Source organism: Notothenia rossii, assembly GCF_949606895.1.
Source record: "Notothenia rossii genome assembly, chromosome: 5".
Classification (NCBI taxonomy): domain Eukaryota; kingdom Metazoa; phylum Chordata; class Actinopteri; order Perciformes; family Nototheniidae; genus Notothenia; species Notothenia rossii.
Window position 1 is genome coordinate 84156027 of NC_136903.1, and position 136399 is coordinate 84292425.

General features: G+C 42.2%; 6 protein-coding genes across 28 annotated transcripts; 2 read left to right on the forward strand and 4 right to left on the reverse strand.

Annotated features, from left to right (window-relative positions):
* Positions 1 to 17107: 17107 nt before the first annotated feature.
* On the reverse strand, positions 17108 to 22383 carry LOC307039807 (potassium channel subfamily K member 15-like). The gene is made up of 2 exons (XM_079682218.1): positions 21662 to 22383; positions 17108 to 20617 (listed from the first exon to the last, which is right to left on the reverse strand). Exons 1-2 carry the CDS (start codon positions 21942 to 21944, stop codon positions 19680 to 19682), a joined length of 1221 nt encoding a protein of 406 aa, XP_079538344.1. The 5' UTR covers positions 21945 to 22383; the 3' UTR covers positions 17108 to 19679.
* A 3266-nt stretch (positions 22384 to 25649) lies between these two features.
* On the forward strand, positions 25650 to 29139 carry LOC307040532 (opioid growth factor receptor-like). The gene is made up of 8 exons (XM_079683458.1): positions 25650 to 26329; positions 27046 to 27108; positions 27224 to 27256; positions 27354 to 27408; positions 27518 to 27596; positions 27688 to 27754; positions 27828 to 27976; positions 28060 to 29139. The coding sequence occupies exons 1-8, from the start codon at positions 25805 to 25807 to the stop codon at positions 28367 to 28369; spliced, it is 1281 nt and encodes a 426-aa protein (XP_079539584.1). The 5' UTR covers positions 25650 to 25804; the 3' UTR covers positions 28370 to 29139.
* A 339-nt stretch (positions 29140 to 29478) lies between these two features.
* On the reverse strand, positions 29479 to 52115 carry dido1 (death inducer-obliterator 1). 5 transcript variants are annotated; one of them, XM_079683453.1, is made up of 17 exons: positions 51979 to 52115; positions 50421 to 50516; positions 49204 to 49303; positions 47875 to 48946; positions 45939 to 46323; positions 44529 to 45044; positions 41703 to 41967; positions 38708 to 39215; positions 38457 to 38616; positions 38219 to 38335; positions 37981 to 38136; positions 37548 to 37710; positions 36548 to 37001; positions 35806 to 35953; positions 35605 to 35694; positions 35324 to 35519; positions 29479 to 34264 (listed from the first exon to the last, which is right to left on the reverse strand). In XM_079683453.1, exons 3-17 carry the CDS (start codon positions 49283 to 49285, stop codon positions 30066 to 30068), a joined length of 8511 nt encoding a protein of 2836 aa, XP_079539579.1. In that variant the 5' UTR covers positions 49286 to 49303; positions 50421 to 50516; positions 51979 to 52115; the 3' UTR covers positions 29479 to 30065. The 5 variants fall into 5 exon arrangements, with proteins under 5 accessions (XP_079539579.1, XP_079539580.1, XP_079539581.1 ...); XM_079683454.1 differs by having other exon boundaries at positions 44529 to 45041; positions 49204 to 49322; XM_079683455.1 differs by having other exon boundaries at positions 38029 to 38136; positions 49204 to 49322.
* A 620-nt stretch (positions 52116 to 52735) lies between these two features.
* Positions 52736 to 75830, reverse strand: zmynd8 (zinc finger, MYND-type containing 8). Of its 14 annotated transcripts, XM_079681371.1 has the most exons (23): positions 72316 to 72390; positions 72153 to 72223; positions 71926 to 72052; positions 67957 to 68024; positions 67541 to 67692; positions 62888 to 63109; positions 62133 to 62246; positions 61058 to 61123; positions 60791 to 60883; positions 60602 to 60689; positions 59966 to 60021; positions 59799 to 59876; positions 59564 to 59700; positions 58986 to 59488; positions 58771 to 58902; positions 57312 to 57467; positions 56662 to 57189; positions 56060 to 56575; positions 55591 to 55781; positions 54516 to 54596; positions 54327 to 54405; positions 53987 to 54226; positions 52736 to 53445 (listed from the first exon to the last, which is right to left on the reverse strand). In XM_079681371.1, the coding sequence occupies exons 3-23, from the start codon at positions 72003 to 72005 to the stop codon at positions 53273 to 53275; spliced, it is 3753 nt and encodes a 1250-aa protein (XP_079537497.1). In that variant the 5' UTR covers positions 72006 to 72052; positions 72153 to 72223; positions 72316 to 72390; the 3' UTR covers positions 52736 to 53272. The 14 variants fall into 14 exon arrangements, with proteins under 14 accessions (XP_079537497.1, XP_079537500.1, XP_079537499.1 ...); XM_079681374.1 differs by lacking the exons at positions 72153 to 72223; positions 72316 to 72390 and adding an exon at positions 75707 to 75760; XM_079681373.1 differs by lacking the exon at positions 72153 to 72223 and having other exon boundaries at positions 72316 to 72436.
* A 2261-nt stretch (positions 75831 to 78091) lies between these two features.
* LOC307039374 (nuclear receptor coactivator 3-like) lies at positions 78092 to 113335 on the forward strand. 6 transcript variants are annotated; one of them, XM_079681360.1, is made up of 23 exons: positions 78093 to 78195; positions 96659 to 96726; positions 100576 to 100680; positions 100956 to 101116; positions 102655 to 102755; positions 102963 to 103137; positions 103250 to 103441; positions 103752 to 103838; positions 104154 to 104297; positions 104983 to 105130; positions 105219 to 105793; positions 106135 to 107108; positions 107207 to 107330; positions 107579 to 107818; positions 107973 to 108185; positions 108330 to 108447; positions 108574 to 108745; positions 109212 to 109574; positions 109986 to 110420; positions 110539 to 110782; positions 110864 to 111056; positions 111218 to 111500; positions 111625 to 113335. In XM_079681360.1, the coding sequence occupies exons 3-23, from the start codon at positions 100595 to 100597 to the stop codon at positions 111634 to 111636; spliced, it is 5040 nt and encodes a 1679-aa protein (XP_079537486.1). In that variant the 5' UTR covers positions 78093 to 78195; positions 96659 to 96726; positions 100576 to 100594; the 3' UTR covers positions 111637 to 113335. The 6 variants fall into 6 exon arrangements, with proteins under 6 accessions (XP_079537489.1, XP_079537486.1, XP_079537487.1 ...); XM_079681361.1 differs by having other exon boundaries at positions 110539 to 110773; positions 110858 to 111056; XM_079681362.1 differs by having other exon boundaries at positions 110560 to 110782; positions 110858 to 111056.
* Positions 113336 to 119445: 6110 nt separating this feature from the next.
* id1 (inhibitor of DNA binding 1, HLH protein) lies at positions 119446 to 120723 on the reverse strand. Its single transcript, XM_079681387.1, has 2 exons — positions 120240 to 120723; positions 119446 to 120025 (listed from the first exon to the last, which is right to left on the reverse strand). Exons 1-2 carry the CDS (start codon positions 120597 to 120599, stop codon positions 119990 to 119992), a joined length of 396 nt encoding a protein of 131 aa, XP_079537513.1. The 5' UTR covers positions 120600 to 120723; the 3' UTR covers positions 119446 to 119989.
* Between the last annotated feature and the right edge of the window lie 15676 nt (positions 120724 to 136399).

The window sequence follows — 136399 nt, forward strand, 5'->3', positions numbered from 1 at the left end:
ACTTAATATATCCAACATACTTACAATTGCAAATTGGTTTCTTGTTATCTTCTGATACTAGTCATTATGATTCATTATTTTAAGACAAAACCAAGTCATCATTTTGCGAAGTTTGTCCAAGTAATGTTTTCTTTTATTGGCAGCAAAGGGCCTGCATATAGCTGACTGAACTCTTTCAATAACATCAACCAGATTTTGGTAGCCAATTATCTAGTTTATGTTCAAATAAATTCATATTTAACTTTACTAACGGTCCTTTTCTTACCATTAATTTGTCTTTTACTGTGTCAATGTATGCACCACTAAAGCAAATTCTTTGTACGTGTGAACCTATTTAGCAATAAACCGTGTTCCAGCTTTCATCACCCTTGGGTCTTGTCAGAATTCTCGATCCACCACAAACCCATCCAGAGCTTCAGGCATTGCTCTTCAACCTTTCTCCAACACAAGTATTCTAGACTCGATCAGGAAGAATTTCCTGTTGAGCCTAATGTCAACACCAGCACCTCAAAATAAGGACACAAATGGCACATTTCCACTGCAGCGGGGTAGCCCCGTTTAAGCATCCCTAAGCGTCCTCGCTCAGGCCTCGAGCTGCCTCGCTGGCCGTCCGAGGCCGTGGCGCATTTCCATTAAAGTTTAGGACCTGGGGCAGCAACGCAGTGTAGGCGGGGCATCTGTGCAGAGACATCCTGGAACTCTTTCTCATTTCGAGTTGTTCCGTCGAGCTCCCGCTGGATTTTATCATCCCCAATGAGATGTAGGAACGTTGTCACCTTCTCGGTCGACCACGGTGTGCTTTTCTTTGACGTTGCCATTTTTGTAGCTCCTCCGTTTATAAAGATGCTGTGTATAAATATGCTGCAAGCTTGCTTCTAGATATATATATATGCGACGCTAGGGATGATCTCGCGCGCGATCTTGTGATGATTCTCTCTGACCAATCAGCAGTCGAGAGTGTTGACGTCACTAGTTCAGCCCTGGCCCTGGCCTGATAGAACTATGATTTTATGGGGGAGGAAAAAGAGGGAAAAAGTACCCGCTAGCCGGTGCTACGCTATATGGAAAGGCCACCAAAAACTGGCCTGGACGCTTGAGGGTGATTAAGGACGCTTAAACAGGGCTACCCGCAGCAGTGGAAATGCACCATAAGAGGAGGTCTAATCAACAGAGAGATACTATTATTTCCTCAACTTTTATTGGCGGTTTCAAACCATCATTGACTGCTGACTCGTCTATTCTCTCAACCGGCCGTTAAGCTGTTAATCACTTACATCTACACTTACATCTACGGCTTAAACAATTGTGTCTGATCCCACCCACATCCTCCACCCATCGTCCATCTCTTTCCTTCTGGTAGGAGATTCAGGGTCCATCAAAGCAGACCATTACAAACATTGAATCTCAACACATTGAATGCATAGTTTAAATGTCGACCATGGGATTTAAGATAAGATAAGATACTACTTTATTGATCCCAATTTGGGAAATGTTTGCGTTGCAGCAGCATAAAAAGACAAGGCATTAGAGAAATGAAAAGACTAGAAATAAACAAACCAAAATGTAAACGTCTCAAATAGATGTTTACATGTTGTGCAAAATGTTGCCATTGTCAGTATGTTGTCTACATGTACGTGTATGTGCAAATTGTGTATATGTACATAAGTCATCTATCAATATGTATGTACTATGTATGATTTGTTATCTTTTGTGGACCTGCAGGACAGAGTTCAGAACAATGTCCTTAAGGGGACAATAAAGTAAATCGTATCATAACTTCTTCAGTGGCAAAGGACATTTCCAACAGCTGGCTATAAACAAGCCTTACCTTGTCTGTTGCAGTTGGCTTTTGTTGTAAATCAATAACTGAGATCCATAGAAAGCTTTGAACTGCAGCATCTGCATATTACTCCAAACCATAATATGTTATGATCAAAGTAAATAAGGTACGATAGAAGATGAACAAATCCCTGTCTTTGTTATCTTGGCCACTCTCCTGTCTTTATTGAGGAAGGATTGACTAATGAGTGGGATCAGCCCTCTTTGTTTGGAAGGGGAAAGGAGACACAGAGATACTGAGTGCACTCTTCTAGCAAAGCCTGTTTTCTATTAAATCTCTCCATTGAACTATGTTAGCTGTAAAATCCATGTGCATCCAATATGTGCACACCCGCCTGTGACATTTAAACTATGCCTTAGGTTATGGAGTTTAAATATTAGATACAAAAATATTGTGCTAAAGTTATAATTGTGGAAAACAAGTCGCCTTGATTCAGAGTGCGTTTGGTGCTCTTTTATGCAGCGCAGTTAATCAAAAAGCTGAAAAGAGTTTCTAAACAATGAGACAATCAAAACCAATGAGGGCTTGCAAGCCTTTGGTTTTTCAAAGTGTAAGATGTTTTATCTCTTAATGACATGCACCTGGTGAACGACTGGTGTTTCCTGTTCGTGCTTTGAATAGCAATTATGTGGAATGTCAGAGGAGCTATTATACAATAAGCATTTTCCAATAACAATCAGCGTCGCTGTATTGTTTTCCCCTGACACGTTCACACAGTCACTTGTGTGGTAATGACGAGCACTCACCTTTCTGCTGAACAAGACCTGATGCTTAATCTAATTCTGACCTACCATACAACATGTCTAAGTGACAAGTCCCATTGTGCAAGGAAATCAATCACTTTCCCACACATGCAAAAACTAAAAGTCAGCATCCTCCTCCTAATTTGCAAGATCTCAACTTTCTGATGTTTTTCTGTGTGTTCCCCCCTGTTCTTGTTAGCGAGAGTGAGTGACTTAGAGGATCTCTGCAGGTGGCGGAGCCGTTTGGGGATGATGAGCGATGGTGTGTCTTGGGCCCATCTTTAATTCAGATGTCTCATGGTTCTGTGGTGGAGAGAAAACAAGAGACTTAAAGATCCAAGATTGATGCTCGAGTGAGAGGCGTGCACAGCCAGCGTGAGTCACACAGCTGAGGCACCGTGCAAGAAAACAAGCGGTGGATCTGCAGTTCGTATGTCATGCCTTATACTGATCGACTGGGCTGTCTGGTTTAGGTGTTTCATTCATAAATCGCTGTCTTTTTATGTGTTTGGGTGTACTGAAGCGCTGCGGGAATATTAACTGAAAATGCAGCTCAGAATTAATATTTGAGAAGTTTGCAGTTTGAAGGACGTCTCAATAAGAAATAAACATGGCTGGAAACCCAAGAGAGGGCCCGGGGGCGCGAAATGGACCCCAGCTGACACCTCTTCTTCTCACTCTGTGGGGCTACGTCTATTTCAAGGACACGTCAAAGGAGTCAACACTTATACATGTGGCACAGTGGCAGGGTTATTTACAGTCTCAAAAAGTGACCAATAACATGTCAGTTAGTTGGGATGATTTGATTAAACAATCACATAAGCAAAGTATAAACCAAAATAAAAATGTTCTGAAAATTATAATTAAAATTGCCAAGTCAGGGATACAAGGTCAGATACACCTCACTATATGTAGTGTTGCACACACAATTACCAATATACCAACAATTCTGGGGGGTTTATAGCAACTCAGTGTTGTGAGTCGACAGTTATGTTAGGTTAAGTTATGTTTTTTACTCTAGTCTTGTGTTTTGATCTTGTCACTTCCTGTTTTTATTTTGAAAGTAATCCTTCCCTCTCATTCCAGATCCCACATTTCCTGCCTTTGTGTGTTTCCCGCCCTTGGGATTGCTTGGCCCTTCCCTGATAGTTTTCACCTGTGCCCATCCTCCTCACCTATACAATTTAGCCCTTGTGTTTCTTTGTCCCATGTCAGTTCGTTATGTTTCATGTTGTGAGAACCTGGGCCTTTTGACTCCTGAAACTTTACTTTGAGAAATATACCTTTTGTCAAGTGAGTTTTGTTTTGAAGTACGACTTAGTTTTTCTTATTTAACTACTTTCTATTTTTGGAAATACGAATTAATTTTTGTAAATAAACTACATTCTATTTTTGGACAACTGTCTCCGAGTTCTGCTTTTGGGTCCTGTGTCCTGTGTCTCAGTTCATAACACTCAGTTGCGGTCAATATCTATTAGCTTTTCCTGGTCATCCGACTGCTGCTTTGCATCCGGAAATATAAAGAAGAGTATGTGCGTAATATAAATGCCCTTACAAAGAGAAAGGCTAGGTTGAAACAGAGGTGCGTTTATTTTAAAGAATCAGATGAATGAATCACCTCTGTTTGAATTAAGAGAAGAACGGACCGATCACTGTTAATGATGTCGGCGCATCTCTGGTGTCGGCAACTTACAAATATTTTAAAAGTTTGAGGGCCCATGTCAAGTTTATAAAAGGGGGGGGGGGGGACAACTCCGGGAGTAACCGGGAAAGAGGTCCGTATTTTGTTTTGTTTGTTGGTCATGTTAGAAATTAAAAGGAGTGGCTGTTACAGTAAAGTTAAAAAGTCATATCATCACATCATATTAAATACCATAAAACATTTCAATCCAGGCACCTCTTTTTTGGGCATGGCCTGCCAACTTTCCCCTTTTATTTTGCATTACATAGCAGTCACAGCTGTCCAAAACTGCAGAAACAACTTTGAAAGAAGCACAAGAACTGTTTTAAAAACCTACATAGACAAATGTTATGAAAAGTGCCTTAAATATAAAGAAGTGGACAACCTTTAACTTCAGTTGGTGCTTTCACTTGCAGTAGCTTAAAAGCCTATAATTACTTATTCATGTTCACAAATTTAAAAAGAAAAACTCATGATAACTTTCTGGTTGGGTCAATTTAAATTCTGAGATATGTCCTGCTAGAAAGGGTCAACAAGTTTTATAAATCAGAAAATGTTTGTTTAGAGACAGAAAAGTGCTCCTTAACTTAAATCTGTTCCTTTTCATTGTGCGGTAGGTTTAGTTAAAAGTTGGCATTTGATCTTATGATTGTGCTAGAGAGAATGAGTCACATGTTATATAATTCGCAATTTTAAAAAAACATTTTCATACCACCCCCAGAGCTAGAAACACTCTTTCTCAAGGTCGGTATGTGGAGACTAAGCAACGGTGTGTTTTAGCTGAAGTGATGGCAACAGCCCCCCCAACAGACCAAACAAAGACGTCCTCACAGGATAAAGGGGCGGTATGAATGGAGCGAGACTACAGGTGCTTGTGTAATTGCACATACAGCAGTTCCCAAGTCTCCTCAGGGACAGCACACCTCTGAGCCAAACACAAAGGAATCACATGAGACATGCAAATCGGAGTAAACAATGATGTCTGGTCATTTGCCTGCTAAACGGATTTGGGCAAGCTTAACATGTATTTATATCTTTTGATGTCCACTTGATCAGAATCAGAAAATTGATTGAAGCGGGACGGTGCACTGTTGTGATTGGTCAACCGCTGAGAGATGTCCCGCCCCTTAGCCTTTCACGTAAAATGTGATGGATCGTATAAGCGTGAGTGTTACACAGTGATGTCACTATGGGGAACTTTGGGACTTTAGCCATTGCAGACCAATTACATGCAGAAAAAACTACAGGAGAGGGAAAACTCCCCCAAAATAAAAGGGCCCCTTTTATGTTTTTAGATTTCTTTTTTTCCACTTATTTAGTCCTTTGTACTTCTACTAACTATGAACTATGTACAAAATAAAAGCTTTATATGAATTGGAATAACTAAATAATGTATACAGAATGTATATACATAATTTACATATTGTATACATCGAGTACAAGTTGTACAATTAATAAAAAAATGATTTTGATAAACATAACACACACAGTTAATTATGAATAAGAGGAGGAATTGAACTCATGTCAAAACGTACATACATTTTTACTCCTTATACTACAGATATTATATGATAATTTGCCATACACTGAAATAATACAACATATGGGGTATCATTAATTATGTATCGTATGTTCATGTGTGAAAACAGCATTAAGGAGTAATGACTGAAAACAACCTGTGAGTGACATCTGCTGGAAAACTGTCAGAGAGGGTTGTGTTGTATGGCAGTAAAGATGCAATGTGCAATATCATTTGCAAATGCAGAAATGTTATGAACAAACCTTAAGCAAAAATATGTGTATAAGGGGAAGAAGTACTCAGATCTTGTACTTAAGTAACAGTAGAACTACCAGAGTGTAGGAATACTTGTTACTTGTGTGTGTGTATTTTATTTTACTTGGTTACACACCTCACCGCTCTGTTCATTCCTTCTTCCCATTGCATTTGCTGGGATTTGTTGGGATGGACAACAATTGGTGCCCAATATTCTTGGCTTTTTTGCTGGTCGCGATTTCTAACTTCCCCAGCCAAACTAATTTACTGCTGCCACCAGCAACTCTTCATAGTTGCCTTGGAAACGAAACTTGCGGTAGCTTTTCTGTTTAGTGAAAGTGAAGTAATTGATGCATTATATGCAAATCAGAAATAACAGTGTGGGTAGGGATGATGTGGATGTTCACTCAGCTGGCATACCAAGCAGATGCAGATGAGTGTAAAGCTGTCTGTTTCCTGGGCAGACCTTTGATGATGAATGCCAGCCACAGCTCTGCCGATGGAAACGTCTGCTTCCTGTTCAGCAGACCAGCAAAGACACAGTCAATGGAATATTAAAATCATTATATCAGAGAAAGAAAAAAAACTAGAGTTGGAGGCGAGAAATGGAAGTGCGATAAACAGAAGTGATTGTTCGAAAGGAACCATTTCATCCGACTGGAGTTTTTCAGATGCTGCCGTGGTCATCACCGATCTACTCTGTGCCGGCTGAATGTCTCAATCTACGGTGGAAAATGAAATGTTCTGCAGAAAGATAACATAATTTTTAATTGGATGTGAGGCTCAGGAAGATCTTAAAAGAGGACTATAAGCACATGCGGGGAAATCTATCAATGTAAACCATTTTATGTTGCCATGTAGCTTAAATTGCTAAAAAGATGATAATTTTCTCATTGTTTCGCTTCCTTGTTATCACTTTTTGATAATGATCATTGCTCTATATGGGGAAACTGTACAGCAGTCCCTTGAGATACAGTAACAAGGATTTTTAAGCTACTGACAGTTGACAGGAAGAAAAAATATGATGAAAATGGAATAAAACTGAAGAGCAGTATTGTGAATTATTTAGTGGCTTAGCAAAGATCTGACTACTCGCTCATTTATGAAGATTAACAGATGTGGAAAATCACTCTGCTGTCACCTTTTACTGTTCCCAACTATATATAAATGGCATCTCCAATGTGATCCATTCTCTATGAGGGTCCTCTCTTCCGCTCTTCCCATCACAGTATGTCTAAAAATAAAAAAAGGATGCATTTGTTATCCAACCCGACTCAGGCCCATTGTGTTGCCTCTTTCTGTGTGGCCTTATCTCGATCTTTATTTCTGCCCCGACAGCAACTTCTGAATCAGTCTTACATACAGGAGGAAACGTATTTGTGCAAGTTCTATATAGAGCTGCACATAATGAGGGAAACATGGCGCTTCTGGACAAGAGGTAAAAGTGACGACTCAGAGAGGCTCCCAGCCACACAATGTGTAGAATAGACGTCTCATAGTGATCCATCTCTTCAATCTCAGCATCTGTGTTGTTCTAAATTGCTGAGGCACTTGCGTACCTTATCTGTCACAATAAGACTTTGTGCTGTTTCACTTCTAACATCTTCACTCTTTTCTACCTATCCTCTAACTCAGGAGCCCTCACAGCCGATGAAGACGCTCTCACTCAGACATTAATCTGCCACTGGTCGCAGCCTTGCTCCCCGGCCGCAGATATACTATCTTAAGAGAATGAAAACTTCATTTCGCCTCCTCCTCCTCCTCCCCTCTCTCTTCATCCAATCTCCCACTCCATCTCAGAGCCTCTGTTTGGACAGGAAGACGTGTGCTCAGAGAAGCTGTTGTCTTGTTAAATGGTACAACTGAGGAGGAAATGGATTACAGCCAACCTTGATCATTTAACATCCTCTGCCTCAGACAACAGACTGAATCACTATAGAATGATTTGCCTCAAAGGCCACTCTCGTTTTATGCTGCTCTTTTTTTTTTGCCTTTTACAGCTCAATATTTACCTCAAACTCTTTAGTATGTAACAAACAAGAATGAAGCCAAACTGGAGAGACCATGCAACAACTGTAGCTGGGTTAGACGTCTTACGTGTCAAATTAAACGGACAAAGAAGGTATGAAGGACATCATCTGTTTTTTGTAAGTTAAGTAATGTCGTACAAAAAGCGTAAACACTGGAGACAGCTGTTTGTGTGAAATGTAAAAACAAAGTTGATTTCCTTTAAAGGTCCCCTTTTATGCAAAATCCACCGTCGGAAAATTAGCTGATCAGATTTTGGCCACTTTGCGATGTCACAATGGTTTCTTTTACATAAAATGTACTCAACTTATGTATATAACCTTGGTAACAAACATGTTTATCTTCACCCACAACATAACCTTTGCCAAACCTAACCAAGTGTTGAATTCACAAAAATGACCACATGTTGACCTTAAGCTTGCATATGCTCTGAATCAGAAGAGAGAAAGTGTCCAAATCTGAAATTGGTTTTACTTATGGGTGGCCCAGGAGGCTCCTCTCCAGGTTCTAGTCCCTAATCCATATTCGGTCCAATCAGGACGTGATTCGGTTCAAAGACCAAGGCCCATCCAGACTGAGCCACTGCGGCCCATCCAGACTGAGCCACTGCGGCCCCAAAGGTCTCTGCACCCATCCTGGTGTTGGAGCAGTTGGCTGCCATTATGTACAGCACCCAGGGAGCAGTGCCTTGCTCAGGGACATTATAGCACTTGGACTCTCCGGGACTTGAACCGCTGACCTTCCTGTTCCCAAGCCAAGTCCTTATGGACTTAGCCCCCACTGCCCAGAAGAACAGCCGGCAGTGTCTAATGTAGCAGAGGCAGGAGGGGCCCAGATGCATAGTTCACATACATTAAAGATATTTTGATAAAGAAAAACATACAGGAACAGTGGCAGGCAGGTACAGCTGGCAGGAAACAGGCACACAAAACTCCATACAGCTAATAAGGAGGAAGAGGAACTGACAAAAGGGGGGGGAGCACCTAAACTTAATACACAAGGGAAGGAGGAACAGGTGAAACTCATTAGTGCAGAACAGGCAATCAGACAGGCAGGAAGAGAACAAATGCAGGAAGTGAAACGAGACCAGACACAAGAGGAAAGAGACTTTCAAATTAAAACAGGAAACAAACACTGTTAAACCACATACATTAATATGGAATATGAATGTACTGAGCAGCTGGTTTAGCAAGTCAGTACGTCTTATCTTCTGAGGAGAATGACTGGCTGTGCAAAATTACGTAAAATAAATGTAGTTATAAGATCATTCATACTGAACCAAAGGTGGACCAACCGACTGACATTGGCAGAAGTACCAAAGAAAATAGCTTGGCCTCTATCACAGTAGGACTTTATTTAAAGGGCCCTATTGTGCGTATGGGCGTTTTCCCTTTCCTGTTGTGTGTTATAGGTTAATGTGCTAGGGTTTTAAAAAGTTTCCTCCAGTGGGAGTTTCTCTCCGACACAGTCTCCCCCCCCCCCCCCTGAAACGCCTTGATTGCAATCCTTTGCATTCCCTAACATAATGAAATAACTATAAAAAAAACGTGCACTTCTATCGGTTAGCGCTCCAATACATTTAACACCTTGTGTTGAAAGGTACTATATAAATAAACGTGCCTTGCCTTGCCTTGCCTTGCCTTGCCTTGCCTTGCCTTGCCTTGCCTTGCCTTGCCTTGCCTTGCCAGGCTAAGGGGCGGGACATCTCTAAGTGGTTGACCAATCACAACAGAGACGGCCAGCTAACCAATCAGAGCAGACTGGGCTCTGGTTTCAGACAGAGGGTGAAAAGAGGTGCTGCAGCACAGGCAGTATGAGAACAATAAATACCTTATTGAACATTAAAGCATGGAAACATGTCGCAGTAGACACAAATATGAATCTGAACATTTGCATAATATCGTCTTTAATTTTGCGTTAAAATGGAAAGATGAGAAAATGTTTGACAGTAACCTCTTCGACCAGTCAAACAAAGTCAAACACATCAAGCAAAAAATAATGTGGTTACTGGGAAGGTGACATGAACATTACTGGGAAGGTGACATGAACATTATGAGCTAACTCAGAGTGGCATTATTCATTTTTATTAATTACCAGTTTATGATTCCTGCAATCAAATTGGGACGTCATTATTACAGAGATGTGGGCCTGTTGATTAGAGGGGGATTCTCTTTAAAGACTTAATTTAAACTGCGAGTGATCAAGCAGCGTGATCCCTTTGACACAGAAAGTCAAAGAGGCGCAGTGTGTCAAACACAGCATCTGATTGAAGAAGACAACCACGGAGTAAAAACAGCCTTTTCACACTGTTCGACAGAAGCAGTAAATTGGTTGGAAATTAAAACTAATGAGCAATTACCCCACCAATGAACTTCTATTAATGTCTGTTTTCTTAATGCTCCTCCACTGAAACCTAATTTCCACTTATTTAATCAATCTGAATAAATATGACGCTTGTTTTCAGTTCCTAATCTTTCATTGTGCTCACTACAGAGACTGTGCGTTGGCATTCTGATGCACATCCAAGAAAATAACCCATAATCTCCGGGCTCCCCCTGAAAGACTGCGACTGCAGTGTACACAGAGAAATATATTTCTCCATAATCAAAACATGGCAACCGCTATTGGTTTGGTTTATTTGCTCATTCATAAGCACTTAATTTGCATGCAGGCTCTATTATGAACCTCCCGCCTATATTTCTGCCATGTAAATTGTATTATTTACCCTTTGGAAAGAGAAGATTTGCACTCTGCTTGAACCGAAGGCTTGTTTCTGAATTAATCTGGCCGCCTCTCCCATGCACATGAAAGACCCTTCAACAGGGACAGTAATGACTTAACATGGGGTGTTCACAAAGGGAAATCTGTAATACTATTCCCACATTCTCTCTGTTCTGAACAACTACAATACAACGGAGGATAAACCTATGTGCATTGCTTTGATTGTGGACTGTAATCAATGATGGTGGGGTAAACTGAAGGTTATCGATGTTTTCCTAATGGACTAGGCATTGTTATGTTAGTATTAGCATTTTTGAAATCATAGATTTGCAGACATTTTCTCTCGAATAGATCTGAGTAAAATGTTAAAGGTCCCATGTCATGACCATTTCTACTGATCATATTTCCATTGTTGAGGTCTACTAGAATAGATTTAAATTGTGCAATTTTCCAAAATCACATTGGTTTCTCATACAGCATCTCTATAATATGTGTATTCACCGGTATTCACTCTGTCCTAAACGGCTTGTTGGAGCTCCTGCCCCCCCTCCCTGTGAGCCCAGTGTGCTCTGATTGGTCGGGACGTTGGGAAGCTCGTTGGGAGGCTCGTTGCTGCTCGCCGCTGCTGCAAACTGCTGCAAGGAGCGGACAGGTTTCCGGGTCGGCGATATAGCGAGAACAAGCGAAACTCATCCTGAGCACACACAAACACTCACAGCCGAAGTAAAAACAATAAGTGTGGCTTGATATTGAGTAAGAAAAAGGTTTCTAACGCTGTGAGAATGGGTCTGCGGAGAGCATTTCTCTGCGATCCCAACTCATCTATTACCAGCATTCAGGGAGCTCTATGCAAGTCAATGGGGACTCCCTGTTAGTTAGCCAAGGGATCCTGGTGTATGAGGTGCTCTGCGGATTGCTCCATTTGGGCCAATCCGGCCATTTGTTGTTGATTTGGGTGTTCACACGTCACAGAACCCAGGAAGCAAACAATGGAAAAAGAGAAATATCCAACGAGGCGTTCTGGGGCAGCATAGACAGGTCTTTTCTGTGTTAGAGTTTTACTCGCTACAGGGTGTACTTGGTGACTTGGTGTTTGTGACTGCAGACCGTTTACATGCATAAAAACCTTCATAACACACAAGGGGACGGGTAATAACCGAAAAGCATGACATGGGCCCTTTAAGCAACCTCAGCACAGATTATTGAAGAACCTGTTCATTATTAACAATAACGTAAAACCAAAATGCCTGGACTGCAGTTTAATTAATGGATGAATGTGTGCAGGAGAACTGGACTCACCTGAAGAATATGGATGTTTTAAAAAGGATCCCTACCACCACCTACAGCTAACAGCCTGTAACAACATCCAGTATGTGAGCATCACATACACTCTAAGAAAACTGATAAATGGATTGCCTCTCACTTACAATACGTTATATAAGAACATAAGAACATCCTCGTACAAAGGTCTTAAGGAGTAAAGCTCATTCTGCCTCTGCAACTAATTTTACACTATCATTTAGTAGATAGTTTTCAATACTTTAGGGCTGAGTGTCTGAGCAGCAAGAGACACAGGTATGAAGGGGAAACTCAGGTGCCATCATCAAAATGAGGTGACACAGCATCTGCAATATCGATAGGAAATGATGTCATTTAGCCCAGTTTTCATCATTCACAGAAGAGTGAGCTTTATTGATTCAATCAATCAATGTTTTTTTATATAGCCCAATATCACAAATGTTACATTTGTCTGAGTGGACTTCACAGTTTGTACAGAATATCCGTATGACAATACGACACCCTCTGTCCTTAGACCCTCACATCGTACAAGGAAAAACTTCCGTTAGAAACCCCACAGTTTAAAGGGGAACATGGGAGAAACCTCAGGGAGAGCAACAGAGGAGGGATCCCTCTCCCAGGACGGACAGACGTGCAATAGATGCCGTGTGTAAATTGAAAAGATAATACATTTGCAACATAGGTAGTCCGAATGTTTGGAAATACATGTGTGTATAATAAGAAGATGAATCCATGAGGATATCCATCCAGGACTTATGATCCAGCACCACAGCCACGACTCAAGATCCAGGGCTCGCGATCCAGGACACAGGACCGCAGGATCATCCATGACTCCGGATCCCAGCGTATATAGACACCAAAAAGAAAGAAATTTGGGGAAGCTGGGTTAATCCGAAAATCAGAGTACACAGATATACAGTAGACAGAGAGAAGGAAGAAGTAAGATGTCCCCCGACAAACTAAGCCTATATCAGCAAAACTAGGGGCTGAATCTAATCAGCCCTAACTATAAGCTTTATCAAAAAGGAAGGTCTTAAGCGCACTCTTAAAAACGGATAGGGTGTCTGCCGCCCGAACACAAACTGGAAGCTGATTCCACAAAAGTGGAGCTTGATAAGAAAAGGCTCTGGCTCCCATTGTACTTTTAGAGACTCTAGGAACAACCAACAACCCTGCATTCTTGGAACGCAATGCCCTAGTAGGACAGTAGGGTATAATGAGTTATTTAAGGTAAGATGGCGCCTGCCCATTAAGGGCTTTGTAGGCAAGAAGAATAATTTTTAATTCTATCCTGTGTTCTATAGGGAGCCAGTGTAAGGCAGCCAGAACAGGAGTAATGTGGTCCCTTTTCCTAACTCTGGTTAGTACACGAGCTGCAGCATTTTGAATCAGCTGAAGCGACTTGACTGACTTCTTGGTCATAACTGTAACTCATTACTAAAAACGTGTCTGTAGGCTTGACTAAAAACACTGAAAACACACTGTCATCTACTCGTAAAAGAGCTATCTGTGTCCAGGCTTGATGAGTAACCGATTACAGGATTATTTAATCGGGATAAAAAAGAGTTAACTGTATTCCCTCCAGTTATATTTGTAAGAAAGTATTAATCAGATTACTGGTATATTCCTAAAACATGGGGATTAATAGCAGGATTATGCAGATACACTGCCCTCAATTTGTGCTTTTAAATGCATATATCTTGATACAATTTAAATATTGTTGTTGTTTTTTAATGTACAATCTGCACATTTTTACTTTCACTTACAATCTTTGAATAAATATTATTATTCTATTTATTTGTTACTGCACAATTTAAATTGAACTTCTTATGTTCATACATCATTTTATTTATGATTTAATTTCTATTAAAACTTCTTATATTTGAATACTTTTTTTATTTTATATTATATTCTAAAATGGAGCAACTGTCACAATTTCCCAACAGGATAAATAAAGTATTTTAACTATGAGTCCGATTACATAGACCAGGGCTATTCAATTAGTGTAGAATGGGGGCCGGTTGATGAAAATGATCCAAAGCAAGGGGCCGGGAAAAAGATGGCTTGAAATATGAGAAATCATATTAAGAGCTTCAGATACAGTAAATACTACAACAGCATAGTGGAGTGCATATATTGTGTTTAATTCAATCAAACAAAATAGCCCCAAGGACTATAGATCTAAATGGCAAGTTCAGAACTCAGTAGGCCTACATGTGAAGCTAATATAACCATCAACATAATTTAATTTGATTTCATTTAGGTGAAATTATCTAATTATTCAAGCAGAGATGCAATAAATGTGAGTTGTCACTACAGTAGCTACAGTAGTAGGTGGGTTCGAAACCCGAGCCCGCCGAAGTTTTCAGGCAATATCTTCCCCTCTATCTCTCAATTTAACACCCTCTCTGGAATAAAGGCACTCTGGCCCAAAAACAAATATAAAAAAAAGATATATAAAAAAGAAAAAAAAGATTACTTTTTAACATTATACTCAAAGGGCCAGTAAATATCATCCCTGATTTGGCCCGCGGACCGCCAATTGAATAGCCCTGACATAGACCAATGCTGCTCCCTAGTGTCAGAAATTGAGGAAATGAAATGCAAGTCACCGTCTGTTTCCACTAGAGGCTCATGTTAAAATGATAATATAATTCAACACTTAAGTGATCCTTGAGATGACCCTCCACGAGGAGGTCAGAGTACAGGTCGGATAGACTACTAAAATATTAACAGGAGGAGATAATAATTGCAAATGAAGCCTTCTTGGGGAGCTACTCGTTCTGATTTCAAATAAGATACAGAGCTCCTTTAGCTGCAGTGTCTTCTGACAGTGGTCTTTATCAGTATGGCTCTTTTAGTTCATTGTCAGTCCCAAAACTGCTGGTACTTCAGGACAACATCATATGCCAGTTGTGAGTCGATCTGTGATCTGACTGCCACAATAAGAACCAGCAGGGTTGTTGTAATTGGGGTCCAGAATTGGAGAGCTGCTGCTTTCAACACCGTGTCACCCTGCTGATTAAAGTAGAAATAGGAGAAGAAATGTGAAGCTGCAAAGGAAGATGACATCACATCATGTGAGAAAGTGTTTTACAGATCTCAGATCAAACAGTGAACAATTTTACTTTTCTTTGTATGTCTTGAGCCATGTTAAACACTAGCAAACTAAGAGTTGTAAAGGGTCACTCCAATAATATAGTATTGCACTTCAAGAAAGTCAGGCACGTCACTAAATAGAAGATGCCAAGATTTTCTGATTGTTGTACTGCATTCCACAAAACTAAGACCTTGAACATGTTCTGACTAATACGCCCAAACTTCATGAAGAAGTGACGTCACAAAAACATTTTAAGTGCAAATAGGGCAAGGTAAGTGCATTTGTCTGTATTCGATTAAAGACTACAAATTAAGGTAGAAATGTTTTTGGTTCATAGTCATTGGTCAACCGATTAGAGATGTCCCGCCTCTTAGCATGTCATGCACAAAGTGCTTTATCGCTAGCCTATAGAAGCGCAAGGGTAAAATAGTGATGTCCCTGTGTTATAGAAGTAAACAAAGGAGTCCAATGGAGCAGTTTCAGGCAGGGGGAGGAGTGTGTGGGAGAGAACCCCCCTCTGGAGGGAACTTTGGGATTTTAGACCTTTCAGACTATTTACATGCAGAAAAACTTATATAACACACAGGAAAGGGAAACCCCAAAAAGCACAAGAGGACCTCTATTCTCACAGGCTGGGTAGCACTCATCACAAGGGACCCTTCAGGTAATTTTTTAGTTGCCTTATTTTCTACAAAGTATAATTCAATTCATACTTTTCTTGTCTTTTGGTTAAGACCTTTGAATAAAGCATTGTGTAATTCCTCAACAAATCTATGAAGGCAATTAAACACTCATTTGGAAGCATTTCTAATTTGCCACTTTCTGTGTGCAGCGGTTCTTATTGCAGTCTTTGTTGACACACTCATTCATCACGTTTTGGACCCCTGCCTTCAGACGGTCTCTGCTCACTTTACTGTACGTGCCTGACTACAGTTTTCCACAGCACTGAGCAATGAGGATGGAAACGTTACCAAGGGAACCACCCAGAGCGACACAGTGAGTATTCCTCTTAGAAGCTGACAAACCTGCACGTCTCACACCTCAGATATAAATGAAGATAGCCGATAACCATTCTCACTTTTCACACACTTCCTTTCAATGCTGTTATATAACAAGCAATACATTTCTCTTTAGTGGTTATATTTAGGGCAAACATTGTCTTTTTCTTCTCCATTTGAGCTTCATGGCTTTCATAACATGTCTTCTTTCAGATTTTTTTTAATAAAACCTTAAAAATAACTAATTTAGTTTTCTGGTACCTTGTCTGCATCAATTGTCTACAGCAGGGGTGTCAAACTCAAATACACAGTGGGCCAACATTTAAAAATGGGTACTAGTCGAGGGCCGGACTGGTTCAATGTTTATAGCAAAACGTATTGAAATGAACTTATTGCACATATTAAACCAGGAACTAACAAAGCATAAAATATTGCTTATAAAAACAACATTAAACATTAAATAATCAGTTGCATTCATTTCTTATGGCTCTATCTGCAGCTTTTCCGGAGTCATTTCTTATGATTACATTTTTGATTTTATGATTACAACAGCTTCAAAAAAACTATTTCCCTCAAACAAAAACCAAACATGCCCTGTTGTCGTGAGAGAAAAAGTGCAGAAGGAAACATCCATTGAGCTCAGTGTGCTGCTCTGTGATGCTAGTTCAGATACTTGGCATCTCATCTTGGGTGCAAGCTCATCAATGTTTGGGGTCAGGCTCTGAGCTGAGGAGATCCTCAGGATTGACTGAAGGTGTGCGTGCAATATACCGGCGGGCCAGATCTAATAGTAATTATAAATTATCCTGCGGGCCGAAATTAAATCCACCAAGGGCCTGATTTGGTCCCCGGGCCTTGAGTTTGACACATGGTCTACCACAGTATACTTATTTTGCATAATAAAATAAATAATGTTGGCTGTCGACAGTATTTTCTGATTTATTAAATGATAGAGGGATATTAAACATTCCCTCGATACACATTTTTTTACTCTAATAAGTCACCAACGTATGTTCAGATTTCTCAACTGTGCAAATAGGCATATTGCCTAATTTGCATATTTAAACATAACATTTCAAACTTATAATACAGTGAATATCTACAAAGTAATCGACCAGGGGAAGATAATGATATCTGTTAGTTAAAATATTTACTCTATACTTTATACAAATACATTGTAAACTGTTAAAGATGTATGCTACCGGACTCAGAAAGCACTTTGCAATTTGTTCCAGCAGGCATCATACTCAGTAAAATGTAAAACCTGTGATCCCAACGTAGAAATTCTCGGCATGCCGTTAAGACCCTTCTATCTGCCTAGAGAATTCGGGTGTATTTTACTGTTTGTTGTTTACGTGCCTCCCAGCGGCAGAGCGTCACTGGCGGCCGGCTCCATCGCTGACTGTGTTCACGAGCTGCAACTCAGCCACCCCGATGCACCGGCAATAGTGCTCGGGGACATGAACCAATGTCGCCTAGAGACTGTGTTACCTGGGTTCCAACAGTATGTTAAGGATCACACCAGAAAAGACAATATCCTGGACAAATGCTTCGTAAATGTTAAAGGACTATGTGACTAAATGTAAACCACCAATACTGAACTCTGATCATAATGTTGTGAATATGATACCAGTGTATAAGACCAAACTGAAGAGAAGTAAACCGGAAAAAAAAGTAATAAGGACATGGACAAATGAAAGTAGGGAACAGTTGAAAGCCTGTTTTGATTGGACAGATTGGGACATTTTTCAGGAAGGTTCACTAGATGAAATAACTACTGTTACCAATGACTATATTAACTTCTGTGTAGAACTAGTTGTTCCCACTAAAGAAATACAAATCTATCCAAATAATTAAAAAAACATTTCAGTGCACCAACACCAAGAAAGCGGCTGGGCCAGATGGGTGCAGCGGTTTCCTGCTGAAGAACTTTGCTACTGAGCTGGCTCCAGTGTGGCAACCCATCTTTCAGGCTTCTATTGACACGCACACCATCCCTCTGTCATGGAAAACTTCACACATCAAACCGCTGCCCAAAATTCCATGCCCAAAAGAACATAAGGACTACAGACCAATAGCCCACACCTCAGTGATTATGAAATCACTAGAAAGAATTCTGCTCCGATTTCTTATCAGTAGAACACAAGACAAACTGGATCCACGCCAATTTGCCTATAAACAAGGGTGCGGCACGGAAGATGCTGTGGCTACTCTGGTTCACATCATCACTAAACATTTAGATAAACGCAACACCTATGCAAGAGCCCTCTTCCTAGACTTCTCATCAGCATTCAACACAATACAAGCAGACATCTTGGTGTCAAAAATGGCCAAAATGGAAGTAAATCCATACCCGATTTACTGGTATGCTGCTTTCCTCACTAGTAGAGAGCAACTTGTGAAGGTTAACAAAACCCTATCATCTGCCATCACAACCAATGTAGGGGCCCCCCAGGGCTGCGTGAGTTCAGCTGTGCTCTTTACTCTTTACACTGATGATTGTCGTACCAACACACCAAATCAAGTCATCATTAAGTACTCTGATGACACTGCAATAATATCTCTGCTCAGTAACACAGACGACCCTGAGCTGTACCAACAGGCTGTAAATCAGGTGGTGGAGTGGACTGATAACAATGCTCTTGAGATCAACACCAAGAAAACTGAGGAAATCATTTTTGGCTCACCATCTGACTCCCATAAAGTCCCCATAGTCATCCATACAGATGAAATCAAGCAGGGAGTTTCATATAAATACTTGGGTGTAATGATTGACCACCTGCTGTCATGGAGGGATCACATTTAATATCTGTGCAAAAGGACAAAACAAAGAATTGATTTTCTCCGCCGTCTTAGGTCTTTTGGGGCGAGCAGAGAAATTCTTCTGTTGTTCTTTACATCTATGATCATGTCTATTCTGCAGTACTGCAATACTACCTGGTACAAATGTTTGTCAGCAGCTTTCAAATCAAAACTGCTCCACCTGTTAAAAGTCTGCTCAAAGATTGTTGGTCAACCCTGTCAGAGACTCTATGACTCAGCCTATCATAACAACCTAGTGAGGCTGTCCAACAGCATCATCTCTGACCCAAACCATGTTCTGAACAGTGAATATGAGCTGCTACCATCTAATCGGAGATACAGGGTCCCACCATTCAATAAAGTCAGACTGAAGCACTCCTTTGTGCATCAGTCAATCCTCACAGTAAACACAGAGCTGAATCCCAGATCAAATGCACGCTGAAGGCTCTTGAGCATGTTTTCTCTCACTGATTGTGCTGTTACGTTAAATGTTTGTTGTTTGTGTTTCATGTATTGTGTCTGGATACTTGTCTGTTGATGTTGGACATGGAGCTGCTGTGACACAAGTCAAATTTCAGACTCAATCTGACAAATAAAGTATTATTGTATCGTATCGTAGGCATACTATCAGAGGGTTCAGTGTTGTGTGCAAAACGTCCAGAACAAAGGCCACAAAGTGTAATGTTTGGAGAGTTATAATGACTTCCTCCTGCTGTGGGGATAGTTCTTGCCCGCACAGAGAGCCTGGCTGCAGGGGGAGGCCTGTGAGGAGGTGAAGCAGGAGCTGCAGGAGGCCCGCTCCACCCTGTAGGAGATGGAGTTGTAAAAGACGGGGTTGCTGTGGCCGCCCACCTCGTCAGGATGAGGCGGAGATGGGCGGTTGTATAAAGCACAGCAGATGCAGGAGAGCAAGGCCCTGAGTCTGCTGGGATCAGAGAGCTTTTTTTGCTCAGGCAAAACAAGTCTCCGCTCCTCTACAGGGGATTGGAGGAGATTCATACAGCTGGTGCCTCCCTGCACGGGGAGGCTCAGGTTGTTCAAGCTGCTGTGTCCGTCTTTATAGCTAACATCAGCAGTTTCTGCCTCCGACACCTCCCTATCCCCCTGCGTGTCCTGAGGCTGCTCCGCCAACCTGGATTCAGGCTTCACGTCCCGCTCCCCGGTGCTTACAGTCAGAAACCTCAGCACCACCAGGTTAAGAAAAGCCCCAATGACCGTCAGCCCCACCAAAATGTACACAAAGCTAAACGCCACATAGGGGGGTCGCTTCGAGAGAGTATCAGTCTTCTGCAAGGCCACAAAATCTCCAAATCCGATGGTGGTGAGCGTGACGAAGCAGTAGTAATAAGCGTTAAAGAAGGTCCAGTCCTCAAAGTGGGAGAAGGCTGCGGCTCCGACACACAGGGTGCTCATGCACGACAGCAGGCCCACCAGCACCATGTTCCCCATGGACACCTCGGTCTGCTGGAAGCCCAGGCCCTGCTTGGCTCTGCGCAGGAGGAAGCGGACGAAGGTGTTGATCCTCTCGCCCTGGCTCTGGAACATGACCAGGGTCAGAGGGATGCCCAGGACAGCGTAAAACATACAGAAGGCCTTGCCAGCTTCAGTGCGTGGAGCAGCGTGACCGTAACCTACAAATCACAATATATGCATGTCATGTGATGTCTGGCACTGCTGTTTAGTGTCTAAGAAGGTTTCAAGATATTACAAGATATTACAAGATATTACAAGATATTACAAGATAAGATAAGATAGTGCTTTATTGATCCCAATTTGGGAAATGTTTGCGTTGTAGCAAGCAACATAAAAAATACATGGCATTGTACAATAAAAATTCAAAGACTAGAAATAAACAAGAAAGTAGAAAATATACATGTTGAATTATAACAACAAGGTATTATGTATACATACATATAAACATATGACAGATGGAACAGATATAAAATGTACAATGAGGTTTATATGTAGCAGCTTCCATGGTTTTACCTATGAATCAATGTTTTGATTTGTCACGTTATCACATGCCTCTGTATGATGTGTAACTGCACATTGTGATAAAATTACTATGAATAAAACCCAAATTCTGTCCTCTCTATATAGAGGTTTTTTAGCTCATGTTTGGAGAGTTTTGTTCAACCACAGCACCACTGCAACTTTCAGGTATATTTACTTAGGTTGGCCTATATCCAATGTATGCTAGTTTAAACTCTATATACATTTAACTGCCATCGTTTCTACTTTATTAAACTGCAACACATATTATTATTTTGAAGTCTTCATGTATTACAAAATGATAAGGCTGTACATTTTACCTCAACAAAACTAAAAGGGCATCTGAAGTCTGGAAAATAAATTGCTTGAGATGAATATGATGTAGGCTACAAATCATTATCTTGTTAAAAAAAAACAGGATATATGCATTATAATATTTAAGATAAATGTAACGCTCTGAAAGGGGCCATTTGACATAGTTTTACAACTTGCTGATAATTTGCTTGTAATAGGCAACATACATAGGTCTACTTTGCAGGACTTTGACTCACATATTTGTTTACACTGCTGTAGACCCACTGTTACTTTTATGTAAGTGAATAAGTACTTATTCCACCTCTAAACACATACAAACATGTGGAAACACAAAGAAGTCAGATAAAGTATTGAGAAACCATACTTGCCAATTGTGGTGATGACAGTGATGGCAAAATAAAAAGACCCTGCGAACTTCCACTGCCTCCCGGCGCGGTGCGGCTCGGACTGCAGCACCACCCTCTCGATGTCTCGGTAGTCCTCCGCCGTGAAGCCGTACTTACTCTTCAGATCGTTCAGCTTCTGCTCAAGCGCCTTCTTCCGAAAAACCTCGCTTTCCGACTCCAGCGCGTCAAACACGGCGGCTCCCAGCAGCAGGTAGAAAACTATGGAGAGGATGAGAGAGAGGGTCCTGATGTTCTGCGGCTTCATCCTCAACTCCGGAGTGCGCGCGGAGCGGCCCGAGGGAGGGAAGGAGGGTGCTCAGAGCAACACGCAGGAGCTCCCTCCATCAACTCCATCCATAGAGAGTGATGAGTTCAGGCACCTTTGGCCAGCTGGAGTCAAAGAAAGCTATGTGTGTGTTGAAGTTGTGTTATATTAGCCTATCAAAGGTGAAAAGCGTATGCACAAGCACCTGAGCTCAGCAGCTGCAGGCAGCACCTTGCCTTCCTATAGGATGTTAGTAAAGGTGCTCACATCACATGACCTATGCCATGTCTTACTTTGCATATGTCTCTATGTGCTATCTTGAGTACATAAGTGCAACATGGTCGAATCAATGCAAAGTAGGCTATGGCAAAATGCTGTCCACTATCAGCTTTCACTCCTGGCTTTCAAATAGTTGTGTGAACACTGGAAACGTCTCATACTTAACGACCGCCACTTGGATATGTAACTGAAGTGACCCTACTTAATTTCTTCGTTCATTTTTTTATATATATTTAATATAAATACCACCACCATGCAAGTGATCTTGCTAGTATTCTAGCAGCTGCGTGAGATTTGAGACAACACTACAGTCAAAATGCACGTACTCTACAAGTGTTTAAAGTGCATAAAATAGCAGTTTACTAAACTGAGACACTCATTTGCTTTACCATAATTATCCTACAGAGGCACTTTTGTGACACAATATCCTATGTGCTAGTCCAGGCAGTCAACTCGAGCACCATTTATACACTTGCACGGGATTTGCCTTACCCCTTTTTTACAACCAACCAAACTCACTCTCTGTAATCTGACACTCTATTTAAACTGCTATCTCTCGCTCTACCTAATGCTGCTGCCTTGCTGCTTCTGCTATGCTGCTGCTTCTCTGCCCCACCACCACCCAAGCATCCACCTGCAGGCTCCGAGGCATAGTTATTAAATCATCACTTATCAATACTCTTTGTAAAAATCATTTTCAGGGAGTGATAAGGCCGGAGCCTAGATGCCAAACACAAACTATAAACTGCTTTTAATAAACATTTGTTGTCTGACAATAGTCCGATATGCAAATCACACACCACTTTAAACTGCAGCCTTTACATTTACAAGGCAGCCATAGCCGTATAAAAATGCGTAAGTTCTCAGTTTTCGTTTTCTGTCCCTCTATATTTAAAAAAAAGCCTTTAAAAAAAAGTTTTGTGCTGCTGACTTTCCCAGACTGACTCCTGGCTGTTAATCCCTGATCCTGTGTTTGGAGAGGTTTGGGATACACATGTGTCAGAGTGTGTTGTGTCTGCCACAGAAAAGCACATCAGAACTGTGCTTTACAGACTCTACTCCACTGATTATTTTGCCCTGTGAAGCGTTCATGTGCGGAGTATTCACAATACGCTCGGCTAAAGTGTTACTCTGACCGATGAAGCATTAGCTGGGGGCAGTGTTGACCTTTATCGAGCACACTAGTCCCTGAGTGATCCAGCAAGCCTTTGTCATTAACTAAGTTCAACACACACACACAGTGGAGATGATCCATGTGTGTGTGTATCAGTGCAGCTACACACAGGCCTGCATGTTCATGAAGCCTCGCTCAGGTTCTCAAAGGCATCTGCTGGGTTTTTGCTCAGGGTCATGCTAATTGGGTTCACAGCAGAACAACAAGAAAATAGACTTTAGCTCCATGCTGCAAGTGATTTCAGTTCCATATCCTGCATGAAGTTTCCATCTATTTCAGGAGGACATTTCAATTTGTGTGAGCCATTCATGCACTAAACCAGGCCATAAAGAGCCTGAGATCTGTCATTTAAATCCACATGTATTGCCTCCATTCCATAAAGAGCATATGGCAATCTCTACACTGTGTTTTTATCTTCCGCAGACAGCACAGGACCGTATCCCGCTTTAGTTAGCACAAATGAATCTATTGCCAAGCAGATGTTAACGGTGTAGCATGCAGACAAGTCTTGATTTTCTCCATGGGCGGTAAGAGCAATTATCTCCTTTTGAAAGGAGTCCCTCAGAGATAATAGCATCGCCAGAGTCCACTTAATGAGCACACACAGTGCTTACTTCAGTATTATTCAACATCACTTCTTATTGTAGATTTCACATTGTTATGTTGGAGACAAATCACCCAGAGAAGAAATAGAAACATCAATTAAGCAGTATTAGACAAGTGACTTAGGTAATAAATAAAAAGGATCCTGTGGTTTAACAACTCTCCAGAAGTAATGATGCAGTGTTATCGGATGTACTCATCTCATATCTCTGTGCTCTACAGGACATTTCATGCATCCCTTTATCTTCCACAGGAAGACATTAAGAGCAGGATGTGCACTGACTGAGTCGGGACACTCATCTGTCCAAGTGCCAGCCCCGTATAAAATGAGGCAGGAAAATAGAATGCAAACATGATGCTATCTGTACATTGATAACAGCGGGTGACGCCAGAATCGTTATGATCATCATATATTACGGAGACAGTCTATTTTGGCCATAAAAACCTAAATGTATTTTCAAAGCTAGAAAAGGCTTTATATGAACCTGCAGGCAGGTGTCTTCTCTGGTGACGAGTCGCCAGCGTCTCAGATGAATACAGATTTGAACTTTGCAGCTAATGGGAACAGTCCATTGAGCCTTATTAGCCAAAAGGGCACGGACTGTGTCTTTAATTTATTTCCAAAGGTGGAGGCACTTCTCCGTCACCCTCACACCAGGTGCCTGAACCAGAATGAAACACCTGGTGTGAGGATGCAGTGTTGTATTCTGTTTTCTCAAATGATCGTAAATTGTAGCTGGGTAATTCTTACTCTAGTGAGTATACTGTCGCTGAGAAGAACCAAATCAAAGTCAAATAATTAACATTGAGTGTCATTAACCAAAAAAATCTTGGCATAGGGTAGGTTATTTATTTTACTATTGTTGGATGGATGTTAGATATTTAAACGGACACTTACACCTACATATTAGCCAAAATTGAAAGGATATGTTTTTAAATAATAATCACTACATTTCAAAAACTCACATCATTGTAACAAATGTAGAGCATTAGAAAATGTGTTAATAATCAAACATTAGACAGGCCTCCCACTGTCTGTTTTTATATCGCTTCTTAACTATTTTTCTTAGCGTTCAACACTTTGTAGATGGTTGTTTTCATTGTTTTAAATGGTATTGCTTTAAGTACATGGCTGTTATTTATTCTTTCTTGTTTATTTTAAGTTTTTAGCTTTTCATTTGTATCTTTACTTATTTTATGGTTTGTGAGCTGAGCTGTCTGATTTTTACATTCTGGAGGTTTTAAAGTGCATTACAAATAAAGCTGTATTTGATGTGGGGGAATTATCTCACAATCACTTTTGCATGTTCAAAAGCCTGCACATTTAAATGTATATTTAACCTTGTTCACATACTGTATATGGATGGACAGTACATTCACCTAATCAGAGTTTAACTTCTGTTATTTTTGTTATTTCCAATCATACTGTTAAAACATGTTAATTCTTTTTTTATTTAGTTTTTTCTTATTATCCCTGTGTGTATTCTCATGTGTTTCTCTCTTATTCTGTCGCTGCTATAACACCTTTTGTCCCTATGGTGATATAAATAAAGGTCCAGCATGTTTCTGATTGGAGGAATAAGATTTGTTGCAACTGTCCAGTCTCCCCTACATTCAAATGATATTTTCCAGATCAGCTTTCTCAGCAATACATATGTGTTGCCATTTAACCCTGAACTAGCACTAGCAGCCTGAGCCGGGAGGTGGAGTTGGTGTGTGTTGCTGACAAAGTTTCTATTTACAGTAGAAGTTGGGAGAAAGTGAAAGCGAAACAGACAGCGAAACAGACATGTCATAAATCGACATGAGGCCCCTGCCAGTGCTGTTGTGTCGACTTGTGGAGGGTATTATGGCCTTCTTCAACGACAACGAAGGTTATTCTGTGTTTGAGTGTTTTTTACGCTCTCCTGGTATCATATGGCGCTGTATGAGAAGACTTAGTAGTTTAATAGTAAACGCAATGATATCGATAAGATGGCGATCGAATTACGAAAGCCCGGAAGAGCCTAAAACAAACCCCGAAGTCAACTTTCCAGCGAGTAGTTCCCCCAAAGATGTAGAGCAGTCCCGCGGTAATGGTCCACCGAAGAGGTCTGCCGACCACAACCGAGATCTGACCCCCAAGGAGCGGCAGGGGTTGGACCGAAGCGTCCTGGAGTCTGAAGAAGTTGTTGCGCAGTTAACCGAAGATGAAGATGAGTCTGAGAAAGATGGTCGAGAGTTTCGCGTTGATTCCTCAGATGAGTTTTACTGTGGCTATGACTCCACCTGGGAGACAGAGGACCAGGAGCCGAGATGCAGCGGAACAAGGCGACCTGCAGCCAGACATGTGAGTCCAGAGGCCCGCTGCGCTGTGAGGAGGGGGGCGAACTGTACTAAGAGCCGAGGGCATGCATTGGATTCACTTTCTATGTTTAGATTTACACTGTGTGTCTTTAGTGATCCAAACATAACCTTATTTTAACTTCTAATTGTCGAAGGGATATGTTGTATGTTGTAAAAGTAGAAGTACCAGAGTGTAGGAATACTCTTTTACAAGTTAAAGTCCTGCTATCAAAATGTCACTCAAGCAAAAGTACAAAAGTATTAGCATCTAAATAAAGTAGTCACCATGCAGATCGGCCCATTTCAGAGTTATATATCATGTTTTGATTATAATTATTGATGCATTAATGTGTAATCAAAGCTGGTTAAGGAAGGTGCAGCTAGTTTTATATGACTTTGTATACTGCAGGGTAGCTTGTTAATAAACTCCAGGTGTAACTAAAGTCTTATGTAAGTGTTGATTATATTTCACATCATTAATCCAAATCTGCAGAGTAATTTAAAGGCACTAAAACAATTTGTGGAGTAATTGTACTATATTTACCTCTGAATTTTAGTGGAGTAGAAGTACAAGGTATAGAAACATGAAATACTCAAGTAAAGTACACGTCTCTCAAAATTGTACTTGAGTAAATCTACTAAATTACTTTAGACCAATGTACATTTGCAACAATTTCACAATGTCTTGAGATTCAACTGACTTTCTTTTATGTGCACCAGGACAAGTTCAGCAGGTTTGAGAATGCCGCAAAAGACATGCAGAACTACAGGCATGACTACCCTGTAAGTTGCGTACTTGTACACACACTCACACACCCACACACTACAAACATAATATACACTTTACCTTGTTTCAGCGTTAACCAAGCACATATTGTTATTTTATATTTCCCCACAGTCTCTGAGCAAGATGTCACGCTGGAAAGAGTCGGTAAGTACACACATGATAACTGTGTTTGACTTATAGAGGTATTTAATTATGTGTATATAGAATTTGTATAATCTCTCAATCGCCCTCTGTTGAATAGGGTGACCAGCCTAATCTGAAGTTTCAGCTCGGGATGATGCGTTCTGTACCTGACAGTAGGCCTACACTTACAATCACGTTTGACTTATGTGTCAAATCAGTATAACTATCCTAACATCTATCAACTTAGTATTTACTTATTTTATCTTTTGTATTTGTTATCAGATGCTTTCATAAAGGATTTCCACAATGAATGGTATGGAGATTATAATAGACTGGAGAGTGAACACTCCTACATTCAATGGTAAGATACTCTGTTATCACATCATTGAAAATGTTATAACCCTAACCTTTTACTTCCTGTTGAAAAAATGTACTCATTTGTTCTCTTAAAGGTTGTTCCCACTGCAGGAACCAGGGGTGAACTATCAGGCAAGAACACTGACGAAAGGCGAAATAAAGGTAAACTGCTAAAAGCTACCGAATTCATATCTTAGAATAAATGTCCAGATTGTAAACTCTACTTTCCCTTCAGGACATTTGTCAAAGCAGCCTGGCATTGGAGAATCTGTTGAAGTCCTATAAGCTCATGTTGGACTTCTATGGTATCGAGTTGCTTAATGAGCAAACAGGAGAGTTGAAGAGAGGGCTGAACTGGAAAGCAAGATTCAACAACCTTAACAGGTGATCTCTTCACGCTTTATCTCTAAAATTGTACACTAAAAGCAATACAAATAATATATATAACAACTTTTTGTCATTGACAGTCACACTCACAACAACCTGCGCATCACCCGCATCCTGAAGTGCCTGGGAACCCTGGGGTACCCTCACTACCAAGCCCCCCTGGTTCAATTCTTCCTGGAGGAGACCCTCGTCAACAGAGAGCTGCCACAAATCAAGGATAGTGTTCTCAGCTACTTTGTGTTTGCGGTCCTCAATAAGAGACAACGTAGGGGACTCATCAAGTTCGCCTATTTGAACTATGACCGTAAATATGAGTTTGTGTGGTGCCCAAAGAAAATTCAAATGATGTGGTCACGGGAGTCAGTGTATCGGCAAAAAACATACTTATGATCTTCACATGCATCCCTTGAGTATGGTGAACGAATAGGAAACCAACGACAATTAAGCTCTTAAAGTATTTTCTGTCAATGTTCCCCAAATTCAATCTACATACTTAGATTTACAATACTCTATCCATAATATGCAACTACATACTAATGCGGAGAACTGAATGTAATAAACATATCATCACACATTCAGGAATCCATTTAAGGAAATATTAACAAGAATTAGTATGCAGTTTGTTTTGAGTATACTGTAAACACACTGCATACTTAAAACAAGCATGATCAGAATGTAAAATATTTAGCCATGATACTATTACTATTTTTGTTTCATTAAATGTTATTCTTATACGGTTTTATAGAAAGAAAGCCGTTCTAAACTGGGTGAAACTGTTTAAATCAGCAAGTGCAATTGAATCTTAAGTGCCTACGATTCAGAAGTAGTGAAAATGTTCGTTTTTTTTCACTAAACCTGAAATGTTTATCCAACTTATAACCTGAACTCTTGTCATTTCTAATACATTTTATTCACTTATTTACCGTGGTTCTTCCTTGCATTTATTCCTATTATCAAACTAGCATTACACACACATGTTTAGCTTCACAGATTATTGCAAACAAAGTCAAACACTGGTGTTCTTAAAGAAAAGGATATATTACCGTTACGTTAGTGAAGTATATTAAAGCATTTTGCATTTAAGGGACCCAATGGAGTGTTTCTTTCCTTAGTTTTGGTTCATGTAAATTTCAAATAAATGTATCCTACAGACATTCCCATCACGCCTGGGTTCCTCCTTATTCTGAACGATGTAAGGGCACAAATATCTAATGTTTTATAAAAGGCTGTACTCAGGTTTCCTTGAGACTTTAGCTCGTGGTGAGATTCTGCCAGCGCTTGGATAAATGTGGATATTAAACTTTAAAACAATTAAGTAAATTATTTTGGAGGTGTTGCTAAATCACCTTTATTGGCAATGGCCTAGCCTTCATGTGACACTTTACTGTAGAGTAACTAATATACCAAAAACCTAAAGATTAAAACTAAGCAATTTCACATGACTTGATTTATTCAAAACTGTTTTTGTTTAACTTTGTATTGACAACAGCAGAGGAAGATGTCATCAAACAGGTTTAATTAGTTGAGCTGAAACAAAACCAGGACATATCATTTACAACCATTGATGGGATGAATATTGTAGATAGTTGGAGCCTTTCGCTTCATCGGTGCCAGACATTAAACACACATTTGCCTGTAAACAGTGTTTCCTTTACTTTCACATTATCCATCTCAGATATATGGCTTTAATTTTTCACTACTTAGAAAAGTATGATTAAAAACATCAGTATTTACACAAATACATTCATATTTACATATTGCAAATGGTGTGTTACATTATTGTTATCTTAAAAAAAAAGAACTGCTTGGAAAGGAGAAAGGTACGTGTAATAGGACTCTGTTGCCCACGTTAAACATCTTGTACACAAGCAACAAAAATGGCCTTCAGTTTTTTGTTTTTCAAATGTGGTAAAACAAGTTAGAAACCTTTAAGTGACAAAAATAATACAAACATTGTCAAACTTTCTAGTATGAATACAACTGTGGACATTTTACGAAATACTGCTCGTCTACATTTACAGTGATACAACTCTTTTTCAACCGGTGAAAGATTGAACTCTCTTTCGTGTAGTGTCCTTAAAACTGACTAGGACACGTTCTTGTCATTTTCTGCAGTTTTGTCCTTCTCCTTAGGTGTATCGTGTTTACTGTCCTTTTTTTCCTCTCTTTTATCTCGGCTTCTGCTCCCGTCCCGACGATCCCTGTCTTTGTCCCTCTCTCTGTCTCTCTCCTTCTCTCTGACTCGGTCTTTCCCACGGTCTCTGTCCCGGTCTCTTTCCTTGCTACGGGATCTATCCCGTTTTTTATCCCGCTCTCGATCACGCTCGCGCTCTCGTTCTCGGTTTCTCCCTCTATCGCGGTCGTGGTCCCTCCTGTCAGAATCCCTGGCTCTGTCTCTTTCCCGGTCTCTTCTCTTGTCTGTGTCTTGATCCCTGTGTCGCTCCACCTCCGTCTCCCTGGCCTTCTCGCCCTCCTTCCCTCTGCTGCGCTCTCTTTCCCGAGTGCGCTCCGGATCCCGTTCTTTTTCACGGCTGCGCTCCAGATCATGATCTCTTTCTCGGGGACGCTCCGGATCCCTTTCTCTGGTACGCTCCGGATCCCGTTCTCGAGGACGCTCCGTATCGTGATCCCTTTCTCTGTTGCGCTCAGGATCGCGTTCTCTTTCTCGGCTGCGCTCCGGATCAACATCTTTTTCCCGGGTGCGCTCCGAATCCCGTTCCCTTTCTCTGGTACGATCCGGATCCCGTTCCCTTTCTCTGGTACGATCCGGATCCCGTTCTCTTTCTCTGGTACGCTCCGGATCCCGTTCTCTTTCTCGGATACGCTCCGGATCCCGTTCTCTTTCTCGGATTCGCTCCGGATCCCGTTCTCTTTCTCGGATACGCTCCGGATCGCGTTCTCTTTCTCGGATACGCTCGGGATCGCGTTCTCTTTCCCGGGGATGCTCCGAATCGCGTTCTCTTTCCCGGGGATGCTCCGAATCCCGTTCTCTTTCCCGGGGATGCTCCGAATCGCGTTCTCTTTCCCGGGGATGCTCGGTATCGCGTTCTCTTTCCCGGGGATGCTCGGGATCCCGTTCTCTTTCCCGGGGATGCTCGGGATCGCGTTCTCTTTCCCGGGGATGCTCGGGATCGCGTTCTCTTTCCCGGGGATGCTCGGGGTCGCGTTCTCTTTCCCGGGGATGCTCGGGATCGCGTTCTCTTTCCCGGGGATGCTCGGGATCGCGTTCTCTTTCCCGGTTACGCTCTGGATCATGGTCCCTTTCTCTGGCTCTATCCCACTCCGGCTCTCTGCTCCACCGCCTGTCCTGGCCCCTGTCCCATAAGGGCCTGCCTGGGTGTGGGACATCCCGTTCTCTTTCCCTCCGGCGGTCCTCGGACAGCTCCCTCTGTCTCTCTTCAGAGGGTTGTAAGGGACCAGGAGCAGGTTCTCTATGCCCTCCTTCGAAGCGACTGAAGCGCTCTCCGATGCGAGGTTCTGAGTCCTCTCGGGTGGAGCTGCTCTTCCTCCTCATTTCAGGAGAGTGGCGCCTCCAGGGATCGTCCCGGTGCAAGTCTGGACTGTGAGCTCCCATGCGACTCGGAGGACCAATGGGAGCCTCTGGAGGAGTTGGCAGTAGAGGCCCAGAGTGACGGATAGCTCTAGGTTCATCAGAGTGCCTGTCCAAGCGGTATCGCTCGGATCCTCCAAAACGCTCAGAGGGATGGGGTCTATTCTCCTGAGGGGGGGGACCCCGGTGCTCATCAAAAGATCCTCGACGTGGAGGTGAAGAGAGGGGTCTGGAGCTCTCGTACTGGTTATGAGGATTTAAGTGCTGTCCGCTTACCTCGCCAATGGAAGGTGGACCTCTTCTGTCCTCATACTGATTATGTGGCGGACCCCGGTAGGCTGGACCTGGCGGGGGACCCTGACTGTCTTTATAAATATGTAGAGGGTTTGGATTCTGCTCCACGTTTGGTTTGAAAGAGTTAGGGTTTTCTCTGTTATAATGTTCTACAGGGCCTCGAGGTTGGTCCCCCATTGCGGGTTGAGCCCGTTGGTCACCATACTGAGGTGGCGGGGGACCCCTGGGCCCTTGAAAGTGGGACGGAGGAGGGAGTCTGTTTTCAAAATGACTATGGGGTGGCCCAGCAAAAGGTGGAGGAGGACCTCTGTTTGCAGGGAAGTTAAATGGTGGTGGTGGGAGGCCCCCAAATCTTGGTGGAAGATTCTGTCCATCAAAAGTAAGAGGTGGGAGCAGGCCTGGAGGGAGACCTTGCTGTACAATGTGCTGGGGGGGAATGGAGGGATTAAACATTTGGGGAGCAGGGCCTCTCTGGGCCATTGGAGGAAATTGTGGTGGTGGTGGTCCTCGGAGGGGCATGATATTATGGGGAGGTGGTACAGAAGGAAGCTGCTGCGGCGGTGGTTGGGAGCCTTGCCACTGGTTCTGATAAGGAGGGTATGCAGTTGGACGTGGACCATATTGTTGGCTGTTATCACCCTGCATAGGGGGAGGACCACGGACAGGGGGATGAACATGCATGGGTGGAGGGGGTCTCTGCATAGGAGGGTGGCCTGACACTGGAGGGTGGCCCTGCATGTGTGGTGGTATAGACATCGGAGGAGGCCTTAAAACAATATTTTGTCCCTGCATCGGATGGTGCGGGGCGAAATTTGATGGGGGGGGAATGTCAGCTGGAGGTCTGTACTCTCTATCGAAGCCTGACCTGTGATGCGGCATGTGATGGTGCTCAAGCGAGTGTGGAGTGTCGACCATTTTTGTGCTCTGAGTGAGTACTGGGATTGTGGAAGGTCTTTGGGATGTGTTTGCATGCTCGTTATAATAACTTCTGGATGGCACATCTTGGCTATTATCATCATAATCTGATTCTTCATTAGCTTTTAAGATACTGGCAGCATTTGGCCAAATACTGTACTTGTCCAATTCTGTTTCTGGCTTGATTGGCTCAGCTTCCACAGTTTTGACTTCTGGCTCATCCATATAGTTGACTTCCATATCAGGTTCCACGTCCTCTCCTAATAATGGAATTGCTACCTCTGTTTCGTCTGACGTCAGGAAGGGTAGCGCCTCGCTTTTCACTTCCTCAAGAGGCAGCGTTGTCTCTTGGGCTTCTGAGGAGTCTGGGAGTTCAGTAACTTTATCCAGATTAGCCTCTTGAACCACAGGTTGTGATACAGCTGGAGAATCCACCACCGGAGCAGATGGTTCTTCTTGCTCCTCGGGTTCTTCAGTCGGTTTGTTGTCGTCCGCAGCCTGGCGAGGATCCCTGCTCTGTCGGGGATCTCTCCTTTGGTTGATCAAGGGAGCAACTGATGTAGACTTTATTAGTTCCTCAACCTTTTTGCCAAGCTGCAGTAGCTGAGAATTGGCCAAAAGGGATGTTACAGGTGTGGTTAAGAATGTGTCTGGAAGTGTCAATGAAACATCAGGTGTCACCGTAGAGGATTTTAGAAGTTCTCCCTGTTTCTGGAGCGCTTGATCCCCAAACTGTTTTAGGCTCTCCAAGATCTTTTGTGCATCAGTAAGAGACTCAACCTTAACTTGAACTGGTACAACAGGTTTGACATCTTCAAAAATTGAGTCATCCTCTGGATCGTAAGCTACATCATCAGCTTCATTTGCAACCACCTCAGGCTGCTTAGAGATTTTAGGTTTGATTTCCATCTCCACAGACTTCTTAGGCACATTGTAGCCCATACTGGGGTCATACTCTTCTTCTGGATCGTACGGTCGGTCATCTTCGTCCTCCTCCACCTGTTTCTCTTTAGAACTCTGTGCAAACTGCTGCACAATGGGGTCAAGCATTGAGGCGGACGGGATGGTGAGTTCCCCACTGTTATCAGACGGAGAGTTGGAAGCTTCTGAGTCGTGCTTTTTCTTCCCAAAAAGAGTGTTGAGGATCGTTTGAAGAGGCGTAGCAGCAGAGGAAGCAACAGAGCTGGATGAGGATGGTGACTCCTTGCCGGTGACAGTGGATGTAGCTTTGAAAGAGGACAAAAGGGAAAAGACCGAGGAGGTGGCTGTGGTGCTGCTGGAGGTCTCAGAAGAGTTAGAAGGAGGTGACCCCGGAGGAGTGGTGCTGAAGGGGATTTCCAGACTCTGTCGCGAGCTTCTGTCCCCTCTGACTGAAGAAGATATTTTTGGAAGGCCAGTGTCCTCAGTATCTCTGTTTTGAATCTTTGATCGTTTTTCCTCAGTTTCTAACGGACCACCAGCTCGCTTTTTGTCCTTTTGGCAGATCAGCAGACCCAAGAGGAGGTTAGGACGAGCAGGTTCAAGCCCTGCAAGAAAAGACGAAACAAGGACCTTTGTAAACATTTTATGTTGATAACCGTAGATTAACAGAACTGAATGATAATCTTGTATTCCTGACTTGCTTAATAAAGACATTTAAGTTAAATTAGTTTCTAAAAGATTTTGTGATACATACATGAGGAATTGTAAGTCCATAAGGCTTTATCAGAGTTGTATCTGCTCTCTGAAGTGAATCCTTTTATATCTCAACTGACAATTGTGGAAATGGTTCGCAGTCTTTAAATGTGTTAATATGTAAAACAAAACAAACTGAAATATGTATGCAGGTGCCGGCTGCAGAGAAACGTGCGCTATCAGTAGGCTTGTGTTGGTTATTAAAGAGATGCCTTTGTAGAGGTCTTGCTTATGCAATGCATAACCAAGAGTCACATTAAATCATATAACATTTGTGTTAATCACTGACAGCACAAGACTGCACCAGGAAATTGTAAAAACACATGACTGCCAGTAAGACTGCAATAGATTGCAAACTATAATATAATTCTGGTAAATCTACAACCAGGTGAATACATCAGTTCTTATGGAGATTTGATTAAAGATCATTACTTCAATCTGTTTAAAGAAACATCGGGAAAAAGTAAGATGTGTAATCATGTTTTTTCTGAAGCTAGTCCAATATTAAGGAATTAAGTGGTGCAGCATGTTACCATGTGATCACCGGTGTGATATGATGTAACTTGTCAACCATTTAAAATTATTTATTTATTCAAATAGTTAAATTATGTTTATGTAGAAGCCAAGTCATAAGAAACAACAGGCTGAGACTGGACTCAAATGGCATCAACCTGCGATGCAAACTTCCTTTATTAGAAATGTGTTATACAAAATCAGAAACACAGCAGAGGACACAGCAGCTGTTATATGAGGTGTTTTCTGGATGAGATTTAGCAAGAGAGTTAGTGCCCCCTACAGGACAAACTAATAAATCACCAAACCCTCAGTTAAAAAACAAATATGACACAAAATCATTAAAATAAACACAGTTACATTTAGTGGTATATATGTGTGACCCTGTGAACGCTTACCTGGCCCATCAAACGGTAAGAGTTTGGAGGGTAATGGGTCCTTTGAGCTCAGAGGGATGAGATAGAGGTCTTTGATTCGTCGGTTGTTGTTAGCCACCACACCAAATCGTTTCCTGCTGCTGAAGTAGGAGAAGAGAGAGACGTATGCCACTTCCTCCTCCTCTGTGGCCGGGTGGAAACGGATCAAACATAGTTCCTGAAAACACAGAGAGCAAAGTATGTAAGGGATACAAGGCCTTTAAATTGAGCACTTTTATACTCAATCATTGTTTTCATCAAACCTTTGAGAGTGAGGTTTTCAGTTTTCCAACGTAGTCCCACACTGTGCTTGGAGATATCCGTCCTCCAATGTGAATGGTGTCTGGCAAATCCTGCACAAAAAATATAACACTAAGTATGATGCTTTTGCTTGCTTGCATGATATGCCCAAAGGTTTTGCATTAAACAATGATTCAAAAGGAAGGCTAATCTAAATTGCTAACCTCCTTCAGGTATTCAAAGGATCCTGACACCAGATAAGCCTTGGTCACAAACTTGGCCACAGACTGCATGTTGATTAGTCCTTTCCAGATCTTCTCTTGACCGTGGAGGAAGATCGCCGTCTCGCCCTCAGGAGGGGGCTCGGATGAACTGTGAAACCAAAATGTCTCTGTTTTAGGGGAAATCCAATACCCCACATATTTCTAATGCAATTTAAGGGAAAACAATTTAAAAACACCTCCATAACTTTTAGAATGACCCATAATAAAATGTCCATGGCCATTCATATCGTATATGTACACAAACAGATGTTTAAGGTCAACTTTAGTTATTGATGAACACTTTTGTCCAATGTCTAATAGATTGTAATGTTTATATTAACAGAAAATACCTTTAAGAGGCACATTGCAAACATTCTTTTTTATTATATTAGTCTGTCACTGGCATTACAAAATAAGGGGAAACAGACCTAGTTATGCCACTTATACTAATGAATTATAAATGTGGTTTTTTTCTGGGAAAACAATATGGCAATATAAATATGGAACCGACATGCCACCAAATATTTCAAATATATAATTGCAAAACTTATAATTACATGGTTTTTAAAAAGGTTTTCCATGACTATTGGAACCCTGAATTTAAGCCCTTGAGTAAAAAATACCACAGTTGCAAACAAATAAACCACTAAAGCGAGCAAGTCTCTGAAAAGCTGATTTATAAAAGCGTGATGAGATTAAGCACCTTGTTTTCCCTGGTTTGGAGGCAGCCACTGAAGGGGGGGGAGCCGGGGGCATCGGCAGCGGCGCTTTGGGTGCGACATCCACTGGAGCGCTGAGGGGAGCTGGGAGGGCTTCTGCTGAGCTGTTGGGGAGTCTCTCTGCAGCCGGGTAGGTGACAGTCACCGCGGCGCTGTGCCTGGCCATGCGGGGGTCTCTGCGGGTGATGCTGACTGAGGACACGATGGGGGCGATGGGTGTGGGGGCCTGGGCCGGAGGAGCCAGCATACTGAGGTCCAGCTGTGGCTGTGGCTCTGGGACAGCTGGCTCCACAGTCGGCTGGTAGGATGGAGGGACTTGGACAGGAGGAGACACGTCCCCCGACCTGGAGGAGGGCGGCTCATGTCTCAGAGGCTTAGTGTCAGGCTTCTTGGTCAGTTTGGCTTTCTTCGCTGCAGGCTCATCTTCTGACCTCTGACCTGGAGGGGAAGATTATAAGAATGATTGCTTGTGTGAAAAATCTCGCAAAGAAAATGTTGAAGAATTGTATTTAAATAAATGTTTGTCTGTCATTCATCAAATGACCGAACGTAATGAAGATTTAGCAAGGAAAGTCTTGCAATATTTCTACATTAAAAAAATGACATACTGTGATTTAAACTGTATGGCGACTTCAACAGTAAAAATGCTATGAAGTTATTGGCTTGTGCATAATCAGCATTTTCTTCTGCTGCAGTTTAACATTGAAATCTGTGAATGTTTCTCAGTGAGCCTGACACTTAGCACTATGAGTAATCAAAACATGACATCATCAGTATCACCCTTTCTTTACATATTGTCTGGAGTAATGGGAACGCTGCAGGCAACAGGCTGCCAACCTCCTACATCTCAGTGTGCTAACCAAATGTTTTCATTATTTGAAAACTCATGCAGCGTGTAGAATAAAATCACATCAGTGTTGCTCAAAGAATTATGGAAAATGGCCACTTTTCAAAATTGACCTTACACTTCTGTGTGTCATTTACCTGTGCATATCAGACAGTTGAGGTCGAACAGATGAGTCCTGTGTTCAGAAGTAGTGTCCTTGAGCATTGTACTGAAAATGTCTGGCATGCTGCCGCCACTGTTCCCCTCTGCAGCAGAGGGCTGAGCCGAGGCTGGAGGAGTGGGCATCGACTCATCTTGGTCCTGTGGACACAGAGAACTCTGAGGTGAGCTTGAAAAACAAATCATTGCTTTTCAAATAACACCCAGGACTTTGTGTGATATCTGAGTGTTAAAACAGATAAGGTGTATCCCCCGGTAAAAAGAAAGCTTCAGAAAGAAAGAAAGAAACAGCATTGAAAAACAGGACAGTTTGCAAGATAGTTAACCCACAATTTGTATTTGTAACTAAGCAACCCATGCAAAAGTGAAAAATAAGTGTTGAAGAGAGAAAGACAGCATGCCACCACTTACTGCAGCAGCGGCCATGCGAGAAGATGAAGTGTTGGCAGAGATACATACATCTCCATCAGATGTTGGTGGAGCGTCATCCATATCCATGCTATGAGAGTCATGCCTGTTGCCCAGTTTAGAGTGCCCTGAATGGGCCCTTGCACCGGGAGAGTGGGCCTGCAGGAGAACAGCACATTTTGTGTTTAGAGTTACCTACATTTAAACTTCATGTTTCATTTAAAAGGAGAGTAGTATTTACCTCAGCAGTATCAGGCTTCTTCCACTCAGATATCTCTTTGGAAAGCAGCTCTTCAGCGCTCAGCCTCACCAGCCTGTAGGGACTGACCTCACGACCCACCACTCTGTAGAACAAGCCCTGAGACACAACACAATAATCATGAACATCAGTTACAAATACGTTTGTTAAGCTTTTCATGCTGAAGGCACGTACACAACTCTTTAAACATACAAAAAATACGGAAAAAAAGTTGACTTACTTTGTTCTTGGGATCTTTCAGGTTGAACATGAGGGACCTGTATTTGTTCTTGTACTTGCTGTCAGTGCTAAGGCAGAGGTTGAACATTTCCTTTTCAATGGCAACCGACAGCTTGGACACTTCAGGCTCATTCATATTCAGGTCGTCACTGTCGCTCACCCTGGTGGTACCGAACACAACAAATGATGGTGTTCAAATCGGAAGTTTTACTGAAATATTTGTAGATGTATTACGAACTTTGAACTCCTTACCTCTTAAAGATGATGTCAGTCAGCGAGCGGCGGATGTTTGTTCTCATCTGGTTGTTTGGTGGGGGCCGCACGGGGGACACAGTGGGCGCAGAAGGAGCTGGATGTGGAGGTCTGGAGGATGAGGAGTGGCTGGAGGGAACTGAAGAGGGTGGAGTTGATGGGACTCTGGAAGACGAAGAGGATGGAGGTTCCTTTTGTGGGGGCTGCTTCTTAGGAATGGTAAAGTTGGACTTGGTGACTCTCAGCGCTCCTGTGGCGTGGATGGGACCCTGAGGAAAGCGAGACTTGTTTTGGACGGGTATCGGACCGGGTTTCTTGGACTTTGCTGCAGTTTTACTCAGGGGTGTCGCAGGTTTCTTTGACGCCTTCGAGGTGGTGGTCTGAGGCTTCCTGCCCTTTGGGGAAACCTTGGCTGCTTTAGTCGCCGTGGACTTCTTGTTCCCTTTAGAAGAAGGGGCTTTTGCAGGAGCTGGTTCCTTCTCACTCTGCTTCTCTTCCTTAGGGGGGGCTGCAAACCAAGAAAACCACACGTTAAAATATGCAATAATTTGCAATATCAGCAGAAACATGTAGCAAGACAGTATTTTACCAACACAGCAATACAGAATGATGACTTTCAGATGACATTGGTGACTCATAAAGCTCCACATAGTTACAATTAAGACCACCTACAAAACGTAATTCACAGGTTGTGTGTGTGCGCGTCCTGAACACACTGCAATAAACATTCTTAAATACAAAGTTGACGCCCTGGGCTGTTAAATAGCCCATTTATTTGTAGCAGCTGAATGCGGATACATTGTGCTGTTAATGCAGGTCCATTTGGGAAAGAAGCATTTTCTTCCTAAACATTTAGAAGAAATGGGCTTCATACTCCCACCACATATCCGAATAGGAGGGAGGGGGAATGATGCACTCCTGTCTCGTGCACAAGAACTCTCAGCAGATACTGAAAAGATAGAACCACAACTACCAGGTTGAAGTTCATAACTTCCTCATTTTCAAACTGTTAATTTAAATACATTTGTTTAATGAGCTCAGCCACAAACCACAAACACTAGAACCAGCTAAGGCTATGAGCTCTTTCTTAAAAAGTAACAAAACCCAAAAGTGTCAGTGGTAGTCATATGAATAATAGATGCAGATGCACAAGAATGTTCCTTAAACTAAAAAATTATGTTAACCAGTTATCACCAAAACTTGTATGGCAATACACACTCAGTTCAAACTGTCATATGCAGATGCTAGAGCGTCATCCATTATGTTCAAGTTGTATGTTCAAGCTGCATTAGAATAAGCATTACCCCACTTGAACACACAAATTATTCACCCACTGAAATGTAGAAACCACAAGATCATTGTCCAGAACCACAGTATTGAGACCCGAAGCAACCAAAGTAAACCATCATCTAATTATAGTGTCACACCAAGCTAAATATGATTCAGAAGAAACCGGGGCTATGCAAGAACAAATGAGCCATGACTTCTTCCTCCTGTTGGTCCCTGCAGTCAATGGTCACACTGATCTCCTGACCTTAGAGGTTCAATTAGCTTTAAAAACATGCTTTCTCATCAATAAAGATCCACACGTTGCCTTCAATGACCCCTTATAAAGGGAAACTAACTGTCCACATTTCATTGGAACAAACGATCCTCTTAATATTGATCAAATCTCATCAAAAGTGCAAAATGTGTAAAACACTTGAGGCTGGATGTCCTCCTCCTTTGCTCAGCCAGGTCTTCAGCTTCTTTCTTCTGCTGTAGCCCTTCTGAACTTCACTGCAGTATCTCCAGGGGGGGGTGGGGGGTGGGGAGGGGAGCTGGTCTCTGGCAGGGCTTCCTTCTTTTCCCGTCTGCTGAACATCAGGGGGGAGGGGGTGTCTTCTGTGTGATGCCTCCATGTGTGTAGATAAATCAGTTGTAAATGCTTAGATTGAGCTGAACTTCCCACAGCAAGCCAACACTGCTCAGATAATCAATCGAGGCATCCTACAATCTGTTATATCACCTTTTATTTCAAAGCCAGTTTTCCAGGAGGAGTGATGCATCATAATCAATATGAATTAAAAAAATTATTTGAAGTCAGCCTATTAACCACAAAATGAAGGGTATAAATAAACAACTGCAGTGACAGCTGATATTATCAACTCAATATGAGCCATTTTATATTCTTTAGTCCACGTTAACATGGGGGAGATCTGAGACACCTACCTGCTGGCGAAAGGGAGGGAAGAACCTTTGTAATGGGTCAACAGCTGAGGTGATGAACCCGGGAAGTGGAGACTTGTGTAGGAGTTTGTAAAAATCACACTCACACACATGGTCACTCATCACATTCATGCATCTAATAGTGAAGCACAAGTTAAGTTGAGACTTTTCTTCCACATGGTCCTGTTTTCAGCCCTGCCTTTTAGCTATGGGGAAAGAGGTAATCCATCGATTAAGTGTCACACACTCAAAAAGGACAAGTTTCATATTGAAAAAGTCTCACTTGATGTAGCAGGGGCCTCTGCACTGACCTCTTGGCCATCGCATGGCTCAAGGGCCACAAAAGGAATGCTAGGTGTACCTGGTCTAATGTCTGTTATTCAAACTCCTGCTTTCAGTTAATAACCCGGGTATGTCTATTGGGAATGTGGTTCTCCCGAGCTGAAATCACTCCCAAAGCGCCACTGCGTCCAGTCTTATTACCTAATCAAATGACTAATCACCTGTGGAGAGCCCCTTCAGGATAAATACATTCTCTATTATTAAATACTTACCCAAAGCCACAAACAGCACTTACCTTTAGTCACAGCTGCCAACATGTCATTAGTAGAAAGAAACCTTTACATTATCAAAATCACTTCATAAACACTTTGCAAATGTTTTTTAAGTCTAGCACACAGCGGAATCCAGCTCCACGGCACGTTACGTTACGTTAGCACCACATGTATAATATAAACATAACAACGTGGTTTCAAAAACAGCCCAAGACCTTCAAAGAGATACATACACTTTTTGTTTAAAACTGTTGGTGATATGGGTGTAGTCTTTTCTGGTGTTACTGCAATGTAATTATGGTCACTGGACCAGGATGCAGTGGCCGGCGGGGGCGGTTGTTCCTCAGCGTTCTCCTCCTCTTCGTCGTCATCATCCTCATCATCATCATCGTCGTCGTCATCCTCCTCCTCATCATCTGGCTCCGAGCTGTAGTCTCCGTCGCTGTCCGAGTCCTCCTCTGCTTCCTTTTGTTTCCTCTTGCCACCAGCGGCACTCTTCTGCGTGGACGGGAAGAAACACACATTCAGGCTTTTAGTTTCAGCACTCTGCTGTTTGACAACATTAGAGTCAAAACAGAAAAAACGTTTGACTGATAAAAGAACTGCAAAATGCCAGGAAGATCTGTCCATGGTTATGATATGTACGTCCTTCTTGCTCGCACTTTTAGTACAGTTCGAGAACATAGCATGTCCGAATTGCTCTATATGTAGCTTCTGTAAACATTTCTATGAAAAACCTACACTTTGTACCAAATATTTCTTGGCAGGTCCATTTTAATGGTCTAGTCTAGCAGTAAAACTGATTTCAGACTTTGCTTTCAGGGAACCTGTTTCACAAAGCACGTTCATTGCTTATCAGGACCTCTCCAAGTATTTATTAAGGTTTAAACCAGGGGTATCAAACTTATTTTCATCTCAGGCCACCCACCATCATGGTTGCACTCAAAAGGGCTGGTTGTAACTTTAAGACTATATAAAAATACATATATAAATGTTTAATATATATAAAATAATGTATTATATTACATTAGTGCCTCTGCATTGGATTAATATCAGATAACTTCATGGATAACTTCATCATTAACTACGTCTGAAAGCAGAAGACTGAGGCAAATAATTGCAAGTCTCTTCATTGAGAATGTCACAAAATGATTTCAAAGAAAAGCTAAATTAAAAAAAGTAACATTTGTGGGGAAAAGTCCGATTCTGAGGAAAATGTCAAATTTGAGATGCATTGTGGGACATGTAGTTTATGGGCAACGTGCTTCTGTAAATCGGCATTTAACCGTATAATAAACATACTGTATTCTTTGCAAGCTCTTGTGGGACCACATAACATGAAGTCACAGGCCGGATTTGGCCCCCTGGCCTTGAGTTTGACACCCCTGGTTTAAACAATATGGAAATAGTTTCCCAACTGGGGTAAATAAAAGTTCCCTGTAAGCTAGTTCAGATTAGCCACTTGACAGAACATGGATATTTATTTGCTTCCACACCCTTTAAAGTTTCAATGTAACAAAAAGTCTGTGGCCGTTTCTCAATGTCGAGTATAACTGCTGCAGAGCCACTATTTCAAGTATACTACGTCATCGAGTGGCGCAGAATGCTGGGAATTTAAACAGTCCTTCGGCGCCACTCCATGACGTAGTGTACTTGAAATAGTGGCTCTGCAGCAGGTATACTTGACATTGAGAAATGGCCTGAGAGGGTTTTCAAAGTAATAAAACCTCAGGATGTTTCCAGCTATGAGTATGCAGGAAATAGGCCGTGTGAAAAGTATTGACAAAAAGAGGACTGAAGACTGACGTGTGGATTTGGGGATGCAGAATTAGGTCAACAATAGGCTTAGAAAAGATACAGAACATAAGCACACAATCAAACCAAACAGTAATACCGGTGAAAGCATGTATACTGTTCATCTAATTCTTCATAAGGATGGCATGTGCAGTGGATATTTTCAAGCCTATAGGTGTTTTGTTTCTCTGCAGTCAGCATTATGATAACATTAATGATACAGGACATTAAAAGGCACAGACAGTGTGAGTGCATACAAAAAGCTTGAAATGCATCTCTGTAACCAAAACCATGTGTCAATTAAAAACAAGGAGCAATATTTATGTAGATATCCCTTTGGCTAAACACCCTAAAACAGGTTTATCACCCCCAAACATAAAAGCGTACTGGGAAAGGATTCACTTTTATAATCCGAGGCAATGTCTTATTTTTCCCTTTTTGGATTATACAAAATGTTATCTATAGGCGCTCTCTGTTGAACCCCTTGATTCAGTTCATCACTCGGCCCTCAGATTTATTACAGTTGTTATACTCATCACTGCTTCTTGTACGAAAAGGTTTAAAGGATGTCTGACTATATAAAAACCTCACATCATGCAATCACATCACTTTGAATCAGTGATTGATTAATGGTTAAAGTTCAACGATAACATTGGGAAAACTGCTTTAACTTTTGTGCTGCACACACTATACCACACATTACAACTAAACACAATTGCACCCAGTTGTAAACAAAAACATTTTTGATCATTTTGATGATGATGACTCCATTTTCCCCATGAGTCAGTAGATGGGCCCGTTGTACATTTTGTGTTATCAAGTGATTTGAACCTGCTCCGTTGCAGGTTGCCAGGGTGGGTTGATGACCAACTTAATTAGCTTCCTCAACATCAATACATTCTTATATATCAGAAAATAGCAGCTGATTGTTACCATTGGTTGAGTAATTTTACCTCAAATTATTATTTTAGACACATGAATGTTGGTTCTCTGAAATGCTAATCAACAGTGACACAAAGGAAATGAAAGAATTTGTAGCGAACCAAGACAAACCACAAAGGAAATCATTTCTCAGATCTGGTAAAAACACAAGATGAAAAGTCTTCTAGCAACATTTATATGACACACAGTTAAGCTAAGGAAGTGCCGTGTGCTGCTACTGCCAAAATATAACTCCACTCCATGTTTTCTCATTAGGTGAAAGGCAAGAATATTTACGCTTAAAGGACAGGCAGAAGGCATTATTATCGAGTGGTCCGAGTTACCTTTGGTGCAGCCTTGGTTTTCTTTTCCGCGGCCTTGACCTTCTGCTTGGGCTCCTTGACGTCAGTGATGGACTTCATGGCTGCAGCAGCGTGTCTCAGGATGCAGTCGTTACCACAGTACACAGAGTCCTGCTGAGCGTTGTTCTCACAGCCCGGACCGATGCATTTGGGAAGGGAAGACTCGTCCGCAGCTTTTGGCCCGGGTGTCTCCTCTGGGGGTGTCTCCTCTGGGGGCTTCTCCTCTGGGGGCGTCTCCTCCGGCCCAGGCTTCTCCTCCGGCCCAGGCTTCTCCTCCGGCCCAGGATGCTCCTCCGGCCCAGGCTTCTCCTCCGGCCCAGGCTTCTCCTCCGGCCCAGGCTTCTCCTCTGGCCCCCCCCCTGTTGGTGTTGTGTTCACCTCTACGTTTGACACCACTTTCTGCTCCGCCTCTGGTTGTGCTTTCGGCTCGGCCTTCTTCGCCAAAGCTGGTGCGGCTTTCTGGACTGCTTTTGGTTGGGTTGGCTGCTGTGCGGCCTGCTACATGTCGGTACACAGTACAAATTAACAGCTAAGGATGTCATTTTGTCATCTAGATTAAAATGTACTTAACCATTAAACCCCCAAAATTGTAAATGTTAACTGCTTTAAATATCCAACAATTATATAATGGTTGAAATTGTACTATAGAGAGGCGAAGTCCCTCCCTTTCCGGGGGAGCTCCATGGGACCTTATTTCAGAAAAATTATGTATTGAAGTCAATGGCGAGAGAAAGATTATCTTTGGATCCCGTTTGAATTGTGCCACGAATTACAGATGATGTTTGTCAATTCAAAATATAATTTTGCAAGTAAAAAAAATTAAAATGTGTCGTAAAACTGAAGTAACACTTTTTTTGTGAAACGCTCAATGAACTACATCTCCCATCTCGCACCACACACACAAGACGGCCGTCACGTTGGCACATTTCACTTCTTTCTTTCAGAATGAGGCGAGAAGTATTAAAAGAGGTAAAAATCACTACAAGTCTGGGCATGTTGAGAGCTGTACATACACACAAGGGGAGTTAGTCGGTTCCGTAAGAGCCAGCATGTGGGACCGGCATTCTGGGATTTGTAGTCTTTCTAGTTGCGTATTTTTTTTGTTTTACGACAAACTGACTTTTATTGACATGGAAATCTTTTTTTAAGTGACAAAAATCATATGTGTAATTCGTGGCAGAATTCAAACGGGATCGAGAGATACGTTTTCTCTCCCCATTGACTTCAATACATAATTTTTGCGAAATAAGGTCACATGGGTTGGAAGTAGATGGGCGTGACTTCGCCTCTCTATGAAGCATTGGAAGACAAAACATCAGGCAAATTAGTCAATAAATGATTAGCTGGACTCATAATAACACAGCGGTTGATTTGAGATCAGTTTGAACCTACCGGCTGAAAGATCTTAATCTTCTTCTTCCCAGTTGGATTAGTGGCTTTTTCTATCCTGCCTTTGATGCCCTGGTCCTCTGATCCCCTCTCTTCAGCTCCAATGGTGGAGGGTGGAAGTGCCGCCCCCAACTGAACACCTATCATACTGGCGTCTAGCCCAAAGGTTGCAGCAGAAAATAAGAGAGTCTGCGCTCGGGCCTTCCCCAGGTCTATGTTAGAGGAGAGAATAGAAGTGGCGGGTCGGACCAGCTGCTGTTTCTTAGCGGTGCAGTTGGGGCAAATGTAGTCTTCCCCATTTCTCTCCATCAGGCGCCCGCGGGCCTCAGTGATGCCCACACAGTCTCCATGGAACCACTCCTCACAGCGGTCACAGCAGATCATGAACCTGGAGAGCACAGGGCTTTTATAGTGCCAACCAAAACTCAGTCTGGCATTCTTTACCACACTTTTTGAGAATTAACACAACATGGAAATGTGTAAACACTGTGGCTGTAAATACGAGCCTGACGACAAGAAGATGACATACATTGAAACTTAAAATGGCATTGTTTAAAGAGCAATTGGTATTATATGAATTAAAATGTACTTCATTGTTAAACACATTAAAGGTAGGGTAGGTAAGAATGGAGAAACCAGCTAGAGTGCGCTAGAAAAAATCTGCCCCTTCCTTCAGACTTCCTTACAGAGCCCCTCCTCCAACACACACGAACGCGCACATGACCAATGAGGGCACGAGATGAGTTTGTGCACTAGATGGAAGGCTGACAGGCAGGTAGGCCATCCAGTTATTTTAGCCGGGCCGGCTAAAATGATTTGTCGTGCTTTTTACGGCGCTACGGCTTCCACAGATGACATTTTTTTATGTAATTATTGTCAAAGCATTTAACATATTCATTGCTATCGGGATGTTAAGAGCATTCCATGGAATATAACAAAAAGTGTTTCTGACGGGAATTACCTACCCCACCTTTAAATCGACTGCAGTCAGTATGCATCAGTGAGATCAATTACAGGCTAATAATGGGAAATCTATTTTTACCATTAATTTTTTTGATAATACAATTATAGCCGACAACCTGGCTCATAACATAAAGCCACATTCACTTCAACTACTTATTAATCGCAGCATCTACAGATTATGAGAAAGAAGGTGGTGCTATCCATATCTAACGTTGTTGGCGTTCTGTAACAGTTTCAGAGAAAGATAGATAGCCTAGCCCCCCCCCACACACACCACAACACAGACTATATCACCCCTTGCTGCTAAATACCAACAAACTACGTGCAATATGTGCAATATATAAATGCCGTTCATAACTGTACATTTGTAAATTGTGTAACTTGCTGCTGTTAAATACCAACCACTTATGTGCAATATGTGCTAGATGTGCAATATATACAGATGCCGTTAATAACTGTGTAATATATACCTGGCTGCTAAATCCTAAGAACTGTTACAGGATGTGTATCTTTTTAATTATGTAACTTTTTATTATATATGTTTTATTATATCATAACTTAGTACTTTTTTTTTTTTTTTTAAATGCATGTCACATATTTAACATATGTAACATTAACCCGTCTGTGGCTCTTTTTCCTGCTGTAACTACGCACATTTCCCCTCCGTGGGACTAATAAAGGGATTCTGATTTATTTTGATATGATATATTTTACCAAAAAGAAAAACTTCCAACACTGCGAATGATTCCTTATTTGTTGTTGTTATAAAGTATATGCATGTTAGTAAGATTTGTTTAGGTCTGAGCTATGGATTATTAAATCATCCATCCTTTCTTACTAAATCTAGAATGTCTTACCCTGAAGTTATTTTTTTAATACAACATTGAGACATATTCAGTTATCTGATAAGAAACAGGTAGATATTGGTCAAACTAACCCCATAATATATCACTCATAAAAATGAACAAATAAATACCTTTTGTTGTGTTTCTGGCGACAGATGCAATAAAGTGCATTGGGGTCATAACCTCCCTCATCTGAATCCAAGGAAGACGACGTGGAGGAGGAAGATGAAGACATCGACGAGTCATTCTCATCCTCGTTGTCGCCTTGTGGGTTGCGCATTACTCCTGAAGGTTGGGTGGCTTTCGGCTTCGTCTCCCTCTTGACAGGAGCGGTGATCTTGTTGGCGGGGGCAGGACCTTTAACAGGGGTGGTGCTCTTAGTGGCTGCCCTCTTTTTATTGATGTATGTTCTTATGGGTCCACGTTTGACAGTCATCGATGCAGGCTTGCCGGTGCTTTCCTCGTCAGTCTCTTTGTCGGAGTCCTTCTCCGTTTCCTCTTTGTCGTTTTCATCTCCATGTTGATTCTCCTCCTCGACAACCTCCTTCTCCCCAGAGTCCTGCTCTGGCTGAGGCTGTGCTGCATTAGTGCCCTCTACATCTTCAGGACTGGGATTACTCTCTCCGTCTTTTTTCTCTTCGTCTTTATCCTGTAGCTGGTCTTTCTTGGCAGCGTCTCTGCTGTCTTCATCATTCTCAGAGCTCCCCTCATCTTTGACTGTCACTCCACCGCCTCCTCGAGTCTGTCTGCCACCTCGACTTTTCCGTTGGGGCTGCTTCCTTGTGCTGCTTCTCGTCTTCCTCTCGGGGGACTCTGTCTTGTCCTCTGCAGCCTTGGTGTCAACATTTCCATCGAAGCTGGCCTCTGAGGCAGTCTCTGCATCCGTTGGGGTTTGGGAAGGAGGATCTCCACTCTCCAGACTAGGAGGGGCGCTCCTTCTTGTCCCTCTTTTGGCGGTCGATAGGAATTCCTCTAGTTTGTCAGTGCGCTTAGGCTGCCTGCCGCTGCGCCGTACAGGACAGTCGGTTACTGCCTCCACTGGCATCTCTCTTTTTGCAACAGTCGACCGGCGGAAAGACCAGGTCTTCTTTAACTCACTGTTGGCCGGGGAAGAGTTCTCTGGCTCCTCTATCGTCTCTTTGGCCACATTCTCGCTCTCGGTTTGAAGCGGTTCTTTCTGCGATCTATTCCCTTCACCAAATCCTGTGAACAAACAAAGCAAGCTGTATTCAAAGAGAAAAGATGACTATCCACTACTAACTAACTATGACAGTCTTCAGGGTGTAACATAGCCAAGAAACTACACACTTTTACTGATGAGCCTACATGACTCAAAACCAATAACAACAATTATTATTTGTTTTAATCATTTAAAGATCATAGAACCAGTTCTGTGCCCAGTATTGCTACAATGTCAACACCCCTTCATTGTGAGTGGAAGAGATGCTCAGCCAAGGTACCTTGAGAGCAGCTATCCATACTGTCCTGGCTCTGCTCTGTTTCAGGAGCTACACAAAGCTCAGGGCTCGCATTCTCCTCCATAGATGATCGAGACAATCACTACGTTCAACAAGAATGTCTATAGTTAAGAGAAGAGCACAAGAGACCAGCTATGAGTCACTCTTTCCATTTTATAATATGGCAAATAATGGGGGGGGGGGGGGCTTATTAATAAGGCAAGCTGGTATTACCAAGATGTTCCCATCACCAGGACAAATGTTGTTGTTGGTCATTTAAAATGTTCAAATTTAGCCATAACAGAATTACTTCATATAATAGTATTCCATCTTGCACACATTCATTTGTCCTTATTCTATGTATTATGGCATTTTCTATTTCATAGCTTAAGAGATCATGCTCTTCAATGTAAGGGCCTATTATGATCCGTTTCCTTTTATAAGAAGTGTTGGTTCAGTGCAATACAGATTTTTTTCCAAAAATCTATTCCAAAAATAGTAAACCGCAGTTGCCGCTGAGTAAAAGGCTACTGAGGTCCTTAACAGGACACGTGTTGGGATGTCCGTCTTTGACACTAGCTCGACTGTCTGTTCCAAATAAATGTATCCATACGCATTTGGGTCTTCAAACTCATATCGAACCCACATGTGAATTCTTATATCAATAACAGGTATATGTAAAAACTCCTATACGTAAAGACCCTTGGTTGCTGTGCCATTATATAAGCATATAAAATGCTTTTTTCAGAATCAGTTGAAATGTAGTCTGATAAGTTACAACAAATCTTAAAGCAGAAATGCCCATTTTAAAATGTTCTGCAGCATATACATCGTTGTCACAAACTTTATAAAAAGAGAATTATTTATTATATGCATGTTGAAAAACTACAATTACCATTGGCTGAGATTTAATATAAATTATCAGATTTCAATATGGAACTCGGAAAAATGGGAGTATCAATTGGACTTCATTGTGGACTTTTAAACACTGAATGATTTCGGACATTGGAATAGATAAATAAATACATGTTTAATAGTCATACATTCCAAGGCACAATGTTTTCTGGCCCAAAACAATATAGATATTGTAAATGTTGATTTTAAATCGATGATATTCTTTTCAAGTGTTATTTATTATGAAAATTCACGGAAACTGGACTTTATTTGAGATTATCCAGGGCCAAACGTGCACACACAAAATAAATAGGCAATGTCTTTACCTGCAGTTCAGCAGTGATGATTAACAGAGTTGTTCTTCAAACAAAAGCAAAAGCCTTGCACCAGTAGTCATCTGTCTTGGTACAAGGTCAAAGGATCTGCCAAAAAGAAAAAGACAAGTAAAACCCAAGAACTCCACACTGGTTTGAGATGCAACAACAGCTAGGGCTAGTTGAGATGACGAATATAAACAAATGTGTATTTTCTGAAAATGTAAGATGCTTAGTCACTGGGATATTAATCAATTCCATAACTGAATGCCAAAGCACGTAAAGCACAAGTGAAATATATATATATATATGTAATATATAAATGATCAACATTAATAAAGCATGCATGTCTTTAAAGTGACCCAGTTGAGGGGCTCTGGTATCGTTCATGCTGACTCATTGAGTAGGCGTATCGGACACTCGTATCTTATTCTTTTCACCTGCCTTTCTTGCTAAAATGCTGCTATGAAACGAGTCTTCTGAAGTCTGAACTTTGAGGTAAATGCGAAATTATACCTGCTAGTAGATTGAATAGCTTTACACACTGCACCGTCAACATTTGAAAAATAATACAGCTAATGATTTCAATTAATAAAGTATTTCTTCAATTCTGTGCTCACAGCACCGTGCCACGTGAATGGCAGGAAAAACTGTTGCCATGAGAGGTGGGAGGGACCGCTGACATCTAATTTAACACTAGCATTTAACAAACAAACCGATGAGAGAAACAGTTTGTAGAAATTTCGCTCTACGACATCGTGACACAGTAAGGCCGTTTGTAGTGAGTATTTGCCGCTTGAAACCAAAATATTGAAGCTGCACTGGGCCTTGGTGCGCATGATATAGTAAATCTTACATTTCAATAAATCACAGTCATGCATAGGTATCACGCTAATGCAGGCCTACGTATCTGTAAATATTTAAGAAATAAGCCAAACTATATTGTGGATATCAGACATCGACCTACGACAACAGAATGTAACGCGACCTCCTGCAGACCTTACACAGCCCATGATAGCTAACACCGACCGTTAGAAAACGTTAACCATAAGCCCAGTGGCACAAACTGTTCTTTGCTTTAGTTGACCGGTCACAATGAGCGACTATGTGCCTGGCGTTAAGCGTCTTGACATGTTTGTGGTTTTTGTCGTTTATTTGCATCTACAGCGACTAAACTAAACTATGCGAAACGTGCACTTGTAGCTAACAAGCCTAGCTAAGGCTAATAGCCAGCACGAGCACAGGAATGCTAACGGCAAACTCAACCTGTAGCTATTAGCCACTTAGCTTACAGAGGAAATTATAGCAAATAACGCTAACTATCAACCATTAAGCTTAATGCGACATGCGTTTCGTAACTACAGTCATATTCAACTAACACATGCAAATTAAGGACAAATACAAGCGTAATTTGGCTGCACACCAGTTAACGTTTGAGCTAACGTTAGGCGCAGCTTACATCATCTTAAACCGACCTGCAGAAAGAACACAACTGAGACACGGGCGTATCTCACACATCATTTTAAACCACATACATTGCTAAAATATCCATTTGTTGCAGCCTACCCACCTAAAGGCTAGAAATACCGATGATATGCCCTCGTTCTTCGGGTCAGTCATCCATTTTCCATTCCCGCTGGAGGAGCTAACTGACTGCGGCAGATGGCTGACGGTTAGAGTACGCTCAGTGTGTCTGCAGCGCCCCCACCGGACAGGAGGGGAACTGAGCATGCGCGAACAACAGTATGGGTTTGTTTGGCTTGTAGCTTGTAGTCCTACGCATTGAAGTACAAGATACAAAGTAATACGTAATCTTCATGCTAGCATATTTCGTTTTTATTTGATTATATTAGAAAAAAATAAAGATGTAAAATCTAAAAGGAAATGTGGCTGGATTTGATCACTTCAATTAATCACTTGTAGTAGACAATATATTAATATACCGAATGTATCCCATCGTATACCAATCAAATATGCGTCAGGTTTCACATTTGGGAAGTGGGAACCATCCATTCTGTTAAGGAATGAGTTGCAGCTTAAAGTTGTCAAAATCCCAAACTTCTTCTAATATTTGATACAGAATTGCAGAATTTTGACCACACTGTATGTCTGTATTTAATGCCCTAATTAAAATGTAAATTACAACTATAAACCAACAATTTTACCAGATGGTATCATCCAAACTTAAAATGTAAATTACAACTATAAACCAACAATTTTACCAGATGGTATCATCCAAACTTGAGTTTAAGAATGTATGTTCCAACTCACACTATAGTTAAAGCTATGCCATTGGATTGCAAACTGCATTGTAAACATTGAAACAGTTTGTTTAAAATGTTTGTATTTGTTAGTTTCTTTGCAGTATACAGCAGGCAACAATAGAATAACAAATACATTAACATAAAATATAAAATAGCAAATGTACAGACGTTTCTGTCAACAGTCTAATCTAACCTCTGGGTGGTCCATCATCAAGGGTTACATTTTTGCAGTTTGAAACTGTTAACACTATGATTATGTTTTGTGACACTCAGGCATGCTCTTAAAATCTGTACGCTGACAGCTCTCCAAAGTTGGTAAATGTGCATGAATGTGCAGTATACATTTTGTAGACTGCCCCCTCTAGTGGTTATTAACTATCTGCTGTCAGTCTTGTTTCCACATTTAAAATGTAACCACTGTACACTGGGATATGTGAGCCTAAAAAGGCAAACACAAATATAGATATATATTTATATATCAAAAAGGATTTAGATTGCTCCCTCAACAGCCGCTTGAACAGACAAATTTACATCGACATATCTTTATAGTGGAAAAAAAATATCTACACACATTTACATTTTCAAGTATGGAAATCTTGTTTAGGACAAAGTAACAGCAACGTTGTCAGTGCTCTTTTCCATGTCACAGTCTTTGTCTGACGGTGCAGAGACCGGCGTTTCTCTCAGAGTGCTCGGGCCTCCAGCCTGCCCTAAACCTTTGTTAGGGAGCTCTGCTGTCGACTCAGCCTCGGGTTCTTGCTGTGGGGCTGTGGCTGAAATAGAACAAAAGTGAGGGGAGAAAAAAAACATTACATTTAGGAAAATGTTAGGTGTATTGTCGCCAGTGATTATAGAAGCAAGCAAAGAAAATGAGACTTTGAGACAGAGATATGAGAAGGCTTATGAAAAACACTTGTGTTAATGTTATCGACTGATACAGAATCAGGTGAATTCTCAAGTAGGTTTACACAAACAAGGAATTTGAGTTGATGTTGATTGAACAAAGGAAGATTACTTAAGTATAACAAGCATTGTAACAAATATAATAAAGTAAAATACATTATTTGTACAATAAATAAAGAAAGTAAAACAAATAAAACAGGAAAAATGACTGTAAAAAATGTGTGCAGTGGAATGTAAGTGGAAGAGCTGGGCAGAAGCATTGTGCAGAAATGTGTGCTAATATTCCCAGTATGGATGTAAGGAATGACACAAAAATTATGCAAGATTTAATTTGCAAGATTTGTGATGTGGCTAAATATAACACATATGTTGATGTAATATAGACATTGATAGTGCTGGGACATGCTATACCTGACTGCGTGCAGGACTTCATGTGTTCGGGCCAGTGGGCCTGCTGACAGGGGTAATCACAGTAGCTGGTGTTCCAGCAGCAGTAGAAGATGGCCTCCTTCCTGCAGTTAGCACACCACTGTTTCTTCTTGGTCTCGTCCACTGCTTGCTGCTTCTCCTGCTCCGTCTGTTTCTTCACCTCAGTCACCAGCCGCTCTCTCTCTTGTTCCAGACTTTGCCTCATCTCTGCCATTGTAAGCTCTGCATTGAAGTACATATAAACACGATCAAGCAGAAGTAAAAACACCATACACAGTTTTGGGGGAAAAAAGCTATATGCATTGGTCGATGAAGTTCTCACCAAGATTGTGCTTCATTTCTGACAACTCTTGCTGATGGAGCCACTGTAATTTTTCTATTTCGATTCTTAGTCTTCTTATCTGGTTAAAAAACAAAAACAGGGGTTAGGGTATATAAGGGGCCAAATGCAAAGCCATTGTTATGGTCTGAATAGTAGTTAGTTTCTATAGGGTCAAGGGCAAACACTTACCTCTGCTATTGTATTCCCTGAAGTACTCTTCGAAAGGTCATTGTAGATTTCAGTCATTGTACCTTTGATTGCATCCATTATCTGAGAAAAAAGAGTAAATCATTATTGCGAAGTCTCATTCAAGAAAAAAGTATTTCATGGCAGAGCATTCAGGGCAGGATTTTTCAAGAAACAACATAGTTCAGAGAATCAAGTTTCTTTTTAAAATCATACAACTTTACTCACTTATTCACTACCCTAAGAATCACAGCACTGCCAGCCTTAATGCTTGCAGTGCAGAGATTCATCCACCAGAGGGCCCCAGAAAGAGCCTTCACTAGACTACGTCAGACAAACGTCACCAAGATGGCCGACTCCCTCCCATGCTACCCCATGATGCTCCCCCATGATGCTCCCTCCACCTGCCTCTGAATTACCAGCATGCCCAGTTTCACAACAATACTGTATCAAACTCATATCTGCCGTTTCAAGACAAACCAGCATATGCTTTAGTGACATCATTTGCAGAGAACCTCTCTTTAAGCCACTGTGAATGTAAAATGCGCACTCAGACAGCTGTTAGCCGTTTATACTGTTCGCTATGGGGAAGTTGTCGAGGGGCCTTCAGGTGCCTTTGAAAGCTCGGAATTTTTTATTATATAGCCATACCAAGCATGTTATTGTAGTCTGAGGAGAGAATTCTCCTCCATCTTTTAAACACAACTTGCTTTGATATTTGCAACGGTCATTTGTAAGAATTTATTATTAGATTATTTTTGTAATAATACTTATTTTGGGCAACATACGATTATGAATTCTGAAGATCCCATGTTTTCAAATAGTAAACATGCATAGCTTCTATAATTACACCATCTTTTGTAAAAACAACAACACAGGCCTTTTTTAACTACCAATCCTTATCTGGTTATTTTTTCTTGTCATCGTCAAACCCACATTTGTCAGAAATATGTAGTTTAAAAGCTAGATAGAATTGACATTCTCGCATAATTTTCTCTCAGGGCTTTCTTTAATGATCAGCCAGGGCTTAGGCTACGTCCAGTAAGTGTGGCAAATGTAAACAGATAATTATACTAACTTTATTTGTGTACTTGGCAATGTCTGCAGCTACTTCTGCTGAGGCCGTGGGGATATACACGTCTGTGGCGACTGGTGACGAGGTGGCAGCTGTGCCTAAACTTGACGCTGCCATCATGGCAACAGAAGCTGGACTACTGGTAACCAGGGTGACCGTGGATGTGCTGAGGGGAGAGTCTTTTAGTTGAACAGCTGGAATTAGAAAACACAGAAATTCAGATTATTATGGAAAAAGGATGGAGAAATATTCTTGCACATTTGTAGAGAAGGGTTGCCCAAAGTGGGTCAAACTAAGTTAATGCAATAGGTGTTTGCTTTTCAGCCCATAGTCCACCAATGAGTTTCTGTTTTGGCCTTTCCAATTGAAAATATTTAGGGCACACCTGCTGTGAAGGGTAAAGAGTAGGATCTTCTATTACATGAAGGACTTCACACGGTGATAAGTCATACTTGAAATACGTTTTATCTACCTTTAACAGCCTGTCTGGTCTGATAGCGTGTGCTTTGTGAAGACTGCGGTACTGAAGAGGAAGATGAGGATACTGCTGTGGAGCCATTTCCTGTGGCCTGTGTTGATGCTTGAGCCTGGCCTTGCTTTGGAGACAACGCCTCTATCTGCATGGTGGCCACAGGTGACTGGTTCTGCTGCTGACGCTGCACCTTCTGCATATGCCACTTCTGCGAGGAGGTCTGAAACTTAGCGGAGGGATTCCAGACCACCGCTCTCTGCACCACCGGCACTGTCTCTCTGGGCAGCAGTGGACGCTGTTTCTTCAAAGCAGGCGTGGTGGAGGCTGGGGAGGAGGATGAAGAAGAAGAAGAAGAAGAAGAAGGGGGTGTTGCGGTGGCACTGGACACGGGTGCGAGGCTTATGGTTGAGGGTGAGGGAGCAGTGAAAGAGAGCATGGTGACAGGGATGGCCATAGGTGAAACACTGGAGGGAGTTGTGCTGTTTTGAGACGGTGTCGATGGGGTCAGGGCTTTACCTACCAGAGAAAGTACCAACATTATTTACCAGTGCCAAAGATTATGTAACGACATGTCACATATGCTAAAAGATAATCACTCTCACCTTCAGATTTACCAACAGATGACTCTTTAAGAGTGGTATGATCTTTCCTGCTCCTCTTCCTGTCCTTGCTTCCCTGTTCCTCTCCGAGGTCGATAACCAGCTCTCTCTCTGAGTCAGAGTCCTCCACCGGGGGTTTTGAATCTTGTTTTGCCTGCACCTTCTCCCTTAGAGGCGGTGATAGTGGAGTTGCTTTGGTCTTGACAGGGCTCTCTTTTTCAGAATCCGCGCTCGTTTTTTCTCTTTTCGGAGCATCTGATGCTGCTGCACTGGCGTCGCTTTCTGCCGTGTTTGATGCCTCGAGTGAATCGGCTTTACCCTCCTTATCTTGGCTCACAGAAGGTTGATCTTTGCCTTTACTTTTGATAGGCTCCTTCTGGGTGTCATCATTGGAGGCTGCATCCTGACCGTCCTTGGTCTTTTGCTCCTCATCACTGGCATACTCACTGTCACTGGAGTCAGACTTATCAGAGTCTTCTGAGTCACTGTGCTCCACACTTTTATACACATCAACAGAGATCTCATCTATACCTGCAAAACAAAGAAGGAGGGATATATCACAACACTATGTTCAGTTACTTAGGAGAGCAATCCTTCTGCTGACTATCAACAACAGAAATTGCTTTTCGTTATTCAATGCATGCTCTACTGACCCAGTTGTGCCTTGCAGCTTTCTATGGTTTTGTCCAAGTTCAGCTGGAAACGGCTCTTGATCTGTCTTTTTGGAGAAGTGAGGACGGGTGTGGCTCCTTGTTTCTGCTGAACCGTTTCACTGAGCTCCTTTAGGTCCATTTCTGCTTTACTCCGATCTAGAAAAATACAACATGAGATTATTCCAAACAGAAATGTATCTGTAGGACTGAAATTCCACCTACTCTTAAACAGATCGATTGGTTGATGAACCTTATTTTTTATCTCCTAAATGTATATTTAAATGGTAACAACAGACTTAAAGGTCCCATGTCATGGCCATTTCTACTGATCATAATTCCATTGTTGAGGTCGACTAGAATAGATTTACATTGTTCCAAACTCACATTGGTTTCTCATACAGCATCTCTGTATAGTATGTGTATTCACTCTCTGTCCTAAACGACTTGTTGGAGCTCCCCCCCCCCTCCTTCCCTATGAGCCCACTGTGCTCTGATTGGTCAGCTCGCCCACTCTGTTCTGATGAGTCCACCACCGTTACAGCGGAACATCAGTGTTTATGTGTTGAAATGGCGTTTGTTAACAACCAGAAAATGACACCAGTAATGACAAACAGATGAGAATGCTGCGTGGGGTCTGGGTGCCGTGTTGGCGGGACGTTGCGGGGCTCGCTGCTCCGCCCTTTGAGGCTTGAGGAGCGGACAGTGTGAGCTGGATTACTGGTGTTGTTTCCTTGTTCCTGCGTCAGGTCTGCGAGACAGCGAGACAGCGCGAAACTCAGCCTGAACTCAGCCTGAACTCAGACTGAGCACACACACACTCGTAGCCTGGCTGTGAGTTTGTGTGTGCTCAGGCTGAGTTTCGCGGTGTCTCGCTGTCTCAGGCCGAGAAATCCACGGAGCCGTTACGTCACAGTGACCCTTACGTCACTACGACCAGGAAGAAAAAAATGGAAAAAGAAAACGAGGCGTTCTGGGGCAGCACAGACAGGTATTTTCTGTGTTAGAGTTTTACCCGTTACAGGGTGTACACGTGCCTATATTCATGCGATTTCTCAAAATAGAAAAAGCCTGCAAAGCTGTTGCATTTTAAATAAATAATACTTGCACCCACCTGAACCAATACAAAACCAACATCATCCAACCTGCAAAAGTAAGCGTTGATTAACTCCCTGAACGCCACCGTCAAAATGCCAACTTCATGCTTTAGAGTGGCACAGTTGTCAGGACACAGGCCCTCCTCCCAAAATAATGGTTTGGGAAGTGCTTTCATCGAACGACCATGTACACATTGGTGGGACAAGAGCATATTGATGTGAAAGGTGTCAGCCTAAATATCTGCGCAACTGAAAGGCATTGTTTCTGGCAGGATCATTGACACTACCAAACTGTTTTTGCTCACAGAGAATGAACATCTTTAAATACAGTAATGCATATTTTATAATTGCCATAAAATATTCACCTAGATTGAGGTTCAGAATGCTTCCTGTGGGCGGCGTCTTCTCCTGCTTGACACTGGGAGCTGGGGAGTGGAATGGTTTAGGGCTGTCCAAGGAACTGCCTGCAGGACATGGTCGAGGATGGGCAGGTGATGCTGTTCAGAGACACATAATGTTAGTCTTTCTTCATTAGACATAACAGACTTGTTGCAACAACAACATGCACGTGGTAATGTACCTGTACAGTCCATGGACTCTTCTCCTGTACTGTACTGGCTGTTTGAAGCCTTTGTCTGGGACTTGTCCGCTGTCTCCTGCTCTGCATCCGAACCAGTATGGGCGGAGGAGTTGGTGCTCATGGGGGATCGAGGCATGTCAGCGAGGGGGAGCCGTCGTCCTGCTGTGCCCCCTCCCACCACTACAGCTGCAGACAACATGGTCCTGGCTAAAGAGATCTTGGGTGATGCCGTCATATCAAAGCTCAGTTTGATCTTCTCCTGTTTCTCAGATTTGATCGAGGCGGATGAGGGGTTGGAGGGATCCAGCAGCATCTGGAAGTTGTTGTCAGGAGTGTATGGTGTCCTGAAGGGGGCATAATTAAACACTCCAAACTTCTTCTTCATGTTCTCCACATAGACCTCCATCTCTTGCATGGCACTGTTGAAGATGCTCTTAGTCTTCTTCACAGAGAAGGGAATCTCTTTGGACATGAGGTAGCAATTGTTTAAAGGAACCCAAGCCCTGAAGGATGAAAACATAAATCAGAAACAATGCTTGAATTGTGCAAGAGGAACTGAGTAACTGAAGGGCTGATACCTGTCATGCTGACCAAAAAAGCGAGCATCCACTTGTCCGTCTTTGTCCCGCAGAGCTTTAGCAGGCCAGAATGGAAATCCTTTCAGTTTGGCCCACACTAGAGGGTGTGGGTTACTCTGCAGACAAACAGTAAAACACTGGAACTAAGTTGGTGTATTCCAGGGATTTATGTTTAAAAAGCTAAACAATCTGGTGGAATCATAAACAGAAACTTCAAGTCACTCAACTAGCTTACACAAGGCTCACAGAACCAGTTGTCTCTCTTTTGGCAAGCAGACAGGTAGCACTCAGGACAGACTTCAATCTCGTTCATCTATAATTAAAGAGTCAGAAGAAATATGAAATGAAGTTTCAGCACTTGTTTCTGTCAATCAAATATACAAATATTTTCCGGATACTCACCTCGTGTTCACAGATTTTTACTATAACTTTAGCGGTAGCCGTGAGTTTGTGATTGCCTGAAACAAAGACATACATTTATGTTACTCAACATAGTTTTTAACAAAACTCTAATGAGAATTGCAATTTAAAAAATTGACAATGAACAGTGAATCACAGTTGATTTCATTGAAAATCAATTAGACTATTTCATGACATAGTATATGTATCTTCTTATTAAAGAGGCCCTTTTATGCTTTTTGGGGTTTTCCCTTTCCTTTAGTGTGTTATATGGGTTTATACATTCCCCTCCTGCCTGAAACACATCCATTGAACTCCTTTCTTTACCTACGAATCATATTCGCTTCTATTGGCTAACGCTCCCACACATTGTACGTGATGCTAAGAGGCGGGACATCTCTAAGCGTTGGACTGATCACAACAGAGCCGGCCAGCTAACCAATCAGAGCAGACTGGGCTCTAGTTTCAGACAGAGGGTGAAAAGAGGTGCTGCAGCACAGGCAGTATGAGAAAAATAACGACCTTTTGAACTTTAAAGCATGGACACATGTCCAAGCAGAGGCACAAAATACAAATATGAACTGGGAAATTAGCATAATTGGGCCCCTTTAAATATGGTTTCCACACAATGAAACATACCTCCATTGTATATAATACAGTTGTGCAAAATCCATTTTGCATCTGCCAAGAAGGCCTCTGTGCAGCCATACATTTTCTTTTTAATATTCTGCGGTGCAAAAAGGAAAGATGGGGCCCGACTGACAACACTTTCAAACATTGCTAAATTCATATTATCGAAGATACATTTGTAACAGCTTGTGGGTTTACCTTCTCAAGTGTGCAAAGGTCCATAGGGTGAAAAATGTACTCGGCGTAATCTGGATGTTGTTCAAGAGAGACAGGTTTCTGGAAGGGTTCAGTCTATAGAAGTGAATAAACAGAGAAGAGAATGAAGGAAACTCTTACTGCTCAACCTTCCCCTCTACCACACATGCAACTACTAAAAGAAAATCTACAAGCTGCTTCAAACAAAAGGAGGAAAACCAGTGGAGGAAAAAATCATGACGGGGTCTTGTTAGTGGTGTAATTGATTACCCAATTAAAAGTCTTTCTCTGCGTGGAAGCTGCATGGGGGGTGCGAGATGACAAGCGCGGATGATCCTGAAAGAGAGTGAGAGGGGGCAGCTGTATCCTCAGCACCAGCTAGCATGTTCATGGTTTCCAGCCATGACAGGCTCATTATAGTACAATCACTGTGATTGTTAGTTCTGTTATTAGAAATATTGCACATGCAAAGTAATAATATATAATCATGCAAGATTGATATGTGGACAGGTAGCACGTCAGGCTGCAGATCTTTACATCTAGCATGACTAAGGGGAATATGATGGGTATATAAGCAATCTAAAAATACAATTTTGTCCAGAAAACAACACATGCCAATATCTAAGGGCCTGTGTCCACATAGCGCCTTTTCCTGAGCGCTAGAGTCCTTTTTCAATTGTTCTCAAAGGAGAGAACAGATGGCATTCAGTTGCCTTGAGGAAAAGTGCTGCACCCAGCGTTTGTTTTTCTTAGCTTACCGCCATTTTTGTGATGCCACTGCTTGTAGTTAATTAATCTTTTCAGAAAAGTGCTAGTGCAGAAATTGGAGGAGAATGAATGGCCAGAAAGAAGAATCTTAACAAACCAGCCAGTGGATTTTGCTGCCGGCTGTGTGATTTTTGTATCGCCTTAAAGTCTTCATTCTCCTTGCTTTACAGCTATCAGACTGAGCAGTGACAAGTTAATTAAGACTAACAATATAAGGAAGCAAATTCCGGTCGTTGTTAAAATATGTAGTCGCCCAAATTGATAAGAAAAAGCAAGGAGGCAAAGCTAGTGAGTCTTACAAAAGCGGTGATACCTAGTTGAGATATCGCTGTCATAGAAACAAGCTTTTCCGATTAAACGCTGGAGGAGGCTCTGAGCAGCTCCCAGCTAGCCCCTTTCTGCTTAAAAAAGCACTATGTGGACACAGGGCCTAAGAGATCAATCTGAATGTAGAATTAGAAAAAGGCAGAAATGAGAATATACAGTATACCCCATCTGTAATTAGACATTGCCACAACACAATGTAATCAGTTTGGTAGCATGAATTCACTATGAACAGAGGGAACAGAGTACTTACACCTGGCTGTTTCATCTTCTGAAGGGCAAACTTTAGTAGATATGACAGCTGCTCTATAGTGAGCATCATCATGGCTTTGCTCTGAGTCTCTATACACTCAGCGACTGTTATTTTCTGAAAGACATCGAGAGAAAAACAGGCGCTTTCATGACTTGAGTCCAAACATACTGCTATTTCAACAGGCTCTGACTTAAGGCTTTGAAACTTGATTTTTACACTTGTACACAAAGTGATGACGTACATTTTACTCAAGGATTGCACTTAAGTACAATTACTTTTGTATTTTCATTTTACGCTACTTCATTATTCTACTCTACATTTTTCTCCACCACATTTATCATTTAGCTTTAGTTACTTCATATAATTGGATTTATAGCTAATCAAAATATATATAACAACTTAAAAATAAACATTGACAGACAAGTATAGATGAAACTATATAGCGGCAGTATACAAAGACATTACAGTTCGCTCCACATTTACCTGCTGGGATAGACACATTCATGCATAGATAATCATAATTCAACAATTGAATATGAATCATTCTAAAATGGGCGATTATGCTTAACGAGTACCTTTACTTTAGGAACCGAAGTATATTTTGATGCCAATACCTTTGTACTTTTACTTAAGTATGATTTTGAAAGCAAGACTGTCACTTTTAAGAGTCCATTAACAGTTTAATATTGCTACTTTAAACCTAAATATAAAATCTGAGCATTCGTCCAACACGATACACACTCCTGGGCGAGTACCTCACACTCCGGACAGAACCAGTCCCCCTCTGGCTCTGCGGGCAGTTTGAGGCACTTGGCGTGGTACACCCTGGGGCAGAGCTCACAGCAGAGCACCTGGCCCTCGCGGTGGCACAGCCAGCAGTAGAAGTCATTCCTGCCGTCCTGCGGTACAACATCAACAGGGTCTGAGGTGAGTGCTGGCTGCTTCACATAGTAAAAGGGACCATGTCTTAGTTCTGACTGCAATGCGGGCAAAAGAAAGACAAAGTTGGGGAAGGTCAAAATCAGGTCAGAGGTTAGAGAAGCCAAGCACACGTGCACAGTATCAACAAAAAAAGAAACATATCCAACAGTTAATACTGCTGTTGTTGAGCCATGATAAGTACATGTGGCAAACGATAACTGCTAGTTGATAAGATGAGACATTTTAAAAGGGGCCCTATTATGCTTTTAGGGTTTTCCTTTCCTGTAGTGTGTTATATAGGTTTTGTGCATGTAAATGGTCTGCAAAGGCTAAAATCCCAAAGAAAATTAGCATAATAGGGCCCCTTTATTAAAAGTCAACATAATGTTTTCCTTGTGATGGAAATGACCTTAAAGATAACAACTCTGGATATTTATCAAATGCTCCTTTCTGTTTAGGAGGGTAAACATTTTTGACGGCCTCCTTTAAACTGGCAAAGGCTCCGGTAGTTACAGTTCCCACTAATCATTTACAAAGTTAGGCTTAAAGGTGGGGTAAGTAATTTTGGAGAAACCAGCTCGAGTGCGCTAGAATTTGAAAATACACAGCCGAAAAAAATCTGCCCCTTCCTTCAGACTTCCTCACAGAGCCCCTCCTCCAACACACACAAACGCGCACATGACCAATGAGGGCACGAGATAAGTTTGTGCACAGATGGAAGGCTGACAGGCAGGTAGGCCATCCAGTTATTTTAGCCGGGCCGGCTCAGGTGATTGGTCGTGCTTTTTACAGCGCCACGGCTTCCACAGAGGACATTTTTTTATGTATTTATTGTCAAAGCATTTGATGTATTCATTGCTATCGGGATGTTAAGAGCATTCCATGGAATATAACAAAACGTGCTTCTGAAGTGAATTACCTACCCCACCTCTAATGTGCCAATTGGGAGATACCAGCAATCATTGACCTACTGTGCATTTGTGAACGTTTTACAATCAAAGGAAAATAATAACGTCAACAAATGTGTTAAAATTAGAGTTGCATAGATTATTTATTAGACGTCAGAAAACGAATTAAAATACTATCACCATTAGTATTAAATTAGAACGACTACGTAAAGATGTACAGCAACAATATGTATTCCTATGGAAGACAATTCCAAACATAAAACTCTTAAATACATTTTTAAATATCTCTCTAATAAGCTGTAGTTCCCTTTCTTGATAAGTTGTAATAATATCACAACATCTAGCCCTGGATTTAATCAGGAGTAAGATTTCAAACAGCTGGAATTAAACAGTGTGTATTAAAGACTTTCAGACACATGAGAAAAAACATCAAATGTACAACAACCACAAGCAACCGGGACATCTCAAGGCAGCTTAAATATCTGTGAAATGGAAAGAAATAGCTCTGCTGCCTCAGTATCACTGATGCCAGTTTAGAAATGATCAGGGTTCATACACTTTTTCACCAATGATTTTCCGTGACTTCTCCATGACCTTTACCTAATTTCCCATGACCAAAAAAATTACTCTTTCTCAGCGGTACCACTGAAGATGGTTTATTTTAACAAGGAACAGGAAAAGAAGGTCTGCATATGAAACATGTTGGTCCTATCTAAAACAAGCTTACTAGCTTCTACACGTTAAAGCCACTAAAATCTCTCACCAGCAAAATACCTCGACAGTTAAATTACATTTTACGTTTCATTACTATACAGTATTTATTATCATTAATAGTATTACTATTTTGGTGATTAGATAAAATATAAATGATATTTTATGCAACTTTAGTTACATTTCCATGACTTTTCCCAAACTTTGGGAAAAATATTGTTTTCCAGAACTTTTCCAGGGCCTGGAATTAGCATTTTGAATTCCCATGACTTTTCCAGGTTTTTAATGACCGTAAGAACCCTGAATGATATTAACAGGACACAATATCACTGTATCAAGTTGGAGAAGAAGCTACATTTAGATGTTGCACAACTCACTTAAATTAAATCAATTTAATTTAAAAACGTCCCCCCCATCCGCCCCAATGGAGCTGCTAAGCGTCTGAAGGTTCAGATTGTAGTCATAGTGGGGAGTTTCCAGGTGTTGATGAGTGTAACCGCATTGCTAAAGAAGAGCATTCATGTCCCATCAGTGAAACTCTCGTAAACTAAACTTTAAATATTGACCCAGTATGAATGACTGATCAAACAGGAGCAGTAACTGCACCCATGCTGCTGATCGTATCAGTGAGCCTGCGTTTATGATCTACTGAGTTTGAGGGGATGAATGTGGCAGCCTTTATTTATTTTAAATGTAATTGGTCAATATGGCAGTTACATCAAAAACAATACAAACGCAAATTGTTTTACATTTATCTTTAACAGAATTTGTATCCTGTTGTTCACCATAAAGGATTGTTAAAATACAATGAAACTATCTGCTGACTGCGAATTAATGTCACTATTCATCACGACTCGACTACTGCAATAGCATCCTCTACGCCGGCATACCATCCAACCTCCTCAATAAACTCCAACATATCCAGAACTCTGCTGCCCGCCTCCTCACCCACACCCGCTCCCGAGACCACATCACTCCCGTCCTCCAGAACCTCCACTGGCTCCCCGTCCATCAAAGAATCCACTTCAAAGTCCTCCTCATTACTTACAAAGCCCTCAACAACCAGGCCCCCCCCTACCTCACAGACCTGCTGCACCACCACACCCCTTCCCGCTGCCTCCGCTCATCAGAAGCCAACCTCCTATCCATCCCCACCCGCACCAATCACCGGACCTGGGGGGACAGAGCCTTCTCCGTCGCTGCCCCCTCCCTCTGGAACTCACTCCCACAACCCGTCAGACACTGCACCGACCTCACCACCTTCAAAAGACTCACAAACTCACCTTTTAATGTGTGATTGTTTTTGTATTGCTTGATTTTAATTTCACTTTAACTATATTTATTTGTTGTTCCTTTCTTTTCAACATATCTGTAAAGCGTCTTTGAGCACCTGTAAAAGCGCTAACAAAATAAATCTATTATTATTATCGAGTTCAGTCGGTCAAAAATAATGCTAAAATACAGTGCTGCGAATGTTTCCTCAGACTGGCTGTTTAGGCTCATATTTGTGTAAGATTTCAACAGATTTTTGTATTGACAAAAACAACAGCAAAATACATTAAAACTGAACAGAATGTTTGAAAAATGCAAAAACTAATATCCATTTGGATGAATGTTCATCAAGTAAAACATACTCCTCAATAACAAAACATATGTTTACTATAGCTTAATATTTATCAACTTCAATCACTGAAAAGAACACTGACTTGCTCACCAAACAATCAATGTAAATATCCTCTTGGATATGAATAGTTTGGGAGGTTTTAGGCAGCATCACACAGTCCCACGTTTAGGGAGACAGTACTCTTAGTTTCAGACAACTTCGACCTTTGTCGGGTACATTTAAACGTTTCACATTAGGGGCAAGAATCAAAATGTTTTTTGTGATTTGAGTGAACTGACCCTTTAAAGGTCCCATGTCATTCTTTTCCGGTTATTACCCGTCCCCTTGTGTGTTATGAAGGTTTTTCTGCACGTAAACGGTCTGCAGAGTCAAAACCCTCAAAGTACACCCTGTAGCGAGTAAAACTCTAACACAGAAAATACCTCCCCAAAACGCCTCGTTGGAGATACGTCACTGTCCATTGATTCTTCCGGGTAACTCATGATGTCATGCGTTAACCGGAACCAAATGGACCAATCCGTGGAGCCGTTACGTTACGTCCGCGGAGCAGTTACGTTAAGCCCCAGCTGATTGGTCCAAATTGACCAATCCACGCACTTCCTCACACACACACTCAGTGCAGGCAGCTCTGCTGATCTCTCCTCCCTGGCTGCAGGCTGATAACAGACAGTTGGGATCGCGGCGAAATTCTCTCTGCAGACCCATTCTCACAGCGTTTATCAACCTTTTTCTTACTCAATATCAAGCCACACTTATTGTTTTTACTTCGGCTGTGACTTTGTGTGTGCTCAGGGTGAGTTTGGCTGTGTTTCGCTGTGTATCGCTAAACAAGGAAACCACACCTCCACGGAGCTCAGCGCGATTCACAACGTCCCGACCAATCAGAGCACACTGTGCTCACAGGGAGGGTGGGGGCTGGAGCTATTGGAGCTACAACGAGCCGTTAAAGACAGCGAGTGAATTTCAGTGAATACACATAGTTTACAGAGATGCTGTATGAGAAACCAAAGTGAGTTTGGGAAATTGCACAATATAAATCTATTCTAGTAGACCTCAACAATGGAATTATGATCAGTGGAAATGGCCATGACATGGGAGCTTTAAGACAACTCTGTATGTTTCAGGTGTTTTGATTAGGAGCTTTCTTAATCAATCTGAAGAGATGTTGTCTATTGTAAGTGTGACACTTATCCCATTGAGCTGAGAGTGAAGCAGGTTTAAATCCTGTGTCAGGTGATCGTTACCTGGTCTTTGCCGCTGCTCACCGCACCGGGTTTCTTCTTCTTTTTGGTGGGGCAGGGGGAGGCTTCAGCAGAGGAGTGACCATTGGATGAGTGAGAGGGACTTGATATCTTTCGTTTGTGGGTCACCCGTTCTGCTGATCCAGAGTCTGAAACTGCAGGCAGAGGTCAAAGATTACACAAACCAAGGAGGGCTCTCTGGTGGCCTACTTAGAGCAGGAAACAAATACCAGAAATGACACCACATTTGTTTCCTCCACTCTCACAGTCAGGTTGGAGCCAGTTAGCACAGTGAGTTGAATAGTATGTAAAGTAAAACCAACACAGGCACATCTGAACCACTTTACACAATAATGCATCGCCAGTATAGAAACAGAGCTTTGCCAACCTATCAAAAACCAACTTGTATATGTTCTTACCTTTGGATCTTGTGGAAATCTCCATTTCTTCTGATTTAACTTCAGTTTTCTCCTCTTCCTCTGCCACACTGATGCAAAAAACATCAAACATTTATCAGTCACACCTCACCAACAGCTGAAGATGTGTCTTACTTATAACTTGTGCTATATATCATTAAGTTAGAAATGTGTTTGAAATTGTTCCTGAGGACAACTTGCTAAGAGTTAAGTGGTACACTCAAGTTGGGGTTAAAGAGGTTAGCCCATTTCGTACTGTCAGTTGTCTGCTACACTTTATCCTATGAAAGCCAAAAGTAGACCCCCCCAAAAGGATGTACTGCGTCTTAAATGCGTGCAGCATCACAGTTTATAAGCCTCCCTAACTACTCGAATTGAAAGCCAATTGAAATATCCAACTATTTGATAAATATTTAATTTTCCAGGTTCCCCATTGTTAGAGTTAAATCGGAGCATCAAAAACACAACTGATTGTTTGCAAAGTGCCAAAATTGTCAAGATATTGACCTCCAGTCGTGTGCTACATTAGTGTAAATGTAAATGCTATGAGTTTTTTTATTTAACAGTCTCACATAGTTCCTCAATGTCCCTTAGCTTCGTACAATGGGGTTTTTCTAGACAAGAAAGGCTTGCGCTCCTTGACAGCGATATCATTCTGTTTAGAGTGAGGGTGTTTGGATGGGAACAGAGTTATCTTAAAGCGCTCAAAAACATTCAATCGCATCTTCAAACTACTTCTGACAAAGTTTTCTGAAACCACACCATAGGTCAAAAAGGCATAGACTGATAAATGAAGCCATTGTGACTTTGCTTCGTTTTTCACAATCATTTTTTTGTGACAGAAGTGACTCAGACTTTTGTTTCACGAGCGCTGTGTGCAGTTGAATAAAAAACATTGCTTCCAATGTGCTCTACTCTGCTGAATGTTACATAATATCAATAAAGACATTTTAAGCTTTTAAGCTAAATAGATATACGCATGAAAACATCTGGAAAGAGTCTGCAAAATGCCAGAAACATGAGAGCCAGACACTATACTGGTACTATAGGAACACGATAGAACAGAATTTTGTTCAGATATCTCTTAAATGTTGATAATATCTAAAACACAATTAAAGTAAAAAGGTAACCAATGCTAGAGCAAAGACAGCTCAATGTGCAAGGCCGTTGTCCAACCTTAAACTGCAGGCACCTTTCTCCACCAACCACAGATCTATAAATAGTAAACATGACACACAACACAGTAGAATCTGCGTCTGACATCCAGCGAGGGAAAAAAAGACTTCCCTGTTGTTTCAAAACACTCATGTAATATTCATTGAGCAAGTGACCTAATAAAGGAGAGCATACCATTATGGATTGCACAATCAAATCCCCAGTTCTGGTGAGAAACGTTTCCTGGAAATTCAAGATACACTTAGTGCTGTGAAACACCCTCTTTTCAAAATCCGCCCAACAGGTTAATTCGGTATCAGTCCAACATAATTCACCTTGATTTGCAGTCACAATCTTGTCGAGCCTGTTACTGTTGCCATTTTATCTGACGCCACAGCAGTAGCACCTTCCTCACTGTCTCATATTGCCAATTTCTGTTTTTCTTTCTACAGAGGTAAGGCACCATTTGGATGTATTGTGTGACAAACATAGACTGAAAACAGAAATACTGCTGCCATGTGAATAATCTTGGCTACCCCTCCTGCTCCTCAATCACTAAAGGAGGATGAAGCATGAGACAGGAACACAGCACATCTGCAGAAACAGACAGGAGTGCACTGCAATGGTTTTACTGGCCTTCTCATCTAACGTGTCTGGACATCCTCTGACAACAAACCCTCTCAACATCCTGTCCTGTCCAGGGCAGGAAATACAGCAAGAAAAGACAAAGAGAAAGACATGGACGGTCACATAGGCGGATATCAATAGTGTCCATCCTGAGAAAAACATTTCAAAATCAAAGACCCACAGAGGACACATTGTTACCTCCTGACACAACCCTCTCCACACCCACTATTACCACAACACCCATGCTTCAATGAAGGAAATGAACAGCATACCTTTTTTTCCTTACTCACACACAGATTCTTCAGCTTATTCTTTAATCTTTTTCAATTATTCAGGGCGTTGGGGGGATGAGGGAAAAGATGGGTCCAGGTTTCCCAGAAGGCCTTCTCTCCCTGCTGCTCTCTCCTGCAATTGTCAATCTTTAACCTCGGCTGCAGGCTGCCGATTGGCTTGAGCGCCACACGGAGGCGCCTGATTGGGTGCTCGGCTCGGTGTGCCACACGGGCTCCCTTCTCCCCGCTCTCCTCAGCCTCAGTGCTGCAATGCAGAGAGGACTGCTCCTGCTAAAAAGCCTCCTCAAAACCCAGGCTCCCGCTGCCTTTAAAGCACATACGGACATTTAGCAGTCACTCATGTAAGATGCCGCTCTACGGGCTTGACAGGGAGAGGATCAGATTCCCTCCCTCACTGTGCTCTCAGCCAGTGTATCTGTATGGCATCCATTTTGAACACTCTCTCTCTCTCTCTCTCTCTCTCTCTCTTCTCCTCTCTCTCTCTCTCTGACCACTGTGCGCACCGCACACAAACAGCACGTACACACGACACAAGTCAAATCTGCTGTAAAAGACCTCATGCGGCTTATTATGTGGCCCAGCATGTTGATATGCAGCATGGGCCTGATGCTGGACACAAAGACAGGACTGGAAATGTCACAGGCCTCCCAGACAGCATGGAAGGACTAAACCCCTCCCTCCTTCTCCCCCTCTCTTTCTCTCTCTCTGCAATGCTTCTTCAACATATCCTGTCTCATAATCAATAACTGCCTGGAGACTTGAGTGTGAGCACCAACAAGACGACATTAACACAAATTAGAAAATGAGAGGAACGCCATGTATTTTCCCATCATCTGTGAGGTCTTTTTTATGTTTGATCAAATTTCTGCATTTCTTTTAATCACCATTGAGCAGGAATTTTTTTTAAATGCACAGAATTAAAACACATTGGTTTATATTCAGTGCAATAGAAGTATCCCTCATCACATCAAGGCCAAAATGTCAAGGCCAATTATATTAACTACGAAGTTCCAAGAAGGTCAAAGGGTGGATATTAAATACACACACCAAACTGAACAGGCTGTCTGTGTTGTTTTACCCCAATCCTCACACCATAGTTGAATGAAGGGTTAGACAAATTACCCAGCACCATTCACAAAACACTTCAGTCAATGCTCCTGAACTCTGGTCAAGCAACATTATGTGCATTATTATATACAGGCTATAGTTTCCTTTGGTTATATATAAAACACAGCATTTGTCATCCACTAAGAATAACAAACAGATATGCCCAATTCCACCTGGAATATATCCAATTCAGGAATAAACGACAATCTTGATACACTGGCATAAAGACACAATTAATAACTACATTTAAAAAAAAATCTGATTCATGCACACAGGAAACTGACATGAATACATGGATAAACAGAATCTAACCTGGTCGACTTCAAACAGGTTTTCAAGCCTCTCTGGATGAGATGAGGTTTCTATGCAGAGCCTTTTCAGAGGAAGTCCTTCCCTTCTTCTTTCCTTCTTTCTCACATACAAATACCCAGTGTGCTTGGAGCAGAGGGACAGAAAGGGGAAGCTCTCTAAAATGGCTGACACTCGGTAGCAGAGAACAACACTGGGAGGCAGTGCACAGGCAATTCCTCCAACCCTGAGAGAAATAATCTGCTACGGCATATTTACTCCTAGATATTTTTGGAAAACCGGTGAGCGGCTTACAGGTTACGGCCTGCTCAAAGCATGATTCGCCAGGTAAATTATGTAATTGTGGTGAGATGAACTTGGTGTGTGGCGTAGAATCATTTACAATCTGTTTTTTATTCCCATGTTAGTCTGGTAAACAATTGCTGCCTTGCTCTCGCTCCAGTCTGAGGCCTAAATTAAACTTGCTGTGCTGTCAGTTTACCATCTGTTAATTCCTCTGGGGACTCCCCTCTGCACTGCTCCCTGTCTCTGCCATCCTGGATCCCTCACCAGGCCTGCCATGTTGACCGCATATAGGCCAGGGCCAGCCACAAAACCTCTTTTATGATCTTGACAAAAGAAAAAGCAGATTAATGTCAGTGTTCCATGAATGTAATGACCTTACACTTGACCTGTGACCCCCTACCGTCCTGTTAGCAAACACTGTACCATGCTATGCTCTCCTTTAAAGCTCCACTCCTATGCTGTGGGGTGACAAATGATCTTCCCCCTCCCCCAGTCTGTCAAAGAAACCTGTATTATTACCCAGGCACACACACAGTAGCTGGTGCCTTATCAAGAGATGTGTGAAATAATAAAAAATAAGGCTTACCTCTGTGGATGCATGGCTACAAAACTCTGTGTGATATGCAATGCTTATTTAAACATGGAGGACAGCCCTGTCAGCCCTCACCCTGCTCAGAGCACAGCCACGGCTCTCCAAGCTGTCCGACACACTGCTCTGATAGAAGGCGCGCAGAGACTGGCCGCACATGCCGACAGAATGAAAGGCAGCTGCTGATTGGCTAGTGCATTTCCTGGCTGCTTGTCTTTTGTTCAGCACAGGCAAGCTCATACGCAGTACTCAGAGCAAGAGGAGCTAGGCCCAAATAAAAAAAGTCAGCCTCTGTACACATATCAGTTACTATTAGGACTGTATACAGCTGTTGTTGTTTCAGTTATAAAGAAGGCCTCTGGTGTAAGGGAAGTCAGCAGATGTGCACACAAAGAAAGGCCTGTGGCTGTATTCCTAAGGAGTCTCAATAGTTCTCAATCTCAAGTTCAATCAACCTTTATGGGAAATATGAATACGGTGCTTAACAAATAAAGGCAATGAGTAAACAGACGCTAAATGGAGTGTACTGTGTCTCTTTGGCAGGTTTAACAGCAAGGTCGGAAATGCAGACTGAATTACAGTCATGTGATTTGCCTGACGCTTGCTTTTGAACTGATGTGATCTCATGGTAACAATGTGGTTCCGCATAGACAAGATTACGCTGTTAAAGCAACAGTGACTTTCAGTTTTGTATATAATTTCAACATGATTCAGCAAGATCTTCAAAGAAATGTGTGGTAACTCAGAAAACATTGTTGGCACTTGATTTTGTTTGGCTAATCTTTAGCAACATATCTTTTTTTAATTACAGCTGAGTTTGCTTTTGATTAAATACATTTCCCTTAAGTCAAGGAGGATGTTTATTAATTGCAAATGTTAGCAAAGCTTTTATTATCTTTTCCTGTTGCTCAAAATGGATGCTATACATCGATGTCTTTTAATTAAAACTTTAAATAGCTTTTTAAAATATCCATTATCATTTTGACAAAAACGTTTTTATCTTAAGTATGTTATGGTGTTATAATTTATTTACACACATATGCAAAGTGTGTGCAGCTCCCATACACGTACCAGAGAACTCTCAGCACACACTCACATCTAGAAGCAGGGAGGACTTAGTGTGTTGCTAAAAAAGTGAGATATGTATGCCGATTGTCTGAAGATGAGCAAAGCAAGATAAATGGATTATTCCAACATTATAACCATCAAATAAAATGCATGCAATATCAAATGATGTTTGATTGCACATACACTTTTGGAAAAAAGTAGCAAATAACATGACAATAGCAACATTAGGTCTACATTTAGGTAAGACATTTAAAAGATGCTACCTGCATACAGATTAGCCGATGACCCTTTTCATGTCTCTTAAAATCTATAGAATTATTTAATAAATACGTGTCTCCCGAAGACTGGTCCTGGTTCAATGCACATTGTGAATATTTAATGGAAGTACCAGTATGCCATCTATCCAACATCGAACAGCAGAATATGTTATGCATCACTTGTAAATTCTTGACATAATTCAAAACAGGAATCCTTATGAGTCACACTATCGTGGGTTGATTTGTTTGAAGGGAAAAACAAAAACAATTGTGGGTGACTTCATCACTTCACCAGGCTCTAACATAAACAAACCATCTGCGTTGATCTGAGTAATCCACATTTAATCATGTTTTTAAAATATATATTTGTTGTGACTAATGCATTAATAACTTATTATCCATCCTTATAGTTGTGTAACAATTCAGGAAATACTCTTGGTCTGTCAACACAAGCTTTGTCTGAGTAACTTTTGTGAATTGGTTGCACAACAGATAATGCTATGACTTTGGTAATGAACCTCCTCAGTTGCTTTGCTTTAACCAAATCATTTGTATGGACAACTATGTACTGCATGCAAACCCTTGAATGTTTTCACCTCATGATTGTGTGGGGATTTTCCACAGTATTGAGTATGTAAGTCGCTTTGGATAAAAGCGTCTAACAAGTAACATGTAATGTAATGTAATGTAATGTGTCTCTGTCGCTACAACATTGTGAGATGGAATGCATTGTTACACTTGGCGATAATGCTAATTGTACTCTGCTTTTTGTAATTTATCAAATTTGACTGCTGTGAAAAAGTCTGTACTGCTCATTTGACTGTGGCCTCTCCTGCTAAAGGGCGAAAGACAGCAGTGACCTCTTGTGGGGAAACTCATAACAGCTCAGTGCACACCAGCCCAGGGATTCTCAAAGGTCAATAGCAAGAAATTAGGCTGTATAAAGAAGAATCACCAGATAAATAAGTTCACCTAGGAGTCCACTGTTAAAAAAGGCTTTCAGATGTGTTGACATTATAAGCAGGGGATGCATATGAGTGTACAATGTAGGATGGAGTATAATGGTTTAAGCCTGCATCCATGTATTCCCTCAATGGGATAACAGTTTGAACTGACTGTTAGACAGAGGTGGAAGAAGTACTCCGATATTTCACTTCAGTAAAAGTATAACTATCAGAGTGAAGGAATACTCTGTTACAAGTAGAAGTCCTGTATTCAAAATGTTACTTAAGTAAAAGTACAAGCATATTGGCCTCTAAATATACTTAAAGTACCAAAAGTAAAAGTACTCTTTATGCAGATCGGCCCATTTCAGAAAAATATAACTTTCAGAAGGACTATCAGCTAAATGTGCTTCAGTATCAAAAGTGAAAGCACCTGATATGCAGAATGCACAATATTATGTTATTATGGTTATTGTACATGTAAGAGCATTTTAGAATGTAAATTGGTCAATACTTAAAATACTATATAGATTAATATAACATTACTGCAATATACCATATCAGCTTATTATGTGTCGCTATATGAAATAAATTACTGAGTGTTAAATAAATATAGTGGAGAGAAAAGTAGAATATGTGCCTCTGCTTTGCAGTGGAGTATAAGTATAAGGTGGCATTAAATGGAGAGACTCAAGTAAATAATAAATATCTCAAATTAAGAACGGCACTTGAGAAAATATACTAAGTTACTTTCATCCACTGTCACAAGGCTACCACTTAGCCATTTGTTTTAGCTAGCTTCTCCACGGCTATGTCACTAAATTGCAGGTACACCTTAAAAACGTGTACCGTCAACAAAATAAACGTGGGGAATGTTTTCACATAAATTAATTTTTACATTTCTTGCCAATAAACGTCAACATCTTCACACCTGGCTTGTTTAATTAGCTAGTGAGTTAGCTTCAGGTAACACTTACCAGGGACTATTAGCAAAGGACGTCATGACAAATCTCACACTAAGCCTGTACTTTAACCAGATGTTTAAACCTATAACTGTGGTGACACAGCACATAATATAACATAATCAGGTTATATATATATATATACATATTATGTCACCTTAGTCAGGCTCCACTTTTAGTTTATTTGGTGTCCATCCTGCAGACCGGTGTTGTTCTGAAGTGGCCGGCTGGTAATGAGACCTGCTGTCCCCAAGATGGCGCCCCAGCCAGACTTTGCCTGCTCAGGTAATTCCTGGAAAATAGTCCTTCCTTTCCTTGAAATCTGGTCACTTTCTTTGCCTATAATTAATTATTTATTTTTCATTGACATTTACCAGAGCTGCTATTAAAAAATCAATAGTTTAACACGCAAAACGCTATTTAACGCAAACTGTTTCTACACCCACATCTTGAAACTATATAGCCTACAAATAAAAATGATTGGAAGGTCTTGCTTTAGTGCCTTGTATTTTTCTGAGGTATGAAACAGATTGTATTTATCGTTTTATTCGAAAGAGGACTGTTTTTTTTAATTTGCATTATTGAATTATTGATTATATGAAATGGAAAAGTATGTTACTATCCTTTATCAATAAAAGCATTTGACAAAAATATATTCTTTGGGTATAACTGTGTTTTTAGCTGTTTTCTACTGATTTTCTTTTTTATAATTAATGCAGGGAAGCCAGAGGAACTATTATAACACAGATAACCCTGCTAACTGTAAACAACCACTAGAACGCCCAGAGCAACTAATAAACAAAGTGTATTACTGATTTTTAAACATTTTCGAGTCACCATGTCATGGTAATTCTTGGTTTTAAATGCAAAACACTTTATTGTCATCTTGCTTTAATGGTGTTATATCTAATAATGGCTGTGCATCAATGGCTGTGCAAGATGTTAGTGTGTGCTGTTGTATTGTATCTGCAGAGAAATTGGGGGATGGGAATGGGTTTAGAGTAAAGAAAGGCATGCTGTTAGCTGTTTGCAGGTAAACTAATCTGAATACATTAATGATTATGGGGCTATCTCCTGTCCTTTCAAACGGTTATCTCCTGTCCTTTCAAAGTAGAGAAGCTGAGTAGGGAGGGGGGATGGGATAAAGTGTCTCACACTCTTTGAGGGGGAGGTCAGTTTGCCATGTTTTGTGGGGGAAGGGGCACAAACACAGAGGGCCACCGGGCCCCTCTTTGGGTCTCCATGGAATGTAATTGAGGCTCTCTCACTCAGAAAGACATACAAACAGACCAAAAACACACACTACAAAAATGCAGGAAAAACTATTTGTGTTCTTTTAAAAACTGTTGGTGACTTCATCACTTCACCAGGCTCTATATAAACAAACCAACTGCGTTGATCTGAGTAATCCACATTTAATCATGTTTTTTAAATATATATTTGTTGTGACTAATGCATGAATAGCCTATACATACATCCTTATAGTTGTGTAACAATTCAGAAAATACTCTTGGTCTGTCAACACAAGCTTTGTCTGAGTAACTTTTGTGAATTGGTTGCACAATGCTATGACTTTGGTAATGAACCTCCTCAGTTGCTTTGCTTAAACCAAATAATTTGTATGGACAACTATGTACTGCATGCAAACCCTTGAATGTTTTCACCTCAAAGTTTGTATAGACTGATTGCAAAATTATTTTCAGACAGGAAAGAACAAGTAGGGAGCTAATTACCAACTCTGCCTCTTCTCTTCACCCCCCTCACCCTGCTCTCCCTCCATGGTTGAACCGTACTCCCTCCTCAGTAGTAAACATTTAAAACTAGTGTGCCTGAGAGATCACCATGGAGACAGTTTCTACCATCCTCTGTGGATACTCAGGGGCCGACGGTGGCTCCACACTCACTTCAATTAATACATCTGACACTGGATTCAAAATCTGTGGGGCATCAGGCTGCACATGATGGCATCTAAGTGAGTGGCATTTACAGACATAATTGCAAGGTACTAAAAACCCAATTGTGTTGCAGCGGATAGAGTGCCCTGTTTAACATTATGGAGACTATAAATCACATTTGCAATTTAAAATGTGGGCATTATATTTATTTCTGTTTTACACATCGCTCACCCTGTCAAATTGCATTTTGCACTGTTCAGCTTCATTGGAAGTCTACCATCATACAATTTGTTTAAAGGCCAAACGCACACTTTGGTTCTTTTTAATATTTAAAAACAATGAGTCATTTATATTAAGCAAAAAATATAGTTATAATTGTATGTAAAAATGAATAACATTATAAAGCAATACTCTAGGGGTATGACAAGTAATTTGCATAAAGCTGCTTTCCTGCCGGCCTATAAATAAGTTTTGTAATCTCTCCCCTAATAATATCAGTGACTGCTGCTCATATCGCCTATGGGTATTGCTCTACGTGTAGTTCGCATAAAGAACATGTCCAACCGTTCGAAGCGTCTTTCAAAGGGAAACTTCCTACATTACCCAGAATCCCTTTCGCTCTGCTTACAAGCTGGCTCCCTCCGCTCGGGGAGTGTTTCGCATTTAAACAAACACGGTCCTGCCGAAGATGGCGGAGAGTTTGTAGAGGCGTAAAAAGAAACTGCTCTACTCAATGAAAGCGTCGAAGCCGGTGAGTTTGCTGCAGTTAGTTTATGTTTTATTTATACATAAGTTTTGGACAGGGAGTGTAGTGTGTGTTTGAAATGTGCACATTGGTCCCAGAGAGATAGTCGGTGTTGCTCCGCTTCCGAGCAGGCTGTGGTTTTATAAGCTACCGTGATACAACGAGCCACCTTACCGCTGTCTGTGTGTTATGGAAGATCTGTTATGATATCAATGGCTCTTAAACTTTCAATAGAATACTGTTTTACATTAAGCCTGGCATGTTTATTTGCCTTTTCTACCGGTTATTTTCCCTTTAGCTACAAAGTTTACGAGATACAGGCTCTCTGATTCACTGTAGCCTAACGTTAGCTATTATTGCTCCACACTGATATGAGTAAACTCTTTTGTGTTTAAAAACCTATATGTTAACTTTGTAGAGACGCTGGGCTGTGTTCAGCGTCCAAAACACAATAGATTACCTTTGGAAACAGTTTTTCCTTTTTTCACCAGCAGTTTTGGTACACACGGGGCTGCAGGAATTGTGTGTGTTCACAGCTCAATGTTAGTTACACCGCAGTCGTTTTCTTGGCTGACATAATACAATTGTTTATTGGTAATTTGTTACGGTTGTTCAGCCTGCACCGTCAGAGTTAACTGGTTTTAACCGTTTAAACTCAATATATATTCTTCTTTGATATATTTTTGCACAATTCTGCACACATGTTTGCACAGCCCTCCACTTAAATATAAAAAAAATACTGCAGTTTGTCATATATTCACATTGTACTACGTTTTTAAGTTTATTTTGTGTATTTAGATTTGGTGTAAATCCTTCGCTTTATTGTAATGTTTTTAATGTTAAATCGTTTTTTTTTTTAAAAACATTTTCTTTTTATAATCGTTATGTTCCTGACCATACACCAAAGCAAAATTCTTGCATGTGACAACGTACCTGGCAACAAACTCGTTTCTGATCTGCCTTTTGTTGTGGAATAGTTTACCTCTAATAATTTGACACACACATGCAACACCAGGTAGACAAATGGCCAAACGAGAGGCACAAAATGTGTCGCTTTTCATAAAATACGTTTAAAAAAAAATCTTTGATACATTTCTGATGATAACCAGCTGCATAACCACCTTGTATTTCCGCTGTCCTCCACTGCTGACACCAAACTTGAACTGGTTTGCTCACTCTGGTTTAGAGAATCCTCAGCATCTGTTATGTCTTTGCATAGCTGTAGTGAGATTATGCATCCGTGATTGTAATGGTTGGTATAATGGCCCATCACAGGATGATAAATGTTGCTTTTCACCGCTGATAAATCATATTTAGGGGCATGATGTGTGTGAGGGAGAGACAGGCCGACTGGCTGAAGGAGATGGATGTGTTTCAGTGCAGGGAGGATGATCCCTCTCAGGGTTCAGGTAGAGTCCAGGTTTGCTTTCCCTGTGCTCGACAAGCTGCATACTGAGTATTTGGGTGGTAAGGGGACATTCTTGAAGAGCGTGCTCATGTGTACGCAGACAATGAGGAGGTAGGTTAGTCATTCCACTGAAACGGTTGAGGTATAGGTGTGCTGTCGCTTTCTTCGCCTGGGGCCATCCCTGCCAATACTTGCAGGTATTTACAGTGCCGTTTCCACGTGAGAGATACTCAAAACCTCTTGCTGTTTTTGTTAGATTACCACACGGTTTAGCTGCCAGGATGTCGCTTACTGATGAATGTTCCTGTTTGTATGATTTCATGCAGGCCAATCAATACGTAATCTGCAATATCTCACTAAAGGGAGCATTTAAATGGCAGGCAGCTGGGAATAAACAAGGGAGAATGGTGCAGTCGTCAGCCGTCAGATGAGCTAACTTGTCTTTATTTTGAGTCTGATGGAATGCCATTACTCAAGGTATTTTTGTAAGTGGTAGAATGACCACTGTGGGAACCTCTCCAATGAGCTGCTTCTGCTCATATTCTTGGCAAACGGAGCCCCCTGTCCCCCATTCTCTGTCCCTTTATCTCCCACTTTCTTTCTCCCTCACACAGGGTGTCAGGCTGCGTTAACAATGAATCAATCTTTGGGGGGATTCTTTGACTGCAGATGGGGTGAAGAAGTGACTGGGATGCATGGCTTTCGCTCTTTGTTTGCCGGCCCCTGTGCTCTCAATAATTCATTAACTTATCACTTTTTCTCATGGGACTGGGAGAAGTCTCTCTCTGGTGGAAGATTCTTACATCAGATTGCTGATTGATAATCGAATGAGCACACGGTTAGTGGCATATTCAGTTATAACTCATTGAGGTTCATGTCAAACATTTACGCATCCGGTCCAAAGTACTATACAATTGTAGAAATATGTTGTTGTGACGCATTTACCAACAGACTAAGGAAATAAATAATATGGGAATCATGTGTGTCAGATAATGCTTGCATGTAAAAATATTCCCGTTATGCCTTTCGTATTCATTCAGTGACGTCTTCAGCTTCTGGGTAATATTTATATTTTTCAATTCTGTCTGTGTATTGATTGTTTCACTCCTTTTTTATTTCCAGAACAACTGTATTTTTTCATTATTATTATTATTATTATTATTATTATTATTATTATTATTATTGCTTTAAGTGTCGGACCCCGGGAAGAGTAGCTTTTGTCAAGAGAAAAGCTAATGGGGATCCTTAATAAACATAAACATATTTTAAACAATATTCATATGTGTAGATGTACTATATGGAAGCACTGTACATTCATAAAGGAAACCAGTACACTTAATTGGGTTCAAAGTACATTTTTTCAAATACTTCAAAACATTTATTACATTTCCCTGATGTGTAACTGTCTTGGGTAAATGTGTTGCATTGAGTTTTAATAGCTGGTATCACGACAAAGAGGAAAAACAAGTGACAAGCTTTCTGATAACTGTCTCTACTCGGTCTTTGTCAAGCTGCATTTTTGCGTCGGTGGTGTCTGAATACACAGCATTCTTCAAGTGTTTCGTCAGTGTGTGTGTGTCTAAAGAGAGACGGAGAGATGGAGATAATACGTTTCGTTACGAGTAACTGCCAATCGGTCATGTGGTATGTGTTCAATTTAAGATGAATGCGTGGGTGAGCAGTGGCTCTGAGAGGACTCCTGATGACACATAGAGCTGAAAGCAAAGCCTGATTGTTTACCCTAATTGAAATATGACTCCTCGGACGTAGTGCCTTTTTGTTAGGCAGCAGTTCAGGTAGAGTAGGTTTAGTCAAGGACAATACCAGAGCTGATACCTCTGGAGGATAACTGGTAGCTAGCAATTGTCATTCAGGTATAGAAAAAACATATTTAGATTAATGTCATCAGGATTTACCACTTTCCAAGTTAAGTTAGAGTACATTTTTACAGGATGCAATTTAGACTTGACTTTACATGCCAGACTGTTTTACAATTACGGTTTAAAAAAGTTTCACGTGGTCATCTCAAGCTGTGTAAAACATCCTGTTTAAACACCACATCTCAAGGTCACTCAGTTTTGTGTTTGTTAACATGGACAAAACAACCCCCACACCAGTGAGTTAGTGCTCAACAGGTAGGTTCTGCCTACCTCTGTAGGGCTAAATATAGAAAACTCTGCTCAACAAGACAGTCGTGTTTCCACTGCTAAAATATTTACAGCTACTTTGCCCAAACAAGTGAGAGTGAGAATATGAGAGCTGCCGGAGCCAGATTGTTGTTGACTAGTCAGAGGAAGCCAGACAGCCGGCCCACTGAGTCCAAAGTCAAGCGGTGTAGTTTGCACACTCGAGTCTATTGGAAGTTATATCTCATTCATCCCCTCGGTCCCCTCTTCTTCAACCCTGAGGTAATACCCAAGTGTTAGGCTAGCTCAGCCATATGTGAGCCATGCACACTTCTGAAAGCCAAACGGGCAGCCTGAAGCAATCATTGCACCCAATTCTAGTTTATAACCAGCAAGGATTTGGAACAGTTCACTCTCTGTAGACCCTGTTGATTGGACGAAGGCAAGAGTTTATTAGGGAAGGGGGTGCCAAGAGCTTTGTCCCCCCCCCTCCCTTCCTTGCCCTTCCTCTTTAACTTCAACTCCCCCTTTAACTTTCGCTCCCCCAGCTGAAGAATGCTCGTAAAACGGGTTCACCTGAACAAGCCAGTGGGAGGGTAGCTCCCTGGCCTAGTTTTGTTACCATTGTAAAATGTTAGCAAGACCTTGTTTGTGTTTTTGTTTAGGGCCCCCTTTTATAAAAAAAAAATGCTTTGGGGGGAGAGACAGCAAGGGTGAAAAAAAGTTTGGTTTGTGAGATAACTGCTACCAGATGCTCTCCCTGTCTGTTATTAAGGAGAAAGAGAGGTTGGTAAAGAGGGGAAGAGAAAAGAAAGACAGTCAGTTCTGGATGAACTTCTCAACTGCTACATGGAAAAAAATCCATCTTCTCCTTCTCTGCAATTTTCTCATCCAATGAATCTTACATTTTTAAATAAAAAAAGAAAATGAAAAAAGTGTGTTTTTTATTTCAGGCTAGATTATTACTCTGCAACGAAAACAACAAGGGGAATTTGGCGTGGACATCTACAAAGTCCACATGTTCCAAAATGTCACCTTTACTGCCCTCAATGCTCCATCCCCTGTAATTGAACTGTGTCAAATGGTTGGTTGCAATTATTCCCTCCTTTGTTTACATTGTGTTCCTCTCCCTCTCTGTACATTTCCAAGATGAAACGGTTGGATGTGGCAATGGGGTGTGGCTTCTGGGTCTGCCTGGATTGAGAGGCGCTGCCGTTGTGAGTTGTAAGAGGATCCTTGCGTGATGTGACCGTGCAAGCAGCGACTCCAGGCGCTCTGCGTGTCTCCTGTCTTATAGTTCACCTGTAATTTAAAGGCTCCTTTCATTAAAATAAATTATCGCAAATTGCAGCGGGTGTGCAGACACTTGCTCACGGCCTAGTGCTAGACATCTTTTCCACAAATTGGAATTTCTACTTCATTGCAGCCTTGAGTTCAAAGAAAAGTCAAGTTGTGAATGAAAGACTTCAACGCCATCGTTAATGGCTCCAGACTTTCTACAGCATGTCAACACTGGCAAGGCATGTGTCAGATAATTTAACACTGTCCATTTTTTCCGACTACACTCATTCCTTAATTGGACAGATTTTTTTTCTCTCCTTTCTGAATAAAGTGGAACATGTTCCCTGCTCCTCGCTCTGCCGGGTGACGTCAGCCCTGAGCGTACGGCTTGTTGTTAAGGCAACAATCCAATAAACAGGTTGCCTCCTGACAGTGCCACATCATCGGAAGTTTGCACCAATGCATTATTTTGTATACCAAATAGCAGTCACAAATATTGGAAATTAGTCCGCTCCAATATTTTGTATGTAGGTGGTTCCAATTTTGTCAAGCGACCGACATGTTTCCATTCGGCTTGTTTCTCTTGGTGGTCATACGCTCATTTGATTGCCAATGCCATCCTGGAACAAGTGATTCTATATGACGACTGTGGTATGACTATAATAGGAGACGTTAAGGTCCCTGTTCAATTTGCACCACCGTCTGTATTACCCTGTTCCATGTGGCTCCCCTTTTATATAGGGCAATTTATGAGTTTGAATTTAAATAGAAATGGCAGAGTTTGACACTTATGGGGGCCAAACACAGAGTAATAAGATCAGTATAAGTGTGCTTTGCCGCAGTGTGGATGAAGTCATCTCGCATGATTTTGAGGGATTCAATGAATTTCCTTTGACGGACAAGGAAAGTATAGTAGTCATAAGTGTTGTAAGGTTTTCAATACCTACAATTGTATATAAAAAAAAACTCAATCTTGAAGAGGAAAACAATATGTTATGATTGGATGTGTAGTTGTTGTTGCACGGTACAATCTATGTACTACAGGGTTTCCCACACATAAACTACTGACCACGTTGCCATCTGTGATCGATGTGGACAATGATCCCTCGCTCTACGCCTCCTGTACCCAGTCCCGGACTGGCCATCGGGAGGACCGGGGGGTTTCCCGATGGCCTGGGCTGTTAAGTGGCCTGCCTCACACAGGGTGACTGGCTGTCCACATGATGTGGCCTGCCGACATGGCCACTGTCATACAGATCATAAAACAAAGCCCTTTATTGGTCTCTGTGTCATTCAAGCTCGGGATAACCTCAGCTCATGTGAGGTAAAGGACTCTCTGAGTGTTTAGATAGTTAACTTAGTCTAAGTTCTCAGTGGGTCTCAAACGGTTTGGTCGCCATTTATGTAAACACATATTTCCATTTGAGGGGGTAGTGATTAGTAAAATATGCATGAATAAAAAAGTTAAGTAGGTGAAAAAAGGCAAGATTCACTTTTAAAACTTGTTGAGAGCTAAAACTAGTCTTTGCTGCTGCCTCGGAGAGGAGGGAGACAGGAGAGGCTGATTCAGGAGCACAGGCACACTCACAACTATAAATGAACCAAAAATAAATAAACAAGTTTCAGTGTTTTTTCATATTGGAAATGGTATGTTATTGGTTATGGCCATGATTTTATGATTATTGAAATGTATACAGTTCTGTTTCACATAGGTGTTTCCATAGATCTAGTCTCTTTATTTCCCCCTCAAAGTGCACCAGATTGATGCATTTAACCCCCCTAGAGGATTTGAGGTCCATCCCCACTTAAAATCACATGGATAGGTGCCTAAATACATTTACAATTTTTTTTAAATAGTAATCCATGTCCATATGTTTATTTGCAGGTAGTAGATTTAAACTATAGGGCTATCACTATGGGCTCTTCCTCTACCTGTTCGCTCTGCCATGGCGTGACGGGTCTGCTAACAAGCGACCAACAGAAAGGTTAATGTTGTTGCGTGTCACAAAGGCACGTCACCTCGACCCCCCCCCCCCCCCCCCCGTTACCACCACCCCCCCAAGTATATTTCAGATCTGTGGGAAACACTAAATGTACTGCGGGCTGCAATACAGTTGCACAGAAATGCACTATTACCAAACTATCTAGTCTAGAGTGTAAATAAAAAAACGTAATAGAAACTGATATCTCTTCGGCTTTAGTTTTCGAGTAAAACGGGTATTCTTACTATCAATATTATTACATTACATTACATGTCACTTGTTAGGTGCTTTTACATTCTCAATACTGTGGGAAATCCCCACAGGAGCAATTTGGGGTGAAGTGTCTCAGGGACACAACGACATGCTGACTGCAGTGGGGTTTGAACCTGTGCTCCCCTGATCCCAACACCAACGCTCTAATCCACTGTGCCACAGCCACTTTGTTGCTGCTTCCCGACAAATACACTTAGTTATCTGATTTGGTTGTTAGCGCAGTATGTTGACCATGAACCTTTTTTTCTTGGCGTGTGAAAACAAATGATGCACTTTGAATCAAAGGGCGGCGTGTGTCAGCTCGAACAGCATGACTCGTCCTTCACCCGTTGCCTTACAGTGTGAGCGACTTGATTAGCAGTGCAGGCTTAATCACTCAGCAGATGGGAACTGAGTGCAGTGGGAACAAGACAAAAACAAACCCACTGTTGGATTGTGGCTCGGCGTTTGTGTTTGTGTCAGGTCCCTTTTGATTCAGATTCCTGAGTGTTGTGATACAAGGCCAGTAGCGCTCCTCATTTATTTTTCTCCCATTCTCCTTCTCTGTGTGTCTTTCAGCACTTGGTACTTGTGACCCCTGTATCCAGCCTGTCCTCATAAGTCATTTAAACAAGCTTTTAATAGTGTTAACCTGAACTGAGCGCCATGTGGTGGGCAGAACGTGTTGCAGGCTCTGTCCGGCATTGTAGATGAAGACGTAAACAGAAGGAAAACCAAAGAGTAGTATATTACACCTTATCAAGTGTACAAGGATTAGTTCAATACATTTTGACTCATTATATATAATCAATCAGTAATTCTGTGTGTTCTATTTCACTAGGATACAAAAATAACTTCTTGTCCGTTGATCTCATGATTCTCAGATTTTGAGTTAAGTTGTTTGTTTTTTGTTGGGCCATGCTTAGTTGTTTTTCACCATGGGATAAAAGAAACCAAATATTGATATTTTTCCCAAAAAGCATGGCTGCGAAGAAACAAAAACCCAGTCCCGCTCGGCTCTCCGTTGCCCCTCGTACCTCTTTTCTGGAATCTGTTTCACCTAGGCTCTGTCAACACATGAACCTGGCCAGTTGGAGGAAAGGAAAAGCAGTAGTAAAGGGAAAAATGGGAGATGGGAGGGGGTGCAGTTGTGAAACTGGCGTCAGACCATCTTTTGAGTGGAATTCTTTGCGGGGGTTAAAGTTCAGGCGCTGCAGCGTGGCGCTGTGATTGGCTGAGGAAAGGTGAAATGAAAACCACAGTAAACTTTTGACCCCGGCGCAGGAGCTCTGCAGGAACGCCCAGCCCAGCTCTGGCGTGGTGGAACAGAGCCCGCTCTCTTCCTGTGTTTACTCCACCAATCCAACAGGGACGGTGGGGAGAGGAGGAGGAGGGGGAGGGGGAGGGAGCACAGAGAGACAGAGAGAGAGAGAGGAGGGAGGGAGGGAGGGAGGGAGGGAAAGACACGAGCGAGAGGGAGGAAGGGAAGAGGGAAAATCGTCAGAGCTGCGCTGCAGTCTGAAAATGAAATGAATATGTTTTTTTACACAGTGGAAACGTGTACACAAACACTGTTTCTAAAAAGTTAAAACCAGGCAGTGTTTCTTCAAATCAACGTGACATCATTAAGAATATTTTCCTAAATGTAATTACAGTGTTGACATATCTTCACACTGAATTTTCTGAGGCTACATGAGATTTCTCTTCTCCCTTCATCTCCATCAGCTGCTAAAGATGCAAATGTTATCAGAAGGGCCAATATGGCGGCCGATCAGGCCTTGGCGCTCTGGCTCTCCAGATAAAAGGCTGTTAGCCATTGATTAATGATCTAATTTCCATAATATTAGCCTTGTGCGATCACAGCCGCCCGCATTTTGTTTGGCCGCTGTGGTCTTTCTGCTGGACCATGGCGTCTCCTCTCTTATCTCCTCGCTTTATACAGCAACATGTCAAGCTTATGGAAAATGAAGAGTGTTGTTGGAGATTTAGCTGGTTGGATATATGCCGGCGTGCGACCTTGTGTGGTCCTTTCGGTTCTTTGTCCGTATTAATGATGGATAGTCGTAAGAGATGCATGCGTGAAAAACACACACACACATACACACACACAGTGGAATCTGCCATCTCTTTGTTTCCACCTTCATTTATTTTCCCTGGTTTTTCTACACCATGCAGTTTGTGTGAGAATAATGGGGAGATGCACACAGCTCAGATGTGTGTGTGTGTGTGTGTGTGTGTGTGTTGCGTGTGTGTGCTGGGCATGGGTGGGGGATGTTTTTTTATAGGAAAAAGCTATACATATGAAGGCAGTTCCTCTCTGCTTTGAAATGTCTTCTCCCCCCTCACCACATTCATCTATGGGCATCATGTACACGACAAGTTTGAGGAAAAGCCACAAAGACAAATAAATGCTCTGATTTGTTTTTATGTGCCCTTGTAAAATTATTTTACGAGACATTTTCTAACATGATTTACTTCAACAATGTTTTTTGCGAATGTGTCGCAGATGAGCTAAGCCGTGTTAACTTTTTGCGACATTTCTGTCTCATTTCATTTCTTTAATCTACAAAGATTGCGTGTGACTAATATTATTAGATTAGGGAACTGTTTAAATGTTCAGGACAGTTTAGGTCTTGATTGGACAATCAAGCCAAATTCCATACTGAGTTATGCACCTTAGTTGTGCTTTTCTGAAAAGCTTCACACACTTCAATGAGTTTGGAGAGTGTGCTTTACTGCCTGCTTTCCAAACTCCACCTCCCTCGTTTTTCGTTTGCGTCACCACCATGGCTTTTGAAAGGTGCGCTTTATTCCACTGTGAGCTGCTCCTTGTGTGACTTTAACTCCGACTCGTTGAGGCCTTTCATTCGAGAAACTTATTTAAGCGAGTTCATTTGGTAAATTAAACAAGTTTGGCTTTGTATTTGTTTTTATTTATGGCAGTGCCAATTTGCAACCCTTGCATGGTTTGAATGGATGGTCACATTATAGCTGCAGAGGAATAAAGACGCAGAAACAGCTTGTTCCCCCACCAGACACGCTACAGACAAACGCAGAGACAAAGCCTGTGTTTTCGTCTTGTTTTTAAGCCTCGCTGGAATTTCACAGCAGCCTCAGCACCTAAATGGAGTCTTTCTCTGAACAATTTACAGTTCCCCTTTTTTCTAAATCCACAACTACACACATGCTTGACATATGTCCTTTTCATCCCCATCCCTGAATCGCATTGTGTGGTGCCACTCTCCTCTTCATCACGCCATTAGACCTCCTGGCTTCAGTTGAGTCGCTCTAGCCCATGCTTCATTGAAATCACGTGTAATGTTGGCACTTGGCAGCATAAAGGGGTATAAACAATGTTCACCAACAAAGGGGCATTTGACTCTATTCAAAAAAATTTGCTGCAGGAAGTTATCCTTTTTCAAAATTAAGTGGGAATCCCCAAACTGTCAGGATGATGGATGGTTGCTAAACAAAGTGAAATATGTTTCTTAATTATATGAAGCCAAACCAGTAATGTTCTCTATGGTTCCTTTGTTTTTCCTGCCATCATGCAAGGGTAAAATAATGAATGGCTTAAAGTTCACCAGTGTCAAACACTAAAAGTGTTGTTGCAATGATCATATGCTAACTTATTCCTTAACTAACAAGACCTTCTGATTACAAATGTTAGGTTGCTTTCATTGTCTGTTCGTCCAGAATGAAAACGGAATGCTGGAGCTACATTTTAATTCATTCAATTTTCACTCAAAACTATTTGACGAATATTTCTAGGTGCCCATAAATCCATCTTGAAAAGGTTTGGATTTATTTACATTAAAGGACCAATGTCATGGCCATTTCTACTGATCTTAATTCCATTGTTGAGGTCTACTAATGATTTATACTGTGCAATTTTCCAAACTCACATTGGTTTCTCATACAACATCTCTGTACAGTATGTGTATTCACCGGTATTCACTCTCTGTCCTAAACGGCTTGTTGGAGCTCCTGCCCACCCCCCTGTTAGCCCAGTGTGCTCTGATTGGTCGGGACGTTGAGAGGCTCGTTGCTGCGATCTGCTGCGATCTGCTGCGAGGTCCGCTCCTCGCAGCAACGAGCCTCTCGTCGATACAGCGAGAACAAGCGAAATTCATCCTGAGCAGACACAAACACTCACAGCCGAAGTAAAAACAATAAGTGTGGCTTGATATTGAGTTCTCTAACGCTGTGAGAATGGGTGCATTTCTCCGCGATCCCAACTTAGTAGCCCGAAAAACTTTTACCCATTCAAACAGTCGTGTTACACAAACAACAATGAATACTTAAAAGTTGTGTACCAGAATCTCCCGCTGGTCCAAACAAAGTAGGAACAGCATCGTTCTTCAGTGCCCTACGCTGTACATATCCGGCATGAATCGCTGAAAGGTTTGGGAAGATTTGTTTCGTGAAAGGCTGGCAGAGGGTGTGGCCTCTGGGTATTCCCACGTCAGAGTACCCAGGAAGAAAACATTGGAAAATGAGAAATCTCCAACGAGGCGTTTGTTAGAGTTTTACTCGCTACAGGGTGTACTTTGAGGGTTTGTGACTCTGCAGACCGTTTACATGCATAAAAACCTTCATAACACACAAGGAGATGGGTAATAACCGGAAAAGCATGACATGGGATCTTTACAAAAGGTGCTCCTTGACAACTAGGAGTCAATTATTAAGTGCATAATTACAACAAGCTTTTTATACATCAAACTAATCTGTAATGTGTTTGTCAAAAGTTTGTTTTTACGATCAAACCAATCTAAAGTGTGCGGGACTGTTGATAATTTCTCAAAACCCATGATATTTCTTTGAATGTGAAGGATTTTACACTTTATTCATATAGTAGACTATTGTTTTATATGTTAAATAGTGACATGTATATAGGTTTCTTCATTTTTGCGTTACTAATTCTAATTTATTAATGAATGAAGTCTGAAGTCTCCACATTTAGATATTGAGTCTTGGGTCTGCGTGAGATCCAGTTGTACGCAGCCCAGCGGCTGGCTGTATGCTCAGCTGGAGGCGGAGAAGTTCTTTGAAGCAAAACAGGAAGTCATTCTCTCCTCTTGTTTCTTTTTTGCTTTTGATGTCCCAAACTCAAGTGGACACCTTTTTGTTACTTTATTTCTGTGTCTGTAGGTCTTTGGGTGTTTTTGAGTGTGTGTGAGTGCAGTAATGATACTAAATGCTTTTAGTAGCTCTTGTCTGCCTTGATTTAAAAAAAAGAATGTCACTTTTTTTTTTGTAGTATATTCCAAAAACTGAAGCTATTTAACCAACTCTCTGTTGTACACATTCATAGTAAAGAAAGTTTGGGCACATGTGCTTTGGCTGTGTAGGGATCTTTAGTTGTGTATGTGTGCCCCATTCTGTCTGATCTTTGTTTTGGGCGGGCCAGTGTTTATTGTTGGGCCTACCACTCATTGTCTCAGGGAGCTCAAGTTGCAGGTTTTATTTCAGGCGGAGCAGGCATGTCCTCTCCACTATTCTGGTCCTGACTGACTGACACTGCTGCCATTATGGCCATCATCCAAACTCCTTTGTTTCCAAATAATTCTCTTTTTACAATAGTGACTGAAGTGTTTTGATTCTACAGAAAATGCAGTGTCATTCACTACCAGTGAAGTAATCTTATCAGCATCTTATCTGTTAGAGAACAGGCTGTTGGAGATCCCCATTGGCTCTCTTGCTGATAGTTGGTAGGCACACACAAAAAACAACACTCCTCAAGGAGCCTCATATAGTCCATTCAAACACATTCAGCTTTTTAGGCCCCGTCCGTTGGGCTCAAGAAACGTGTCCGTCCACACGAGACAGCTGGAAAACGCTGTAGACGCTGTAGTACATATGTACATATGCCTGTAAGTGGCGCTGTACTTCCGCCACAAAATACACCAAAAGCAGCGAATAAGACCCCCCGAGCATGATTGCCATGGTTGCCTGCTTGCCCTTCTGGTTATTCTCCGCGGTGGATTTAGCAACACGTAGTTCATGTAGTTCTCCATGTCCACTTGTTGGTGATGGTTGTGGTAGAGGAGCTGTAGATTTTGCACTAATATCTGTATCATGGTCAGTAGCATCTTGAGCACGAACGCAACCCTGTGATCCACTGTTGTTGTTGTTGTTGTTGTTGGCAAAATGCATCAGCAATGACGCAGGAGAAGTGGGGAGAGGCAGGGCTATGGTGTCATCAATTCAGGAAATGATCGTATAGGCAGGGGTGCACATAAGTGGTACGCAGGTACGCATGCGCGGCAACAATCTGAAATGCGTACCGTCACTTGTGTCACAAAGCGCATTTGCGTACCGACGTACTTGTGAAGCTTTTCCAGAAGGCGGTTAGATCCCCGGACGACAGTCGGTTTCCGTGTGCACAGACAGGGCTGCTGTTAACGTCGGCCTGTACAGCAGCACTGCGCTAAAACAGCTGCACACGCTCTGTGGTCTCCCCCCCCCCCCCCCCCCCCCCCGTTGACATTCGCGATACAGAGGGCTTCATGGGAACTTTGAGGGGAGCCAGAAGTTGGAGTACCAAACACTGACTCCAGGTACTCATCTGAGTACCTCACTGAGAAAGTTGTGTGCACCCCTGCGTATAGGGTTGACCACAACATATTGCTAGACCGTCTAGAAAACTGGGTGGGAGTTTCAGCAACAGCTCTGAATTGGTTTAATTCCTACTTAAAGGACAGACACACTTCGTCTCAATAGGCAATTACAAATCAATCATGACAACTATGTCATGCGGGGTTCCTCAAGGCTCCGTCTTAGGACCTTTGCTTTTTAATATCTATATGCTACCACTGGCTCAAATTATTAAAAACAGTGATCTAAGCTATCGTATCTATGCAGACGACACCCAGATTTATTTTTAAATTACACCGGGAGACTACTCTCCGATTAGAACACTGAGCAAATGCCTTGAGCACATCAATGACTGGATGACTCAGAACTTTCTCCAATTGAACAAACAAAAAACTGAGATCATTGTTTTTCGAGCAAAGAAGGACCGATTTAAAAGTAATCACAGAGCTTCAGTCGGCAGACTACAAAGTAACTCATAAAGCTAGAAATCTGGGTGTAGTGATGGACTCAGACCTGCATTTTAACAGTCACATTTCAATAGTTATTAAATCTGCATACTATCACCTGAAGAACATATCTAGGATTAAAAAACTAATGTCACAACAGGACTTAGAAAAGCTTGTCCATGCTTTCATCTTCAGTAGACTCGACTACTGCAATAGTGTATTCACAGGGCTCACAAGAAAATCCATCAGAAAGCTGCAGCTGATTCAGAACAATGCTACTCGAGTTCTCACTGACACGAAAAAAGTGGATCACATCAGTCCGGTTCTGAAATCTTTACACTGGCTTCCAGTCGACCAAAGAATTGATTTTAAAATATTATTGCTAGTTTGCGTTCCTAAATGGCTTCGGACGGAGGTATATAAACGATCTCCTGCATAACTATGAACTATCCAGGAGTCTCTCTCCTGGACCTCTGGGTCGGGTCTGCTCTCTGTTCCAAGAATAAGAACTAAAAATGGAAAAGCAGCGTTTAGCTATTATGCCCCAACAATCTGGAACAAACTTCTCGAATCGTGCACGTCCGCTGAAACACTTCCTATTTTCAAATCCAGACTAAAAACATATCTCTTTGCCGCTGCTTTTAATTGAGCTGTTCATACTCACACACACGGCAGTATGCCTTTTATTCATGTATTCTGTACGTGCTGTGTTTATTTCTTTATTTCATTATCTTTGCTTTTTTATGCCTGTTTTTAAATGCCATTTAATAATGTGTTTATGCTGTATTTATTCTTAAATGTCTTTTGTTTTTATTTTTTAAAGCTCTTTGAATTGTCGCGTGGTGAAAGGTGCTATATAAATAAAGCAATTTTACCTCTGCGTTTATATAGCCGAACCCAGATGTGGCGCAGCGGATTGGAGGCGGGGCTTAAGACGATTATAAGTGCACATGCTTTGGGCCCAGATCCCTGGAAGATCCTGGTATTTTTGTACCCAATAGCAAGGACATTTTTGAATCATGCGCCACTACCTGCGGGTTTGGAGTCCCGTTCCACATCAAATGCAAAAACATGCAATATTTTAATCTAAATGAAGAGTCTTTGTACGACTAAACAGGTAACAACTCCAGACTATGTCAGGCTTTATTTACGCTGTGATAGACTTCCTCCTTGGTGATAAACAAGATAAAACAATTATTAATTCTCAACATTAGGAGATAACATAATTGCCTGATATTTTGAAACTCTTACTTAATCTTCAGTATACTTGCCTGCCGTAAATCTCTCTGAGCAGCAGGTGCCCCTCATTTCCACTTCTCAGGAGTAATGTGTAAGAAGGCTCATCGATCCTCGTTTGCCCATCATTACTCAGTTCACTCAACACCGAGACTGTCTGAAATCATTTCCCCCTTCACTCATTCAGTACTCTCTAAATGACACATACTTAATAGTTAGGCGAGCATTTAAATAGAAAATTCTGGTGATCACTGATAATTTTTGCATTATCACTGAGAGCTGTAGAGTTGCAGAGATGCATGATTGTAATTTTATAGATTCTGACACTCATTTGTGAAATTGTAGACCAAAACCCAAATGGCTGACAGTAAATATAGTGCATAACATAATAAATAGGGAGTGTTTTCAGACACAGCTTGAAAGATACATGCTAGCCTTCCAGGTAAAACAAACAGTCCATAACTTCACTTCTCACTCCTACAATTATTCTACTCAACCCATTTTGTAATGCTTTAAATTGGAGTACTTAAAAATGTTATGAAAAGCAGATAATTTTTTTAGATTACATTAGATTGGATTTACTTTATCGATCACAATAAAAAGCAGCATGTTAACAAAGCATTGCACATAAGTTAAAAGTAAAATCGAATAGAAATTAAACAAACATTACATGTATGTACATATCAACAGTAGAAAAGGCATATCTGTGTAGAGTATCTCAATTGAATACACATAATAAATATACAGAATAAGTTAGAATACAATAAAATCAACCAAACAATTGATAACAAAATGTAAAAGTAACTAAATGAAGCTCAGCGCAAGTTATTTCAGGAAGACTGGTATACATTCAGTCCGCAGCTGCTTATAATCAGCTCATCACGGGCACTGTCCTTAACCTATTACATTCACCTCATTCTCCAGCAGCCAATCACCGTGCTGCAGCCAAACTTTAAAATGGTTCTCCTCTCTCCTGCAGTCAGCTGTGATTTCAGGTTGTCATGCTGCCGCCCGCCTCCTCCCCATCCACCTCCTTTCATCATATCCAGTGCCAGGAGAGCTAATCCAAAGACCTCATCACACCTCCTTTTCATCCCCTCTTCCTCATCAAATCCAGATCTTCAGCATCATCACCAGTGTCTAGACCCCGGGGGGTTCCCTATATGCTCACGGCTGCATTTCCCCCTTTTAGATATACCAGTTCAGGATTGGGGTCTAATCGCCAAACACTTAACATTTATCATATGACATGTGTCAATAAATGTTCTTTAAACAAAATGAAGTCTCTCCTGATTGAAATGTATACATTATATGAGTGTGCTAAGGTAGTAGCAGTTTTAAAATGTAATGAGGAATCAGTATATATCACACTTTAGTTTTTTATTACAATACAATTTAAAAAACAAACAAGTAGATTAGTGTCAAATATGTCAATGTCAAATATCCATTGCCACCAGTATCTACATTTATACCCAGCACTATTTATGTCGTGCACCGTGTCCTCTCTTCTCCCCTCCCCCTCCCAGTTCTCCCGCCTCCTCCCCCTCTTTATTCTACTCAATCTGCCTTGACTCCTCCTCCTGCTGCGGACCATATTCACGCCATATATCCCCCTGTTTGAATTACATTTCCCTTCCAGAAGTTACTGCTGTGTATTTGTTCATGTGTCAATAAACAAGGACACAAAACACAGGAGTTCACACAGTTTAACAATTGTATTGGACAAGATGCCCATATATTATTATTACACACTGCTTTCTCACCCTAGTTTCTGTGAATTGGTGATTTGCTGTTGTGGCGTTTGTAAGAGGCGATTCAGAATTATTAAGCTGTGTTTGGACAGTTGACAGACAGGGAACGCTTTTCTCTCCTTCTCTGCGATAAATTATTCAGCTGCAGCATTAGCTCAGTAGCAGCTTGACGTTCAGGCCTGATGTGATCAGTGGTCTGTGATGGAGGAACACACACACGCACGATGGGCAGTAGGATGCAGGCTTGCAGCTACTGTGGTTATTGTGAGTTAGACTGTTTTATTGGAAACTATTAAGGCTACCAATAAATTCTAGTGTGTTTTTTGGTTTAACATTTAACACCAATTGTGGAAGTTTCTTTCATTAAAGCCATGCAAAATTGTAGTTGTATTATGAGCAATCCGAGTGTGATTATTATTAGATTTTCATTCGGAGAGAACATGTGACAGGCTTGTGACAGGGATGATTGTGCTAAAGGTCACTGGTTTTGGGATCAGTTTGTACCCAAACACTGAAAGCCAGGCCACACTTTCTGTTGGGACCATATGACGCGTCCCTTGACATGAAAAAGTGGCTAGAAAAATGAAAGTAAACAATTTAAGCCTGAAATTTGAGTGTGACATTGTAAAACAGATGATAGTGGCCAGCTCAAGAGAGATTCCTTTCTGTTGCTTTGATTACAGCTTATCCAATTGCTCTGATGCGAAAACAACCAACCCCCAGAGGGCCTTCTCTACTGTGATTATGAATAGCATTATAAGTGCTGAAGGTTATGGAAGCTTTGACTTAATATCGCATGTCTGACATCTCAACGTTTTGAAAGCAGTGTATATGTACTAATTCTAGGATAAAGAGGAGACATAACAATTTTTTTTACTATAAATAATGGCCAAGCAACACATAAAACATTAGTCATGTGTTCAGTAAGGATAGCTTATTGGCCCATCAGGCTATAAATTAAGAGTTAGCCACCACCTGATAATTGTGCAGGGATTTCTGGCCGTTTTGGGGATAGATGAATAATTGCCACACTTTGTTGTTCTCTTAATACTGAGGACAAAAGCTTGTGTAAGCCTCTGATGGCCAGCAGCTAATATCAATCAAGGTGTGCGAGTACGATCCAGGCGACAGGGGTCTAGCCTGATAAACAGAATATGTAAATAGGGTGGATGAGTGGCAACATTTCCAGGAAAGGGAAGTGATGACGCAGTGGAACGGGCTGAGGGGAGGACGCAAACAGGATGCTATCTGCAGTGGCTTCCTGTGCATTTTTAGAAATCAGTTTTTTTCCCATGATTTTCTGTGAAAGCTAAACATAAAAAGGGCAGTGCCATTATGGAGTCACGTTAAGACTTTCAGAGTTCATGACCTTTCCATTTTCTCTTTCCAGGAGATGTTAAGACATTGAAGCGACTCTCGTCCCTGAATGGAGCTTGACTGGGGCTTCTACTGGTCAAGGTGAGCATGATGTATAACTTAAAGAAAATCACCAGTGGCGAACCGTCAGGGCCTTCAAGGCAGTGCTTGAATTGGGCCGGTACTCACCGGTACGCAGTACCGGCACTTCTGATTTTTACCCATGTGGTACCGGCACTTCTTACTGAGTACCGGCAAGGTGCCGGTACTCAGTAAAATGCCGGTACTCAGCCGCCGGCAATATACGCATATATTGTAAACGCAACGCAGCGCAAATGTGGGTCTGACTCTGCCTCACAGAGGGTTGCAGTTGCCTCAAAGAGGAGCAGGGGGGAGAGGAGGGAGACAGGAGAGGCCGATTCAGGAGCCCAGACACACTCACAACTATAAATGAACCAAAAACAAATAAATAAACAAGTTTCAATGTTTTTTCATATTGGATATTGTATGTTATTGCTTATGGCCATGTACTTATGATTTTATGATTATTTAAATGTAACATTTTTGTTTCATATGGGTGTAGTCTCTTTATTTGCCCCTCAAAATGCACCAGATTGATGCATTTAAGTCCAACATTTAAAAAATGATCTTACCGGGGGAGCATGCCCCCGGACCCCCCTATAGGATTTGAGGCCCGGCCCCACTGTTCCCAAATAGATTTGCAATTTTTTTTAAATAGTAACCCATCTCCATATGTTTCTTTTGGGGTAGTAGATTTAAACTAGAGGGCTATCACTTTGTGCAGCAACGCTATTGACAAATAAATCCAGCAAAATGGCACAAAAAACTGGTAGTGGCCTCAGGGACGAGGAGTCATTTAAGCAGCCAGTAGGAGTCAAGCTTTACTTTCTTTTATATCCATAAAGAAAAAGTAAATCTGTTTACAGTTGTTTCATTATGGATGTTGAGAGGTATCCATATATCTCTTCATTTTGCTCTCAAAGTGCACCAGATTGATGCATCTAACTTCAATATTTAAAAAAAAAATGTTCCCGGGGAGCATGCCCCCGGACCCCCCTAGACTAGAGGGTGTCAGGTCCACTCCCCACTTATAAAAATAGCACTTTACCACTGCACCCCCTCTAATCTCAGATGCACCCCGAGTCATTTTGTTTAAGTACAGTGAGCCTTTCTAAAATATACAGTAAAGAGACAAACCCACCAGCATTATAGGATATACTATGACTTTGTGCCAAATACTTGTTGCTGATTTAGAGTACTGGCACCTTTTTTATTCCAATTCAAGCACTGCTTCAAGGTATTCAGGGAATACCCTGGAACACTCAGATAAAACAAACAAAAAATCGATTTAATTATATAAATAAAATGTATATAAAATGAATAAATGAGAATGGTACCTGTGTTGTTGATCTGTAATATTACAGTGTTACGTTGATTTGTTTGTCCTTCTCGGTCCATGCACTACGCATTTCAGTGGTTTTGTGTTAGAAAAGAAAGCAACCAATCAGATCTTGTTCTGGGTCTCTGGGTAGAATATCCTTCAACCAAAGTATTCTATACATCCTTGATAGAATGCCCTGGCCGTTGCACTGAATGAGAGCGTACATTTGGATTGACAGTTTGATCAACCAATCATATATTGATTTGTAGCCAATGGGCGTATTCTTTCAGAGTTTCCCTCGGTTCCAGGGTACTTTAGAAGGCCCGGTAGTTCACTGGCTCGAGACAGAGGATCTAGATGAATGCCACGAAGCAATTCATGCCGTTTTAGTGTTTTTAACGTTGAAATGGCGAGTGCAACAGGTGAAGATTAAGTTGTTGCTGAATTGTTGTGAGTACCCTTTTCAAGACGACAATTCAGTGAAAAGACGGACATTATAACGCCGGGGGGCGGGGGGGTGTGTGTGTCTTCATAAGGTCCAGTTGTGATAGACACGGTTCGCCACTGAAAAAGACACACTCACACACACTTGCCAGGTAGACAGTCTGTCAAAAAATTAAGAAATGGTATTATTTTTAACTATGATATGTTGTATTTCTCAGGTTGGCAGCTGTTGTTTGTGTGCCTGATGGTTTGTCTGACATATCTAATCTTGTCCCTGAGCAAGTTTCACATTGTCAAATGAAGCTGATTCAGGTCAGTGGCAAACTGCCAGGCCTGTTGAGACTCATCTGTGGTTTTGGTTGGCTGCTGCTCGCAATCTCTAACTCTGCTCCAGAAGTGCTGTGTGCGTGGATTTTTTAGATTTCAGGCAGTCAAAGTCTTTTGGAAAGTGCAGAATTAATTAACAAATGACACATACTATTTTCAATGTAAATTGTGTCGTGTAGTTTAAATTCCTGTGAAGTTACAAACAGACTGAAAATGTTTCCCCCATAACCAGAACTGTGTACACAGCCATACATTCCCTGTTCTCAGAAAGGCCCCCAGCTCGGCTTGTTTTCCGTTTTCAGGATTTGAGGCTGACTGAGGGCTGATGTCATCTTTCTCCACTGCTGCAGAGGTGAGCCTTAGGACAGACAGCAGGAAGGAAGGAAGGGAGAAAGGAAGGGAGAAAGAGAGAAGGGAAGGCATTGAGAGTCACAGCCAGAGCAGGACAGGCAGATTTTAGAGAGGGGTGGTGAAAGGTAGACGGACACCAAGCATGCGCTGCAGATTTATGGCGCGGAGTGCTTGTCTGAGACTTGGCGCTCCTGTAGGAGTAGTAGTGGTGAATGGACTGCGTGTCCTAGCCTGCAGTTTGCAGAGCAGGAGTTGCATAATGGCTCCCATCCGTTCTATACTTTTCCACTCTGGAATGAGCTCACTCTGTGTTTAAGACTTTGTTTTTTTGTGTGCGGACGCAGAGTTGAGCATAGAGTCTTATCTGGTTGTGAAGCAGCATGCTACAGCTCTGTGTGAGTGTTTCTGGGTGGGAATCGGAAAAGAGCAGTGACCTTAGAGGCTGGTTAGAGAGGTTTCCTCTAACGTGAACTTTGAGGGGGTCAGACACAGGGCAATGGCAGAGCAAGAAAACAAGGGCAGGGTCCACAGCCCAGTACTGCTACACCCAGGGAGGGAGGGAGAGAAGGGAGGGACTGCCTCAGGATGGTATGGGAGGAAACAGCAGTTAAAACCTATTGGAATAAAGAGCGGATGTGGCCTAGTATGGAGAATGCGGAGTAAAGAGAGAGCGGAAAGGGGATAATTCTTACTAGTCCCTCGCCTGGATTGTTTCTGGGTTCCACGTGCATAAGCAGTGGGTATTTTTTTTCCCCCAGTGCCGTCCCATGCAGTTAGACTGAGAGGAAGGTTGGTGAAAATGTGTCTCTAGCTGGGACAGCAGCTAAAACTCTCTTGCAGACCGTGCTGCGACATGCCTGAACATGAAACTGTTCTGGAAACAGTTTGTGTGCGCTGTGTGTTGCCGCTGATAGCAGAGTGGTATCGTTCTAGCGGGCAAGCTGGCTGAACGCAGAATGACCCATCTCCCCCGAGGCTCCAAATCACTACATCATCATCAGTCGCTCCTCACAGTGGAACAGATGAGATTTCACTCCCATCAGGCACTAAGCAGGAACCAAGGCTGCTTTACTAACTGGATAGTTTACCCTCATAAATCTGTGGGAATCTACAATCTACTCTCGCCTCAGAAGTCACTTTATTTATAACCTCAGTAGCTTCTTTATTTCTTTCCCCCATTACTTGACACTGAGCTCTCAAGGTTTGCCTGGCATCAAAAGTGAACTTTGCAAAGAATTGACGACTGAAGGCATGTCCCAATCCACACTTATCCTTTGATTTGATTATACAACACACATAAGCATATAAAACCACACTCCCAGTTCATTCCCTCTGATCATGTTGCGCTCCCTGTATGTATGTATGTATGTATGTATGTATGCATGTATGTATGTATGTATATATGATGTGTGGTTTTGTGCTTTCAGGGGCTGATATGCGCTGAAGATGAGTGGCATAGGAGACAACTCGTTGGAGCCGCTGTGCTCCGACCGCAAACGTAAACTCTCCACCTGTGACACACCAGGCTTAGGGTGAGTACTGTAACTTCTGTTGACTGTCAGTCGCAGATCAATCATTGTCCACTGCTGTTTTCGGTGTGAATGTCAGCAAGTGCACGAGGTCGCTTCCTCCCTACTGCCCCCTGTAAACATCCCTACCCCCCTTCATCTGGTTCAAACGTATGTCTTCTGCTGCCATCGAAGTATCCTAAGCATCCCAGCCAAGGCTGTGTGGCCTGCATACGGACGGGGCAGGGGGAGGTGAGGTTGTCATAGTAACGTGTCTAATCCCCTTGGCGCCTCGGCAGGTGTGACAAGCGTCGGAGGGAACAGGAGAGCAAGTACATCGAGGAACTAGCGGAGCTCATCTCTGCCAATCTCTCCAACATTGACAGCTTCAACGTCAAGCCTGACAAATGTGCCATACTCAAAGAGACTGTGAGACAGATCAGACAAATAAAAGAGCAAGGTACCCACACTGTACACTCACACACTCACTATCATTATTATTACTTTTATTGCATTTGTTACATTATATTTAGCTGAAGCTTTTAACTTGCAAGTACATGAGTTTTCAATAAACCATACCAATGTTAGTGCTAGTGCATGTTGGAGCCGAAATATCATACTTTGAATGTATTATTTAAAACATATGAATTGCAGTTTCACACAGTTTTGTCACCGCAGTTTAAAGCCTTCTTTATTAAACCTTTTTTTGTATCGTTTAAGTTAGCTGAATGGGGCTGTTGTGACAAATAAGCCAAACCTTTCTTAGTTTTTTACAAGTCGAGGTATTATTACGATTATTATTAATATTATTTATTTTGTTTGTGATAAATGAATTTCTATCACTAATGGAATTATATAATAATTTTTTATATATTTATTTTCCAGTATTTGCTATGGGGGGTAAGCAGGGACTTTAGTTGGGCTGGTTCTCTTAGCCTGCAGGACAGATGATGCCGTGATGAAGTGGTGTTTTGGTTCATGGCCAGGCGGCTTCAGACTGACAGCACGTTTGGCGTTTTGTATCGCTGGGGGTAAACGAACACCAGTAATTGAGACCAGTCCTTGGTGGTCGTGGCTCAAGGCTGTCAGTGACACTGTGGATCTGTTAGTGCCAAACCGTGCTCCTCGCTGCGAGACGAATGACACTAGTGGTGACGCAGGAATCAGACCTTATTCAGTCGCTGCTGCCCTCGGGCCATCTTCCAATCGTTTTGCAGATTTGACATTAGATTGGATATTCAAAGGAGGATATTTTCCACCTGTTTTACATTCGTTGAGATTATATCTGTGAGGTTAAGTGGGTGAGGAAGAGAAAGAGCAATAATATTGGAGTCTACCCAGAGGGTCACAGCTGGCTACTGCTGGCCCCGGTGTTATGCAGCCAGGTTGCCATAGTTACAGGATGGCTATGATGGAGGGCCTGTTTTCTCTTCTCTTTTCTGTCTGTTGTCCATTTAACTCACCTTTTCCCTCCCCCTGTTTACACATCTTTGCGATCATTGTCTCCTTCATCAAATTAGCCTCTGCTTTCTCTGTTCGCTCATACAACAGCTAGTTTGAATTGGAAATTGAATTAAATCCAGAGTGGTATTATTTGTCGCCCTGCTCAGTGTCCGCGCCACAGATGGCCCTGCTATATAGAGTGGTATCTAACAAAGCCTCAGACACATGCTGGTTTTAAAAATAGAAAGGCATGCTAATTATTCATCCGTGACTCATGCTGCCACCTGCTGGCTGGAAAGACAATTATTTTTGCATAAAGAAAGCACCCACAGCAAACTGTACAATAGGCAAAACACCATTATACAAAATGTATTAAACTGTCACTCAACAAGACATGCAGGTCATGTGCGTTGTTCAGAATGAAGGTCACTAGTCTTTCCTTCTGAACCACAGCTGTTCTAGTCCAGTCACACCATGGAAAGGATTTCTAATGTATAAAGTAACAAATACAAATCCACATATTTAACTGTTGTTAAATGACTCATCTGTCCTCAGGAAAGAGCACTTGCAGTGATGACGATGTCCAGAAGGCTGATGTGTCCTCCACTGGTCAGGGGGTCATTGACAAGGACCATCTGGGACCGCTGCTCCTACAGGTCAGCTCGGGGACAATCATTGGGGGGAGGGGGGGGGGGGGGCAACAATAATGACCTGCCTGTACATATGCTGTGCCAGTGCTTTGCTGTCATTGCTCACTTAAACTTGATACTAGTGTCTCAGATGGTTAATAGAGGTGCATCAATTGTAACTAAATAAAGTTAATCATCATCTCTTCATTTTTTTTATGGCACCTATGTTTTCAGGCCTTGGACGGTTTTCTGTTTGTGGTCAACCGAGAGGGCAACATTGTGTTTGTGTCCGACAACGTGACGCAGTACCTGCAGTACAAGCAGGAGGAGCTCATCAACACCAGCGTGTATAATATCATCCACGATGAGGACAGGGAGGAGTTTCACAAGAATCTGCCCAAGTCTAATGGTGAGACAAGGGTTCAATCACACAGATGTATAAATATATGAACATGAGTACTCGATAACACACGTATGAAGTCGTGTTCATCTGCTCAGCCATTGCCAATTTCTCTCCATAGCACCGAACGGGGCATCGTGGAGCGGAGAGGCACCCCGGCAGAAGAGCCACACCTTCAACTGTCGCATGCTGGTCAACTTTGGTCACGGTCAAAGTCATGGGATGCCAGAAGAGAGGCCGGGTGGCCAGCGCTATGAAACCATGCAGTGCTTCGCTCTCACTCAGCCCCGAGCCATGATGGAGGAGGGAGAAGGTAAATGTCACGGATGAAAGCTTCGAATATGTATTTCTTTCATTCCCCTGTTGCTGTTGCTGAATTCCCATGGGGATAAAGGTTTATCTTATCTGGTATTTTATTTTAGATTAAAATTATGTGAAAATACAACTGTTAAAATGTGGCAACTGATTCCAGTTCAATTCCATTGAATAATGCTGAAGATATGATTTAACTAGCAGCTACCTTGTAGAATACATTTACGTGTGTTGCCATGCCTTCCACTGTATCTTTCGGTATATTTTTGCCTAGATGTTATGCCTGATCATTGTGTTGTCTCTTTACTCAGATTTGCAGTCCTGTATGATCTGTGTGGCACGACGCATCATCCATGTAGAGAGGACGGAGAGGTTTAGCACTCGCCATGAACTCACTGGTAAGTTTTTACTGTGTTATCTCTATAAAAGGAAAGTCATTTCTCACATTTAATCAGGTGGCACGATCTTTGGAAATATGTTCTTAGGCACTGTGAGCTAGCATATAATGATGCTGTGTACTAAACAGAATGTCCCCACTTATACTCATAACTTGTACTGTTATGGGTATGGGACCTTTTAAAGCCATGTCATTCTTGTTATTTAGAGATGTACATCTAAGATTCTTAAATACACGAAACCATACTCACTGCATCTATAGTTCCCCATAAATCATCATCCTTTGTGTAATCCCATTGGTTTATCTTGTCTTGCAGGTAAACTGATTGAGATTGAGCAGCAGGCCTCTCTAAGCACCACTATGCGCCCGGGCTGGGAGGACCTGGTGAGGCGCTGCATGCAGATGTTCCTCAACCGAAGTGAGGGACAACCGTGGTCCTACAAACGGCACTATCAAGATGGTATGTTTAATCTGAACCTCCCTCCCTAGTCACTAACACAAAAAGCATAGCATTCATGCATCTGGTGCTACATCAGCAGATGCTATAGCAATTTTATATTTGCATTTGTTTTTAACATTAATGGATTAGAATGACAGCATGGTAACAGACATTGGGGAGCTCTGAGCCATTATTAAAGGTGTCAGGTGTGATTTGATCATTAACAAAAGTATTCAAGGAATGTACCCCAACATGTGTTACGTCGATGCATTCATACGTCACGATGAGTATCACTCTTGACTTCATGTTTTTGTTTGACTTATCTCACAGACAGCAGCCTACATTTGTCTTTGTCGAACTTTAGCAGCTGTTATTGCAGAATTAATTGGGTTAGTTTCACGTTAAGAGCTTTTAGACGGTGACCACTGGAGGGCTTTTTGTTGCACAGTATCTATATGGAAGATTTATTGTGACCGGTATTAGCGAGTGAAGGTTGAGCAACACATTTTACCGTGTCTTCCTTTGTGTCTTCTGAAAAACACATCTGTGTTGCATTGATTATTTCACAAACGGCAAGAATATATCAGATATATGCATATTTATTCAAGTTACTGCTTCAACCTGGCACGGCTGATTATTAGTACTTTTTTGAATGGTTTTGACTTGCTATTTTTGGTGTTTTCAATTCTCTTTTTCTCCACTCTAGCTTTCCATAATGGCCATGCGGAGACCCCTCTCTACCGCTTCTCACTCGCTGACGGCACCCCAGTCACAGCCCAGACCAGGAGTGACCTCTGCAGGAATCCCAGCACCAATGAACCGCACTCATACCTCTCCACACATTTGCTACAAAGGTACACATGTTTTAAATGCTCTCCAAGATTTGGTAACTGTCTTGCTTAGTTTCATATTCTGTTATTAACTTTATGGATTCCATTGTAGGGAGCAAAATGGTTATCGAGCCAACCAGGGAGCAGGTATAAGGCCTCAGACCATGCCTGTGAACAACCCCAACCAACAGATGAACATGAGCCCAGCCGGGGGCATGAACAGAGGCTACGGCATGGCGGAGCAGAGCAACATGCCACAGAGGGGAGCGCCGTCGTACACCGGGGGCAACCGCATGAATCCCATGAACCAGATGAATCAAATGAGTCCCATGCATCAGATGAACAACATGGGTCAAATGAATCAGATGAATTCCTTGCATTCAATGAACTCCCCCATGAACTCCATGAACCAAATGGGGCCTATGACTCAGATGGGCCACCACAGTATGCTTCAACAGCAGCAGCAGCAACAGCAGCAGCAGCAGCAGCAGCAGCAGCAGCAGCAGCAGCAGCAGCAGCAGCAGATGGGTCAGTTCCATGGAGGAGGTGGACCCGGAGGTGGAGGGTACGGGATGACCAGTCCCCCCCCTGCCAGTCCAGGGATTAATGGCCCCCCACACAACGTCATGGGTTCACCCAGAGTCAGAGGAAGCCCAAAAATGGGTGCAGGTCCCTTCTCTCCTGGAGGTATGAACCACAACTTTGTAACTCCTGAAGACTATTACATGTCAAAAATCTAACTTCCTCAGAAATCTGAAATCCTTTATTCGTCCCACAGCGGTGAAATGTACATTGTTTCAGCAAAGGGGACAGTGCAGTTGTCTTACATAAAAAGAAGGAATCACACTCGTATAGTGAAAATTAATTGCATTAAAATAAAAGTACATATCCAGGGTAGAAAAGATAGGTAGCATTATTTCAGTAAAAAAAAAAACACAAGCTTTTAACCACATTTTGTGACATTTCTGTATTTTGTGACATTGTTACTTTCCTGGATTGTTGACATATCTGTGGTTGTTCCTCTGCAGGTATGAACTCTCCCATGAGCTCAAGTCACCCCGGTAACTCTGGAGGAGGATTAGGAAGCACCTCCTTCTCCAGTAGCTCCTTGAACGCCCTCCAAGCCATCAGTGAGGGAGTGGGCAACCCGATGCCTTCCCCCCTCACCTCTCCTCCCCCTCACAGACCTGACAGCTCCCCGAGCATCAACTCCACCAATCAGGCAGCTGGAGGGCCGTGTAAACCCAGCCTTCCGGCCTACTCTGACTCTAAGAGCCCAGGCAGCTTACTGGGGGGTGCAGGAGAGTCTCAGCAGCATCCGCACACCCCCACCAGCGAGGGGCTGCCCGAAAAGCCCGACAGCCAAGCCAGTAGAGAGGCGGGTCCTCCCGGGGGAGACTCCAACCGACGGGTCCCGGACACCAAGAGCCACAAGAAGCTTCTGCAGCTCCTCACCTCCCCCACGGATGAGCTGGTGCCACCTAACCACACACCGAGCTCCGGCCCCTGCTCCACGCCCGAGGTTAAAGAAGGAACAGCTGGTGTCACGAGCCCCTCCTCCTCCACGGGAGTGTCCTCCTCCACGGGCGGAAACCATGGCGCCGTGTCTTCCTCCGGCGCACATGTTACCAGTCAGTCGCTGCAGGAGAAGCACAAGATCCTCCACAAGCTCCTGCAGAACGGGAACACTCCTGACGAGGTGGCTCGCATCACAGCCGAGGCCACTGGGAAGAGCAGTTTGGAGGGCGGGGCAGCTGAGCCGGGGCCCGCCGCTGCAGGGGGGGCGAGAGGACCAGAGTCAAAGCAGGAGCAACACAGCCCGAAGAGGGAGAAGCCCCACGCCCTTCTCCACTACCTCCTCAACAAGGATGACTCTAAAGAAGGCGGGGATGTTAAGCCAAAGCTGGAGGAGCTGGAGGGGAGAGTAGCCCAGGGGCCAGGGGTCACAAGCTCGGACCCCCACTGCATGGATGGGAAGGTCAAATTGGAGCCGGCTGAGGTGGTGAGTCTTATGCGCCATAATACTAATTTGTGAAATTGAGTTTTAAGATATTCAGTAGAGAATGTTTTTCTAATCTTTGGTGTGTCTCGATGGTTCAGTCGGAGACACTGGAGACCATTCTGGGGGTCCCAAGGAACACTTCCAGCTTCTTCTCTGAACCGGACTCCAGAGCAGGGAAAGAGGCAGGAAACAAACCAGGAAATATGCCGGAGAGTTTACAAGGTGAGTCCATCAATCTATTTTAGTATCCTAATCAAATGTAACACTGGTTAATGTGGAAAAACACAGAACATAATGCACGTCCGAGACACTACAGCCATAGAAGCCTTGGCATAGGGCATCAGATAGTTTTATATATAAGTTTTGCATGAAATATCACACTGTAGATGCTTCCTTGTCAGGGCAGTGTTAATCACACAACCTATATGTGTTGGTATGTGAACTTAAATGTGGTATTGTGTGTGCTCCAGAAGGGGTAAGAGGCCCCATGCCTCCAGCTCAGCGTAGTGCCTATCAGAGAGCCTTGTCCATGGATGCCAAGCCCATGGGAGGAGAAGGAGCGGTAGGAGGGGGGCTGGCCGGCAGACGAAACCTCCCCTGTCCCACACTGATCAAGCAGGAGAAGATGGATACGCCGATCCGACCCGGGCCCATTCCCAACGGCTTTCCAGGGGGCATGGGTGTGTGTCCGCCACGAGGCAATCCAACAAGTAAATTAAAGACTTTAACTTAGCATGCCCAAGAGTCCTGGGATCAACAGAGTAGAAAGCATGGGGATAATATTATTATTTTTATATATTTTTCTAACTAAACCAATTAAAAAAAAAGAAACATACTGATAAAACATTGTTTCTGGTCTTTCAGGAGGGATAGGCAGAGGAATGGGAATGCCTCAGAGGCCTCCCATGTCGGCACCAGGCGACTGGGGCATGCAGAGGTCCAGCGGCAGCCCTGTGGCCGGACCAGGACACCCTGGCATGGGACGCTCCGGTCCAATGGGAGGACCCATGATCAACCGGTCCAACAGTGTTCCCGGAAAAACCCGGTCTATGCTGCAGCAGCAACTCATGGATATGGGTATGTTTTGCATTGAACTGTAATAAAAGAGAGACATGATATGAATAATGATAATATCGGTATCAGAATTATTTTCTGGACTTGTGTAATTTGATTTAAGGTGACCTCTTATTGATCATCACCTTCCCATTTTCCTCTCTGCAGGTACCAATGAAGCCAGTATGGGTATGAGCCCGTTTGGTGCACACGGCCCCACACCTCGGTCCCCGTCCTGGCCGGACTCTGCTATGGGAATGGACAGACCAAAGACTAACACAACCAGGTACACCTTTTTTGCACCTCACCCTATGCTTCTAGATGTTTTCCAACTTTGAACTAAAGATGGTGTTGATAGCTTCTGTGATCCCAGTCAGTGGTGTAACCTTTCCTGTGTGGTTTCCTGTGTCAGGGACCAGTTTGGGCACCCCCTGGAGGAGCTGCTAGGGCCTCGGGTCAACAGCGAGGGTCCGAGTGATGAACGGGCACTTCTGGATCAGCTGGATTCTCTGCTCAACACCACTGATGTTATTGCTCTGCAGGAGATTGACCGAGCCCTAGGCATCCCTGAAATAGTAGGCCAGGTACTTCACTAACTAGAGTAAACGTATTATATTTAGCATATACAAGAAATGAAAACAACTTACTTTGTTGACAATTGGGAATATATACATTTGTTATTCTTTATACAGAAAACGTGTGCTTCAGGAAGTATAAAATATGACTTAATGGGTGCAATGCTCATTTTATATGCATGCATGTTTAGCTATTTAGTTGAAAGCTTGATACTCCAATAAAATTTCAGATTTATAATACCAAATAAAATCCACAAATAATTGATCATTTATCAGTAAAAAATAAGTTCATCATCTCCAAATTAAAGAGAATATCATTTGAAAATATAACATGTTTTTTTAATGGTCTTTGTGCAGAGTTCATAAATAAATGATCTGTCACTAGTTAGACAAAACGAATGCCCTTATCTGCTTTTTGTTGATATTAAAGTTTAATTGTCCAGTCTGAATGAAATGCATCTTGTCTGTTCCCCAGAATCACGGACCTGAAGGCCAGGAGCGAGGGCCGGTTCGGCGCCCACAGTCGGAGCCTTTCCCCGGGCGCGAGTCCTCTTTAGGCATGGACCAAAAACCCATGTACACCCAGGGCTACCCTGGACCCCCGGGGCCCTCCGCTATGGGCATGCAACCCGGTTATGGTGGCTCCACGATGCAGGGCCAGTCTCCAGGAAACTTCAACCCCATGATGAATCAAGTGGGCCAGACTGGGGGCTTCCCTAATATGGCTGGTGGCATGGGGGGTATGGGCAACCCGCGTTCAAACATGATGAGGCCTCGCATGATGACCGCCACCAAGCCTCTGAGACTGCAGCTGCAGCAGAGACTGCAGGGACAGCAGGTGATCACACACACACACACACACACACACACACACACACACACACACACACACACACACACACACACACACACAGATATACACGTTATAATAAAGTTACATCAGGTCAACTGCTGTCTCAGGAGAAGTATGTCCCTATTTAAAAAAAGCCATAATGCATTTCAATTGACTGTTTTTGTTTCCAGTAATGACAAATAAGCTTTTGACAGACTTTAGAGTCTCGATTTTGTAAGAATGAACAGGCCATAGGTTTTATGCTCTGATAGCTGTCATTTATACTTTCAAAAATGTTGATTTAAAGGATTCATTACGATACATTTCCGTTATATAATCCAAATGTGACACCCAGCAGTTAACATAACAAAAACAAAAACTTCAATATTTAACTCTTTATCTTGTCATATTTTGCAGTTCATGAACCAGACCCGACAAGGCATAAAGATGGAACACGCCTCCGGAGGAAACCCTGCCCTGCATTCAGGCATGCAGCCCGGCATGCAGCCCGGCATGCAACCTGGGATGCAACCCGCAATGCAACCTGGGATGCAACAAGGAATGCAACCTGGAATGCAACAAGGAATGCAATCTGGGATGCAATCTGCAATACAACCTGGGATGCAACAAGGAATGCAACCTGGGATGCAACAAGGAATGCAACCTGGGATGCAACAAGGAATGCAACCTGGGATGCAATCTGCAATGCAGCCTGGGATGCAATCTGCAATGCAACCTGGGATGCAATCTGCAATGCAACCTGGGATGCAATCTGCAATGCAACCTGGGATGCAACAAGGAATGCAACCTGGCATGCAGCCCAACATGCAGCCTGGAAACATGCCTGGCCAGGTATGTCATCTGCACTTACTCTCACTAATGTAGTGTGCCTTCACTTGCCACTTTTTAAATGTCATCTACTATGGCACATTTGGAAGTGTTAATGTCAAAGTGTGATATTTATCTGCAGCCTGGTTTCCTGAACGCGCAGATGATGGCTCAGCGCCAAAGGGAGATGATGACCATGCAGATGAGGAGGCAGCGGATGATGATGTTGATGCAGCAGCAGCAGGGGCAGAGCCAGGCGGCAGCAGCAGCAAGGGGCTTCAGCCCTCCTCCAAATGTCACCGCACCAGGAGGCATGGAGAGCCCCATTGGAGGCCCCGCCATGAACCAGCCTGGACAGCAGGGCTTCAACTACGGAGGTAACTACGGTGAGTTAACTGAGATACGACTGTGTGTCATTTTCTCTTGGATGTTCCACTTTAACTTTGTTCTTATTGTTGTAGTTGCAGGGATGAACCAGCAGGGGGACCCATCGTTCATGGCTCCTGTTAGCAGCCCACCAGCAAACATGATGCAAGGAAGAATGGCAGGCCCTCCTCAGACCAACATGATGCCGGGGATGCATGGGAATCCCCAGGCAGGAGCCATGTACCCCTCTGGAGAAATGAAAGGCTGGACACAAGGCGGCATTCCCCGCAGCAAGTATGTACCGCCAGGCCTCGTTCAGCAAAATAATGTATCAATTATTCAAGTGTTTAAAGCTGATGGTAACCTTTTTAGCATCATATAAGGTTTTCCCTTGTGTTTATTTCTGTCTGAGATAAATGGCCTTTGTTTAACCTTGTTTTGTTTTTATTTTTTAGCTCCTACCCCCAGCAGCAGTTTCCCCAGCAGGGCAGCCAGGGCCAGTTTGGACCCATGATGATGAACAACTCCATGGGTGGAGCAGGGCCGGTCAGCGGGGCTGGTGCGGGACAGATGGGCCAGATGCCAGTACAGCGGCAGAGCCAGATGCAGGGCCCAATGCAGGGCCCAATGCAGGGCCAGATGCAGGGCCAGATGCAGGGCCAGATGCAAGGCCAGATGCAGGGCCAGATGGGCATGAACCCCATGGCAATGGGCAGAATGCAAATGGGACCTGATCAGGTGTGTAAAACATTGCAACATAGTATATAATATATAACATTTCCTAATGCTTAAATATATGTAAACATATGTTATATATTTTGTTGAGTTGTGTTCTCACAATATCCTGTTTTTGTCTCTGCAGAAGTATTGCTGAGGACCGGTGGCAGAATCTGGAGCTTTTCAGCTGCAGCAGAGCGGTCTGAGCCCGAGAATAGCTGGACCTAAACACACACACACTCAAAAACACACGCAGTAAGAGTTCTCCGGCATTATCTGTGACACAGGCACAGCAGACCGCTCATCCTGGCAGACGTGGGGCTAGACGGACTACCGTTGGGCTTCATCCCCGATTGAAGCCTCAAAATCTGTTGCCCTGTGAAGGTGATGCACAAACACAAAGTACCTGTGTGTGTGTGTGTGTGTTTGTGTGTGTGTATGTGTGTGTGAGCGCATGTTTGTGAGTGCGCTGTTGTCGGCAGTATTCAGCGTCACGGCCAGGCTGCAGAACTATGGTACAACGAGCGGTGGCTGCACTTTACCAGGAAGCTTCTGTGTGGAACAAAGATCGATGCAATATTTCTTCATCATTACAGCCTTACTAGAGATTCAATGCCTTCACAACAATGGGTTTCTTTTATTTCTACTTTGGATGCGCCTCATTATTGAAGTCATCGGAAGCTATAAAGCACAGTTATCTAGGTTATGCAGATCGGAGCAATAACTCTACGCCTCTATGCTTTAGACTGTAACTGAGCATCCTAACACCTGTTATAAGCAAACAAATGGTACTGCAGTATTAGATGTCTCTGTGAATATGAATTGTAAATATTCTACAAAATATATCAAACATGCTTTTTAAAGGCCCATTATTGCACAAAGTATGAGACCTGGTTGTATTTTTGTGTCCCATAGGTCAATGCCTATTTGGTTGATTTGTATTATTTTTTTAATGCCGTTGCAAATATTGCAGGTGTGTTCGGGGGTTTCCTTCCCTTGTTTGTCATTTTTCTGTATGCTGTATTTTTTAATTTTCCAAAAAGTCATGTATTCCATGTTTTAGCGAGGCACTTTTACTTGTGACGAGGATCTGACGAGTTGAAGGTTTGAGCTGGAAGATGGCGGAGGTGGTTGATTACGTTAGAAAATAAAATTATTTTTAGGGGCTTTGTGTGAGGGGAGGTTTATGGGTTTTCTCTGCAGTACAGTAAAGAGGAATGTGCTCCTCAATGTAACCTTGCAATGTTTCCCCCTCCCTTAACCCTGTCGAGGGTATTTTATTCACCCCCATCTTCTGTTGACTGTTAGTCTCATCTTGCCGAATCTACCTTTTCAACATGCGCAATCCAAAGATATTTTTCCATATCTCTGTATAGTCTCCAAGGTTTCTGGTGTACATTCGTAATGATTATATTCGTCTGAAGGTGACTGGGGTACATATCATGGATCTGGTTTTTGTACTGTAAGCATAAGGAGAAGTTCCTCCACAGTGAGAGGCGTTCAGTGCAGAGCGAAGAGGACTGGAAACTCAACAGAACGTTTTTACATCCAGGAAAAACCAACAAAGCATGTTTTGCTGTGAAAGAGAAATACCAATGGAATGCAATCCACTCCAAGACATATCAGTATCTCTTCTATCTTTCAGGAAATAACTTCATTTTATGTCAAGATGTTTGTTTTTTTTACTTCAGGAAACTTTGTAGAGTTAAAATGAAGTGCAAAAACGAGGCAAGAGATCATAGGGTTTTGTTTTTTTCGTTATTTCAAGGTAAGATAAGCTGTCATTTTACAGGATGTATATTACAGATTTGTTCTGTTGTTGATATTGATGTAAATACAAATTTCTATTTAAACACTTTTGACTCTGGTTGTGTAATTATTACCCTCTGACTGCAGTTCACTCCCTGACTATTAACAGTAAATATCAGCCACTATTGCACTGACAAAATGTTGACCAAAGAAAGTGAATCGTAGCTGACGCTGTCAGTATCGTAATATAGATGTTTAGTATTTGCCCACAAAACAATTTTTTTTTAAAGAAGAGACATTTTCAGAACATTTACTACAAATAGAGCTAGTGATGGATGTGTAAAGAAAGACATATGTTAATTTATAAAACGGACAAGTCAAATCAAGCAATCTGATTGGTTCTTAGCCGTGATATACTGAGCGTATACCGTGTAGAATTGTAAATTACTTTTCACAACAAGTCAGTATCCCTCCGCGTCTGAGAAAAACAGTATACCATTGGGCTGAAAAGTTTCTTTTCATACTGGAACAAGAAAGCAGCGGAGAAGTAACGGGGCAGAAGCCCTCCTTTTTGACGCATCGATCCAGACATAGACATCAAACGGCAAAAACAAATTCAGTGTGCAGTTCCTTTGGCATTAGGGCAGGGATATCTAGATACTTTTGAAGGTTTAACATAATGAATTGTGCTACTTTTAAAGCAAGCAACGATGTTTTCAAATCTGTAATCAAAGAGGTCCGCAAAAACGCTATCGACCAATCAGATTGCTTGATTTGACTTGTCAGTTTTATAAATATATTTAAATTTCTTCCGTTACGAAACAAACTTACAAAGCATAAAATGGAAACATTTAAGATTAACTTCGACCTCCGGGGGGGTCTTACTATAGTATTGAGGAGTGGATTGAGCAGTGCCTACCTATCTCCAGAAAAAAAAGCACCTAAACGACGACATGCAGAGCTACGTGAAGAGCAGGTAGACCAACTGGAAAAGTACCACCATTCAAAAGCTTTCTGATGCGGGTCTTGAAACAAAGCAGAGAAATTATGACCGTTAGTGGCCACAGGTCCATAAGCTCTCTCCAGAGCTACTGGAAGCCCAATCTCGGGGACCGGAGAAAGTGGAGCAATATTCTCGCCACGCCAAGCAACAGCCTCGAACATCCTCAACCTATACAAGTGACCACGTAAGCCATGCTACTGATGCTGGACAGTTTTTCAGTGGATGCACAATAAACATACACATTAATGTAAATAAACAGCCAAATAATGGATCAACGCTCTCTGTCTAATATGTTCGCTTGCTGTTAGTGTTGTTGCATAGCAACCACCTTGCACTATGTTTTGTGCAGAAGGCAACGGAGGGACTATTTTATTTTGAACATCATTATTTATTAATAAAAACTATTTAAATTAGAGTGTGTATTTTTCTTTCATATTGCCACACTTGGTAACCGTTTTATAAAAACAATAAATAAATTGCTTAAGTATACATCATCAGTAGCATGTTTACTCTTTAACAGAGCTAGTATGAACTGCTTTGTATAAAGAATTCAAGTTTAATGTGACGATTATTAAAGGTCGGCCCCTCCTAAGGCTCACAGGACACATCTGGGGCGGGTCATGATGATCTTGAAATAAATCACTTTGATCAAACAAAGCAGATGTAGGCTAGTCTTTTAATTGCAAGATGATTGACTTGTTACCCTTTTTTTTTTACCTCTTTAAAGCATCTTTGAGCACCTTGATAAATAAAATGTATTATTATTATGAATTTTAGGCTGACCTATGAGCGGCCCGACCTAAGGATGCAGAGGCAGAACGTCCAGCAAATCCCACGGTGTGGGAATTTATTTACAAGGGATGGCAAATAGCCAGGCCACAGACATGGCAACACTTAAATCCAGGAACAATTCAATACAACCTACAAACACACTTCCCAACCTAATGGCAAAAAGAGCTGCCTTATAGCCCCAACATTTAGGCTGTAGGCCTACTGTACTATAAAAAGGGGCGTTATGTACAAATCTGTTTTTTATGACAGTTATAGAAAGGTTAAACAAGACAAACATCACTGCAAAATAACAAATTAAGCTATACCAACAAATATACATGTCACAGAGAGATACACCACTTTCCTCCTTCTCTTTTATCCCAACCCGGAAAAATAAAAGTGGATTCTGTTTCCCCGGGGACGCTTTTTAGCGACGGACCTGGAGACAGGAGACAGGTGTGTGTTTTACATGTGACGTTATCGGTAGTTGTTGTGGTGATGTGTATCACTTGTCTTAAATATACTTATATTACTTAAGTTCAGAGATATGTAGTAACTAAGTAGATTTACTCATGTACTGTACTTAAGTAGAAGTTCAAGATCCATTATTTGAGTATTTCAATTGTTTACTACTTTGTAATTTATACCCCACTACAATTCAGAGGTGAATACTGTACATTTGTTCCACTAAATGTATTTAATACCTTTAGATACTTTCCAGGTATTGTTTAAAAATGTGAAATATGATCAACACTTAAATCAGACTTTAGTTGCACCTGGAGTCAATTCACAAGCTACCCTGCAGAATACAAAGTCATTCAAACTAGCTGCACCTTTACTCGCTTTGCTATCACTTTAATGCATCAATAAATATAATCAAATCACATTATTATTCTGAAAAGGGCCAATCTGCATAATGAGTACTTTTACTTTTGGTACTTTAAGTGTATTTTGATCCTAATACTTATGTATTTACTTGAGTAACATCTTGAAAGCAGGACTTGTACTTGTAACAGAGTACTCTTACACTCTGGTACCTACTTTTACTCAAATACAAGATCTGAGTACTTCTCCCACCTCTGCTTAAGTGATCAAATCAATATGGAGAACTGCACATTGAAATTTGTCCTTGCAGTCAGTTTTTCCCGATCAGGATTAGTTTCATTCCATAGTTCAGGATATTCAATCAATCAATCAATCAATCAATAAATCAATCAATCAATCAATCAATGTTTATTTATATAGCCCAATATCACAAATGTTACATTTGTCTCAGTGGACTTCACAATTTGTACAGAATATCAGTATGACAATACGACACCCTCTGTCCTAGACCCTCACATCGTACAAGGAAAAACTTCCAGTGAAAACCCCACAGTATAAAGGGGAACATGGGAGAAACCTCAGGGAGAGCAACAGAGGAGGGATCCCTCTCCCAGGATGTGCAATAGATGCCGTGTGTAAATTGAAAAGACAATACATATTTACAGCATAGGTAGTCCAAATGTTTGGAAATGCATGTGTCTATAATAAAAAGATGAATCCACGAGGATGTCAACAATCCTGTGGGAGCCATCAGGGAAGTAGTATGATGAAAGTCAGAGAGGACCACAGAGACAGGTTCAGCTACGACTCGAAGTCCAGGACTCAGATCAGGACTCAGGATCAGCCACGACTCAGGATCCCGGCGTAGATAGACAAAAGGCAACCCAACAAAACACACAGTTACAATTGAAAAACATGTTTTCCTAGGTTTCTAAATTGTTGGGGGGGCTGTGTGTGTGTGTTTTATCTGATCCGGATGGTTACTAATTCCTTTTCTTTATGGCGGTCACTTTTGACCGGGAACACCATGGGCGTTGCAAAGTTGACTAAATCATCCAAAATGTGGTGATCGGCCATTTTATAAGTTCAACTGTCTACTGTGAATCGAATGTCAAACAAAAAAGTTATGATTGATGAAAGTAGTAAATCGGTCAGATTTGACCCGAAGACAACAGGAGGGTTAATACAAAAGGTTACGTAATATATCCTTAAGGAAATGTAATGATAGCTACCATATAGAAGTTCTCTGTTACAATAACTAAATGTAGTCATAAAAAAACACATCAATCCGTTTTTAAGAGTGCGCTTAAGACCTTCCTTTTTGATAAAGCTTATAGTTAGGGCTGATTAGATTCAGCCCCTAGTTTTGCTGATATAGGCTTAGTTTGTCGGGGGACATCTTACTTCTTCCTTCTCTCTGTCTATACCTGTGTACTCTCATGTTCCGATTAACCCAGCTTCCCCAAATGTCTTTCTTTTTGGTGTCTATATACGCCGGGATCCGGAGTCATGGATGATCCTGCGGTCCTGTGTCATGGATTGCGAGTCCTGGATCTTGAGTCGTGGCTGTGGCCATAAGTCCTGGATGGATATACTCATGGATTCATCTTCCTATTATACACACATGCATTTCCAAACATTTGGACTACCTATGTTGCAAATGTATTATCTTTTCAATTTACACACGGCATCTATTGCACGTCTGTCCGTCCTGGGAGAGGGATCCCTCCTCTGTTGCTCTCCCTGAGGTTTCTCCCATTTTTCCCTTTAAACTGTGTTTTCTCTGGAAGTTTTTCCTTGTACGATGTGAGGGTCTAAGGACAGAGGGTGTCGTATTGTCATACTGATATTCTGTACAAACTGTGAAGTCCACTGAGACAAATGTAACATTTGTGATATTGGGCTATATAAATAAACATTGATTGATTGATTGATTGAAAACATACTCAACAATGCTTTATATAGAACACGTTTTTTTATATATTATAATATTCAAAAACAGAATTATGAATCATTGATATAGCATTTATATTAATTATAGTGCTTGATAAGAATCAAGACATACATTATACTGGAGTAGCACATTTTATTTAAATTGTAAATTATCTACAATTACTTATTATCAGCAGGCAAACCCTGCGACCGGAAGATGGCGCTGTTGCCTGCTGAGTACCTTTTTGAATCCTGCAGGTCATGCCATGTTCGCAAGAGGGCGCTACCTACAAGAGCGTTGAAGAAAGGGTATGATTTTTCTTTATAGATTCATGGGTTTAATAATAATTAAGAAATTAGTACATTTAAAATCCAAACAATAGTCGACCCTAATTGGATTTTAATGGTAACAACATCCTGAGTACAGACCACCACAAGCCTGGTTGTAATTCAATTAACTCCACCACATTAAGAAAGAGTGCTATTGAATGTGTGATTAAAAACAGAAGTTGGAAAAAACTATTCTTATTTTTTTAGAATAAAAGAACAAATAAATAATTGTTTGTTAAAAAATATATTTAACTTTTAATGGACAGCTCAAGTATGTGTTTAAAAAAATAAAAAAAGTATACATCCATTAATACAACTTTAAAACATACGACTGTACTGTGGGAATCTCTACCAAAGAGCAGCTCTCTCTCTTTCTCTCTGAGTGTTGGCGTGGTTCCCGGCCCATCTGCGGCCTGGCCCGTGGATTACTGTTTGTTAATGTTTCAATCAGCTGTGTGTTGAGGAATGTGGAGCTATTTAACCTGAACTTCCCCAGGTGTGCCGAGGCGCCGCTCAGTCTGGGCCCCGCCGCCCTCCCCTGCCCTTGGCACAAAGCTATCACACAAACACAATCACACACTGGCCACGCCGGGCTGCAGCTGTGCGCATCGCACCGCAGGGAAATGGGAAAAACATTGCACCAGGGAGACAGAATAAATCTTATAACGAATCGCCTCGCCAAAGCCATTTTAACCCCTGCAGTGCCGGGGGGGAGACTGGAAAACTGTTGATTTACACTGATAACGTATTGAAACACCATTTTTAAAGGATGTTTTATTGAATGAAACCAACTTTTGTCTAATTTCTTTCACTTTTTTCTTATCTTATCTTATACGTGGGTTGTTTTATTGACACCATTTCTGTGTAGTGACTTAACCCTCGTTAAAAAAGCATTTGTCATGAGATGATTTTATTTTAATTTAATTCCAAACTTCCTCAATTTGTCAAGATGTTAAAACTTGACGATTTAACATGAGACTTCCTCCTGTAATGTGATACGGTAATGACCCATAGAGAGGCAAATTACCAATTTAACTGGCTCTGAGCCATGTTGTTGACCACCAGCTTACTTGAGTGACTTAACAGCTTCTTCTGTGTAGCACTTTTTTATTGACAACCACTTTACACTCCCCTCGTGCTCAAGTCAGCAACAAAATAAGCTATTCAGATGAAAATGAGTAGGCCTGCTATTAATCATATTGATAATAAGGCCATAACAGCCTGTTATACCCACTAGTGTCATGTTTCACAACTATGTCCCAAAAAATCCACCACTAAAAACTCCAGGTGCAAGATATAACACCTCATACAAGCATCTTTATCTCTCTCACCCACAAACACAAGGACACCGAATGATTCTTGTTCAAAAATAATTGTCTTGTTTTAATAAAAACACGAATAAGGTACATTGTAAGAAAACAATATGTTCACATAATGTGGCATTGTAATATACAATACAGTTTGTCGCTCAGGAATCTGAGAAATGTACTTAACTTTTTACAAAATGTTGAATATCTCTATATGGTTAACACAAGATAAAAACAGCGTAACAGAAACATTAGCTTTCTTTAGAAACTCTACAAGCAACGAGCGGCGCTGGTTGCACTGAACATGTCTTGGTCCCCGGGCTAACCCAGTCTATATCTGGACACCTCCGCACATCTTCTTCGTCTTCTTCATTCAGGGCCCTCTGATGAATCGAGAGCCTTGAGTGACAGAGAACCTCTCCGCCGGAGAATGTCCACTCAACGTTATTTTTCTAGCATTGGGAGTTTGAAACGTCCCTACACAGTTCAAGGTTTTTTTTTACAGATGTGTTTTTAGAATACACATCAGATTGCCTTGTTCGTTTTCTGCGGTGCTCGCTTTTTTGGGTGATGGCGCGATGCTCCACTGGCTCTTAACGGCACATAATCCTGTCGTCTGAGCATCCATTCTGAGGGAAAGAGAAGAGGGATATTGATTAAAACATCTGTTCATAGTTAAACTATCATAGTCAAACTCTGTTCACAACAAAAACTCAGCGCAACATTTACTTTTACGCACAGTAGACTTTTACGCATGGCTTTTTCAACTTTAGGCATAATACTAATATTCCAAAAACATGTCACATCAGTTATACACTGCAGTGTATGTGAAAAGATATTTACCTCGACTGCGATGCTTGCGATCTCAGCATTGAGCGTGGTCAGAGGTGTGCGGATCATGCCACTGGAGATTTGGCGACTCTTCTCCGGCTCGTCCAGCTCGACCTGCAGGTCCCAGATGTAATCAATGACATGCTGCAGGATCTCCACCTTGCTGGCTTTCTTGTTGGTGGGCAGCGTGGGTACGAGCTCCTTCAATTTGCTGTAGCAGCTGTTCATGTCGGCCAGGAAGGCGCTCATCTGTTCATCCAACAGTGGGATTTTGCATTTGGCGATGGTCAAGCTCTGCTCGGACAGGCAGCGTACCATGTCCTCTCCGCCGACCTTGCTCTTCAGGGCGCAGGTAGATCCGACAACCTTCATGTTGATTAGTGTAGAGGTGTAGTTTCCAAAAGAGGGATAAAGTAAAAGTAGTTCAGCAGTGAGGCTTCTTTTCCTATTAGAGATCTTGGCAAGCTTATGTTGACAGTTTGCAACATCCACATGGGCTAACCTCCTCTGCTTTATAGCCGAGAAGGAGCCGGGGGGGCGTGCCAGAGTAGTGCTGTTTGAAGACAGGGAGCCAATCAAAGGGCTGGGTTTGTATTGAAAGGTCGGTCCACAACAGCAATCCTAACCAATGGCTGTTCCCGCCTGGTTATCAGGATTTACAATCTGTTTGAGGGATGGCGTTACAAATGGAAACAAATGTGTGTCTTATGGGTAATATGTGGGAATCCAGCTGTCCATGGCTTGGGGACTCTGCAGGTGTAGATAGCCTGGGGACAGTCACCGGGTGGTGAATGCACTGTGGGAATGTGTGTGGGATGGGACGGGACAGGATGAATAGGATGAATGGCTAATGATAATTAGGCTGCCACAGTGCCCTAGATTTGCCTCATACATTGTTGATGGCACTGCAGATGTGGATGACAATAGTACAGTAAAGTAAGACAATTGAGTGGCCAAACAATCCTGGGAAAATATTCTCTTTTTGGTCATTACTGTTTGCAAACAACTGTTGTTGTGAGGAATGCAGTCACTAAATAGATCAGCAGTTTAATCAATTTATCGCATCATTAGTTAATAACATTTGAGGACAGTTTGGGGATTGTTTTGAGAAAATAGGTTGCACACTCATTTCTCAGTGGAGCAAATCCCTGTTTTTATTTAACTCAAAGCTCTCTTTATGCTTTCTCTCAGCACAGGCTCTCTTTTTGCTGCTCCTCTAAAAGCAGCAGTGTGAGCAGCAGCTTCACGGATTCCTTCACATGTTTCTGCAGTGTGTGCTCAGCCTTGTGTGCTCACTCAGATCGCATCGCTCTGTTCTGAATCTTCCCCCCAGATTGTCCAAACAAGCCCGAGCAGACTGGCAGGCGCCAGCGCGGTGACGTCACCCATTCATCCGAGCCTTGACGCCTGTCAGCCTGGCGCCGCTCGGGCGGTCGCCATGGAGACGTCAAACAAGAGAGCTCGCACTCTGCACTGCTCCATTCACCTGCGTGGCGCGCGGAGCCCTGAGAACAAACCGGCTCCGGGGCTTTGTCGTTCATTTATCACCTTTAAAAGCAGCGGGGTGGGGGGGTTGGGGGGTGGGGGTGGATTACCGCCCCGCGCACCTGCAGAGCCTGTCAGAGGAGAGGCTTTATTTTAACACTAAATAACTGCTGCATTCCTCCACAGCCCACGGTGACTCCTGTGTGGCCCTGAGATAACTTTACACTTTCTTTAATTCTGTGATTTCATGCACATTTTTTGCAGGAATTCAGTTTAACCAAAATACCAGTGAAAGTTTGTAATGCATTAGTTAGACCATCATACATTTAAGATAATGCAATGTAATTTTAACAAAAACAAAACAATGCATTCCCTTATAAGTTTACAAAATGTTATTCACTTAGTTGATGTTGTTTTTTTTACAAAAAATAACTATTTTTCACCACATTATTGCAGCAATAATAACATTAGACTACTTAGTATAACTTTAGACAAAGTAGATTAGATTACTTTATTGATCCCTGTGATGAATTTAAAAACGTTTTTTGCATTCAGTTATTTGATGCTATTTGTTTTCCCTCAATGCTCACAGTTTGTAATTTCAAAGTTTAGATTATGCATGAAACTTTGCATGTTAAACATTAAAGGTAATGTTCTATAAGGACTTACACAACTTTATACACTTGCCAAAAACTTTTTTCAAACTTAATTCAGTTTTTATTACACATTAAAACAAAGACGGCAATATTGCAGCAGCTACTATAATAATGTTTGACTCATTAGTATTACTTAACTTTAAGTAGAAATGAATGAGAAGGCAGCATTACAAGATGGCTGAAAGCCTTGCAAAGCTTACTAACGTAAAAACAGCAAATTATTATCTGTACCCAACGACCCCGCTCTGTGTTATATTCTTGTAAAATATGTTTGGATTTTCATCACTGATTTAATAACGTGAGTCATGTGTTTTAGTATTGTATCTGGCCAAATGGGATTTTATTTCACCAATTTTTTTATACTATTGGTAGTTGAATCCATGTCAGTGTAACAACGTTATGATACATTTCATGTGGTTAATCTCAATATATAAAATAACCAGTGACTTTCACCGTGAAATAGTTCTAGAAGTTTGAAAAGTATAATGATTTCCCTGAAGTGAAGTAAAAGTATAAAGTGTTATAACATAGAAAGTGATCATATAAGTTAAATTCCCTTACTTGTACTTAAACAAATTGCTTGAGTAAATTTACTTTGTTATTTTTTATAAATGAAGCTCTTTTATTTGAATAGGATCTGCAACATAAAACAGTTTTAAAAAGCATGTGTTTTCAAAGGTGTACGATTTATTTTAGACTCATTAATAATCTGTAACTTGCAAAGTCTGATGCTCTGCAGCTTTTCATAAACTTTTACATTAATTTGCATAGTTTGCAAGAGTTAAAAGTAGCTTGTCTCCCACACTTTTAACTCTAATGCTATTTAAAGAGCCCTTCTTGTGTGCACAGATGTTGGAACAGACCACATATAACATCAGCATTGCTTTGCTGTCTTGTAACAAACTTTACTACCACCCTGCTTGTTTTCTTCCAGCCGTTGCAGCAGTAGCCTGTAAAAACTTTTTAAGAAACTTTCTTTTTTTTTTCTTCCTTTTCTCTTTTTTTTCGCCTCTGTCCTAGGTCGCAGCTGACAGGGCGGAGGGAGGGCCGGGTGGGCAGAACAATGGGAGTGCGGTGCAGGGATTGTGGGAGAGAATCTAGGCTGGAGCCACAGTGTCTGGAGCGCCCCTCCACTCCCCTCATCCAGCTTTTGTTCAGCTGCAAAAGCTATCAGCACTTCCTACGGACACCAACAATAACTCCACACAGCTGGGCCCTTTTTAGCCTGTTTACAGCACATCAAGGCGAGGGGAGAGAGAAGACAGAGGGGAGAGAGAAGACAGAGGGGAGAGAGAAGACAGAGGGAAGAGGGAAGACAGAGGGAAGAGGGAAAGGAGGAGAAAGAAAAGTGAAACATATTAGCTGCTGATTTTAACTGACAGAATGGCAGTGCCCTCTCCCCGCTCCCCTTTCCCTCCTTCATCTCTGACACAGTATTCATTTCCCAGTGGACTCTTTACATGGGAGCCTATTATCACTTTGTACTTAAAGTCTGTTGACAGGCTACTGTTTGTGACAGTGCTGTTGCAACATCCTGCATCAGTCAAGCAGCAGAAAGGCAACACTTGTTTCAGGACATCGTGTCTCTTGGGTAAATGTATGCCCTTACACAAACTGTTCCCAGAAATTATTCACGATGAACTGTCCCATTTGCTGGAGGGGAAACGTATTAGCTGATACGCCCTCTTTATCGCACAAGCAAATAGATCTACAAAAGCACACTACAGGAAGCCATGAGGGGAAACGCTGGTGCAGGAATTCACTCAGAGGAAATAGGACATTCCAACAATGCTTTCACACTTTTAGCTGTTGTTATTATTGCTGTGGGGACAATAAGTAGTGTGCATACTACTTCCTGAAACATGAAAGTCATCACAATAATGGCAGAGGGGAAGAAATGGTTTCTTAGACAGAAGGTTTTAACTTCAGTGTGATTGTTCAGATACACTGTTGAAAAGAAATGTGCAGGAATTTGATTATGAGAGGAGAGCACCACATGCAAGTTTTCAACAATTTGTTCTTACACACACACACACACACACACACACACACACACACACACACACACACACACACACACACACACACACACACACACACACACACACACACACACACACACACACACACACACACACACACACACACACACACACACACACACACACACACACAGGCCATCTCCTCGCAGCTGTGGGATTAGTTTTCAGTTCCCAGTCACGCTCTTCCTGTTTGCTTGATAATGATCACACCTGTGTGCAGGTGTGTGGAGAGGCTCTCATGGGACTGGGAGGGGTGAGTGTGGTGTCCGATACAAAAAAACTTTTACCACACCACAACGTCACGTATTCCCCACAGCTGAGTGAGGTTTGACCGGTGGGGCCATCAGTAATAGGTACGATCGGAGGAGGCTTGTACCTGATTGTGAGGGTTTATAATGTTATATCACGGCCAGAGATGTCATCGCCATAATTGGATGACATAATGATCAAACTTTTATTTTAGTCAAGCTGTCAGTTTTTATTGATTGAAAGTGAGAAGACTCTTAATTGAGAATAAATAATATGCTTTAACATACTTGTACGGATTAACATTTATTAAAACATTTAATTAATTGTCATACATTTTGAACAGGTTAGATGAAGTGGCAAGTAATATCATTATTAGATAGGTACTGACACCTTGTCTTTTCTCTTTATAAACAGGTGATACAACAGGTAAGACTGCCGTGAGGTGACTTGACTCGCCTTCCCCCCTGAAAAAAACAAACACTTTGACAACATGTCTCAAGTCAAATGTCTGGACTTGGCTCTGTGGGTGCATGTTGTGTACGATTCTTCCTGGATTCCTGGTATGTCCCGGCGTGGCCTGGCACCTCCCTGGTCTGCCCAGCCACTGTAATGACTGAGGGCCCGTGGTTGGGAGTCACTTCCTGTGGGAGTCCTGGTTCAGAGATGTGTCATCAGCAGGGCAGACCGGCTGGAGCCTCGCTGCTGGGTGTTTTTCCTATGTGCAGGCAGGCAGACTGGTGGGTGTATGGATGCCCTTCCCTGAGAGCCAGGGGCGAGCTGCACACACACTATCTCTATCTGATAGTCGGTGTGCAGCGAAGCCTCACAGAGATCCTTGAAGCCCCACAGGTGTCCTCTGCTCTGCGTCCTTGGCCTCGCAGGGACAGCTTGGTCTCTCTCTATCTCTTTCTCTCTGGTGTGTACGTGTGTGTGTGCGCATTCACCGGACCTACCCCTCCTTTACACCCCTGTGGCCATCTCCCTCCGCCTGGTTCCCACACACACTATCAAAGCCCTTTAATGGCTTCTAATTAGCTCCCCATCTGCTGGTGACAGCGCACTGGTGGCATGCTAAAGCACCCATTGAGAGCAAAGGCATTGTGCTCTGGAATACTTTCCACTCCAGTGGCAATTGCCTGGAGAGAGAGCTTTAGTTGAGGGTGTGGGGGGGTTGCTGGGGTGGGGCTGGGTGAGGAGGGGGTGAGAGAGGGAGCTGGAGGAGGGGATGCTGGTAGTGTTCTCTACAGTCAGGGGCTTGGGGGAGGGCAGGGGTGGAGGGATTCACAATGGGAGACAGTGTTACGGCTTGTTGCAAATCTAATAACGCCAGAGTCCCTTTCCGTCCACTGGTCATCACCCCCTCTCATCACCACCAGCAACTATTTCACAATCCCACCCCTCCTTCCTGTTTCACTTTAGCAACAGTTTGCCACTGACATCACAGGGAGGATGGTCGTCAGTTAAATATGACTCTGCGCCGAGGCCATGGTGAAACTGGCAACACAGCCAGATGAGGTCCTTTATTGTCCTGAGGAGCCCCACGGCTATTGCTCCCCTCTTGGACCGAACAATAGATGCACCTCTTTAGAAACTGTAAATGTAGCCTAATGAGGCCTCTTCATTAGCAGAACCTGTCTGTGTGTGAATGAATGCGGCCTGTTTGTCAGATCCTATGAGGCCTTCACTGCTCCAGGACCTCCAGCAGGGCCCAGGTCCACTGGTAGCAGAAGGGGGGACCAGCTGTTCCCAGCTGGGAGCCAGAGGATGCCTCTGGGGGACAGGCCTGATTGCTGCTGGCCAGCTGCCCCCTGCTATACGGGGGAGATGAGGAACAAACAAATAACTGCTTCTGGGAAACCATCAGATCAGCTCCAGCATTGTCCGTCACCACTGTTTGCTTATTTACATAGAGTGTTGCTGCACTGAATGGATAACTATATATTGGTGCTGCAACTAATGATTATTGTATACCCGTTAATTGCCAAAAGTAGTTCGGTCCCAAAATGTGAAACATGTCCATCTAACTTTCTCTCATTTAAATGTCGTATTGTGTTTCTCCAAACCCTACAGATGTTCAGTTTGATATTTGGAAAAGATTAATCAATTATCGATTATTGATTAATCAAAACAGTTGCAGATTATTTTAAATTAGTTAACTACTATTTGCGGTTCTTTTTTATATACTGTTCATATAATAATAAAAATATATTTTCCAAAGAATGTGGTGTAGGAAATCAAACAGGTCATTATCAAAGCTTGAGATTAAAATAGTAAAACTTTTAAAAGGTTAGTACAATTAAGAGCCATAGAGGTCAATACACATGTTTTCCCATACTAGGATATATTCCCCTGAAGAAAACAAAACTGACCTATTTAAGGCGGGAACTTTTTCTGGTTGTAAGACTCCATGGCAACTGAAGGCACTACTTTGAAATGACAAGTAAGACCCTCTCTATTTGTGTGTGTCTGTGTGAGTATGAGACGAATGGTCTGTCACCTAACCTCTCTCCCTGTCCCACACACACACACACACACACACACACACACACACACACACACACACACACACACACACACACACACACACACACACACACACACACACACACACACACACACACACACACACACACACACACACACACACACACACACACACACACACACGGCACATCCCCACAGCTGCACAGAGGCGTCCAGTCAGCACGGCCAGGGGACATGGGAGCCAAAGCCCAAAGATGGAGCATGGACAGTGGCAGCTGTGGAGCTGACAAAGCCCCATTCAGAGGGCCCAGGCCTGGGGACAATGGCTGGGCCAGGCTGAGCCCTCTCCTCCACTCTTCCACCCAAAGATTAATACTTCAGATGGGCTTCCCGGTGGCAGGCAGGACTAAAAGGAGAGCCCTCCTGTTTGTCACTGGGCATTGTGCAAGTCGCCTGAGAACCAACCTCTTGGATGGGCTTGACAAATGAGAGCCGCCATTGACAGTGAACAGATTGGGCCTGCCACTTTTGTTTTGATTGTGGAGCGGGTATAATCAAGTTATTTGGGCCTCGGGGAGTTTTTGTTTCTCTCTCCTGATGCTCTTGACACCAAAGTCCCACCTTAACAGCCTCCGCTGGTTCAGCTGTGTGATCTGAGCCCGCTCAAGTTTCGCCTCTTGTTTGTTGTTTCGATTTATCAAAGCTGTGCAGAGGGCACGACAGCAGGAGGAAGTTAATTTACTTGGGTGTGGGAATCTGTCTATCTATTCATGTGGCTTACAGAGGGAAGTGCAGGTGCAACAGGTGTAGGTGTGTGTATTCTCTGCTACAGTGCAGAGTTATTGTAATGTTTTCTATGCAGATGTCCCCTGTACACCTGACCTCAATAATGTGTTTAAAGAACAGCTCTTAGAGTAACCAGAGACCCTGTTGGGTATGGGTTCGGGGGTAAACACAGGCAGCTCAGGTGTAAACTACCCCCCACACACACCCTTACCTTTTCTCTGCAGCCCTGTGAGTGCAGCGCAGGTGTTTAGCCCCCAGCAAGGCAGCATTTCAGGTTAAACTGTAGGAACGCTGCCCCGCCTTTAACACCAGGAACTAGAAGTGGCCGCAGAGTACACAGCGTCACACCTGCACACCTGTGTGTGTTTTGATACTCTGAGCACAGCACATTCACAACAGGAAATGTACTGCCACAGAAGCCGGTCTGATTAGAGAGCCCTCATGCAGTTATTGTGTGTTATGCAAATGTCTTCTTCTTTTTTTTAAAGCCCCATAGCGAAATAAAACAGACGTAATATTCATATTCCCTTCACCACTTGACCTTCAACTGTTTGATAAAGCAACAGGCTTTTGTTTTGTGTGCTGTGGCTACAGTAAGTGAGGCCTCAGGCCATCTGCCCGGTCTGTCCCGGTGTTATTGCTGTGCATCGAACAGCCATTCTCACGATTAAGGAATGTGCCCTTCTTGTAAACATGCATCGACCCCCGCAAGAGCCACAACGCCATTCCTGTTAGTTCCTCTCACGCCCGGGTGTCCTCCCATCCACCCCATCACCCTCTCAAACAAACCCCCCTGGGTCCTTCTGCTGTCAGTTCCCCCCCTGTCTGCCCCGCCGCCCGGTAGAGACTCTCCCCCGGTTCCCATACATGTACAAGTGAGAGACACCCAGCTAAGACAAGCGCCCTGCTTTTTATCCAGGGCCCACTTCCAGGACTCCGCTTGTGTGAAACTTGGGGTGCAGCAGAAGGTGCCCTACTTTTAAACTTCATTCTTCTCCCTGGGATTGTTTCAGGGGCTTTAACAAAAGGCTAAAAGAGCCTGTGTGCGGGTCAGCAGGGGTGTGTGTGCGTATGTGCATTTCTAGGTTATAGTCGGGTGCGTGTTTTCGCGTGCACGCCTGTGTTTATGCAACAGTGTGTATGCGTGAGTGCACGTGAGGGGAGGGCTGGAGGATTATAAAGAGGAAGTGAATGGGAAGTACACACTCAGTGACAAAATAAGAGGGAGACATTCCTTTGCTGCCCCTCCCCTCCTCCTCCCTGCTCCCTCTTTCTCTCCCTCCGCTGTGGCAGGGCCCTGGGAAAATCAAACAGGTGGTTTAGGCCTGGTAGGAAAGCTGGCTGGGCCCGGGGTGGGCAGGCCTACAGGCTGCTGGGGGCTATCAAAAGCTCTTAGACCCAGCTTTAGGCCAGCACTCTGAATGGCCCCAGGCTTCATTATCATGTGAATTCTGGGAACTGCCTCGGGCCCCCAGTAACACCAGTGAGCTGCCCATATGGCATTCGCTTGGCAACTAGGGAGACCCAGCATCCCCCCTCCCTCCCTCGCAGTGCTACTCCTCCATTCCAGCACTCCTGATATCAAAGGAGGACAAGGAAGAGAGGGAGGCAGAGGCCCTCTCCTGGGGGGGGGGGGGGTGGACCACACAGAGCAGCACTGGACAGGACGGCCCTCAGGGACCCCGGATAACACCGCTGCCCTACAGCTAGCCCTGCTGCGGGTGGATTTAACCATTGAATTAGCATTAAAGAAACATTCTGAAGCTGTCAATTTAGCATCAGAACCAAAGCTTTGACAGATAAAGATGTCGCCAACCTTTCCACTTGATGAGGGGGCTCCTCCTCCCACCATAACATTTCTCACTCAGGAATTTAAAGGTTTAATCATTCCTAAACTTTTAAGGATCGTGTCACACTGGAAAAAATTGCATATTTAATTCAAATATGTTGTTACTTTAGTATCATAAGGCCCTTTCACACATGCACTGCAACTCTTAACTTATCTATACAAAACAGGTAGGAGCTGTTAGGGAGCACGCAAATATCCCATTAGCTCTGACCAAACATTAAACAGATAGCTCCCTAGTACAAAGTCTGTGTAGTGTCCGATTGAGCCCATGTTTAAACAGAGCTGCTCATGGTCAGCGGCATTAACAACGAACAAGTGCGTGTTGATGAAGTTTCTATACTGGCTGGCATAAAAAACGCAGGTAAACAAATGTCCAAAGTTGAAGAAAAGGCAATCATTCTGCTACATGTGTAATAGGGAAATTCCTGACATTGTTCAAACTTTATTCTCTAATTGTTTTCCTATAGCAACAGGGCTAGCTGGTAAACTGCTGACAAGCTAACTGCTACGCTAGCCAACAGCTAACCTGTTATCTGTTATATAAGGTGACCAGATTTTCAAAATGAAAACCGGGGACATTTTGAGTTTTGCGGTCAAAATCTCATTAACATATCCAATTTTCTTCGCTGTTAAAGAAAAAAGGGGGACAATTCTGGTTCAATGTAATTCGAACATTTGAACTGTTGGATACAAACAGAAGGACGATAGCTCATATATGAGACTTCAAAGGTCTTTTATTTTGAAACTGTACATCAGATTGTCCAGATTCTCTCTGAGTGACTAGATGGGGTCTCCTGCTATCACCCTGAAGTGAAAGAAGTATTTGATTGACTTCGAATGACTCTTTGATTATGGACGGTTCCCATTAAATAATAATCAAAATATAGATGGACAATAGATCTAATTTGAGATTTTAAACAGCATACATTTTAAATTGTGCCTCAGAAAGTAATGTTATTTTAGGAGTGTTGTGAGATGGTGTCAACATCAATTGAAATTACTCACCCAGTGGAAATGTCAGATATGTCCTCATAACTGTATCCTTACATTTTACATTCACTCAGTTATAATGTGGTAGTTATATGTAGTTTGTTTTAAATTATTATTGATCACATTATATAGTAAATATTTCTTAATTTAAGATCCAGTATATATGAATATGTTTGGTGTGTTTTTTAGGTATATTTGTTATTGACCGAGTAAACGCTTTTATTTTGAAGGCAGTTTTTACAGGCCTCTACCTTAATGCATACGATATTTGCGCACCGCAATACAATGTGCGGGCTGGCTTGACTGTGTTTTCCAAAGTGGGGACTGGCTTGACCACAGTCTGTTTACCCAGTGTTTCCTGACATGAAACGTTTTATTTCACGTTGCTATGTGTTTTTCACATACGGGGACATTTCCCGGGAAAGTTTCAACCGGGGACAGGGCAATACAAACGGGGACTGTCCCCGGAAAACGGGGACGTCTGGTCATCATAAACCAGCCACAATAGCTTTTCTAATATATTTTTTCTGTACAGTACCACTACTGTTATTTTGTTCTCAGGTACATTATTGAACACAATAAGGTTTCTGGTTAAAGGGGTCAAGGAGCGTTGGGTTCTTGTTAGCTTGGTTGCTAATGGTACATACAGTCACATTGATTGTTCCTGTTTTTGTAATTTTTATAAACCTTGGTGAAAGAGTGTAGCATGGGCCAAGGAAGACCCAATTAAATGTGTGAGGGGAACTGAATCATAGGCTAGATATACAACCCAGTCTCACGGCATTTCGTGTTATAGTCACGAAATAAATTTTATCTATTGATTCGTGTTCACCTACACGTTTTTTGCATTTTTTTCGTGTCACACAGAAAGATTTTAAAAGCAATGTATTTCTATTGGTAGTATGTTTCGTGTCTGCACCACGTCTTTTTGTCCGGTCGGGTCTTGGAATACCACAAGCTGTGGGGTTCATAAAAACATTTTCTTACTCAATATCTTACTCTAACCCTAACCCTATCCCTTTTATTTTAAATTGCATAATGTCTGAGTTTTTTTGCCATTCGCGATAAAAATAAATGGGGCTCAGGGCCTCAGAATACTGAAATCTGTATTTTGTCATATTTTTTTTCCTTCTAATTTGTTATTATTTACATTTCTTTTAAAATCATTCTGTGTGACACGAAAAAAAATACATAAATTTTCTGACTATAACACGAAATGCCGTGAGACTGTGTTGAGATACACATCATTTCACTTTTATTAGCATTGAGAGATGGAGCATGGCCTTGGCGGAAGTCTGCGCGCTTATATTTCGGTTATCCATTTGTACCAACGACTCCTGTCTTAAATCGTTGTACTCTGATACTGAGTAAAAGGGTAGTGGAGCAACACAGCCAATAGCCTACAAAAGCTTTCCACTCTCGACACTCAAAGGTCAGCACTGTCAAGATGGCTTTCTGTCAACAGTGCAAAATCTTGTAAAGACATTTTTGTGGATTTACTTTAACCTCTCCAGTAATACCACTCATAGAATGAATTGATTATCCTTCATAATGTTGCCATATTAAATCCTGGTGTGTGACCAGGCCTTTTGTGAGCCGCCTTAGCAGCCAAACCCCTCACAATAAAATATAATACATCTGCTTCGCAGCAATATTCTGTAGGTGCACTGGCCCAAAGCAGCCCACATAAGCATTCCAGATACATTAGCAGTGAAATAAAACATCTCAATGAGATCCATGTGAGGTAAATAACCTTATGAGTCATCTGGTTTTCCTGGATGAGGATGAGGACACTTCAACAGAGGAGATGTCACTTAACAACAGAGCAGGAATGCACTCCGGCTGCTGCAGTCAGCCACCTGCGCTGGAGTACAGCGGGGGGGAGGAGGAAGTGTGTGAGCGATGTGTGTTATATGTGCCACATGATCTCATGCTGATGAAGAGACTTTGGATGGCTCCGGCATTGTTCATTGTGATTACTGAGGTGTGTGTGTTTGTGTGTGTGTGCGGCCGTGAGATTGGGGTGTGATCCTATTGCACATGTGGATAATCTAGTCAGTTTACTTCACTGCTTGCACCTGTGATAAAGAAGGCGAGGTATGGAAAACAGAGGAGAGGGAGGGAGGAGGGAGTGTGTGAGAGGTAGAGAAAGAATTAGAGCGAGAGCTGAAAGTGTGATCTGACTTCTGAGGAACTCCAGTGGTGATTCATGCTCTTACACATGGAGCGACTCACTCCCTCTGCAGCTGTGCGGGCCACATGCGCAATATGATTTCACAACATCTTCCCTTTCCTTGGAAATTCCTTTTTTTCATGCAGCCCTCTCACCCCCTTCCCTCATGTCAGTGTGCTGGCTGTGTTAGCCTGACAGAAAGGCAGGTGCACGACTTAGTCATTATTTTCTTCCCCGAATGGCTGTGTGCTTCACCGAGGCTTTAGGCAGTTAGAAAGGCTTGACCAGAAAGCCCTGTCAGAGAGAGTCATGTGTTTATCAGACAGTAGGCTTCACAGTGCTGCTGCTGCTGCTGGTGCTGCTGCTGGAGATGGTGTTGTTGTTATCGCTCAGCTCATCACTCCTCCCTTCCATGTCAACAGCCGGCTGGGAACATAACACTTAGCAAAACTCCAGTGACTCAGCATTTCTAGGTTTCGCTTCCTGGTTTTTGCCCTACAGTGTGTGTTTATCTCATATACTCTTTTTCTACGATTCATTCCATGTGTGTGTGTGTGTGTGTGTGTGTGTGTGTGTGTGTGTGTGTGTGTGTGTGTGTGTGTGTGTGTGTGTGTGTGTGTGTGTGTGTGTGTGTGTGTGTGTGTGTGTGTGTGTGTGTGTGTGTGTGTGTGTGTGTGTGTGTGTTGCCCCCCTGACCGGCTAGCTCTGCAGGGCCACATTCAGGACTGTTTACAACAAAACCCGAGCTCACAGCAGTGAGGTAACTAAAGCAGCTTTCGCTCTTGGAAGCCAGCTATGATGCCATGTTCAATTATCCAGGTAACATGATTGTTCCGGATGGATTAGGCTGCACTCACGTGAGACTTGGCATCTGCGGGGCTTGATTTTGTCGAAGCTTTGTTGTCGTTCCGTGGTTATGAACTTCAAATGCAGAAACAAAAAATCATGGGGATTAGGCAAGCAACTCTCCTGCTCTGAGATCAACTGAACTCCATGGCTTTTTAAATTCAAAAGTCCTATTGCATACTTCTTTGCAAACATACTTTAAATGCAAAATGGATCCAGTATCAGCTTCAACAATATTAAGATGATAAAGTATCGACCATGACATGACTGCTTTGAATTCAATATAGTTTCTATACTTGTGTGTTTTTAATATTCTGTGTATCTGCCTTTAAATCACAGCTGGCCGACAACAGTTTTTTTAGTGCGATAGAAATCCCTGGACTCAAGTAACATTAAATAAAAGAAATATCCAATGAGTTACAGTCAGTTATACAAAATATGAGAGCATGAGGTATCCGATCAGGACTTTTTAACACGATTTGAAGCTTTCAAATCCGAAACAGGAAAGAAAAGTCTTGAATCTTCTAAGCAACATGCACAGTTTTTGAGTTTCCTCTCAAGGTCAACATCTGTAATAAACATGAAAGCAAAGAAGTTTATAACTATCTGTGCTTCAACCGTGAGTCAGCTGTGGTGCCAGTGACAACTTGACACACAAATGAAAACTCATTAGATATGTTGTCCGTGTGGGGACGCAGTTTAAACTCCTCTGACGATTAGCACTGAGCTGTCGGTGCTGGATTAGATAATAGTGCTGATTCACCATTCTCATTAAAGTTATTGTCTCTTTTAACAAGACACATATTCCTCTAAGGTACCAGTATAAAAACACATTGTCACAAGTATTTCAATTTTCAAATGCTCAACCCCAGTTATCAAATGACAGTTTATTGGGCCCTTGAAGAATATTTTTACGAGAACATTTATGAGAAAATAACCTGAAAAATGTGGTTTCTATCCGTCATGGACCATCGTTGCTGAGATTCAAGGTTGTATGAATCAAATCAGATCCTCATCTAATGAAATTATACTTTGCCATCAGATTTAGCCATAAGGAAATCCTCGTGATTCGAGTCCAGAGTCACAATAATCAATATTGGAGGCGTGTGGCGCAGTGGACTAGTGCGTTGGTGTTTGGATCAGGTGAGCACAGGTTCAAACCCCACTGCAGTCAGCATGTCGTTGTGTCCCTGGGCAAGACACTTCACCCCAAATTGCTCCTTTGGGGATTGTCCACGGTATTGAGTATGTAAGTCGCTTTGGATCAAAGCGTCTAACAAGTAACATGTAACAATATTATTATAGGCATCCAGACTTTGAGGTGAATTGGGCCTATTCAGAAGAAAACAACATACAGATTTAGACAAAAACACAGCAACGGCCTATATGAGATATAAATGATACTGCCGTGTTCCAACCTGTTGCATGCTTTGCTTCACAAGTTTTTGCCAAAACATTTTTTTTTTATCTCAGAAGAAAAACTTAATGCATGACTTCATAATTTAAGTTTTTCATTCTCCTAAAGAGCTTTTTCTTGTCAATTTACCAATTTAATGTTTAGGAATATTCAAGTTTCTTCTCATAATGGTATAACTTTTCTTTTAGATGTTGAGCTATTCCTCTGGATTATAACCTACAGTTATGTCCTTGATCTGCCCTCCTATATGACCTGGAGATGATTATGTAACATGTTTACTTTACTGTAAACTTTACAAATCTGCAGGTGAGCTCACATTCTCTTGGTCGCATCAGTTAGCCTCGTGGTTTCTTTGATAATAGGCTTTTAATTAATCTAACCGGTGTTTATATGGTTGCATAGTATCTGTTAAGATATTCATTGTTTCATGAAGCATTTCAATTCCTAATCCCCCTCTCCACCCACCCACATATACACCTCTTATCCCTCTTCGCGCCAAAAGAGCCAGCAGGAGAAAGTGAAAGAAAGGAGAATGGGCCTTCGAATGGCGAGGAATGAGAGTTGAGTTGAGGAACAAGTGAGTGAGTTAGAGAATGAGAAAATGAGAGGGAGAGACAGCATGGATTCTTTTCTTTGGGGCCTTAAAGACATGTTTCCCTCAGATGTTGGCTCTTCTTCAGATGCTAATGGTTCACTCTTATTCCCAAGCTGGGCCTTAGCATAACAATGCCGTGGAAGTGAAAGAGCTAAACCTCTGCTTTCTTTAAGAAGCCAAAGCTGAGCTTTTCTTGTGGACTAACGCCCCTCTCCCTCTTTGTGCTCCCAGTGAAAGGCCTGTGGAACGCAAAGGCTAGGTGATCACAGACTTTACTGAAAATGAGACTGAAACAACACATGGGACAACCGGGCTGAAAATTGCATCGGTGAAGTCATTTATTTCCCAAGAAAAATGACCAAATATAGAGTAGTGGGTTCGCTGGCTCCTAGCCAGAGTACTCGATCTCTCGACAGCAGTCGTTTTGAATATGATCATCTTTAAAAGCTGTGCTGAATTATGCCTGCTGGAAGACTCAAAGTCAAATGTTATGACTGGTCTCGTGCTGACTCCATCTGAAAAGCAGTCGTGAGCCTGAAGGGTTTTTGGATGAACTGTGGTCTGACCTTGACAGGACTTTATTAGATAATGTTGGAAGGC

What these genes read in the sequence shown, in the direction of transcription:
- LOC307039807 (XM_079682218.1), bottom strand. Translation starts at nt 21,944, where the DNA reads ATGAAGCCGCAGAACATCAGGACCCTCTCTCTCATCCTCTCCATAGTT. An exon ending in CACTGTCATCACCACAATTG is followed by an intron (nt 20,618 to 21,661) that starts GCAAGTATGGTT and finishes TGTGATTTGTAG; the next exon opens with GTTACGGTCACGCTGCTCCA.
- LOC307040532 (XM_079683458.1), top strand. Translation starts at nt 25,805, where the DNA reads ATGAGGCCCCTGCCAGTGCTGTTGTGTCGACTTGTGGAGGGTATTATG. An exon ending in GGCGACCTGCAGCCAGACAT is followed by an intron (nt 26,330 to 27,045) that starts GTGAGTCCAGAG and finishes TATGTGCACCAG; the next exon opens with GACAAGTTCAGCAGGTTTGA. An exon ending in TGTCACGCTGGAAAGAGTCG is followed by an intron (nt 27,257 to 27,353) that starts GTAAGTACACAC and finishes TCTGTTGAATAG; the next exon opens with GGTGACCAGCCTAATCTGAA.
- dido1 (XM_079683453.1), bottom strand. Translation starts at nt 49,285, where the DNA reads ATGGAGGAGAATGCGAGCCCTGAGCTTTGTGTAGCTCCTGAAACAGAG. An exon ending in CCTTTGAATACCTGAAGGAG is followed by an intron (nt 35,695 to 35,805) that starts GTTAGCAATTTA and finishes TTTTTTGTGCAG; the next exon opens with GATTTGCCAGACACCATTCA. An exon ending in TGAAAACCTCACTCTCAAAG is followed by an intron (nt 35,520 to 35,604) that starts GTTTGATGAAAA and finishes CTGTGTTTTCAG; the next exon opens with GAACTATGTTTGATCCGTTT.
- zmynd8 (XM_079681374.1), bottom strand. Translation starts at nt 72,005, where the DNA reads ATGGCAGGCCTGGTGAGGGATCCAGGATGGCAGAGACAGGGAGCAGTG. An exon ending in GGTTCTGTCCGGAGTGTGAG is followed by an intron (nt 62,247 to 62,887) that starts GTACTCGCCCAG and finishes GATGTCTTTCAG; the next exon opens with AAAATAACAGTCGCTGAGTG. An exon ending in AGAAGATGAAACAGCCAGGT is followed by an intron (nt 61,124 to 62,132) that starts GTAAGTACTCTG and finishes ACTCTCTTTCAG; the next exon opens with GATCATCCGCGCTTGTCATC.
- LOC307039374 (XM_079681358.1), top strand. Translation starts at nt 100,595, where the DNA reads ATGAGTGGCATAGGAGACAACTCGTTGGAGCCGCTGTGCTCCGACCGC. An exon ending in TCCACACATTTGCTACAAAG is followed by an intron (nt 105,131 to 105,218) that starts GTACACATGTTT and finishes ATTCCATTGTAG; the next exon opens with GGAGCAAAATGGTTATCGAG. An exon ending in GGCGGCATTCCCCGCAGCAA is followed by an intron (nt 111,057 to 111,217) that starts GTATGTACCGCC and finishes TTTATTTTTTAG; the next exon opens with CTCCTACCCCCAGCAGCAGT.
- id1 (XM_079681387.1), bottom strand. Translation starts at nt 120,599, where the DNA reads ATGAAGGTTGTCGGATCTACCTGCGCCCTGAAGAGCAAGGTCGGCGGA. An exon ending in TCGCAAGCATCGCAGTCGAG is followed by an intron (nt 120,026 to 120,239) that starts GTAAATATCTTT and finishes TCTTTCCCTCAG; the next exon opens with AATGGATGCTCAGACGACAG.